This window comes from Thalassophryne amazonica, chromosome 20, assembly GCF_902500255.1.
Source record: "Thalassophryne amazonica chromosome 20, fThaAma1.1, whole genome shotgun sequence".
Classification (NCBI taxonomy): Eukaryota; Metazoa; Chordata; class Actinopteri; order Batrachoidiformes; family Batrachoididae; genus Thalassophryne; species Thalassophryne amazonica.
This window is the reverse complement of record NC_047122.1, coordinates 59,619,820-59,763,998: the sequence shown is the minus strand read 5'-3', so window position 1 is coordinate 59,763,998 and position 144,179 is coordinate 59,619,820. Positions and strand designations below refer to the sequence as shown.

Genomic DNA, 144,179 nt, shown 5'->3' with positions numbered 1-144,179 from the left:
GTGTCTGTTACTAAGCCGGGGGTGTTGAGGCATCCTAAGTTGGTGAACAGCTGTTAGTCACATAGATTCTGATGAAATGCTGCGGCTCTGCTTGCTCTCCCATGTGGAGACTATCAACATTGCTAACACAGACGTCAAACCCCCTCCCCAAACCTCCAGCGGGTAGTTGGTTACAAACCTTTGTGCAATTATAAGAAGCTAAACACATTTCATGCTATTAAACTGTTCATGTTTGATATTAATTGCAAGGTCTTTATTTCAATAAACAGAAAACGGGCAACGTCCTCGGTTGGGGAAGTAACCTGTGACGAAATGGCCTCATGAGTTCATGTCATCACTGCACATATTTCATGCAACATGACTGCAAACACCTGAGATAACACAAAAAGTACCTGTGCTGACCAACGCGTGTCTTTTTGTTTCAAGGGATAAGCTGGCTGTAAAGTAGAAGACTACACTGACAAAAAATTAAGGTGAAGTCATGGAGGACCTGGATGACATCACTTCTTCTTCTGAGTTTGAGTCTCTTTTCATCCAGGAAGATGTGGTGCAGGATAAAATCCTCATGGAACAAAGAGTACAGGGCAACACGGCCCAACCTGGACACACCTTCACGGCAACGCGGCTTAACGACTCCTCCGTGGTTCAGCCGTACTTACAAAACATGAATGACTTACTGAAGAGCTGTGAGGAGACGATTGGTGTTCCATTTGGCTCTCGTTTTTCAGCAAGTTTCACAGATACAAGACCGACTAAACCCACGCATGATCAGAGTGAAAATGAAGGTAGTACGGACAGATCTGGAGAAACATCTTCTCAAACATATCCTCCTACAAACTACATTGACACACATGTGGATCGATATGAGCCAGAGCGCCCGCCGGCCCAACCTCACTCACGGGGCACAGGATCTGCCATCACGTGTGGATTGACGCTGGGTATATCTGACCAAACACAAATGCCGCTCACAGCTGCAGGCACCAAACTAAGTGCCACCATGATGGATTACGAGGACCAGCTGTTGGGGATGCTGGCAATGCTGGAGAGCTGTATGGAAGACACCAGCATGGACTTCGAGCCACGTGGCTGGGCTACAGATGTGTCCCAAGAGTATGTACACATTAGTAAGAATCTCAGTCTTCAAAAGTGTCCAACGCCCACACCAGGGCAACTGACAAGGTCCGAGAAAGAGCCAGTGCCATGTGATGCCTGGGTTGCTGATTGTTTGGAAGGAGAAAACATCTGTGAGGAACGCAAACGTGGACCAGCAGCAGCAGCAATCGGAAGTATGGAAAGTATTTTTCATAGCAGCGACAACAGAGTTTTCCCTGTGGAAAGTTTGGGAATTGAGCGAGAGGTGAACTACAAAACTAGTCCGAGTGTTATTAAGTCTCACGTCAGCTCATCCGGGCAGTCAATGCCACTAGAGGACACAGAAGATGAACAGAAGCACTGTGACGAGACAACTACAGAATACATGACGACTAGCAAAGGCACAGCTGATACTGAAATGGATCACACTGCTGAAGAGACAGAAACAAAGTCAGAAGGTCCCGATACAAGATCTAGCATAAGCGAGCTAGAGGCACTGGGTTCTCAGCTGGAGGAGTGCATAGAGGAGATACAACGTTTGGAGAAGAAGAGGACAGAACTGCTAACAGAGGTGCTGAAGCTCAGAGGGCAGGAAAACCAAGAGGAAGCAGACAAGAGCAACGAGGAGGAGACCGAGACGAAAGTAGCAGAGCTGATGGAAGTACTGAAGAGGGAGGCGGAAGGGAGAAGTCAGGAGAGGCAACGGGAGATTCAGAGTCTGAGGGAAGAGAGAGTAGTGGAGGAGAAGAGGATGTGGCAGGTTAATCTGGAGCGGCAGGCGCTGCAGGAGGAGATCAGGAGGCTGAAGAGGCGGTTGTTCACTACAGCTCGAGACTGTGCACACAGCCAGGCGTCCCTGAATGCCCAGAAACATCAGATGGACCTGCTCAAGAGAGATGAGGTAAGAGAAGCATTTTCAACACGATCCGTATCTGGGTTCCTAAATAATCCATGTGCAATAATAATCCATGCTCCAGGAGAGTTTGCAGTCCCTGGTTACCCAGTTGACTGAAGAGAACTCCCAACTCAGATCAGCCCAACAGCAGCAGCTTTCAGGCCTGAAGGCGGCGCTTCAAGCCCAGAGATTCAGCCAGAGCTTCAGCAAGACCAGCAACTCTCAGGAGGAGCTGACAGAGTGCAGGAGACACTCCTGTGGGGACATCCAGCAGTACCTGCAGGGTGGCCTCAAAGCGCTAGAGGACAGGTACTTCACATGCATTTAGAAGATGTCTACACGGTATTCTAATAATTAAAGGCGCACCCCCAGAAGCTGATCTCGGTTCACTTTTTTTTGGTCTTGTCCCAGGTATGAACCTATCCTACTGGCGTTACTGAAGAGAAGAGAGTCGACAGCTGGAGCGCTGCCTAAAGCCAACGAGCAGGCCCAGGAGCTGAGGGCCAAGTTGGGGCCTTTAAGGGACGAGAGTCAAAAGCTGAAGCTACAGAGGTCGTGTTTGGAAGAGAAGCTCAAATTAATTCTCATACAGAGGAGAGAGAACGTGGAACGGTACAAGGTAGGTGAGATAAAGGTGAAGGCAATGTAAAAAAGGAAAGCTGTGTTTCCATTTTCAGGAACTGTGAAGATCTGTAAGTGAGAAAACCACAGAGGGTAGGTCCTGATGGTCAAAAACTGCCCTGCTCACAAAATCGACCACTACCATTGCACACCTCCAGGAGTAAACCAAACCAACTGTTTTAGGTTCCTTAGATGACCCCAAAACACAATCAGGATGTTCCCAAAAATAAAAACTGGCCTCAAGCCAGTTATCCAAAATGGCTGTCAAAATAGGGTTTTTTCACTAAAACACTTAAACATATAAACAACTTAAATATAAGAGATTCAATGGGAAGACCATTGCAGGTCACAGCAAACTCATTTGTGCCTAAACTAAATTCATTCATGGGTTTAAGAATGGCGTCCAAAATGGCCACCAATAGACCCTTGTCATTAAAATACATAGTAGGAACAAACAATAGACTTAATAGTGACAGAAATCATTGATGTTTAAGTGAAGAAAAAAAAAAAACTATTTTGGCAGCCATCTTGGATAACTGGCTTGAGGCCAGTATTATTTTTGGGAACATCCCAAGTGTGTTTTGGGGTCATCAAAGGAACCTAAAAAAGTTGGTTTCCTGATGCCACCAGTAAGGTGGCATCAGGAAACCAATCAATAAGGAGCATCATCACAAACTGACAAGATATGGCAAGGCTTCTGCAACTGTTTGGAACATTAAAAAAAATTTAATAATAATAATAATGTTGCTGTGAATCACAGGTCCTCTCAGCTGATGATGCTTAACTACGTACGTACCGCAATGCAGCGCTCGATCTATGCTGGTCTAACAAGTCTTACAATTAGGGGTGGCCGGTGTCAAACCGTGAAAATTGCAACTACCTTAACGAAAGGTTCGTTTAGCAGTAAAAATTTGCTTTCTTTGCAGGAAACAGTGTACGGTCTTGAGGAGAACAGTCGAGAGCTTAAGACGGAATTAAAGATTCTGATGAGAAAGATCAGAGAGATGGAAGAGTTGAAAGACAGCCTCGCCAAACAACTCCCCATTTTCCGGTAACAATTTCTGATGCTTAAAAAAAAAAGTGGTAGGGGGCATCTGGGCACCAACTGAATCATATATATATATTTTTTTTCTTCCAGGGCTACCTTTGGGGGCCGTAACATGCTCGACAACAAGGACAAGACATGACGAGACGGTGCTTTCATTTCACGAGATATTGATATTAGATTTCATGAAAAGATCTGAGTGAATGAACGCACTTTACACAAAGACACATCGTTAATAAAAACCAGCACTTTTGTTTACACAGTCCATGAACCTGAACAAGACCGCAGCAGCTTGTGGAAAAGGTTTTGTTATGAATAAAGGCTCTGTGTTGACTGAAGTGTGAGTGATGACCAGACGGGAGTTTATGTACTTATAAGGCCAATGGAGCTGGTGAACTAAACAGTGGCACAGAGTAAGAGTGAGAACATATTTAGGCCCTCCTGAGGAAAAGGTCTGAGAAATGTGTCACGAAGCAAACCGCTGCAGCAAGAACAGAAATCTGTTCATAATATTTTAGTTTAGAAAGATTAGCATATCCAAATGTAAAAACAGACATTTTATTAAAACACATATCGTACAATCTCAAAAATACTAACACATAAAAAACTCAAACACTACTTTATATGGTGTTACTGTATGACTGTGGTGAAGTTCATCCAGAAAGATGGTTTGTAAGCAAATTTATGTTACTCCAATCTCATCATTCTTAGTCAGACGTAATCAGAGTCCACAGCAGTAAGGTCACAACCACACGGGGGGAAACAAAATCATTAAAAATGCACAACTATTAAAAAAAATCCTTTACAAGCCATAATTTACACAAATTATGAAGCATCTATATCGCATATTAAAAAAAAAGATATACAGTTGTGGTTAGAAGTTTACATACACTCAGGAGATGAACGTCACAGAAACTTTGATAACTTTCCACTGTTCTTTGTCTGGCAGAATGATTGTACAACATACATGTTAATTTTATGAGAACACGTGGACAAAATTATACATACAGTAAAACTCACCTAAACCGTCATCGTATACACTGGATACTTGCACTCACTGGACAAAAGCAAAAGTCCCAATGTCTTTGTTTCATTTTCCATGTAATTAACACTGTATATAGCAGATTTTGTATAACAGATTTTCACTCACATTGGAGAAAATGTCCTGTCTGATCGCAATGCATTCCCATTAAATCTCCTCACATGTACTGGACAGAGCAGTCTGGACATGCCCAGTAACAGAGGTACGAAACGAAGTTCATCACTGACACTCACTGATTCAAGGAAAGTGGGTACCGTATTCCATTATTAAAGCCCGGACCTTCATTTTTTCAAGCCGTGCTCAGATACAGCACCTAAACGAAGCAGGGCACAATTCAAAGCTGCCGATTATTAACAAAATGCTGCTTGCTGCCTGCACTGTAATATGGTGTTAAGTTTCACACACATCCTTGGGTGTGACGAACTAAACACAACTGCTTTAGATCAGAGGCCCTGCATTTGATCAGGCCCTGCAAACCCTCTGCTGTGACTGGTCACTTTTCCACTTTCACTCCTTCCTCTCCCATATTTTAATAGTTTTTGCAGTGCACTGATTACATTCCGATCATGGATCAAATACGACCAACATCACAACACAGAGTCTAAAAACTACTAAGACGCTCAAATGACCTGCACTTAATTGCAAGTACCGTAATATTGGTTTGGAGGTTGATGATTGTATAAAGAAGTGGCGCTCATTGAGGGATAAGCTGATCCAGAAAAAAGCCACTGTTCCTGCGGTAAACTGCATTAAGATGCCCACCAACACAACATAGAACTTTAAAAGGGTTACGCACACATCCACATCATTGCATGGCCACAGAGTTATGGAGTTGTAGAAGCATAAATCAGGCTTTAGGATTTTAAGGTACCACAATGATGCCCGGCGCTTATTTAAGGCAGGCGTTTATTTTTTTCAGACAAAGTTTTGACCCGGACATGAAATGAGGCAGGTCCTGATTCAAGGTCAGGTGTTTAATCAAGGAAATACGTAAGCCTAATTGCTGCCGGGGATTCCCTGTAGATCGTTTGGCACCTCCTGACTGTCACTAACCCGTTACATACGTACGAGTATAACAGATTTTGACCGTTTTATACATATGGCATTGTTCGACTACAATGGACAAAATTCACTGGTCCAACTGAATCCATTATATGCAAGTTTTACTGTGTACTCTTGAACCCATAGCCGCTTCCACATCCCGTGTGCTCAGTGGCACACAAAACATCCATATAACTGAGCATGTTCACGCGCTTGTAATTAAAAAAACCAAAAGCTGCTTTTTCAGACATTTAATTATTGTTCCGACAACAACATTTAAGCAAAATGGTGAATAATTCTGGTGCATTCTGCCGGTGGAGGAGAGTGATTTGTGCACAAGAATGGGTCTCATCAGCCGTGATCCTCACACACAGGCTAAGAGATGTGCATCTCTGCAAGTGTGTGTTTCAAATGAAGAATGACAATGAGAGTACAAGTCTAATTAATTGAATCTGATGTTGAGCACCCCCCAACGTGTAGTAACAATAACCACCCCATATCAACAATCAAAATACAAATGTTCCACTTTGCTGATTATTGGACTGGATAAATAATTCTACCCCTTTATATTATGTTGTTTGAGGACTGCATTTTCAAGTCAGCACAAATAGGGGAGCTATGAACACTACCTTTGCACCCCCCCAGGACTAAACCAAACCAACTTTTTCAGGTTCCTTAGATGACCCCAAAACACAATCAGGATGTTCCCAAAAATAAAAACTGGTCTCAAGCCAGTTATCCAAGATTGTGTCCAAGATGGCCACCAAAATAGGGTTGTTTTTTTCTTCACTAAAACACCTTTAAACAACATATAAACAACTTCCTACTATGTATTTTAATGATAAGGGTCTATTGGTGACCATTTTGAATCTTAAACTCATGAATGAATTTAGTTTAGGCACAAATGAGTTTGCTGTGACCTGCAATGGTCTCCCCATTGAATATCTGTGATATTTAAGTTGTTTATATGTTGTTTAAAGGTATTTTAGTGAAGACACCATTTTGGCAGCCATCTTGGCTAACTGGCTTGAGGCCAGTTTTTATTTTTGGGAACATCCTGATTTGTGTTTTGGGGTCATCTAAGGAACCTAAAAAAGTTAGTCTGGTTTAGTCCTGGAGGGGTGCAATGGTAGTGGTCGTAGCTACCCTAGAAAAACAATCCGTCACAGCCACTGGATAAGCCAGTCACAGCATCTTGACTTGCTAAACATGGGCCGCTGTCAGGTGAACAGGCTGCTGTGAAATGCTCACTCACGGATGGCTGCCAGATTGTGTTGCTCCACTACACTACCACAATGGAAACAAGCATTTTTTTTTTTGTTGCCCTGTATTTTATGTATTTATGTGTTTAGATTATACATGTTTGTATTATTTTCTGCATGTTTACATTTTAGACTAATTAAAATCAATCAATCAACCAACCAACCACTACCACTGTCTGCAGTCACATGAGTTTTACAATCACCATGGACTGAGATGCTGGCATCCAAGAAAGAAGTCACTATCAACACCTTCATACTTGGCTACAGTTTGCAGCTGACCACATGGACGGACAAACACAGCTGAGAGTAATTTGGCCACAATGATGAGAGAGACATGGCTGGAGAGGAAAAGATGAGGCATTCAACCCAAGAACACTGTACCAACTGTTAAACATGGTAGACGTTAGATATGAAATCAAAGACGTATATAGTGCAATCACTCTGCCAGCGAAAGATCATCACTGAAAGTCGTGGCATTCATGTCCACCCTTAATGCAAATTTCTGACTACAATCGTACATGCTTATTCTCATATCCCTCATACTTACAGTGATTTGTGTCACACGGTGGGCTTTCGGCGATTTCTATTTTCTAGTGATTTTTTATTATTAGTTTTTTTTTTTATCTTGCAGATGAAATTCTTGAGTTGGCCCTTTGGCAATTTGTGATGAGGTTGCACGTTAACACATATCACAGGTGGAGATGTTATACTGTGGCTTCTGAACTCTCAGGGTCTTCATCGTTGTATATATTCTCAGCCTAAAAGGACAATCGATGTGTCAGTCAATAGAAGAGGCAGCTACATACGTAGTACAACATTAATCTTCCACAAAATGTTGCTGCTGAACATCAGATAACATTTCCTCTATTATAATGTACACACAAATCCTAATCCTATTTGACTCACCATTTGCCAGACTTGCATAACATTGTCTTCAGACACTGAGCAGATGACCCACGGCTCGTTTGGATTCCAGGAAAAGTCAGAGATCTTGGCTGTGTGGCCTCCATGGATAAACTAATAGAAAATCCATAATCATCATTAATGTAATACAGGATTGTGGCACCAATAACACACAAACCCAACAAGTATAAACACACACCAACAACTCAGGTGGGCCGTCCTCTACATCTTCTGGTGACTGCTCCTCTCCAATTTTACTAAAAGACACACAGAGCAGTTACAGCTAAAGATAGTTCCAAAGAAACAGTCCCATGGTAGCACAGATGAAGCGTGCAGCGGTTTACCTGAGGTCCCAGATGTTAAGGCGACGATCTGTTCCACTGGATGCTAGGATGGTCTCATTATGAGGAGACCACTGGACCTGGAAGATCCAGTAACAAGCATCAAATCAGAATAACATTCTAAAATAAACAAGAATGGCAATTTATCTATTTTCCAACATTAATTTTAACATTTTAAATCTCAGTAACAGGCAGGAAAGAACCTCGTTTGAAAACTCAAAACATTTCAACATTTTGCAATCGTGTCATCTATTTTGCTTAGTAAGAATACACAGATCCAGAACATGATATCCTTCCATCGTCATTCTGCTAACATGTCCAGATTGATGAGTCCTTACCTGAAAGATCTCATCCTTGTGTGACTCAAAGGAATGCAGCTTCAGCTTCAGGTTTCTCAAGTCCCAAAGTGCAACAGTCTGAACAAGAGACAAATAGAGATGTTGAACACAAGGAGCACGGAGCCATTTTCACCATGGTTACCAGAATGGTGGTGATCAATGCAGTCGCTGTAACCAGCACTGAAATCACCACAAAGAGATATCGTTCACTGCTGTTGGAGGGCAAACAGACAGCAGACAGGACCCCCAAAGAACGGCCGAGTACGAACCTCATAATGACACCAACTCGCTGGCCACGTTTACGTGACCATAATAATCAGATAACTGTAATAATGTGATCTCTCATGTTTACACGCACTTCAGTAAACTGGGTTTACATGATTTCAGTTCACTAGTTGGATTTCTTTGGAAGTGGAGAAAGAAGAAAGGGCAGCTCCTGAAGAAAAAGCATAGACCAAAACTATAACATATTTGACTATAAACTGCATAAATCATCAAGAAATTTGCTCTTTAGGATGCTGAAACACACAGGGCCGTTCAGGACACTTGGGCATCCCGTCAAATTTTTTTTGACACACAACGAACTCTTTAAACTTTGCGATCTGATGAAGGATGTTACGAGGCCTGACGAGACAGCAGTCCGTCCCACTGAACCTCTGGAAATGTGGCAACTGCTTTTACACATGCATTGATACAAAACAACAAAATTAATCTGATTAATATATACCTGTACAGAAGAAATCGGAGTATTGGAGAAAAATCCGGTTGTGTCAAACTGATTTCTTATAATCAGATAACGAGAATCGCCTTTATTATCATTGTAATTTACATTCCAATGAGATTTGAGTGCAACTCCAAAATGTGCTTTTCCGAGGTGCGAGTAATTGTTAGCCAAATAAAAGATAATGAAATTTAACTAATTAAATTAATGATAGTAAAATAACGATTGCTACTGGATAAAGCATGTTAGATTTTGCTGTTTACATGACCACTTAATAATCAGATAGTGGCCAATAATCAGCCAGCAACCGGAGTTTTAGGTGCAGGTAAATGGGGCCACTGACATTGGTGACATCTAACACTCCTGGAAGAAGCCTGTCTGCTCCAGCAATGCTGGTATGCTGGCAATTTGAGCAACCAGACGTAAGGTAGTTGTATCCACCCACTGAGATCTGGTCACTTTCAGGTCTGTTGACCTCAGAAATGTTGCCACCACAATACAGAGCTTTTGAAGTTCCCTTGGCAGCAGTGGTCAACGGTCATCTTTGTTGAGAGGACGATCCAGGTGCCCACTCACATGAGCCGCCTCATCATTTATGTATACAAGTATGCATTTTTTTAAAGCACATTACAAATCATGTTTCTCACAACAGAGGCACACCACTCACACTAACGTTAGGTGCAATGTCAGTGTGTCAATATCACACCTAACACCAACCCATAGCTTGGTTGTCCATCGCTTCCAATGATGACCGCATGCCTCCCCTCATTTACTGTCCATGGACTCTCAGAAGCTGTGCAGGCCAATTCTGGATCTACAGGTTCTTCTGCAGTGATGGCAGCTGAACTGGCCAGGGTCAGCAGGTGCTGCTGCAGCTGCTTTTCAATTTTAATTTCTTTTCATTTATAAAGCACCAAATCACAACAGAATTGCCTCAACGTGCTTCACACAAGTAAGGTCTTTCCTCATCTCTCTGGCATTGACAATTTTGCTGCATCTAGTTGCTTCAAAGCTGTTGCAAGCAATTTCTGGTAGACTGCGCCAGGCAAACTGGTCCTGCGCACTTTTCTCCAGCAGCTTTGGAGAAATGCCAGCGTGGGTAATGTTGGCCTTGAACCGTTTTTTGTGGCCTTCCTTGGGTTCTTTTGCCTCGGCAGAGCTCATCATAAAGAAGCTGTTTGGGGATTCTATAGTTATCCATTCTGATGGCTGTTGTGCTCACAGCCAAATGTATTGGCTGTGATTGGCTTTATTGGATACAGTGAGAAGACAGCAGCAAGGTGTAGATTAGAGCCAAAGTGAAGGACTGAAATTAGTGAGGAGTCAGTGATTGCACTGCTGCCAGGTCAGTCATTGAGGGAGGAGAGCATTGTAAATAAAAAAAAAATAACATGAAAGTGAAATATGCTCTTACTTTGTCTGCTGAGCCAGTGGCGAGGATGAACTCGCTGTAAGGGTTGAAGGACAAACAGTTAACCTCTGCTGTGTGGGCGTCCACTGCATGGCTGGGTTTGGAGGTGTTGTTTGAACGAGTGTCCCAGCTGGATGAAAGAAAGAATAGATTTGGTAACTTCACATTCATTAGAAACAATTATTTTGACTACAAATGCATCTTACATCATGAGCTTCTGGTCATCTGCGACAGATCCAAAGAGCGACTCATGAAGCAGGTGCCAGGAGACGTCTTCCACAACAGCAGTGTGTCCAGTGAAAATAGTTTTCGCCTCCACAATCCTTGCCTCCTTTGGCACAGCACTAATGTCCCACAGACAGATAGTCTGCCAAGGAAAAAAAACAAAATAAAAAACAGAAAAACATATTTCAGATCTCAAACCATTAAAGTGTCACCATCTTAATTTAATCTGAATTACACCTTACATGGTCATCTGAAGCACTGAGCAGGGAACCAGACAGATTTGGATTCCAGGAGAGACCGTAACCTTCTTTCTGATGGCCTCTGAGACGCAGGTCAGGACGACATTCTCCAGATGAATCTGTGAAGAATTCACATGAATGAACACCAAATACAAAGAAGACACAATAATAAGAACACACTGAAGCAAAACCTTTTCAGTAGGTTACTGCCACCATTTTGCATTCTTCACTGAAAATAAATAATTAAACTGTGGGACTTTCTGCAGTGTATTGTGCCATCTCCATACCAGGTTTTGAGGGGTGCTTGGTGTAGTCAAACACTAGCACATCTGAGGTTGGAGTCTTTGTTGCGATGATGCAGGGGTTCTGGGGCATATAGCGGGCTCGATTTACCTCTCCTTCGTGGTTGATCTTGATTTCGATATCGATCTTGCCACTTACCGAACCAAAACCTCCAAACTCTGCAGGAGAAGCACAAGACTTTAGAATCTAAATTTTTCAATGTTCTGGTTTGAGAAGAATTTGTTAAACAATGGTGCCCGTAATCTTAGACACCCTTAATCAACAGCAATTATTATAACTATTTATATAGGGCTTTCCCAGGAATCAATGCACTCAACAAAATACAGCAACACAGAAATCTCAAATAAAAGAGTTAATAATACAAGAAAAAAAAGTGAAACTCAAGAGGCATTTTTGACAGATGAGACGTATATTTTGGAAAATATGTTTGAGATCTCCAACCTCCTTTTTCACTGTCGTATTGTGAAGTATCAAACTGGGCATCATCATTCGGCAGCTGAACACTGGCGATGACCAGGTGATTCTGCTCATCAGATGTGTGAGTGCCCAACACAAGACGGTGAACACTGTAATCCTTCCCCTCAGGTCTGGTAAAGAACACACACAAAAACAAAACTCATCATTTTGTAGCAGTGAGCGACTTGGATTAACCCCACGGCTCGGTGTATTAAATGCAAATGTCTGTGTAATATCAGAAGGTGGACCATATCAAAAAGCTTTGTGTGCTTCTTTAACTGATCTCTACTGCAGCAGCAGCAGCACACCCTTCTTAAATGTGTTAGGCTTTAATTTCTCCTGAAATGCATGAAAGGCCTTTGATAAAGCTTCAAAAAGCTTGACATTTGAGTCCAACTTCCAAAATGGTGCACAACCAATTCCAGAATTACACAACAGTTTTCAGCACTTCTGGTCTTGCACAGTATCACAATTCTAATACGGCCTGACTCCACTTCCACAAGTAGACAAATTCTAATAATGAGTGGGGCATCTGCACCTGGAGACGTCAGGCAGCCACTGCGCAGTGAGGCTGGGCCACTCTAACGCGTGGGTCATAACCAAGTCATACAAAAAGGGAGTGTTTTTCTTCCAGATCTTGTATTCCTCATTCATCACCCGCTCTTCAACCGCATCTTCAAATGCACCTGATGAAAAAAGATGAGAGAAGTACATCAGAGGCAGTCATACAAAGGAGTGTAGGATTAGTGCAAAACCTACTTCATTATGCTACTTGCATGAAATCTCTATTGCTGAGGAATATAGCCAAAAGTGGTACTAAATACAAGGTGTCCTGATCAATAGCTATTTGTGTGCCAGCAGAATAGCTGTATGCAAATGAAAGAGATAGCGTGTTGTCAGTCACATAACCCGCTGAGCAACCTGTTGTCACCTTAAATGAGCAAGGTCGAGACATGACCCACCTCATGAGCAAGCACACTGGCCACAAAAATGTCCTTTATGTTTTTGAATATGCTATGACCATTCCAACAAGGCCACACGAAAAGCACAACATAAGATTTATCTGACAAATAATTGCAGAAAAGTAGAGCCCGACCGATATGGATTTTTGAGGCCGATGCCGATAATGATATTTGGATGAAAAAATGCCGATAATCGATAAATGGTCTGATTTGCCGATAGCCGATAAATCAGCTGATCAGCTGAATGTTTCACCCTCTTAGCAGTAAACTAAAGTTTTTCATGCTAGAAATAAGGTCTACACAACGTGGGCTTAATAAAAAGCGTGACCGACGCAATGAAACACATTTGACACTAGGGCTGCCACAACTAGTCGACTAGTCACAACTACATCGACTATTGGAACCGTCGACAACTAATTTATTAGTCGACGAGTCGTTTATTTTATTTAAGTCTTTGATTTCTCTCAATTCATAGTTTTAGGCAGCGAGCCGTCCTGCCGTCATTTGGATGTTCAAATTTTGGGAAAGACGACCTATTAAAACAGTGACTGTCTTGTTCAAAGACGTTTAAAATGCGCAGTTTACCAACGGAGCTGTCGGTGTGTGTGTGTGCGTGCGGAGTCAACTGGCTGCAGACTGCGAGCGAGGGAACCATCAGTGCACTTGAGACAGTAAGCGCGGAGCAGAGAGAGAGGATTTTAACCCGAGAGAACATGTATAAAAAAAAAAAAAAAACGCACAACAAAACTAAACCGTGGAACTGCCTTTACTTCTCTTTCCACTTTCTCTACCCGCGTGGTTCTGATAGCACCGTCCTGTTCACACCATGTGCGTGTCGTATACTGAATTTATGACATCATGAGATAAAATAAATGGTCAAATATCCTTAAAAAATGAGAATATATAAATGAACTGAGCAAAAATTACACATACACGGGTTAAAAATAAAACCCTGATGTGGAGAAGCTGATGTTCAGAGGCACAGATCACAAAAAGCAGGTGAGAACTCTGAACTTTAACAGCTGTTATTTTCCAAAGGTATTTATTTATTCAATCTTAAGCTTAATGTAGTGTTCAAGCACAAAACGTGACTGATGAGGAGAAAAAAATGACTTCACACTAAAATGAACTGGAGTCAGAATAAAAATACAAGCTGCTGATTTTTGTTATTTTTTCAAAATTATTATAAGCTGCAGCTATATGTTTTATTTATTTCAAAGTGAGTTACCTCTTATTTTATTCTGATTTATTTATACAAAAAACAGGGGGAGCCAAATCAGCCTGCATTGTTCTGTTCAGTTTTTTCTTGCACGTCTGTGTATTTTTTCCTTCTTTATAGGAGTTTGGTGTTTGCATTTGCTCTACAAAGTTTTAAAACAATAAAATGTTCACACTTTTCTTTATAGCAGTTCTGCAATTTCAGAAATGCAATAGAAATGACCACAAATCAGAAAAAGGTGGGACTATATGTAAAATGAAGATGAAAATAAAAATGTTGCACTATTCCCAGTTTCTCCACTCAGAAACCAAACATTCTTCCAGAGTTGTGTCATGGTGGCTTCCCCCACTTGTCTCCTTCCAGCATGGACATTTAGTTTTTGAGAATTGCCTACCTGACACAGACTTACTATGAAGTACCACACTGTTTGTATTTCTGAATGATTGCTGTAAATGAAGTCTAAGAAATAGTCACTGATTTGGAAATGTTCATGTTTTCATCTCCTGACGTTTCTCGGAAAATGCTGCAGGCCTTAATTTAGGAAATTATGTATGATCAGAGTAGTCGACTAATTGCAAAAATAATCGTTGACTAGTCAACTATCAAAATAGTCCTTTGTGGCAGCCCTATTTGACACATTACTATATAAACTGAGTTAATCAAACTGAGTTGAACTGAAACTGGAGAAATGTGGGGTGAATGTAATTGCAAAGTTATTACAAACATCCTCAACAAATACAATAACAGAGTTATTACAAACAACACCACCATGTGAGTTGTCACGTGGTGGTGAGAACGTTTGCCTTCAATTGAAGGTGATGGTCTAGTGGTTAAGGTGTTGGGCTTGAGACCAGAAGATCCTCAGTTCAAATCCCAGCCTGACTGGAAAATCACCAAGGTCTTTAATCCCCTATTGCTCCCAGTGTGTAGTGAGCACCTTGTATGGCAGCACCCTGACATCGGGGTGAATGTGAGGCATTACACTATGTAACACAATTTTTGTTCCTGGCTTCTAAGTGTTATATTTCAACTGCTTATGTCTAAAGTCTATGGAAAAATGACTACATTCAGCACAAACTTTGATTGTATTTTTTTTTTTTTTACATTCTAGAAAGTTCTAAAAGTTTCTTGAAATTTCTAGATAATTCTGGAAACTTCTAGAAAATTCTGGACAGTTCTAGGAGTTAAAGAATATTCTAGAAGACTACTCAGTAGTAGTGAAGGCGAACCGAGAATATTCTTGAAAACAGACAAATTTCAAAATATCATTGTCCTGATCACAGAAGCAAAGTTTCTGTGGAATAACAGCTATTTTCTATTTATTTAAGGCATAACAGGTTAGGAAAACACACTGTGTACCCAGGAACAAAACAAAAATAAAAATGTTACATAGTGTTATTTGTAAAGCGCTTTGAGCGTCTGATGCAGATGAAGGTCCTTAATCCCCTAGTTGCTCCCAGTGTGTCGTATGTCATGTCGCACCCTCACACCGGGGTGAATGTGACGCATTATTTGTGAAGCGCGTTGAGCGTCTGATGCAGATGGTCCTATATAAATGCTATATAAATGCAGTCCATTTACTACACCAGACAGATTTACCACACAGATTCATACCGTTTGTACTTCACAGCCAGTCTGTTCTGTGGGAGGATGATGCTGACCAATCTCAGAAGCTAAGCATAGTCCTGGTTAGTACTTGGATAGGAGACCCTTTTAGAAGACCAGGGGCTGTGTGTTTCTTCAGGTAAAACTGGATTTGCATCAGGAAGATCATCTGTTGTAAAACTTGTGCCAAATCCCAATGCGGATCTGTGCTGGAACCACAGTGGCTACCTCACTCAAAAAAACGGGAGCCGCCGAAGGGCAAACAACCATACTATTTGTATTTCTTATTGCAAATGAAGTCCAAGACATATTCTATGACCTGGAAATGTTCATGCATCCATCCATGGCTTGTCTGAAAACTGGCTGTAAAATTGATGACTGTGTTACATTAAAGGGTGCAATTACTTACACAACCCATCATTTTAGATTTTTATACGGAGTGGCTATACACCCAACCGTTGGTTCAATAAAGTAAATATGCAAGCATATACGCCCAACCACAACCGACCAATGAGCGCGCTTGTTAAGTTCACTTCCGGGTTCAATGCGGGGGAAAAAGGCGGATATTTTCTCGCCGGCTGCAGGAGGGTTCGCAGCCCGCGGAGGGGCTGTGATCTAAAGCAGTTCTGTTTGGCCCATCACACCCAGGGAACTGTGTCAAACTAACACCACTTTACAGGCAACAATCAGCATTTTGTTCATAAAAACTGTTTCATCGTCGTTAACAGGCTTCCGTTCAAAATACTTAAGAAGTTTGTCTGCTTCCATCCATTGCGGTGTTTTTTTCGCAGTAATTAAAGACGGCTCCATTAAATGTGTCAAACATACATCGCTTTACATGCTGCAATAGAGCCTTAAAAAAGTGGTGTAAAAAACGTAGTTTAGATGCACAAAACATGTCAAATACACGATCACGGTTGGGCGTGTAATATTCGATGTATGACTTATCTGCCCAACAGTTGGGCGAATAAGGTAAGACATTATTTTTATCTGCCCAACGGTTGGGCAAATAAGGTAAAACATTATTTTTATCTGCCCAACGGTTGGGCGTGTAAAAGTCAATGTATGACTTATCTGCCCAAAGGTTGGGTGAATAAGGTAAGACATTATTTTTATCTGCCTAACGGTTGGGCGTGTAATGTTCGATGTATGACTTATCTGCCCAACGGTTGGACGAATAGCCTTTGCCATTTTTATATCATTCATATCACATTGCAGACATTAGTTTTCACTGTGGGATTAGAGGGCATCATTTTAGAAATTTTTATATCCACAAGTCTAATTTTTCAGATGTGTAACAGTTCAAGGGTTCATATACTTTTTCTTGGCACTGTATCAAGACACAACGTTCTATGAAATATTCTGTCTGGCTCGATTATCTCAATCGTGATTAAGTAAAACGACAGATCTTGCCTATTTGACGAATACTATTCATACAATGACTGATCCAAAGGGTTTTGCGGATAATTATACTATGGAAATGCCACGAACATGCCCGTAGGTTTCATTTTACCTTTCAGGCTGATTTTTTATAGCGCAATGCATTGTGGGTGGCAAGCCTGTCGTGCTACAGCTTCATTAACCAACACTGCTAACGTGTAGATGGAGCAAACACAAACACCAAAAAAACAAAGCATATTGGTGAATGCTCACGCATTCATTAAATAAGATTCTGATGGCATCGTTGACAAAACCTAGCTAAGCAAGCTAACCTGTCATCTATGCTAACCAGGTCGCTAGCTGTTATTTATCGATGATAAATCAAAAACAAGCGTCTTCACTTTACCATCTTTGACCGACATTGTGAGACTTTTCTGGTGCTGGTAGACCACAGAGATTTAAGATTAACGCGAAGCAAAAGAGCCGGAGCTGGTTATCCTCAAAATGCTAGCTGCTAAGCCGACTAGAACAGAGCAGACGGCAGAAACCTTCGCGCGTTCTTACAACCAATCAGAACCACGGATGATCAGTCGGCACGCGCATATGACCAATGCTGCGTTCGTAAGCAGCAGGCTTATCCCACAGAAAGAAGGAAAAAAAATTTAAACAGTAATTATTTTGCCGAGATATATCAAATCAAACTAACACCAGTAAAAATAGAACATTTATGCCAGTGATTATTTTAACGACTGTACCTTGTTGGGAAAAATACACATCTCATAAAATTTCTGAACAGTTTACCCCAAGATTGAACAAATGTTCATTTTTCAGCTCATTTTTTTCAAAACTTTATTTCAACAAGTACAATAACAGTATTATCATGATAAATAGAAAGAGATTAAAAACAACAACATGCATTTTCACATTTACTATTGGCCGAATCTAAATCCCCCTTAGTAAGCCTTTATCTGATTGGATCGTTCTCGAGAGCGACATTCTGATTGGCTGTAACTGAAGCCGGGCGCTTATAATCAACAGAGTCGTAGGCATGATGTCTGTGACTGATATGTCCCGGGTGCTGGACATTCTTCGTTTATTATATCGTCATGTGGAGACTCTAGAGGATTTTGTAGACAGTATCGTGTTCAGAGAAGGACAGAAAGAAGCGCTTATCCAGCAGTCAGACACAAATCGCTTCAAGTCGTTCGTCCGAGGCGTGTTGGTCTGCTTCGACGACAAACTGCAGCAAGTCCCAAGCTGTAACGAGGTACTTTTCCGTCCCTGCTTTCTGTGTTATAAGGTGTTACTAAAAGCAAGCAAGCTGCTACTTCGCAGCATTTTACTTGTTAGTCTACAAAGCCGAATTTAGAACAAGCAACAGTGACCTCTAGTGGCCACAAGGACCTTGCCTTGAGCAACAAGGCTTCATAACTCAGGGTGCACATAACTGGTACTCATGGTGCTTGTGTATGCTAAGCATCATTGATGCGATCCATCATTGCTTCCTTTGTGTTTTCTGCTGCACATCATTTATTTTTAGCATGCACATGGACCATGAGTACCAGTTATGTGCATGCCTGTTCATAAATCAACATGCAAACAAGCACATATGTGAATCACCATGTAAATAGTTATGAATATGAATGAACGAAATCTTTATTTTGAAAACGTAAACAGATTAAAAGCGAGGGGAAAAAACCAACACAAACAGTGAAGCAAGTACCTGCAAAAATTTGCAGAATAACTGCACATTATGATATTAAAACTAAACATGCCCAAAAATAGAATGCTCATTGATCCTTGTCTGTATTTTTCAGAATCCAAAATTTCAAAGCTGAACATGCGCTGCAGTAGTTTTTATGAAGTTACAGATTTAACGATTTTGTGGACCCACTCACTGTCAGACTCCATTAATCCTGTGCTTGTGTAGTAGAAATCTGTGGAATTCAAGCACCACACTGGAAATAAGCTTAGTTTAAGTTTATGCTTTTATTTGTTATCCTGGTTTTTAATGTCATATTTACATGTTCCATGTTTGTATGCATTATTTGCTGAATAAACAAACAAACAAAAAAAAAATACAGATGCTTAGGAAATCTTACAAATGCCTAAGTTTCATAATCAGAGCTTTCAAGTTGAGATTCACTTGAGTTATTTTCCCACTGTTAAATTCTCCTGGTTCTTATTGTAATACTGCCCCTTACAAAGAACAAAATCGATATATTCCTCAGTTTGAATTTATTGAAAGTCACGCTGAAAACCAGGCCCGGGTCCCCAGAGACACAGCCCACACAGAATTCCATCTTCTGAAGACCCCGAACATGGCCGACAAGTGGGTTGTTATACAACACAATGTAGGCGGTACAGTGGGTGTGTTTTAGTCTCACAAACCTAATCTTACCGGCTCCCCACAGACAGAGGGAAGCCCTCCCTTTATCTGAAACGTGCGCATGCATAATGGAAGTGAAACTTAACTCATCTGTTGAGACTTTGAACCAGGTTCCAGGCACTTCTAAACAGATAACAAAAGCAAATACTTGATAACTAACATAAAATAATACAATAAGGCGTTAGTACAGATATTATCCAACACCCCAAATCTTGTCTTGCAGGGCATAGTGGTGAACTGCTGGAGAATGTCATGCATTAGCATGAGAGCGTGACAGCATGTTGAGTCTCACACCAAATGCGTGAGACCTGACAGGACCGCTTTAAATGCATGAGTCTCATGCCAGTCTCATGAGACTTGACAGGTCTGCATAATGCTTCATTTTCATGCTCTCATATAAAAACGACAGCCACAGTGCTTTCTCTGCAAGGAACAACCTTTTGCATGCTCAGCCAAGGTTTATGTTCCAGACACAGACTATTCCATTCTTATAACTTGCAGACAGACAGTAGTTATCTCGTAGACGCAGCTGTGAACCAATGTTGTTATTTTGTTTCAGCTGTTTACCTTCTTGTGAAATTGCTAACATTATGCCTCTCGGTGCTCAGTGTCTGTATTAACCACACCCCTTGAGGTGAGTTTTGTTTCCGGGGCTTAAATGTGCTGACGGAGAGGGCAGGACTTGCCTCTCACCCTCCCGCACACTTTGTACTCTGTGTGAACGGTGGAGACTTCAAGCTTGAATAAATTACCAAAAGACCGCCAGGAGGTTTAAAGTGTTTATTTCACTGTGTCAACATGGTAGGGAACATTTTCTTCCACACTTGCCCTGCTAATAATGGGGAAAGTGTCTGATGACCTGATGATGAAATTCTGACCACATAGATTTGGGTGCACATTTCTAGCTGTCCTCCTTCCTGTTGATGATGCTAATGTCTCGGGGTCCTCAACCTTTGATACGGAGAGTCGAGCCTAACCAATAGGATTTTTTTTTTTTTTGTGGGGCTGATACCAATATTATGTACTAAAAAAAAATTAACAATACGATATATCTGTCAATATATGCAAAAAAGTGGCAGTGATTAATAAGATTTTGTTATTAAACCTTAATGAGAAAGAAATCAATAAGGGTTTGATGTCATTATGTGAGCAGAAAGAAATCGTTATATCTTCTGTTCAAACTGCTCAGTATCCAGGGTCAGCTTGGGGAACATATTGACTCTTTCAAATACTTTGGAATAGAATTAGACACCTGTCTCCACTTCTCTCAGCATGCTGACTCTGTGAACAAAAAAGCACAGCAGCACCTACACCTGCTGAGGAAACTGAGGACTTTTCAACAACCAGCCAACATACATCACACTGCTTTAACTCATATTGGCAGTCGCTGTCTTGCATCTCTTTCTTGAGTTTTCTTGCGCATAATGAAACCTGTTTTAACTTGTCTCCCCCACAGATCTGCAGTTTATCAGAGTTATTAGCCTTTGTTCTGAACAGTCTGAAGCGGAAGAGAAAAAGAAATGTCTTGGCACATGGCTACAGTCTTCACTCCCTCTCTCAGGAAAAACGAGATGCTGACCTCTTCAAATTCCAAGGTGACATCACACAAAGCGCTGCCTACATCCATGGCAGTGACCTTTGGAAGAAAGTCGCAGTACGTCTGGGCACAGACATCACACGTTACCTGTTGGAGAGCTGCTCTGTGTTTGTGTCGGTGCCTCCTTCATGTGTTTTTCAGGTTTGTGGAGTTCCTGTCTATGACAGGGTGTCCACAACTGGTGCCAGCTCTGGGTTTTATCTCCAAGCACGATCCAGGATGTGTAAAAGTAGGCCGTTAAGAAGATGTCAAGGTTTGATGAACTTGAAAAGGAAAATTGGGAATCCTAAAGACACTAAGAAGAGGATCAGAAGGGAAGTCCGAGTGGGGAAGAGAAAACGCAGTCAGAATGAAGAGGAGGAAGTCATCAATTTGAGAAAAAGGAGGCGTTTGGAGCAGCGTGGTTCCACAGTGGGAGTACAGCTGGATTGTTCTAAAACAGTGGCAGAAGAGCTTCTTGTCTCAGGGGACGCAACAGTATCTACAAAGCCTTTGGAAAATCGTGCTTCTTCTAAACCACATGTCGAAAAGTTCACACCTATGATTCCCTCGGAGGGAGAACCCAGCTGGAGATCGGGTCTTTTCCCACCACGACCTCCTTCACAGTGTTTTATCCGCACACTGGGAATATTGTATGGTGGGAAGGGCATGCATGGCTTCATTCTTAACAGGAAGAAGAAAACTACCGAAGGCTTTAAAAGGCTACAAGGACGAGATTTGTTAAGGATAATCTTCTTCGAGGGATTGACGTATCTCAATGGAGTAGAGAGAAAGCCAAAGAAACTCCCAAGGCGGTTTTTTAAGATGGTTCCTCTGTTTAATCAGCTGTTGCACCAGCACAGGAGATGTCCTTACAGCAGAATACTACAGCAGATGTGTCCACTGCTGGAGGACAGAGGCGTGGGACAGAGGGACTTACGTTCTCTCTTGCCTCATCACTGTGCTTCTCACCGGGTCTACTTGTTTGTCAGGCATTGTCTCGGCTACGTGGTCCCAGAGGAGATATGGGGGTCTGACCACAACAGACTTCATTTCTTTGTCAGAGTCAGGAGCTTCCTGCGCAGTGGCAAGTTTGAAAAGTTCTCTCTGTCAGAGATCATGTGGAATATGAAGGTAAATGACTGTGACTGGCTGAAGGTCAGCCTGACAGGTGAGATGATCACTGGTGGTAAATGTTTATTTAGCAGATGGTTTGACGTGTGTAAATGAACCAATCTTATCCACAGGACGCGTCCCTCCTAGTGAGCTCTCATATCGGACACAGGTCCTGGGTCAGTTCCTGGCTTGGCTCCTGGACGGGTATGTTGTAGGGCTGGTCCGAGCTTGTTTCTTTGTCACAGAGAGCGTGGGGCAAAAGAACACGCTGAAGTTCTACAGACAAGACGTCTGGGCAAAACTACAAGCGCTGGCATTCAGGTACAGAAATGTTGCACGTATTTATGGAGTGTAGTGGCACAAACTCGCAAAATGACACTCTTACTTGTGGTGTTTAGCGGTCATCTCTCCAAGGGCCAGATGGAGGAACTGACTCCAGCTCAGGTGGCGTCACTCCCAAAATCCACCATCGTCTCCCACCTTCGCTTCATTCCCAAGACTGATAGCATGAGGCCTATCACACGAGTCATCGGAACTGAGCCAAAAACTAGAGTACGTTTTGATAGTTACATCCCTGTTGTCAGCATATTGATTTAAGGCATTTCATCTCACCTGTAGGTCTACCAAGGGCGTGTTCGAGATCTGCTGGATATGCTCCGGGCATGTGTGCGTGCTACCCCATCCCTGTTGGGCTCCACAGTGTGGGGAATGACGGATATCCACAAAGCTTTGCGATCTTTGGCTCTGGCCCAGAAGGGAAAGCCGCAGCCTCTTTACTTTGTTAAGGTTGGTTTTCAGACCACAACATTAACATTCTGGCCTGGTAGTGGTCAAGTATATAGTTCCACTTGTGTGAAAGCTGTGTACTGTGAGATACATTTCTGCTGAGGTTTGTACAAGCTCAAGTCAGGGGAAGTTGTGAATTGGATTTCTATTTTACTGCAGCCCAGATGACCCAAAGATATTTCAAGATATTTGTTGTGTGGTACTGTATGGTAAATCTGTGTCAAGCAGGCAATTCACAAAAACTGAGTGATCATCCTGGAAGGGGACTAGTGAGGGAAGCCACCAAGACACCCAGGCAGCTCTGAAGGAGTTATAGGCTCGTGTGGTTGTAGTTGTGTCTTGCATCACCAGTTACACAGCTTTATGGTGAAGGAGAGTTTTTTAAAAACAAAAAAAGCACATGAGAAAGTTTAGCTGGAGTTTGCCAGAAGGCACATGGGGAAACCTGAGCCCAGATTTGATTGCTTTTCCTCTTTTACAGTCCTTCTCTTCACTCCAACATGAAGTAAGGGCACTGCAGTTAGCCTGTAACTATTTCAGCCGACCCTCGTAGGTTTGCATTTTTTTTGCTCGCTATTTCTGGGCCTGGTTTCATAAAGCAGTTTAATCTTATACTTTACTAAACTGACTTAGTCGACTATGGTTAGTCGCCCAACATTATCCGTCTAATCAGAGTTTCACACCGATGGCTGCCTTACGTTAGTCAACGATTTTCACGGGCATAACAGCCCCACGAGTGCCGTTGCCACGAAACGCCTCCGATGTGCACGTTTTGTTTATTTCCAGTTTGGTCATTGTCATGACCTATTCAGCTTTTGTTTCGTTAACTTTATTAACATTTTCTGATAATGCGAGTGACGTAGGGGTGCTCTTGAGTGTTCGATCAAGTGATGGTACATGATAGCCACCATTTTTTGAGGTAAGACACTGAAGTTTGGCCAACTAAAATAAGAATAATCTACTCTGTACCAAGCTAAAAACTTTAGTCTGGTAACGCGAAACTTTAGCCGACTAAGCGCTAAAGGTGGGACAAAGTCACTCTCAAGTCATGAATCAGCAAATCCCAAGTCAAGTCTCAAGTCATAATGACCACCAATTGTTTGCAAGCTGACTTGAGACTTGACTTGGGACTTGCAGATTGATGACTTGAGAATGACTTGACAGTGACTTAAGCCCCTTTCACACTGGGCCTGCTTCGAGTTGCTTCATGCGGTGTCATGACGACACAGGAATGTCTGCGTTCGGTGCACGCAGCAGGGGGGCAGAGAGGAGGTGAGGACGCAGGGGAGAACCTGCAGCTAGACTGTGCAGTCTGATTTTTCTTCTAGTTTATATTTGTTCTTGTGCAGGGCTGCAAATCTACACTCTGATTTCTGTTATAGTTTGTCTTTCTTCCTTTAACTGGGAGCTCTGTACGCACGAATGAACCGTCCGTGTGTAAATGTGGAGATGTCTGGAGATATACTTGATGTGGACATGTCCTGTCTCTGGCAATCAGTCTGTGAGTAGGACTTAATGTCCTTTTTTGTCCTTTATTTAACACAATTATGAGAGAGTTTGAGGGGAGAGCGAGGAACTGCCTGCAGCCAGCCTGTTTTTTTTTTCTTTTAATTGTTCACATGTGCGTGTGCAAACGAATTGCCATGAGTGGACTGGAGATGTCTGGACTTTTTACTGGATGTGGACATGTCCTGTGTCTGGCAATCAGTCTGTGAGCAGGACTCTTATGGACTTTATTTAAATACAGTTGTGAGAGAATTTAAAAGTGAGTAGCTGCAGCAGCAGCCAGGCTGCAATCAGCATTTTTTTTCTGTGCTCTTTTGAGCGTGTAGTTTTGCTACATTGTGTACACAGTATAAAAACAGTCCTGCGTGATTTATACTTCGGGAACAATGGAACACAGTAGGAATCATAAATTGGCATTGGGTAACGTTGTATTGTGAGGGTGTGGCTTCCGGTCACATAAGTACCGTTGCTTTGCCCTGACTTGCGTTGAAACCATTTCCTTTCTACATCCTGTGCGCAATGCAGGAAAAAAAATTAAACATGTTTAATTTTTGGTGTCTGATTCGCTTCGTCGTTTGTGTCAGTCACGGTGTTCTGCCGTTGAGCTACATCGTCTTGGCACTGGGTTGCTTCAATGTGGCGTCGTCTTGACGCTGCACGACGCAACTCGAAGTGGGCCCGGTGTGAAAGGGGCTTTACTCCCACCTCTGTCAACTGCAACGACTAAAGTCAAAAAATGAGTCGACTATGTGAGTTTATTTGACTGATCAAGATTAGACGTCTTTATGAAACCAGGCCCTGGTGTTTCTGCTCTTCTGTGTTTAAGGCGGATGTTAGCGGGGCTTATGAGAGTTTGCCTCATGATAAACTTATCGAGGTGATCGATCAGACTGTCTCCCCTTTCCGGGACAAAGTGTTTACCGTACGTCGCTACGCCAAGATCTGGGCAGATGCTCACGAGGGGCTGAAAAAGTCCTTTGTTCAACAGGTACCTGCTTAGATGCAAACATGTTTATGTCCATGTGATATTTGAATTGAACAGTATTTTTTCTTTTTTGTAAATGCAGGCAGAGTTTCTGGAAGGCAACATGGACTCCGTCAGTATGAAAGGATTTGCGATGTCCCTGCAGAGACAGGGCAAAGCTCATCATTCCATATTGATAGAGCAGGTGTGAATGTCATATTTTAGATATGCAAGTTTTGGCTCTATGTACACAAGTGAATTCTTTTTTAAAATCCTAAAGTGTGTAGTCCATCAGCACCTCATTGCTTTTCTTCTTTCCAGCATTTCTGCTCAGATTATCGTGGCAGAGAGGCGTTGCATTTCTTCACACAGATGCTAACTGGCAGTGTTGTACAATTTGGGAAGAAGTGAGCATCTTCTTGATTATTATTATTATTTTTTACCAGCTATATTATGACAAGAGCAGACTGTGACTTATTGACATCCTGCTGCAGTGAGGTTGCATGAGTGCATTCTTTTGATGGAAACTGAAAGTCACTATTAGTACAACCTAACTTTTTTGATTGCTTTGAGCTTGAACTTAATAGTGATTTTTTTTTTAAACCTTTTTTCTGGCAGAACGTACCGTCAGCATCGAGGGATTCCTCAGGGATCAGTAGTATCCAGTTTGCTCTGCTGTCTTTGCTACGGCCACATGGAAAATGTTCTGTTCAAAGGCATTCCTGGAAACAAAGGGTAATCTGTTTTTTCATCAGGTCCACTATTCAGAATGTAGTGACCAATCAGCAACAACAGGGGGCAGACCTTTACTATAGTGGCTAACCATCTGTTGCAGTGGCTACACATGAACGGCAAAGAGTGCATTTTATGCACAATACGGACTTGTTTGTGATGACAAATGTGACATTCACCCATAATTCTTCTTCTCTTTCATTTTTCATTTATTTATTTATTTGAAACAGGGACAGTGCACAATATACATTATCCTTAAATAGGAGAGATGCATTATGCCAGGTTGTAGCACACGTGCTAATTTCCACCTGTAGTCTAGTCTAGTCTAGTCACTAGACATGCTGATGAAAAACAATTAAAAAGAGGAAATTTACAATATATTACATTAAATTTTTAAAATTACAGACAGTGTCCAAAGCACATGACATTAGATCACACTATGGTTAGTTGTTTCCGAGTTCAAGGATATGAAAGTTTTTAACGGCGGAGCAGCAGTGCCATGAATGATTTTAAACAACAAACATAAATTTGAGTACATGATTGAATTTTCAAAGCTCAGAATATTACTTTGAGAGTATGTGACAATGATGAAATAAACGTTTTTTCTTATCATGAATCTTGAGAGAGCTTTTATAAAGTGATTGAAGAGGCCTAAGGGCAGTTTTGCACGCCTGTGACCAACTTGTCATACAGTAACGAAAATGTGGTATAATCGTTGCATTAAGATATACATTAGAAGCTTTGATGGTAAGAGAGTTTCGAATGTATCTATAATTTGACAAATTAAATTTTAATTTAAATTTTAATCAGATTTATGAAGAAATTTCCCTTTGCCTTTCTAAGGTGCATAGTAACTTTATTTTCGCAAGTTTCTTCTTCTTTCGGCTGTTTCCCTTAGGGGGCGCCACAGCAGAGTAATCGTTTCCATCTCACCCTGTCCTCTGTATCTTCCTCTGTCACACCAACCACCTGCATGTCCTCTCTCAGCACATCCATAAACCTCCTCTTTGGCCTCCCTCTTTTCCTCCTGCCTGGTGGCTCCATCCTCAGCATCCTTCTCCCTATATACCCTTTGTCCCTCCTCTGCACATGTCTAAACCATCTCAGTCTCACATCTCTGACTTTGTCTCCAAACTGTCACACCTGAGCTGTCCCTCTGATATGTTCATTCCTAATCTTGTCCATTCTCATCACTCCCAAACAGAATTGCAACATCTTCAGCTCTTCCTCCTCCAGCTCTGCCTCCTGTCTTTTTGCTAGTGACACCGTCTCTAAGCCGTACAACATAGCTGGTCTCACTACTGTCTTGTAGACTTTCCTCTTCACTCTTGCTAATATTCTTCGGTCACAGATCACACCTGCCACCTTTCTCCACCCACTCCACCCTGCCTGCACTCTCACCTTCACCTCTCTACTACACTCTCCATTACTTTGGACAGTTGACCCCAAGTATTTAAATTCATCTAATTTCACCACTTCTACTCCTTGTAACCTCACTATTCCACCGGACTCCCTCTCATTCACACACTGATTTTCATTCTCCTTCTCTCCAGAGCATATCTCCCCCTTTCCAGGCTAAACTCAACTTCTTTCAGTTTCTAATAGATTTTAATTCTGATGACTTTGTTTGATTTATCTATGTACTGTTCAGAATGACAGAATTTAGAATTTGGGGAAAATATAGACTTTTGGAGGTGAAAACAATCCACCCAAAATGGGGCGTGTTCCTGATTTGCATGGTTGCTGAAGGTTGAAAAAATATTTGCCAAAATAAGACAGCGTTCAAGAAAACACCCACATCGTCATACAGATTTTGGAACAGAACCTCAACAAACAGCAAATATATTTACTGCTGTAAACATTTCACCTGATAGATCAGGTTTCTTTCAGAAGTGTGTTTACTCAATAGTGCAAATACTAAAATGACTCAAAACCTTATAGCCATCTGTAAAGAATTTTATTCATAGTGTGTCTGTAAGTTTCTTCAGTTGTATAGTTTTAGGAAATAGAGATTACCTCTGCGTCACTGAGTGTTTTGTTTTTTCTTTCTGTTTTTGCAGGTGTTTGATGAGATTGGTGGATGATTTTCTTCTGATCACTCCAGACCAACACCAAGCACAAACCTTTCTCATGTATGACGTACACACACAGCATATTACTGATTTCTAATGAGCACCAGTTAAAGACAAAGCTCCAGAAATATTATAGTACCATAATTTCCGGACTATAGAGCGCACCTGAATATTAGCTGCACCCACCAATTTTAAAAAGAAAAAAAAAATTACATAATTATGCCGCACTTATCTATAAACCGCGGGTCTCCACATTGTAACTTGAGATAGAATTTATACAGAAAGATTTAATCAAATATGTACCATAACTGTTTTTTTTGCCTGAAGGTGTTATAGACGTAAATATTGACATGCACATCATTCAGCGCATGCACGGTGTCGCACGATGTCTCTGCTCCACACGGAGAACTGAGTAATTTTAACTTTTTCTTGAGATTTCATCACATGCAGCCATGATCACCTGGTGTCTGTGGTAAATTGGACGTGAATGAGGCGCTGTGAATTTTTCAACTTGTTGCGCAAAGACAGAGACCCGGTGGGGAAGGGTTTGGGGGGGGGGGGGGGGGGGGGGGTTAGGGTTAGGGCTGATCTGATGGCACAACTCTGGCACTTTGACTTTTCTTCAGCCACCAGAAGGAATTAAAGTATGATGAATCTCCTAAAATGAACAGGTAAGACCTTATATTTGCTCTGTGTGTGAATTTACACCGTGTGAGGAACGCAGCTTTCAGGAAATCAATTGAATGCATCAATTAGAAAGACTGTAAAAAAATCCTTAATTTAGCCCCATCATTGTTTAAGCCACAGTGTTCAAAGCATGTGAAAAAAGTAGCCACTTATAGTCTGGAAATTACGGTATTTTTCAGGATAATCCATCTGACATAATGCCATTCTGAGTTTTCGACTTATCAAATTAAGATTTTCAATGTTCTGTGTAGGACCTTGGTGGCCGGGGTTCCAGAATACGGTCTGGTGGTCAATCCACAGAAGGTGGTGGTCAACTTTGAAGTGTCTGGAAGTGATGGAGCTTGTCCTGATGTCCAGAGTCTTCCCCCTCATTGCCTCTTCCCCTGGTGTGGATTGCTGCTGGACACACACTCATTGGACGTCCATAAAGATTACTCCAGGTGAATCATCCTGCCACTTTAAATTGTAGTGTGGAATTTTTACAGTTTGAAACTGGTACATTGGACCTGCCCTCTCAGAGGCAACTCTTAGTTAAGGTAACATGAATGGATTAGTATGTTTTTTGTTTGTTTGTTTTTTACAAATATTGTATAAAATGCAAGCTCAAATGCAAGAAAAAAATCAAACCTTGTAATTCTTAATGCGTTTGTGTGTGTGTTGGATGTCTCTCAGCTATGCAGTCGTCTCTCTGCGCTATAGCCTGACTTTGGGCTATTTTCGCTGTGCTGGACAACAAATGAGGAGGAAGCTGATGAGTCTCCTCAGGCTCAAATGTCATCCTTTGTTCCTGGACATTAAGGTCAGAGAAATTACGATATACATGCCTAGGCTTTTCCAAAAAACAAAACAAAAAAAGCCTAGGCATGCACCCCGCAACATGCAGTGAGTGAACAAGTAACTAAATGAGTCCGTCCTTTCACGTTTAACACGATGGGTCAGAAGCAAAACTCATCTTGTATGGTTCTGAATTTAAAGGGAATGTAATGAGAACAACTCACTCACTCATCTTCAACCGCTTACTCCAGTTAAGGGTCACGGGGACTGGAGCCGATCCCAGCAGTCATAGTGCGTGAGGCGGGGTACACCCTGGACAGGATGCCAGTCTGTCGCAGGACCACATATAGACAAACAAACTCATTCACACCCACACGCACACCTTTGGACAATTTAAAGTTTCCAATCCACCTAACTTTCCTGTCTTTGGATGTGGGAGGAAACCCACACAAACATGTGGCGAACATGCAAACTCCACACAGAAAGGCCACAGGTCAATCAATCAATCAATTTTTTTATATAGCGCCAAATCACAACAAACAGTTGCCCCAAGGCGCTTTATATTGTAAGGCAAGGCCATACAATAATTATGTAAAACCCCAACGGTCAAAACGACCCCCTGTGAGCAAGCACTTGGCTACAGTGGGAAGGGAAAAACTCCCTTTTAACAGGAAGAAACCTCCAGCAGAACCAGGCTTAGGGAGGGGCAGTCTTCTGCTGGGACTGGTTGGGGCTGAGGGAGAGAACCAGGAAAAAGACATGCTATGGAGGGGAGCAGAGATCGATCACTAATGATTAAATGCAGAGTGGTGCATACAGAGCAAAAAGAGAAAGAAACAGTGCATCATGGGAACCCCCCAGCAGTCTACGTCTATAGCAGCATAACTAATGGATGGTTCAGGGTCACCTGATCCAGCCCTAACTATAAGCTTTAGCAAAAAGGAAAGTTTTAAGCCTAATCTTAAAAGTAGAGAGGGTGTCTGTCTCCCTGATCTGAATTGGGAGCTGGTTCCACAGGAGAGGAGCCTGAAAGCTGAAGGCTCTGCCTCCCATTCTACTCTTACAAACCCTAGGAACTACAAGTAAGCCTGCAGTCTGAGAGCGAAGCGCTCTATTGGGGTGATATGGTACTACGAGGTCCCTAAGATAAGATGGGACCTGATTATTCAAAACCTTATAAGTAAGAAGAAGAATTTTAAATTCTATTCTAGAATTAACAGAAGCCAATGAAGAGAGGCCAATATGGGTGAGATATGCTCTCTCCTTCTAGTCCCCGTCAGTACTCTAGCTGCAGCATTTTGAATTAACTGAAGGCTTTTTAGGGAACTTTTAGGACAACCTGATAATAATGAATTACAATAGTCCAGCCTAGAGGAAATAAATGCATGAATTAGTTTTTCAGCATCACTCTGAGACAAGACCTTTCTGATTTTAGAGATATTGCATAAATGCAAAAAAGCAGTCCTACATATTTGTTTAATATGCGCTTTGAATGACATATCCTGATCAAAAATGACTCCAAGATTTCTCACAGTATTACTAGAGGTCAGGGTAATGCCATCCAGAGTAAGGATCTGGTTAGACACCATGTTTCTAAGATTTGTGGGGCCAATTACAATAACTTCAGTTTTATCTGAGTTTAAAAGCAGGAAATTAGAGGTCATCCATGTCTTTATGTCTGTAAGACAATCCTGCAGTTTAGCTAATTGGTGTGTGTCCTCTGGCTTCATGGATAGATAAAGCTGGGTATCATCTGCGTAACAATGAAAATTTAAGCAATACCGTCTAATAATACTGCCTAAGGGAAGCATGTATAAAGTGAATAAAATTGGTCCTAGCACAGAACCTTGTGGAACTCCATAATTAACTTTAGTCTGTGAAGAAGATTCCCCATTTACATGAACAAATTGTAATCTATTAGACAAATATGACTCAAACCACCGCAGCGCAGTGCCTTTAATACCTATGGCATGCTCTAATCTCTGTAATAAAATTTTATGGTCAACAGTATCAAAAGCAGCACTGAGGTCTAACAGAACAAGCACAGAGATGAGTCCACTGTCCGAGGCCATAAGAAGATCATTTGTAACCTTCACTAATGCTGTTTCTGTACTATGATGAATTCTGAAACCTGACTGAAACTCTTCATATAGACCATTCCTCTGCAGATGATCAGTTAGCTGTTTTACAACTACCCTTTCAAGAATTTTTGAGAGAAAAGGAAGGTTGGAGATTGACCTATAATTAGCTAAGATAGCTGGGTCAAGTGATGGCTTTTTAAGTAATGGTTTAATTACTGCCACCTTAACAGGTGGGACTAGATTGCATGACCTTCTTGCTGTCAGACACTGATCCAATGAGAACAATCGGATTTTAAAATTTAGTGAATTTTTATGCATCAGATCAATCCAAAAACCAACCGTGCTTCACTCGACTGCATAATTAATTGGTTCACATTCATGTGTTTGGGTCTTCAGCTCAGCTTCTGTACATTAGACGTGTAGAGCTTATTTAAAGTACGTCCCTCCTTTAAAAGATACACAGAATAGTGAAGGCAAAGTCCTTAGCAGACTGACGGTGGAAGGATTATGTGCCTCAAGGTAATTGTCAGGCACAGCCTTCAACTGCCCAACAAAATGACTCATGCCCCCCACATACCCCAAGTATACATAAAAACATCTGCGTTAAGAGTTTCTAATCGATTAACACACATACTAAGTTACTAGTACATCTATCATGTCACTTATAAATGAGATTTACAGCTTTCCAGCCCGGTAATGACCCTTGACAGTGGAATTCCCATCCTTCAGTCGAGCATTGCACTTTGGACTTGACAGTGATTGTTCCACCTCCATTGTACTTTGCATTTCCTTTCTATGGCTAAATATAAATTTGTGCAGAGCGCCCACAGATTCCTACAATGCCATGAAAATATTGTCCATAAACACCTAAGTTCAACACTTTATGTTTAACAGATGTGTAAATTTCACTTCCATTAGTTATGGTGCTAATTAATCTTTCCCAAATGTCCGAAACATCAATTTAATGCTTTGTTTGTGAGGTTAATATGGGTGAAGTAGGAATAAAGGAACAGCACTTCAGAGTTTTGGAAAAAGAAGATGGCATCTTGGCTACAGTTGGACTCTTTGAAATGGAGCCATAATGAATTTTAATGTGTTCACTTTAGAAAGGCTCTGTGACCAGAGGATACATGCTCGGGGCAATTCCTCAATGGACAGTCCAAGTCCCTAACATGCTGTAGGGCAGGGGTGGCCAAGTTCGGTCCTCGAGAGCCACCTTCCTGACACTCTTAGTTGTCTCCCTGCTCCAACACACCTGAATCCAATGAAAGACTCGTTAGCAGACTTTTAATGAGCCTTTTAATGAGCGTCAGGAAGGTGGCTCTCGAGGACCGAATTTGGCCACCCCTGCTGTAGGGCAAGGTCTTCAATCCTCAACATGGATGTTTTAAAGCGTATATTGATCAGCAGATTATTTGTGATTGATTTGAATGACTTCATAATGAAGTCAAATTTAAAAACACCATTACAGACGTGTATTTACTTCTACATTCATATCGTGATCATGAGTTTATATACCCCACCTCTCACCATAGGACTGCTGGGATAGGCTCCAGCCCCCCTGTGACCCTTGGTTGGAGTAAGCGGGTATAGTAAATGAATGAATAAATTTATCCCATAGTGTTTGGAGGGTTAGCATCGGTTCACTGATGCCTTTCATTTTATTTTGGCTCTGGAGTTCCCAAACCTTGAGTGACGGTTCTTTTAAATCGTGTTGGATCACACACTGTTGGTGGAATCCTGCACGTCCATTAATGCTTTTATTAATAGTTTCACTTTCTTTCACAGACCAATTCTGTTGAGGCAGTCTACAAGAACATCTACAAGCTGGTCCTGCTTCATGCACGCAGGTAACCTTTTGATTCTTTTTTTTAAAAAAGTGATTAGACTCTAATAGTGTATTTTATCTTGTTACTTTTATACATTAATGTTATAATAACTCGTCGAGACAGACATTGTCAATAGTTTATTCTCCATAAATCACAATTATTGGTCAAAAGAGGACACAGAATCAGGTCTGATGGAGCACATGTGTGAGTGACTTGAGGCTAGATTTAGTATACTGTTGCCATACTGTGTCATTGTCTCTCTACTGTATTTATTTATTTATTATTATTATTTAATTAAACACCAATGACATGTCTATCTGTTTCATGAGTTGTATGCCTTCCAATGGCACCTGGCTGTAAAAGTGATGACGTTGTTGTTTAAATAGAGTAAGTAGTAAGTCCCTTCAGCTACTCCCTTGTTTTGCACTCGGGGTCGCCTCAGCAAATCCAAGGTGGATCTGCATGTTGAATTGGCACAAATTTTACACCGGATGCCCTTCCTGACGCAACTCCATATTACCTGGAAAAATGTGGTAGGGGTGGGATTTGAACCGGGAATCTTCCGCACTGAAACAAAGTGCATTAACCACTTGGCCACCACCCCTACTGTTGTTTAAATAGAGTGAGCACCGTATTTTCTGGAGTCTAAGTCGTATATGTTTTCTGTGTTATGGGCTCCTTAATTTGGGTTTTTTGTGCATTGTTGTAGTGTATTTTTTTATTCCTGGCATTTATTCTTTTATTGAGTTAATTTTGTTTCATGCTTTGATTCTTGGGAAAGTTCTATATAAATCATCATCATGATTACTATTATTAATAGCAAACTTGTGAATTTTCGGTATATAAATCACACCAGAGTATGAACTAGTAAAAAAAAAAAAGTGCAACTTATACTCTGGAAAATATGGTACTTATGCCATTCATGCATTATCTTTGCATTTAAAGAACATAGGTTTCTTTTTTTATCTCACTCTCCTCTTCATCTTCATCCGCTTATCCGGGATCAGGTGACGGGTTTCTCACTTTTTTTTTTTTTTTTTTTAAATGAAATGCCATAAAACATTTAGTACCTGCAAAAAGCTGCAGGGTGAGTGCTTTTTATCAGCACTGCACCTTTAAGGTTAAATGCACAATGGCATAGTTGTCAATCAGTAGCTGCCATAAACTAATTGTTTGTTTTTTTATTTCAGAATGTAAATATCCTAATGGACAGGTTTACTCTGTTTTTTTTTTTGTTGTTGTTGTTTGTTTTGTTTTAGGTTCCATGTTTGTGCCCAGAGTTTGCCCTTTGGTCAGACTGTTGCTAAGAATCCTGTCTACTTCCTGCAGATGATTTGGGACATGGCTGATTACGCAAATACTCTCATCAGGCTCAGCAACAAAGGAAACAGCTCTTTATCATACATCTGCAATCTCTTAGCTACAAATATATATGTAACTTTTTTTAAACTTTCTACATTTTCTCTCCTTCTGTTGTTTGTAGGTCTGGTTCTAGGCAGTCAGGCTCAAACAGGACTTCTGCAGTATGAAGCAGTAGAGCTGCTTTTCTGTCTCTCCTTTTTGCTGGTGCTGTCATCTCACCGTGCTCTTTACAAGGATATACTCCCACAGCTGCAGAAAAGTACGTCCTATCATTAAGCGCATTGATGTCAGTATCTTAGCACCTGTCACAGCACCATGAAAAAACCCCTGTGTTGTCAAGTATGGATCTCCTTTATCTTAACGAGGCACTCTGGGATTTTTCAACCTGGCCCCTATAATAGTCGCTTGAGTATTGAATTGGGACACTAGTGCTATCACAGGCTAAATGGCCATAAACGTGAACCTATGTGGGGATGCTAAAGGCCCCTTTACACAGGACAGTGCCATTTGAGACTTTGTTGTGCGTCCTTAAAATTTGCCAGGACACAGAAGACGTGAAAACACTTTTCCATGTAATTGTATCAGCATCCCTTGCGAGTCATTGTTGTCTCCTGTGGAGTTGGGGTGCTACAGATGATGCTACATTTCCAAAGAGCACAGAAAGATTTCAGAGTTTGTAGACACATATGCTGGATTTGAGCGGAGTTTGCTGTGGTCTAAAAGCATGACGTCATATTTCCTCAATGTCCGTTCACCAGGACATCAAACAACTCTGCTGTGCTTCCTTGCTGGGAGAGAGAGAGAGAGAGAGAGACATAATGAGCGCGCACACTCCATGTCTGTTTGTGCTGAATTGACACGGAACTTTGGTCAGTCAGAAGCCCAGAATGAACCATTGAACAGCCACAGGAAAAGTGGAAGACAAAGCACGCAGCCTGAGTTCCGCCCAACATTTTGAACACGCACAAAACGTTTTGGTGAACTCGGCGGACATTGCTGACAAGGAACTCATTTTATGCTTTATAATAGCACTTAATAAAATGAATTTTATTCATAAAAATCACAGCAAGCAGCCCCGATCATTTGTGCATTCATTCAGTGTCTGTTGGCCAACCACCGTGTCATTTGGCCATCTTCAAGCTTGTGTCTCTTCTGCGTTTGTTTGGAACATGCTCCATACTTCACTGTGACCATGACGTCCTGTGCTCTTCCACTGAGCATTCCTTGTATGACCATGGCGTGCGCTGTGCATTCCTTCAGCGTCCTGTGGTGTGCTCCCTGATTTTCTGGTTACACAAGGGACACAGAATGGACTCCATCCCCGTGTAACGGGGCTTAAGGTGATTGTCAGTGTATCAACATTTGATTTGTATGGACTTATTGGAAAGCAGTCTCACTACACATTGTTTGTTTGGCATTTATTCTTTTATTATTAGTTTATGTTGCTGTAATAATTTGATTCCTGTGAAAGTCTGTTATAAATAGTGATTTATTATTAACAAATGTGATTTTTATTCATTTATTTATGTATTTATTTATTTATTTTATAAGTTGCACTGGAGTTGCAGGAGAGGAAAAAAAACAACCAAAAACACTGTAAACTATAAACACTGTTTATATTCTAGAAAATAACTGGATTATGAGGTGCCAGGAAAGGCACACCCCTTATATGTGATGTATGGTTTGGATAAGTTGGTTTATAGACATTTGTCTCTGCAGTTAATGCAAACAGTTCAGGTTGAAGTTTAATCTTTGCCTTGTTGTACACAGATCCTATAGTACAGAATTTTTCTAACAGACTTTTACCAAGGATTTTGGAATAATTGTCCTCTTGTCTTCAGGGAAACGCAGCCTGGAGAAGCGTCTGGGAGACCTGAGGCTGGCCCGGATCAGGCAGGCCACTAACCCCAGGATCCCAACTGATTTCCTCCCCATCCAGACCTAAAGAACCAGCTTGTGCTGACTGACTTTTTTAGGTTAACAGAGAAATCCTTAACGACAAGAAGATTCCTTTAAACCTTAGCGTCTGTCTGTATAATGTGCATATGCATACAGTAAGTGTGCAAAATATTTAAAAGCTACTAAATATTTATTTATAAAGAAACAAATTGTGATGCGTTTGAGCCACTACAATACAATTTTCCTTTAGATGGTCTCCGATTTTTTTTTTTGTTTGTTATGTATTTAGGTTCATCAATATATATTTAAAAATACATTAAAATAGTTTGTTGTACAGCAATGAGTCATGCTCAGTGTGTTCATAAAGTGGCATTTTTGCAAAGACATATGTTACACCTTATATTTCATGTAATAAAATGGCAGGTTTTTAATGAAAAGATCACTCTCACTAGTTTTGAGTGTTTATTTTTCCATTCTGTGCCACACAATTTTAATGGTCTGCTCCCCTCTTTAAAAAAAAACTATGCAATTAATTTAGATGAACTGACCAGAAAAAAAGTGCATCTGCACACTCAGATCTGTGCAAAAAAAAAAATTTAATTTAATAATGCAAGCTTCCAGTTAGAGACCATCAAGCATAACAAGGAAACACGTGAACGCAGCAATACAAAAATCACTTGATTCATGACTGTCAAACATCAAGTACCTAATTATACACTGATGAATCAAATAAGTCAAAAATGGGTTCTTATGTAAACAAGCAGCTGCCATTATATAACAAAAAATAAAATGTATTACAGCAAAATACACAATATAATTTTTTATTAAATAGCAGAAATACCCATTGGTTAGAATGCACAATGCAGAAGATAAATAAATGCAGTGGCCATATTATATTAGTCAGAGAATGAATTGTTTGAATGAATTGTGGTTTTTAACTGCCAATAATAAATGGGAGAATTTGGTGGGGCCACTGCTGCCAAATTTTAAGTGGCTCTGCCCCTAATAGGTGTAATCTCCAAACTGTTGATGAAACTTGAGCTCTGAAGACATTTGTAATGACATTTTAATGGAAGGGGGAGAAATCATTTGATTCATAACAAATTTTAAAAAAAGGTTTAAGTTGTAGTATAAAGAATAACTTTATTTTTGAAAGTGCTATATGCATAATAGTGAGTTTGAACTGCCCATAAATTACATGGTAAATTTGCTGTACATTGATGGTAAAATTGGCCTCCAAAATGGTGTGTGTGTGTGTGTGTGTGTGTATATATATATATATATATATATATATATATATATATATATATATATATATATATATATATATATATATATATATATATATATACGAGGTCTCTTAGATAATAAACCGACCCTTTTATTTTTTTTTTAACTATATGGATTTGAATGACATGCGATTACACCAATCATGCTTGAGCCCTCGTGTGCATGCGTGACGTCATTTCCCTGTGGGCAGGCCTTGAGTGAGATGTGGTCCCGCCCTCTCGGCTGAATTCCTTTGTTTCACACCCTGCTCGAGACGGCGCGCGTTGCTTTATCAAAATTTTTTCTGGACCTGTGAGGAATATCCGAGTGGACACTATTTGAGAAATTAAGCTGGTTTTCTGTGAAAAGTTTAACGGCTGATGAGAGATTATGGGGTGTTTCTGTCGGTGTAAGGACTTCCCACGGAGTGGGACGTCCTGCAGCGCTTCCAGGCGCTGTCGTCGGCCTGTTTCGAGCTGAAAACATCCTAATTTAAGGCTTAATTCACCCAGGACATCGTGAGAGAACAGAGAAGATTCAGAAGAGGCCGGCATGAGGAATTTATGCGGACATTCCACTGTTTAAGGACATTTTTTTAATGAAAGACGTACGCGCAAATTCGCCGAGTCGTTTCCGTGATGCCTCGGCAAATCTGTGTGCGCCTTCCTGCCGTGACCCCCCGCGGTCGGGTCCAGCCCGACATGCGACTCTGCCCGCACGTTCTTTCATTACAAAATGACCGTTAACAATGGAATGTCCGAATAAACTCCTCATGCCGACTTCTTCTGAAAGTTCTCTGTTCTCTGACAACTTACTGCGTCAACAGAGCCTGAAATGTGGAAGTTTTCAACTTGAAACGGCGAGACGCTGCCGCCTCGAAGCGCAGATCGCCGTCAGGCGCCGTGGACCGTCCTTAAAGTGACACTACCAGACCAAAATCTCTCATCAGCCGTTAAAATTTTTACCGAAAACCAGCTGAATTTATTGAATGGTGTCCACTCAGTTGTGCCTTACAGTTTTGAAAAATTTTTTATCAAACAAAGCAACAGTCTCTGAGCCATTCCTAAACAATGAAAAAAATCGACGAGCGGGTGGACGACTCCTCACTCAAAGACTGCCCACAGGCGAATGACGTAACCGACAGGCGTGAAAAAACTCTCGCATGCCCACGAGGGTTCAAGCATGTCTGATGTAATCACACGTGATTCAAATCTATATGGTTTTTGAAAAAATAATAAGGTCGGATACTTTTCTAATAGACCTCGTATATATATATATATATATATATATTTTTTTTTTTTAAATGACAAGATCTCATTTTTGTGTCCATGTAGCAATCCTCATTAGCTCTGATCCACATCAGTTGCTATAGTAGTAATGCGGAGAGAAGTATGTGGGTGGAGCATGGTGCATCATATTTATTTTTGTTGGGGGTAGTTAGACATGAGCTGTCACCTTAATCTTTCACTTCACATGATCTGTAAACATATATCATGTCGAACATTTATTTTATTTATTTATTTGTGAAAATGGGGTTTTATTGGCGCTGGTTGAAAACTGACTGGATCAGAGAGCCAAAGAGTGGGAGTGACCTGGGGGGTGTATACATTTCTTAGCACAGCTCTCGCCACAGCTCCCCTTGTGAGTTTTGTGTAACGAGAAAAATCACAAAACACACTCCTAATCTGAAAAGCTGAAACGTCTTTGCAAAAATGCAGTTTGAATCGCATTTCCAACTTACCTACAAATGAGGCTTGAAACGAATTAGGAAAAAAAAAAACATTTCATGTGACTTTTGATTGTTCAGATGTGCAACAAGGACTCAGATTCAAATTGTAGATGCACATAAATTCGATTTTTACTGGCAGTCTGAACAAAGCCTTTGTAATCAAATTCACAGAAATAACGTCAGTTGTGTTGATGCAAAATATCTTTGTACAAGGCCATGGGCTTTCTGGTTTGAAAATTCTTGTAATTCTGATTGCGTTTGTATCATTACCTGCTGTTGTTTTGTGACCATTGATGGCACACATTAGCACTTGCTTCTAGGTTGTATTCCCCCCCCCCCCCCCCCCCCCAAACGTCTGTTTATTTATTTTTGGATATGTGTTGAATGTGTAGCTTATAGTCTTTTATGTTCACACTTTCACTATTGTGACTTGCGGTGCATACAAACTAAGTGCTCCGTTTCATTTGATCTTCCGTTTCGGCCTCGTAAGCTTCGTTGCAGTAAGGCTTTCTGTCGTGGCAACTTGAGCCCTTCCTTTTTACACACTGGATCACAGCCACCAGTGGGATGGACAACACTGGCACCACACAGAGGAGGATGATTATTGCAAACACCCAGTCTGGGTACGGCTTCACTTCTGTTTTGGGGAATTTATCCTAAAGGGGAAAAAACAGAAATGTCAGCAAGCAGTGACTGCACACACAAATATAGCATACGAGTTCCTACAATGCATTTTATGCTTGAAGATCAGGTTTCCTTTATATGGTTAAAGTATAAAGAATGACACAAAATTAAAAATGATGGAAAATACCACTTGAAATGTCCAACAGCCAGCTAGAGGATCAACATTTTCCCTGTCCTCAACATTCTGGTATTTTGCTTTGTCACTTTCTTTAAAAAATCTCAATATGACAATATAATTAATACTTGCAGAATACACCTCTTGGGTGCATTCTCCGGTTACCTAATTAGATAATCATTGTTTCCGACAGGAGTTGATGTCATCGGGTAGCACGCAAACTTCACTGAGTGATTCGACCCTTCACCATAACACTCTCCGCTTAGTGGGTCGGCACCGGTGGCCAAATCACTGCCCAGTTGTTCTTGGCTTCCAGTTTCTCCGTCATCTCTTTTACGCCAACCCATTCAGGCTACCTCCCCCCCATTCCGAACAGCTTATTTGTTACTCTTTTTATCGACACCCGGATTTCTTAACAGCCTTCACGCTGATCTGGTTGGTCTTAATGGGGAGCAACCATGCCTGCCATCCTTTATCCTGAGGACTAAGGGCTTATACTTTAAGACCTTTCTCTCATAGGCTTCTTCACAACTCTCCTCCCACAGCACTGTTGGCTCAGTCAGAATTATTTCTTGATTCTACATTTGCCACACTACAATATCTGGAGGGATGGGTGTGTACGCCACCTCCAGGAACTGCAGCCTTCTCCTGGCAGTTTGCAGCAAGTTGGGCTTCGATCTTTTTGTGCCTGAGTTAGAGATGTTATACACCGGGACCAATATAGCTGGTGATCAAGTCTCAAATAGCCACCGGAATGTAATAGTGGACAAATCTTTCTAAGAGATGAGGTTGTGTGAAATTGAGCTGTAAATGTTTGTCAGATCTTACCAAACAATTGTTTGGTCACCTTTCTTCTGCTTGGCCTCTCTGATAAGTTGGCATTGTGTGTCCCATAAACCCTGAAACCACCTTCAGGTGCCACCTTTCTGGATAGATGCATTGATTTAGTGGTTCTGTGTCAGATAAGAGGTCAGCCATCTGGTGAGCACAGAGAAGATGATCTTGCACTCAAACCCAGGAGGGAGACTGTCCTGAACTGGGCAATTATGAAGGTCTCTTCCTTTGGGACAAAACATCCTTATGCCAATTTCCAGCAAATCATCCAAATCATTCCAAATCATCCTGATGATCTTCCACATCCTTCAGAGAAACTTTGGCCTCTGGCGGCTAATGCTTTGGCTTTTCATATGACCTTTTGAATCTCCTGCCATAGGTTCCTTCGCCTTTAGCTTTTCAAGGTTTTTCAGAACATCCTGCAGGAACTGTTCTACATGTAGCTTTGAGCTGGATACTGTGCCAGATGTTTGTTGACCAAACAGAGTTTTAGTAAAGCTATATAATGGTCTTTAACAAACTGCGTTCACCTTTTTGTTTTCTTCCCTCTTTGCTAAGGTATTCTGCCCTCGGTGCTCACACGTCTGTTCCTGCAACTTTTAGGTTATACTCTTAATACCTTCTTGACTGGCCAGTGAGCTAGTTTAGAATCGCTTTTCGAGTGTCTTTAGTTGGCTTCTCAGGTGACATATCTCCCTTTATGGCCGATTTTAGTTGCCCTCATGGTTAATGTTGAAGACCTCGTGTGTGTGTGTGTTAGTTACACCCTGAATATCTGCAGAAGCCTACAATTCCTTCAGGGTTGTCATGGGTGTCTTCTCTTGCTTATTTCCTTCTTGCACGGTCACTCGATTTTTAAGAACTGTACCTTATAATAAGTACTTGTATAGCATTTTATAGGAAGAAAATGGATGCACATACAGTAAAGCAAAAATTAAAACAATGAAAAAACCATGCATGAATTTCAAAAATGTTAACAAAATGGCTCTGGAAGCCAATTACTGGTATGGTATGTTCTAATGTTGTAGTTCAAGTCAGAACTCCAACATCTGTATTCTATATCAGCTGGAGACATTTTGTAGTCTTTTGTAGTGAGCCAATAAATATTACCGTAATCAATACCTTAGGCTTTTACACGTTTATATTTTTATGGCATATAAAAAATTCCAAATTATGTTCTTTAAACTCATAGTAAAAGCAACATGGATCTATGTGGACACATCTTATTTTATGTTTCCACCCATCCATAGCCGCCGCCCCCCCATGTCCTTGGTTTGCTTACATAATGTGGGTTCCATGCTGGGTAGGTGGGGTGCTTTTGTGCCTGGACAACCACATAGAAAACCAACACCACAAAAAGCATTAAAGGGCTGAACACCATCCAGCAGGCCTTCCAGTAGATGCTCGGCTTCTTCCCAGTCATGTAGTAGATGTCCTCGCTAAAACTGAGGATACAATAAGAAGAAAAACTTACGTATTGTGATGACCAGAAATTTGCACATTTTACAGTGTGTTTTCCTTTATTGTTGACATGACTCAAGAACAAAACCAGATGATCCAGAAAAAGAAAATTACGTTTTTATTCCATGGATATAAATCACTCCGATGATCTCAAAGAATGCAACGATGAGCAGCGGTATCGAGCCCACGTAGCTGTTGAAGACCTCTAACCAGTAGTTTCCTGAACCCAAGGCGAAGATGAGACCCACTAAGAAGCATAAAAAGCACACCACCCCTGAGGATTTGAGAGGAGATTAGAAACTTTTGATCAAAAGGAAAAAAAAAGTTAACTTTTGAGCATCTTGTACTGAAACTGTCTGGTACCTGTTTGGACTTCATAAGGGATCCACTTGGGTATCACTTTTAGGTCACTGATAGGGGTGAGTACCCCTTCCATGTTGCCAAACATGGAAGAGAGACCCAAGCTAAAGAGCATGATGAAAAACAACACAGCCCAAACCTGCGAGCCTGGCATCTCCATCACTGCTTGGGTGAAGACGATAAATGCCAGTCCGGTGCCTGATACGCTCTGGAGGAGGAGAATCAAAAGAGGAACACAAGGTCAGGATCTGAGTGTACCCTTTGACCAGTCAAGTACATTATGATAAATTAAAAAATAGCACAGTAAGAAAAGTGAGAAATGGTTTTTGAGCCCAACCAATATGTTTTTTTTGGGGGGGAGGGCAGATATGACGTCAATATTGGGGAATGAAAAATTTATGATGCCGATATATTACATAAAACAATTACGATGGCTAACATTTCATTATCAAACCCTTATGACTTGATGTTTTACAATATAAACATGAACTTTATGATTAAAAAAACTATAAATATAATCATCACCCAACATATCTCTCATTGTGTTCACTTTGATTGACCATTGCTGTGTTACATTGCTGTTTGCATAAAATGGTCTTTTTGGCCCCCCCTACCTGGCGGTATAGCAACTACTTGTCTGTTGTCGCTGTCAAATGCCCACTATGAGTGAAAATGAATGGCAGCTGGTTCCTCTGTGTCATAGCTGACCCAGCCATGCTTGACAGCATTGTGAAAAATGCAATCTGAGTGCACGCTGCTTGACCAAATGCGTAATGACTCAATTTCAAACAGCCAAAGTATTTTTTGCATTGTTTATGCTGAAAAATAAAAATTTTCTATTGGGCAAAAATCTTGCTGATACCAATATGAATTAGAATGCTTTTTATTGTCATTATACACAAGGTACAACAAATTTAAAGGCAGTATTATTGGTCATGGCCTAATTTTCATGATGATGAATAATTTAAAATGCTTTACATCTTGAAGAAATTCATGGAGGTCACATTTCTCCAGGCTCAAACGGGCAACGGCATCTGGAGATGTGCTATTTAGATGTTCCAACCACTGATGATAGTTATCGACTGTGATGTTCTGATCTGCAATGTTAAAGCTGTTAGTCAGTTCCAAGATGTTCCTGTGGAAATAGGATCAAAGTTAACCTCATATTCTTAATAGCAAGCAATGAAAATGCTTAAAACTGTGCATCTGTACTTTTGTAGACAGTTGTTCAACGCAGTGTTGGCTTTAAAACCCAAGATGGAAAAGATGGGAATTGAACCGTAGAGAGATGTGGCACTGTTTACTAAGCCGACCACAATGGCATCCCTCTCACAGTTGTTTCTAATAGCCACAGAGAAGAAAAAAATAAAATGAGCTATTTTCACCAGTTCAAAAAGGAACTAAGTGCCCTGTCCCACTGGGGAAAGGATTAATTGCGCATGAATTGAGTATACAAAGTACGGGCGTTTGTTGTTGTCCGCAACAAAAATGGCCAAAAATGACAAATGTCTCAGTATGAATTACGGATATGTTAATATATAGCGAATATATGATGAACAATCACAGTTATATAACGCATGTAGTGAGGAAACTGATCAGACACATTGAGATTATCACGGCAGTATTACGGGTGTATTATGAATGCATCGCGCACGTGTTGCGCGTGCACGGCTGATTGCAGCAGCTATTACGTCTTTGTGTATCTACACAGCCAGACTGGCTGACTGGCAGATATGTCACTTTCTGCCACATATAGTAGTTTGGGTTTACACGACGTGTTTGTTATGCATTCACAGATTGTCCGCAAATCAGCTGCAAAGCAGATGTAATAAAAACACTTTATTCGTGGCCAATCTGTATGCAGTTGCTACAACATATTTTAGTTTGTGATGTGGACATGATAGGCACGATATATATATCTGTTTTACACACTGTCCCGGTCCGCTGCCAAGCCGCAAATCCCCGTCAGTTGCGGATATCAGCGGTTAATGGCAGATATACAGCGTATAGAGTGAGTATGTATTATGTATGAATTGAGTATGTAAGGTGGATGTCATCCGCAGCCAAATTTTGTGCAGCTCAAAAATCCTGGCAACGGAAAAATGTGCCTCTGCAGATAATTGCGGACGTGTGCGGGTGTTGGCCGACTCATACAAGCAAGTTTCACGCATATTGCGGATGTTAAGCGAATATGAGCCAATTTTGTGTGCAATCCATATGCAAATCCTCCTAAACGCCAGTGGGACAGGGCCCTAAAGAATTGCAAGAAACTTACTTTTCAGCAGTGTAGCTGGAGAATGCTATGATGCCTCCAAATGCAACAGAGAGGGAGAAGAAGATTTGGGTGGCAGCGTCCAACCACACCTGAGGCAGTTTCAGTTTTTCCCACTAAAAGTTTAAACACATCATCTCATTCTTTTGATGTTAAATCAGCCCTTTGCAGATACGTATGCACAAAATCAGACAAACACTTTTTTTTTTAACTGAAAATGTCACTTACTAAACATTTACCAAATAAAAAATGAATCTGCCTTGAGAATGGTTAACTGCAACAGACTGGAGTAAGCGGTTGAAGATGAGTGAGTGAGAATGGTTTGTCACAGGAGATGTACAGTGTTTGGCACAAGTCCACATTCAATCACACAGGACTGGAAATAAAATGTGACATGATAAACATGACTTAATTTTATTTAGGCTGTGGATGTTTATAAATTAATTATACAATTAGTAGAAATGACTCAGTTGTGTTTGCTGTGTTAAAGAAGATTATTGGGTTTAAATGAAGAAATGCATCCCCAAACAGCTCACCAGGAATGACTTTAAATCAGATTTATGCACATCTGCACTGATCACGCAAAACTGGCTCAATTAACACCAAGGCTTCAAACATGCAAAACGCAGAGGCTATTAGAACCTGCTAATTTTCCCTTTGACCTTCATAAATTGTGTGTTTAAACCTCACCTCTTTGCCTTTTCAACATCCAAAATATTGTGCACTCGGGTGAACAGTGAACACACCCCAAATTGCATATGCATAAAGGCACAATATGTGCTATTTTGCACATTTGAAAGATGTTATCTGCTGCACAGATCATAAGTAAACCAGCATGCACTTGTTTTGTGAGCGCTATAGTGTTTATGCAAGTTTTTACACATGTAAACCTTCAGTAAATCAGGTTCAAAGTCTTTCCAACAGTACCCAAGATTCCTCCAAAGAGACCAAGTACCAACGACATCCAGTCATCACTTTTGAACACTGGCTACCATCCAGGCCTTATACAATCATACCGTAAGATCACAGGTCAAAGTCTACACTGCCTATGGCCTTAAATTTCACAAATTTGACCTATTATCAATGTATGACCTAATCCAAGATGTTATGCCGAGATACATACCTTTTAAAAAACAGTGCTTAAATGTTGAAAGGTGCTCAAGTTGTCCTTGACGTATGACCATCATGTGTCAGCCAGAGGTGGGATGAAGTCACTGTCGTCATTCTCAAATCATCAATCTGCAAGTCCCAAGTCAAGTCTCATGTCAGCTTGCAAACAAATGGTGATTATGACTTGAAACTTGACTTTCTGATTCATGACTTGAGAGTGACTTGATGGTGACTTCATCCCACCTCTGCTGTCAACTCCACTGAGATATTCTACCAAACTATATCTATGTCAAGTTTGCTTAAAAGTTGAATAGTTCTCAAGTTCTCCTTGATGTCCACAGCCTTGTCCTATGACCTCTGTATTTGAGATGTTACACCAAGGTACATACTAGAGAAGTGTGTTTAAATTTCAACTGTCCTCACAAACACAAACAACTCTGGCCAACATGACCATTGTCACTTTGCTGGTAGGAACATGAATAAACTTACATCTGGGGTGAAGAGGTACACCAGCCCATCGGTTGCTCCAGGCAGAGTGATTGCACGGATCAGGAAAATGGTCAGCACCAGATAAGGGAAGGTGGCTGTCACATACACGGCCTGCAAAGTAAAACGGCAAAATAAAATTTAGGTGACAAATGGAATCTTCCACTGAGGTCAGAGAATGTGATTAGGACATTGAAGAAAAAGTGGAGTTGTGTTGTAGTACACAGTGTGTTCTCGCAGTGTGTTCACTCACCTTTCCCATGGACTTAAGGCCTTTGATGAAGCAGATGTAAATCACAAGCCAGGCGGAGGCCACACAGATGACCATCCACCACTGCAGGGAGCCGCTGGTTTCAATGTCTGGAGTGATGTTCAGCGTGTAACGATACCAGAAGTAATTCACTGATGTGCTATTCGCACACTCTGCATCATAGCCTGTTTTAAAATACACACAATATATACTACGACATAACTAGGGGACTCAAAAATGTTGATAAGAATGTCATGCTTGTTGGGGTTTTTTCGTCTTTTGGATAAGTGTAAAATTAGAAAAGTCCAGACATTCCAATAAAATCAAATTGTTTACGAAAGAAGACTGCCAATATAGTAGTGGCCTGTCCTTTGCCAATGACTCCTGGGATAGGCTATAAAGAACATTTATTCAGTCACATTCCGACACTTATCTCACTCCACACTTCCCTATCCTCAGCCAAGTCCTCTAACTCTTCCTGGGGGCTTCTGAGGTGTCCCCAAGCTAGCTGGGAGTTACAATCGCTCCAGCATGTCCCAGGACCTCCACCCAGCTGGACCAGCCCGGAAGACCTCTTGGGAGATGACCATCCTCACCAGGGGCCTCATGTACAAAAGACTGTTTATGCACAAAAACATGATGTCCGTTCAGATGTACCAAAAGTGGAATAACCGTGTAAATGTGTGGTGCGTCACACAAAAAACATCAGAGTGATTTGACACACTTATGAACAGTTAGCACATCCACGTGTTTGCAGTTATATGGGTGGATATAAAAGCACACGCAAAGTGATGAGGAAAATGGCGTTAACAATGGCTGTGTTAGCATAGTCAGAGGACCTTGCAAATGGTGCAATCTGATGTGAGTGTGTATTCAGGGAACACAAGGATTTACTTGCAAATGACGATAATTGGCTCATAAGCCGATTTTGATTACCAAGGCCACTGTTACTGGAGTTCTGTGCAGAACTGTGGCTGGCCCAGAGCGCAATACGGCAAGGAGCCAGTGGTTGCCCACACAGGTGCTGACCATGCTGGGCTTCCTGGAAACAGGCGCATTGCAGTGGGAGCTGGACGACTGGTCAGGAACGTGCCAGTCAACCTTGAGCTGAGCCATGTGACAGTTTCTGGGTTTTAGCGTACACCATGTTTCAGAAGGAAATCCACACAAGTCTTTGTACATGAGGCCCCAGATGTCCAAACTACCTCAGTTAGTGGCTTTCAATGAGAAGAAGCAGGAGCTGTGCTCAGAGTTCCTCCCAGGTATTTGAGCTTCTCATTCTGTCCTTGAGTAGAGTATAAGCCCAGATATCTGACAGTGAAACCTCATTTTCCTTGCTTGAATACGAGGGCTGTCAATAAAGTATAGGTCCTTTTTATTTTTTTCAAAAACTATATGGATTTCATTCATATGTTTTTACGTCAGACATGCTTGAACCCTCGTGCGAATGCGTGAGTTTTTCCACGCCTGTCGGTGACGTCATTCGCCTGTGAGCACTCCTTGTGGGAGGAGTCGTCCAGCCCCTCGTCGGAATTCCTTTGTCTGAGAAGTTGCTGAGAGACTGGCGCTTTGTTTGATCAAAATTTTTTCTAAACCTGTGAGACACATCGAAGTGGACACGGTTCGAAAAATTAAGCTGGTTGTCGGTGAAAATTTTAACGGCTGATGAGAGATTTTGAGGTGATACTGTCGCTTTAAGGACTTCCCACGGACCGGGACGTCGTGCAGCGCTCTCAGGCGCCGTCATCAGCCTGTTACAAGCTGAAAACCTCCACATTTCAGGCTCTATTGATCCAGGACGTCGTGAGAGAACAGAGAAGTTTCAGAAGAAGTCAGTTTCAGTATTTTATCTGGATATTCCACTGTTAAAGGAGATTTTTTTAATGAAAGACGTGTGGACGGGTCCGCGCGTCGGGATGCAGCCGGCGCGGTGCGGCGGCACAGGAAAAACACCTCCGTGTTGATAACCATTTGTAAAATCCAGGCGGCTTTTGATGGCTTTCAGTGGAGTGAGTATATGAGAAATTGTTTAACAGCTGGATATGTTCCAACTTGTCCTTAAGGCTCCCAACGGAGGTGTTTTTCCTGTGGCGGAGCGTCGCGGCAGCTGCGAGCCGACGCTGCAATCCGTCCGCACGTCTTTCATTAAAAAAAAATCTCCTTTAACAGTGGAATATCCATATAGTTTTTGAAAAAAATAAAAAGGACCTATACTTTATTGACAGACCTCGTACATGATGTTCTTTTGGTCATTACTCATAGTTAATGATCATAGGTAAAGACTGGTGCATAAATGGACTGGTAAATCAGGAGCTTTGCCTTGTGACTCAGCTATTTCTTTACCACAACGGTTTGGTACAGTGTCCGCAGCCAACACAATCACATCATCTGCATGAAGCCAAACCAGACACCTTCCAAGCTCATGACTAGGGTTGAGTATTGAGAACCGGTTCTTTTCGGGTATCATTAAAAAATGATTCGATCCACTGATATCAATAGTCTTTTTGCTTAACGATTCCCTTATTGGTTCTTCAGAGCAGCCATTGTTTTTGAGGGTGTTTGTTGGGAAAATTATCATTTTTCTACATTGACAGACCCTGCAGCGGCTCTGTAATCAACTGTTTCTGCAGCACAACTCCACTTTGAAGCATGAACCAATGAAGCAATGCCTCGATCCACTGGCTCATTGGTTCTTTGATTTGCTGCTCCAAGTCCACTTCTTAACTCCTCTAAAAGCCATTAAAATATGTCAATCGTGAGTCACTTTTGTGTGGATTAAAGTCAATAACTGGGACTCTTGTCTTGTTGCAGTCAAGAAAAGAGAATCGCCCTCCGTTCCGTTCGCACAGCTCCAAATGTTGCACTGCTCTCTGCCGAGACAGAGTTCGGTCAGAGTTAATAACTTTTAAAATGAATTGCCGCTTTAAATAAAATGATACCTCTTTCCAAACACTGTAATACAGACAATAAACTACAATCGACTAAAACTTTTTTTCCTCCCAAAATGAGACGTCCTGCGTTCTTTATGAATTACATCCTGATGTGCAGCACAGCAAGCTGCAAGAGATCAGCTCAGAGGTATGGAAAGACATTCATGCCAATAATGTCTGAAAGGAAATGCTTTTGACAAAAACTACAGATTTTGTTTATTTCTATTTATGCCCAGAGTTTAAGGATCCAGTGAACAATTTCATATTTATTTACTTTAAGACTCAATAAAATGTTGACATAGAAATTCTGTAAAACCTACTTTAGGTACACAGAAAATTCACAAGAGGTATAGATAAGGGGATCGATATAGATAAAATCTTATCAATACCCATCCATACTCATAACAGATAGCCATCATTAATTTGATTGTAGCCTTAACAATTAAAATGCTATGCTTATGTACTTTACAGGGGCGATGTCAAATGTATCAGCTGGAATGTCTGAGAGGTGGATTTGTCTGTTACCTGTTTTGTCATTGTTGAGTGGACACTGGCTCCAGGGCAGGGGGTTTTGAAAAGAATTGAAGAAGTACCAAATAATCCAGGCCAGAAGGGTGTTGTAGAAAAGGCTCACCAGGAGCGACACTATCATCGAGGCAATACCTACACCCCAAAAATAAGCACAACAATTACTTCTCACTGCATGGTGGGAAGGTGAAATATGTGACTGACAAGTTCTATTCAGCTGTTTTGAAACTTTAATTAGAAATCCAGCTTGCCCACCGACTCCTCCCAAAAATGGTGAGATGGAGTACCAGACACCGACGCTGCCCATGCGGAGTCTCTGTCCAAGAGCCATCTCAAGGTAGAGCAGAGGAAGACCCTCAAACACCAAGGCTATAAAGTAAGGGATGAGGAACGCTCCTGAAAACATGAAATAATAGTTCAGCAGTAGTCATGAGTCTATTGATTTGTCCACATGACTTCACAGGAAACTTTAAGCATAAATTACACTCAACACTGTGTGTGTGTGTGTGTGTGTGTGTGTGTGTGTGTGTGTGTGTGTGTGTGTGTGTGTGTGTGTGTGTGTGTGTGTGTGTGTGTGTGTGTGTGTGTGTGTGTGTGTGTGTGTGTGTGTGTGTGTTGGGGGGGGGGAGATTTGGGGTCAACTTTGCAGAGCTCCAATCTTCTTACCCATAGGCAGGTGGTTTACTGTCAACATAATTTTTTTTTTATCATTTACATACAGTGCATTTGGAGAGTAGTCACAGCGCTTCACTTTTTCCACATTTTATGTTACAGCCTTATTCCATAATGGATGAAATTCTTTTTTTCCTAAAAATTCTACACACAATACCCCATAATGACAATGTGAAAAAGCTTTTTTTTTAGACTGTTGCAAATTTATTCAACCCCCCCCCCCCCCAAAATAAACAAATTAAGAAATCACATAAGTACATAAGTATTCACAACCTTTGCCATGAAGCTCAAAACTGAGCTCATGTGCATCCTGTTTCCACTGATCATCCTTGAGATGTTTCAACAGCTTAATTGGAGTCCACCTGGGGTAAATTCAGTTGATTAGACATGGGATTAGACATGAGAACCATCCCTGGTTTTCAAGACCAGGCACCTAAGGGGCTCTACTCTACTCTACTCTTTTCTACTCTCCTATTTTACTCTTCCGTTTTAGATACTTAGCTATACCTTTGTATACTGGCATAGTTCCACCTTAGAATTGGAATATAATATATAAGATCTACCTTACTGAATTTTCATGGTTTGGAAAAGCACACACCTGTCTACATATAAGGTCCCACAGTTGTCAGTGCATGTCAGAGCACAAACCAAACATGAAGTCAAAGGAATTGTCTGTAGACCTGCAAGATAGGATTGTCTTGAGGCACAAATCTGGGTAAGGGTACAGAAACATTTCTGCTGCTTTGAAGGTCCCAATGAGCACAGTGGCCTCCATCATCCGTAAATGAAAGAAGTTCAGATCCACCAGAACTCTTCCTAAAGCTGGCCACTCGTCTAAACTGAGCAATCGGGGGAGAAGGACTTTAGTCAAAGAGGTGACCAAGAACCCGATGGTCACTCTGTCAGAGCTCCAGCATTCCTCTGTGGAGGAGAACCTTCCAGAAGGACAATCATCTCTGCAACAATCCAGCAGTCAGGCCTGTATGGTTGAGTGGCCAGACGGAAGCCACTCCTTAGTAAAAGGCACTTGGCAGCCAACCTGGAGTTTGTTAAAAGGCACCTGAATGACACACAGTCCATAAGAAACAAAATTCTCTGGTCTCATGAGACAAAGATTGAACTATTTGGCGTGAATGTCAGGTGTCATGTTTGGAGGAAACCAGGCACCATCCCTACAGTGAAGCATGGTGGTGACAGCATCATGCTGTGGGGATGTTTTTCACCAGCGGGAACTGAGAGACTAGTCAGGATTGAGGGAAAGGTGAATGCAGCAATGTACAGAGACATCCTGGATGAAAACCAGTGCGCTCTTGATCTCAGACTGGGGCGACGGTTCATCTTTCAGCAGGACAATGACCTTGAGCACACAGCCAAGATATCAAAGGAGTGGCTTCAGGACAACTCTGTGAATGTCCTTGAGTGGCCCAGCCAGAGTCCAGACCTGAATCCGACTGAACATATCTGGAGAGATCTGAAAATGGCTGTGTGCCGACGCTCCCCATCCAGCCTGATGGAGCTTGAGAGGTGCTGCAAAGAAGAAGGAAAAAACTCCCCAAAGACAGGTGCACCAAGCTTGTGGCATAATATTCAAGAAGACTTGAGGCTGTAATTGCTGCCAAAGGTGCAGCAACAAAGTACTGAACAAAGGCTGTGAATACTTACGTGCACGTGATTTCTGTTTTTTTTTTTTATATAAATTTGCAAAAATAAATAAAAAAAGCAAAAACTTTTTCGTGTTGTCATTATGGGTTGTTGTGAGTAGAATTTTGAGGGGAAAAAATGAATTTACTGCATTTTGGAATAAGGCTGTAATATAAAAGTGAAGCACTTTTTGGATGCACTGTATCAGATCACGCACAACCTGAACACAGACTTATAGATTCCTGAGTGCAGTCACAAATGACATTTACACATTTACAGATTCCTTTAAACATTTACAAATCTGATTACACACACTCAGGTTGAGATACAGTTTCACAACTTTGCACACGCATTTGCAAAATGACTACAGTAATGAGCTCATAGACCTGCCCTACCCTGTTTAATGTGGGATTTTATTGTTTTATCTGTTTTTCTTTATTTCTTTTTTGTTGTCCCCCTTAAAATGGTCACACTACCCTTCTGTTTCCTCGGACAAGACACTTCGTCTGCATTGTCCCAGTCCATTCAGTTATAAATAGGTGCCACCTGGGTTAATAAAAGGCAGAAATGGGTCTCACCACCTACATACGTAGGATTTATTTCCAATTCAAATGGGGTGGGGACAGCAATAGTCTGTTGCAATATTAACAATTGTTAAAAGTTGAACAATAATGCTTAATAATAATGGCACGAACCTCTGGAAGGTGTGAATGTCTAGAACTAAAATATATTAAAAGCACTCAGTAATATTTAATAGTGAGATTATCAAAGTTGCCAAAGACAACAGTGGATCTGAGTTAGGCCAATTGAAACATAATGAAATCAGTATTTTTCTGGATGGGAATATATACAACCCCTGGCAAAAATTATGGAATCACCGGCCTCGGAGGATGTTCATTCAGTTGTTTAATTTTGTAGAAAAAAAGCAGATCACAGACATGACACAAAACTAAAGTCATTTCAAATGGCAACTTTCTGGCTTTAAGAAACACTATAAGAAATCAGGAAAAAAAAAATGTGGCAGTCAGTAACGGTTACTTTTTAGACCAAGCAGAGGGAAAAAAAATATGGACTCACTCAATTCTCAGGAATAAATTATGGAATCACCCTGTAAATTTTCATCCCCAAAACTAACACCTGCATCAAATCAGATCTGCTCGTTAGTCTGCATCTAAAAAGGAGTGATCATACCTTGGAGAGCTGTTGCACCAAGTGGACTGACATGAATCATGGCTCCAAAACGAGCGATGTCAATTGAAACAAAGGAGAGGATTATCAAACTCTTAAAAGAGGGTAAATCATCACACAATGTTGCAAAAGATGTTGGCTGTTCACAGTCAGCTGTGTCTAAACTCTGGACCAAATACAAACAACATGGGAAGGTTGTTAAAGGCAAACATACTGGTAGACCAAGGAAGACATCAAAGCGTCAAGACAGAAAACTTAAAGCAATATGTCTCAAAAATCGAAAATGCACAACAAAACAAATGAGGAACAAATGGGAGGAAACTGGAGTCAACGTCTGTGACCGAACTGTAAGAAACCTCCTAAAAATAATGGGATTTACATACAGAAAAGCTAAGAGAAAGCCATCATTAACACCTGAACAGAAAAAAAAAACAAGGTTACAATGGGTTAAGGAAAAGCAATCGTGGACTGTGGATGACTGGATGAAAGTCATATTCAGTGATGAATCTCGAATCTGCATTGGGCAAGGTGATGATGCTGGAACTTTTGTTTGGTGCCATTCCAATGAGATTTATAAAGATGACTGCCTGAAGAGAACATGTAAATTTCCACAGTCATTGATGATATGGGGCTGCATGTCAAGTAAAGGCACTGGGGAGATGGCTGTCATTACATCATCAATAAATGCACAAGTTTACGTTGATATTTTGGACACTTTTCTTATCCCATCAATTGAAAGGATGTTTGGGGATGATGAAATCATTTTTCAAGATGATAATGCATCTTGCCATAGAGCAAAAACTGTGAAAACATTCCTTGCAAAAAGACACATAGGGTCAATGTCATGGCCTGCAAATAGTCCAGATCTTAATCCAATTGAAAATCTTTGGTGGAAGTTGAAGAAAATGGTCCATGACAAGGCTCCAACCTGCAAAGCTGATCTGGCAACAGCAATCAGAGAAAGTTGGAGCCAGATTGATGAAGAGTACTGTTTGTCACTCATTAAGTCCATGCCTCAGAGACTGCAAGCTGTTATAAAAGCCAGAGGTGGTGCAACAAAATACTAGTGATGTGTTGGAGCGTTCTTTTGTTTTTCATGATTCCATAATTTTTTCCTCAGAATTGAGTGATTCCATATTTTTTCCCTCTGCTTGGTCTAAAAAAGTAACTGTTACTGACTGCCACAATTTTTTTTTCCTGATTTCTTATAGTGTTTCTTAAAGCCAGAAAGTTGCCATTTGAAATGACTTTAGTTTTGTGTCATGTCTGTGATCTGCTTTTTTTCTACAAAATTAAACAACTGAATGAACATCCTCCGAGGCCGGTGATTCCATAATTTTTGCCAGGGGTTGTATATATACACTCTTCCAGTTTAGATGTACAGCTCCTAATGCTGCTATTACCATTGGACCAGTTTGGACTTTACCTTTCACATCTGTTTCCACATCCTTCAGCCCTGGTACTTCTTGATTTTCTTGTGCTTCTTCTTTCTGATGTTGCTGTCAGTAGCTATATTAACCACAACTGCATTCTTCTTTCCCTATGTCTGGTTGGGTCCTGTTGGCTGTGATAGTCTCTATGGATCTGGTGCTTAGGGCTTGTGCTGTCATGAACAGAGCCTCTGTGCTGCTCCTTAGGCCAGCCTTTTCTAGCCACGGGTAGGACTTCTTGATGTCAGCCAATTCCTCTATCTGCCAATGGTCCTTGGTCTTCCATGTACCTCCTCCTCCTGTTCCTTATCACAATCTGTCTTCGGCTGTCCGAGACACTCTTGTAGCAGCCATCTTTCTGATGTATTCATGGATGCTTCTTGTCTCAGAAGTCTCCTGGATTGTGGCTCTGACATTCACTAATCCTCCTCCTCCCTCATTCCATTGCTCATAGAGCCTCAGGGTGCTGGACTTTGGGTGGAAACCTACGTGCATTGTGAGGAGTTTTTGTGTCTTGATATCAGTGACATCTGTCTCCTCCTGTGGCCAACGTACTGTCCGAGTTAGGAATCTGATGACTGGTAGGGCGTATGTATTGATGGCTCAGATCTTATTCCTACCACTCCTCCCACTCGCCCCCTTCAGGATGGGACCTCATGATCTCTGGCATGGGAGGCAGGCACTCTAACCAGAAGGCCAAAACTCTGGGCCTCTGGCCCTGTGGACAGAGAGTCCTATTAGCTGTTGGGGAGTGAGGTTTACTGACTACCACATGCACAGTGACTCCTGCTGGCCTCCGTCACATCAGCACCTGTCTTACCTTCTGTGGGTCTTTGGTTGTGGGTGACCTTCTCACATCTTCATCATGGTTCCCTTTGGCTTGTGGATTCCCAGGTACTTGTAGCTGTCCTGTAGGTCTACTATCCTGCCTTCTGCCAACTCCACCCCTTCAGTCTAGATCACTTTTCCTCTCTTGGACACCATTCGGCCACACTTATCCAGTCTGAATGACATCCTGATATTCTTCCTGTAGATCTTGGTGAGGTGGATCAGTGAGTCAGTGTCTCTCTCACTCTCTTGGTTTTGATGTCATCCATGTACAGGAGGTGACTGATGGTTACTCCACTCTTGAATCAATAGCCATAGCTGCTCTATGTGATGAGTTGACTGAGAGGGTTGAAGCATAAGCAGAGCAGCAGCGGGGACAGTGCTTCACCTGGAATACAAAATGCAAAGCTTGCACTGTGCACAATTTCTCCAGTCACAGCCAGAGAAGCCTAGAACGTCTTCTGGGTTGTCTGGGTGTCTTGGTGGCGTTCCTCACTCTTCTCCTTCTTGCACAGTCACTCAGTTTTTGAGAACTGTGTACTCCATACAGATTTACCATAGAGTGTCATACTGTTTGTATTTCTTCATAACTGATGTAAATAAAGTCCAAGACATATTTGGTGACTTGGAAATGTTTATGTATCCATGTCTGATGAAAATGGGCAATAAAACTGATTATTTACAGGTACTATACCAAAGGGGCCCATTACTTATGCAACCCATCATCTTGGCTTTTATATTTTCAATTAATTTATATGAAATTGTCAAGATTTGCTTTGAGTTTAAATCAAATCAAATCAATTTTATTTATATAGCACCAAATCACAACAAACAGTTGCCCCAAGGCGCTTTATATTGTAAGGCAAAGCCATACAATAATTACGGAAAAACCCCAACGGTCAAAATGACCCCCTGTGAGCAAGCACTTGGCAACAGTGGGAAGGAAAAACTCCCTTTTAACAGGAAGAAACCTCCAGCAGAACCAGGCTCAGGGAGGGGCAGTCTTCTGCTGGGACTGGTTGGGGCTGAGGGAGAGAACCAGGAAAAAGACATGCTGTGGAGGGGAGCAGAGATCAATCACTAATGATTAAATGCAGAGTGGTGCATACAGAGCAAAAAGAGAAAGAAACACTCAATGCATTATGGGAACCCCCAGCAGTCTAAGTCTATAGCAGCATAACTAAGGGATGGTTCAGGGTCACCTGATCCAGCCCTAACTATAAGCTTTAGCAAAAATGCACCCCTGGTGATTGCCATGATTTTCCTTTATAAATCACTGGTTGTTTGGATCAGCAATTTCAGTAAAATATATTGTATAGCAGACGAACACACTGATATTTGAGAAGGGAAATGAAGTTTATAGGATTTACAGAAAGTGTGCAATAATTCTTTAAACAAAATTAGGCAGGTGCATAAATTTGGGCACCCCAACAGAAAAAAATACACCAATATTTAGTAGATTCTCCTTTTGCAGAAATAACAGCCTCTAAATGCTTCCTATAGCTTCAATAAGAGTCTGGATTCTGGTTGAAGATATTTTGGACCATTTTTCTTTACAAAACATCTCAGGTTTGTTGGTTTCCGAGCATGGACAGCCCTCTTAAAATCACACCACAGATTTTCAATAATATTCAGGTCTGGGGACTGAGATGGCCATACCAGAATGTTGTACTTGTTCCTCTTCATGAATGCCTTAGTAGATTTTGAGCAGTGTTCCGGGTCGTTGTCTTGTTGAAAGATCCAGCCCCAGTGCAACTTCAACTTTGTCACTGATTCATGAACATTGTTCTCAAGAATCTGCTGATATTGACTGGAATCCATGTGACCCTCAACTTTAACAAGATTCCCAGTACCTGCACAGCCACACAGCATGATGGAACCACCTCCAAATTTTACTGTAGCTAGCAAGTGTTTTTCTTGGAATGCTGTGTTCGTTTTCAGCCATGCATACCGCCCTTTGTTATGTCCAAATAACTCATTTTTAGTTTCATTAGTCCACAGCACTTTATTCCAAAATGAAGCTGGCATGTCTAAATGTGCTTTAGCATACCTCAAGTGACTCTGTTTGTGGCGTGTACACAGAAAAGGCTTCCTCTGCATTACAGCATCATACAGCATTTCTTTGTGCAAAGTGTACTGTATAGTTGAACGATGTACAGAGACACTATCTGCAGCAAGATCATGTTGCAGGTCTTTGGAGCAGGTCTGTGGGTTGACTATGACCAGTGTTGCCACAGTTACTTTGAAAAAGTAATCCAATTACTGATTATTGATTACTCCTTGAAAAAGTAACTTAGTTACTTTACTGATTACTCAATTGTAAAAGTAACTAAGTTAGATTACTAGTTACTTTTTTAGTTACTTTTCCCAGCTGCCGACAACAACCCTCTGCCACCTCAACATGACAATGATACCTGTTTTGCCAAAACTTACTTTATAGTCACCCTTTCTTGACTTCAATGAAAATAAATACTTGTTTTATAAAAAGTAAAATAAAGACCTCTTTCTTGACCTCATATTTAACTGTTGACAGCACTGTAACAGTAAAACTTGCAATTTCAAACCTACATTGTTTATAAATGTAACTATTAAATTCATTCTAGCATATTTCTAACATTTAAATTCTCTCTAAATATTTTACTTGTCGAAATTAATATTATTTTAAGGAGTATTAGTAGTTGTAGTAAAAAAAGGCTTCAAAACTGGACCTTTAATCTAGGGGTGTTGTGGGGGGGGCACATCCCTCCCCCACGCCCCCATTCCATCTGGATTCGCCCCTACTTTGGCGTTTGAGCACAAAGAATGGATAACATTTATTTATGCAGAAAACGTGACCAGATTTACAGGTAAGAAAGTTTTATTGTGTTTTCACATCATGTGGTCCTCAGAAAGAGAGTTTAGGTGCATTTGAGTGGAAAATAGTGTTAGTTGTTGACGCGTCGCGGAGGATCAGCTGTTTTAACGTGCAGATACGGAGCAGCTCAGCTCAGAATTCTAAATAAAGGAGGAAAAAAGTATAAAAATGTCTTTGTAAAGCTCAGTGCAGGCGCTTTAAGAGGAGACGACGAGTCGAGCAGCTGCAAAAAACCGTGGATGAAAAGCTCACAGCTCACTTAAAGTGTGCAGTTCAGTCGAACCCCGACCTCCTGCCCACAGACCAAGTTTAATGCTGCTATCGACCCACAATGAAAAATAATAGTAACGCACAGTGACATGGAGAAGTAACTTTAATCTGATTACTGATTTGGAAAGATTAACGCGTTAGATTACTCGTTACTAAAAAAAGTGGTCAGATTAGAGTTACCGGCATCACTGACTATGACTGTTCTCACCATCCTTCACTTCAGCTTATCTGAGATTTGTCTTGGCCTGCCACTTTGGGCCTTAACTAGTACTGTGCCTATGGTTTTCCATTTCCTCACTGTGTTCCTGACAGGTGAAACTGACAGCTGAAATCCAGGGCTGTGAAAACTACGCGGATCCGCGAAATTCTGCGTATTTCATCTTGGTTTAACTCTGTAATTGTGTTGTTTTTTTTACGACATCATGCAAGTTTTATAAGTCCGCGGCGGTCAGCGGACACTGATCTGTGTGTTACAGATACACATCAGTTTCCTCTGATCCGCGGAGTTTCGAGGAGAAAAATCCATCTCAAAGCCTGGCTGTTGCGACAGTTGTCGTAAAGCGGGATTGGTTGGTTGCTGCGGCGATGCTGTGTGGCTCCTGTGCGAAGCTTAAGCTAAATGTAGCATGTGGAGATCACAAACTTTTAGAGCTCTAAAGTTTTTAAAAGACAAATTGTGCAGCATGTCTCTGTCATGGACCGACATCAGACAGAGAGAAGACGGCGAGAAACACGGTTTGAAAAAGTCTGATAAGGACAAGAATCTGTGGAATTGTCACTGACTTCATGAACACACCTGAAAGTAAGAATTTTTCTCTTTCTGGAACATAAACATCATGCTGTTCAAACAGGATTTTAGAAGATTATGTGACTTTTTTCAGTAATCTGGACTTTCTTTCATTGGAAAAAAGACTGTGGCTTTGAATGGATTTACACACGAATATAAATATGTTTTATTAATGTAGACGTTTTTTCATGGGAAAAAAAGACACTGGATTTACAGGAATTTACAAGAATGTGACTTTTTACTATAAGGTATGTTATTGACATTTTACCCTGATTTTCAAAATATTCTACAATCTTTAGCTGTGGTTTTTGAAATGCTGTAACAGTCTTTTCAGTCTTCATGAATTTCATCAATCAATCAATCAATTTTATTTATATAGCGCCAAATCACAACAAACAGTTGCCCCAAGGCGCTTTATATTCTAAGGCAAGGCCATACAATAATTACGTAAGACCCCAACGGTCAAAACGACCCCCTCTGAGCAAGCACTTGGCAACAGTGGGAAGGAAAAACTCCCTTTTAACAGGAAGAAACCTCCAGCAGAACCAGGCTCAGGGAGGGGCAGTCTTCTGCTGGGACTGGTTGGGGCTGAGGGAGAGAACCAGGAAAAAGACATGCTGTGGAGGGGAGCAGAGATCAATCACTAATGATTAAATGCAGAGTGGTGCATACAGAGCAAAAAGAGAAAGAAACACTCAGTGCATCATGGGAACCCCCCAGCAGTCTAAGTCTATAGCAGCATAACTAAGGGATGGTTCAGGGTCACCTGATCCAGCCCAAACTATAAGCTTTAGCAAAAAGGAAAGTTTTAAGCCTAATCTTAAAAGTAGAGAGGGTGTCTGTCTCCCTGATCTGAATTGGGAGCTGGTTCCACAGGAGAGGAGCCTGAAAGCTGAAGGCTCTGCCTCCCATTCTACTCTTACAAACCCTAGGAACTACAAGTAAGCCTGCAGTCTGAGAGCGAAGCGCTCTATTGGGGTGATATGGTACTTTGAGGTCCCTAAGATAAGAAGGGACCTCATAGTAGGTTTAAGGAAGATAATTTTAGAAATTTTTATATTGAGAAGCCTGATTTACTTTTTGTATTTGAAATGGCACAAACAAATTAAAATGAGTGAAATACCAAGGGGCTGAATACTTTTTCAAGACACTATAGGTGTCAGATAAAACAAATAGTGATTTTTTTTCCTGTTTGTGCACTGGGAAGAATATTTTCATGTACTGAAAGATGGAGCATTCTATCTTTCAAATGATTCTTACCATTATGCTCTTAAACATTCACTATTTGTATAGTATTCAACTTTGCCCTGACCCAGTTCCTTCAAAACTTTTGTGGCTGCAACTCACTCGTTGGAAAATAGGAGGAAGCAAACATCTGAATAGTGGGTTTTTGAGAAGTCAGACCCAGATAAGGCTCACGGTTTCCCAAACACAAAGATATCAACTGTGACCTAGCTTATCTGTTAACTAATTAAACTGCTGGGAAAGAAAAACATGTTGGTTGTACCCGACATTATGAGAAATGAGTGGAAAAGAATAGAACATTCTGTATCACTTCAGTAGCACTGCAGTGTTAGATAAGCAACCCGTGAAGTTAATATCGCACCTCCTCCGTAGATTTGGCAAAAGTACGGAAAACGCCAAAGGTTTCCAACCCCCACTGCAAAGCCGATGCAGGTCAGCAGGTACTGAGTCTTGTTGTCCCATTTGGGTCTCCCATTTACTTCAGAGTCTTTTGCATTCCCCATCTTCCTCAAAATAGGTCTGAGTACAGTTCCAGTTACAGTAAGGTTCAAGAAGGTGCCTTTCTCAATGTATGTACATAGAATGTATAATGTTTTTATCATCTTCAGGGTTCTAGGTGTGGTCTCCTCAGTGGGCAGTCCTATCATTTACTGTTGTCACCAATAAATCAGTTTTATTGTTTTTTATGACAAACACAGGGCACTGGAATGGAATGAAAAGATCAGATCCAATGATTTACTAGTTAAACCTCCCTCATTGTTGAAAATGGGAGTGGACGAAGCCATTGATTAACTTGATGATGCTGTTCCCATGTTACAGTGACGAAATGCCAACCATCAGGATGCTGTAGAAAAAAAAAATATTACGACTGAATTCTGTTGATTCTGATGTACGATTGCTCAGCCACCAAAACTAATTACATAGCTAATATAAAAATAATGAATGTTAACCATTTGTGCAGTGGAAAGAATTAAGGTGCCTTCGCACGTGCAGGAATTTGATCTGTGCCCTGGTACGCAATCAGACATGCAGGAGAGTAAAGTTGTTGTAAACTTATTGTAAACCATTGTAAACTGCGTGGCTTCGTGCAAGTACACAAAGAAAATTTTGAAATGTTCAGAATCTCTTGCGCATTAATTATGTGAACATTGCATAAACAATAAAAAAAAAACACTGCGAGTATGAGTGCAACTGATTGCGTCAGTGCACCGCATCACAGCGCAGCTCATCTGAACGATTATAACAAGATGTTAAATCTGTCATAAACATAATTTTACAGATACTCCATAAGAAGGAATGAACATGCAACTGTTTTACCAAGCTATTACAATAGAAATATTACAAATAATTACCTTTTAGATTATTTCAATTGTGTTCTCCACCTCATGAAGCGCACGAGAGAGAGAGAGAGAGAGAAGCTGCAGCTGGAACGGTTCTCTATGATTCCAGAAGCGAATAGAAGCGTTTTCATCAGCCAAACTCTGAGAGAAAATTTTTATCCGCTACGAAATGCAAGGTCTGTTAGAAAAGTATCTGACTTTTTTTTTTCTCCAAAACCTGATGGATTGCATGAGCCAACCTTGAACCTTCGTGCGCATGCGTGAACTTTTTCATGCCTGTCGATTGCGTCAGTTGCTGGCAAGCAGCCTTTGTGTGAGGTCATGTGTAGTGCTCTCGGTGGATTTTCATTGCAAGGAAAAAGACGGAAGGACTGGAACAGCGCTACTGCATCACATTTTGCCAGAAACTGGGTGACAGCCAGGTGGAAACCTTTCGGAAGATTCAGACGGCTTTTGGTGGCTTTTCAGTCGTGTGACTATCCGAGAAATTGTGGAAGAGGTGGCATCATTTTTTGGAGTCCAGCATGTCCTGTGAGACTTCAACACGAAGGTGCTTTTGCTCCGCTGTCAGAAGCTTCGGCACGAATTTCGCCACCACACTTTTCATGGCCAAATCTTCTGTCACAGTGGAATGTGCCGAAAAAGTGCTGATGTCCACCTCTTCCGCAATTTCTCGGATAGTTGTACCGCTCCGTAATCTGTGTGATACCCATAGGATCATCACCAAAAGACGTCTGAATCTTCCGAATGGTTTCCACCTGGCTGTCGCCCAGTTTCTGGCAAAATTTGATTCAGTAGCGCTGCTCCAGTCGTTCCGCCATTTTCCTTGCAATGAAAATCTGTCGAGAGCACTACACACGTCCTCACAGAAAGGCTGCTTGCCAGCAAATGACGCAATCTACAGGCGTGAAAAATTTCACGCATGCACACGAAGGTTCAAGGTTGGCTCATGCAAGCACATGTGATTCAAATCCATCAGGTTTTTGCAAAAAATAAAAAGGCCCGATACTTTTCTAACAGACCTCGTAATTACTTTATATACGCAGTGTCTGGTGGCACAAAGAGCGGCATCCAGCTGGGAACACAACAGGTGGCATTTTCACGATGAATTCCGCAGCAGTGCGGGGGTTAAATGTGTGCAAGTGTCAAGGCACCTTTCACCCTGCTCAGAGTGCCGCTCTCATTGGACCAACATCTCGGCTATTTTGGCATTGTGGGATAGCTCGCCCACAGGTTGAGCTCGCCGGACTACTTTCGCCACCCTGCTCAGCGTGCCACTCTCGTTGGAGCAACAACACACAGAATGTGTCTCTTCCCAGATAGATCTCTTTCAGTGCAGCTTCTTGTTCTGACTTTAACCCGAAGTTAACACTCAAGTCTTTCACCGCCAGCTGTAAATACTAATCAAAACATTCCAATCGTATCTTTCTGAACTCTTCCGCATCAAACTCCATGGTGTCAATGTTTACAGTGTGCTTGAGCAATAACAGGTGAAGTTGCTCATAAACTTTAAGTTCTTAAATATTTATTACGGCCACTCTTAAAACTTCAGTTATTCTTATAATTTTATTGCTGGTAAATTTTAGAAATAATTTAGATGAGATATACCAAACAAACATTTAATTCATACAAAATTTTAATTAAAGCTTTAACTGCTGTGTAACCATATCCTCCTGACTACCAGGACACACACACACACACACATATATATATATATATAAAGAGAGAGAGAGAGAGAGTAAACGTTTGTGCACCCCTGATGATTGCCATGATTTTCCTTTATAAATCACTGGTTGTTTGGATCAGCAATTTCAGTAAAATATATTGTATAGCACACTGATATTTGAGAAGGGAACTGAAGTTTATAGGATTTACAGAAAGTGTGCAATAATTCTTTAAACAAAATTAGGCAGGTGCATAAATTTGGGCACCCCAACAGAAAAAATACACCAATATTTAGTAGATTCTCCTTTTGCAGAAATAACAGCCTCTAAATGCTTCCTATAGCTTCAATAAGAGTCTGGATTCTGTTTGAAGATATTTTGGACCATTTTTCTTTACAAAACATCTCAGGTTTGTTGGTTTCCGAGCATGGACAGCCCTCTTAAAATCACACCACAGATTTTCAATAATATTCAGGTCTGGGGACTGAGATGGCCATACCAGAATGTTGTACTTGTTCCTCTTCATGAATGCCTTAGTAGATTTTGAGCAGTGTTCCGGGTCGTTGTCTTGTTGAAAGATCCAGCCCCAGTGCAACTTCAACTTTGTCACTGATTCATGAACATTGTTCTCAAGAATCTGCTGATATTGACTGGAATCCATGTGACCCTCAACTTTAACAAGATTCCCAGTACCTGCACTGGCCACACAGCCACACAGCATGATGGAACCACCTCCAAATTTTACTGTAGCTAGCAAGTGTTTTTCTTGGAATGCTGTGTTCGTTTTCAGCCATGCATACCGCCCTTTGTTATGTCCAAATAACTCATTTTTAGTTTCATTAGTCCACAGCACCTTATTCCAAAATGAAGCTGGCATGTCTAAATGTGCTTTAGCATACCTCAAGTGACTCTGTTTGTGGTGTGTACACAGAAAAGGCTTCCTCTGCATTACAGCATCATACAGCATCTCTTTGTGCAAAGTGTACTGTATAGTTGAACGATGTACAGAGACTATCTGCAGCAAGATCATGTTGCAGGTCTTTGGAGCAGGTCTGTGGGTTGACTATGACTGTTCTCACCATCCTTCACTTCAGCTTATCTGAGATTTGTCTTGGCCTGCCACTTTGGGCCTTAACTAGTACTGTGCCTATGGTTTTCCATTTCTTCACTGTGTTCCTGACAGGTGAAACTGACAGCTGAAATCCAGGGCTGTGAAAACTACGCGGATCCGCGAAATTCTGTGTATTTCATCTTGGGGGGGGGGGGGCTGTTAGTGTTTAACTCTGTAATTGTGTTCTTTTTTTTACGACATCGTGCAAGTTTTATAAGTCCGCGGCGGTCAGCGGACACTGATCTGTGTGTTACAGATACACATCAGTTTCCTCTGATCCGCGGAGTTTCGAGGAGAAAAATCCATCTCAAAGCCTGGCTGTTGCGACAGTTGTCGTAAAGCGGGATTAGTTGGTTGCTGCGGTGATGCTGTGTGGCTCCTGTGCGAAGCTTAAGCTAAATGTAGCATGGACCGACATCAGACAGAGAGAAGACGGCGAGAAACACGGTTTGAAAAAGTCTGATAAGGACAAGAATCCGTGGAATTGTCACTGACTTCATGAACACACCTGAAAGTAAGAATTTTTCTCTTTCTGGAAAATAAACATCATGCTGTTCAAACAGGATTTTAGAAGATTATGTGACTTTTTTCAGTAATCTGGACTTTCTTTCATTGGAAAAAAGACTGTGGCTTTGAATGGATTTACACACGAATATAAATGTGTTTTATTAATGTAGATGTTTTTTCATGGGAAAAAAGACACTGGATTTACAGGAATTTACAAGAATGTGACTTTTTACTATAAGGTATGTTATTGACATTTTACCCTGATTTTCAAAATATTCTACAATCTTTAGCTGTGGTTTTTGAAATGCTGTAACAGTCTTTTCAGTCTTCATGAATTTCATCAATTAATCAATCAATTTTATTTATATAGCGCCAAATCACAACAAACAGTTGCCCCAAGGCGCTTTATATTCTAAGGCAAGGCCATACAATAATTACGTAAGACCCCAACGGTCAAAACGACCCCCTGTGAGCAAGCACTTGGCAACAGTGGGAAGGAAAAACTCCCTTTTAACAGGAAGAAACCTCCAGCAGAACCAGGCTCAGGGAGGGGCAGTCTTCTGCTGGGACTGGTTGGGGCTGAGGGGAGAGAATCAGGAAAAAGACTGTGGAGGGGAGCAGAGATCAATCACTAATGATTAAATGCAGAGTGGTGCATACAGAGCAAAAAGAGAAAGAAACACTCAGTGCACCATGGGAACCCCCCAGCAGTCTAAGTCTATAGCAGCATAACTAGGCTCTGCCTCCCATTCTACTCTTACAAACCCTAGGAACTACAAGTAAGCCTGCAGTCTGAGAGCGAAGCGCTCTATTGGGGTGATATGGTACTATGTGGGCCCTAAGATAAGAAGGGACCTGATTATTCAAAACCTTATAAGTTAGAAGAAGAATTTTAAATTCTATTCTAGAATTAACAGGAAGCCAATGAAGAGAGGCCAATATGGGTGAGATATACTCTCTCCTTCTAGTCCCCGTTAGTACTCTAGCTGCAGCATTTTGAATTAACTGAAGGCTTTTCAGGGAACTTTTAGGACAACCTGATAATAATGAATTACAATAGTCCAGCCTAGAGGAAATAAATGCATGAATTAGTTTTTCAGCATCACTCTGAGACAAGACCTTTCTAATTTTAGAGATATTGCGTAAATGCAAAAAAGCAGTCCTACATATTTGTTTAATATGCGCTTTGAATGACATATCCTGATCAAAAATGACTCCAAGATTTCTCACAGTATTACTAGAGGTCAGGGTAATGCCATCCAGAGTAAGGATCTGGTTAGACACCATGTTTCTAAGATTTGTGGGGCCAAGTATAATAACTTCAGTTTTATCTGAGTTTAAAAGCAGGAAATTAGAGGTCATCCATGTCTTTATGTCTGTAAGACAATCCTGCAGTTTAGCTAATTGGTGTGTGTCCTCTGGCTTCATGGATAGATAAAGCTGGGTATCATCTGCGTAACAATGAAAATTTAAGCAATGCCGTCTAATAATACTGCCTAAGGGAAGCATGTATAAAGTGAATAAAATTGGTCCTAGCACAGAACCTTGTGGAACTCCATAATTAACCTTAGTCTGTGAAGAAGATTCCCCATTTACATGAACAAATTGTAATCTATTAGATAAATATGATTCAAACCACCGCAGCGCAGTGCCTTTAATACCTATGGCATGCTCTAATCTCTGTAATAAAATTTTATGGTCAACAGTATCAAAAGCAGCACTGAGGTCTAACAGAACAAGCACAGAGATGAGTCCACTGTCTGAGGCCATAAGAAGATCATTTGTAACCTTCACTAATGCTGTTTCTGTACTATGATGAATTCTAAAACCTGACTGAAACTCTTCAAATAGACCATTCCTCTGCAGATGATCAGTTAGCTGTTTTACCACTACCCTTTCAAGAATTTTTGAGAGAAAAGGAAGGTTGGAAATTGGCCTATAATTATCTAAGATAGCTGGGTCAAGTGATGGCTTTTTAAGTAATGGTTTAATTACTGCCACCTTAAAAGCCTGTGGTACATAGCCAACTAATAAAGATAGATTGATCATATTTAAGATCGAAGCATTAAATAATGGTAGGGCTTCCTTGAGCAGCCTGGTAGGAATGGGGTCTAATAGACATGTTGATGGTTTGGATGAAGTAACTAATGAAAATAACTCAGACAGAACAATCTGAGAGAAAGAGTCTAACCAAATACCGGCATCACTGAAAGCAGCCAAAGATAACGATACGTCTTTGGGATGGTTATGAGTATTTTTTTCTCTAATAGTTAAAATTTTATTAGCAAAGAAAGTCATGAAGTCATTACTAGTTAAAGTTAAAGGAATACTCGGCTCAATAGAGCTCTGACTCTTTGTCAGCCTGGCTACAGTGCTGAAAAGAAACCTGGGGTTGTTCTTATTTTCTTCGATTAGTGATGAGTAGTAAGATGTCCTAGCTTTACGGAGGGCTTTTTTATAGAGCAACAGACTCTTTTTCCAGGCTAAGTGAAGATCTTCTAAATTAGTGAGACGCCATTTCCTCTCCAACTTACAGGTTATCTGCTTTAAGCTGCGAGTTTGTGAGTTATACCACGGAGTCAGGCACTTCTGATTTAAAGCTCTCTTTTTCAGAGGAGCTACAGCATCCAAAGTTGTCTTCAATGAGGATGTAAAACTATTGACGAGATACTCTATCTCACTTACAGAGTTTAGGTAGCTACTCTGCACTGTGTTGGTATATGGCATTAGCGAACATAAAGAAGGAATCATATCCTTAAACCTAGTTACAGCGCTTTCTGAAAGACTTCTAGTGTAATGAAACTTATTCCCCACTGCTGGGTAGTCCATCAGAGTAAATGTAAATGTTATTAAGAAATGATCAGACAGAAGGGAGTTTTCAGGGAATACTGTTAAGTCTTCAATTTCCATACCGTAAGTCAGAACAAGATCTAAGATATGATTAAAGTGGTGGGTGGACTCATTTACATTTTGAGCAAAGCCAGTTGAGTCTAATAATAGATTAAATGCAGTGTTGAGGCTGTCATTCTCAGCATCTGCGTGGATGTTAAAATCGCCCACTATAATTATCTTATCTGAGCTAAGCACTAAGTCAGACAAAAGGTCTGAAAATTCACAGAGAAACTCACAGTAACGACCAGGTGGACGATAGATAATAACAAATAAAACTGGTTTTTGGGACTTCCAATTTGGATGGACAAGACTAAGAGTCAAGCTTTCAAATGAATTAAAGCTCTGTCTGGGTTTTTGATTAATTAATAAGCTGGAATGGAAGATTGCTGCTAATCCTCCGCCTCGGCCCGTGCTACGAGCGTTCTGGCAGTTAGTGTGACTCGGGGGTGTTGACTCATTTAAACTAACATATTCATCCTGCTGTAACCAGGTTTCTGTAAGGCAGAATAAATCAATATGTTGATCAATTATTATATCATTTACTAACAGGGACTTAGAAGAGAGAGACCTAATGTTTAATAGACCACATTTAACTGTTTTAGTCTGTGGTGCAGTTGAAGGTGCTATATTATTTTTTCTTTGTGAATTTTTATGCTTAAATAGATTTTTGCTGGTTATTGGTGGTCTGGGAGCAGGCACCGTCTCTACGGGGATGGGGTAATGAGGGGATGGCAGGGGGAGAGAAGCTGCAGAGAGGTGTGTAAGACTACAACTCTGCTTCCTGGTCCCAACCCTGGATAGTCACGGTTTGGAGGATTTAAGAAAATTGGCCAGATTTCTAGAAATGAGAGCTGCTCCATCCAAAGTGGGATGGATGCCGTCTCTCCTAACCACACCAGGTTTTCCCCAGAAGCTTTGCCAATTATCTATGAAGCCCACCTCATTTTTTGGACACCACTCAGACAGCCAGCAATTCAGGGAGAACATGCGGCTAAACATGTCACTCCTGGTCCGATTGGGGAGGGGCCCAGAGAAAACTACAGAGTCCGACATTGTTTTTGCAAAGTTACACACCGATTCAATGTTAATTTTAGTGACCTCCGATTGGCGTAACCGGGTGTCATTACTGCCGACGTGAATTACAATCTTACCAAATTTACGCTTAGCCTTAGCCAGCAGTTTCAAATTTCCTTCAATGTCGCCTGCTCTGGCCCCCGGAAGACAATTGACTATGGTTGCTGGTGTCGCTAACTTCACATTTCTCAAAACAGAGTCGCCAATAACCAGAGTTTGATCCTCAGTGGGTGTGTTGCCGAGTGGGGAAAAATGGTTAGAAATGTGAACGGGTTGGCAGTGTACACGGGGCTTCTGTTTAGGGCTACGCTTCCTCCTCACAGTCACCCAGTCGGCCTGCTTTTCCGGCTGCTCGGGATCTGCCAGAGGGAAACTAACGGCGGCTAAGCTACCTTGGTCCGCACCGACTACAGGGGCCTGGCTAGCTGTAGAATTTTCCACGGTGCGGAGCCGAGTCTCCAATTCGCCCAGCCTGGCCTCCAAAGCTACGAATAAGCTACACTTATTACAAGTACCATTACTGCTAAAGGAGGCCGAGGAATAACTAAACATTTCACACCCAGAGCAGAAAAGTGCAGGAGAGACAGGAGAAGCCGCCATGCTAAACCGGCTAAGAGCTAGTAGCTGCGCTAAGCTAGCGGATTCCTAAAAACACACAAAGTGAATAATGTGCAAATAATTTAGAGGTGAGTCAGCAGAGGGAGTGCTTTAGTTAAGGCACGTGAAGATTACACTGTGAAACAAATCGTTATCTAGGTAACTAGATCAATCTAACTGCGCAGATTAAACAGCTAACAGATACAGCAAAACACCGCTGTGCTCCGGAACAGGAAGTGATACAATACCGCAGTGAGAGCCAACCACCAGTAGAGGCAAGCAAAGTAGTTTAATTGTTCTGAGTCAATGCATCATTTGGTTTACAATTAAAAGGAAAATCATTCCAGGTCCTACTTCCATGTCATATTCTGTTATTTCAGCATGATCATTGATGGTTCAAATGAAAGATTGAATACAGGGTCATTTAAATATACACTAATTTTGAGATTTTTTTTTGTTCCAGGAGATGCTGAAACTGTATCATTAGACAAAATGAATTTGGTTTCTGGGATCCCACGGGGCTCATGCTGCCCCCCCACCCCCACCCCAGACTTCCTGCAAATTTTCCTCGGATTTCACAAGTTTCATTTCACAGCCCTGGAAATCTCTGAGATAGCTTTTTGTATCCTTCCCCTAAATCATGATGTTGAACAGTTTGTTTTCAGGTCATTTAAGAGTTGTTTAGAGGTTCCCATGTTGCAACTCATTAGAAGAGATGCAAAGAGGGGAAACATTTGCAAATGGCCACCTTAAATACCCTTTCTCATGATAGGATTCACCTGTGTAAGGAGGTCAAGGGCCAGTGAGCTTATCAAACCAATTTTGTGTTCCAATAGTTAGTGCTAAATGTATTCAAATCAATAAAATGACAAGTGTGCCCAAATTTATGCACCTGCCTAATTTTGTTTAAATAATTATTGCACAGTTTCTGTAAATACTAGAAACTTCATTTCACTTCTCAAATATCAGTGTGTTTGTCTGCTATATGATATATTTAACTAAAATTTCTGATCTAGACAACCAATGATTTATAAACGAAAAACATGAAAATTATCAGGGGTGCCCAAACATTTGCATACAACTGTATATGTATGTTGTGGTAGTCAAGAGGATGTGGCGCGTGTGATGTCAAATTGGTAAAGTGATGGTGAAAACTTAGTCACTCAATAACAAGTCCTTCAAGCGATAAACCGTCGTCATAAAAACACCTGGTAAAACAAAAACCACAAGATCAATAAGTCATTAAATCATTAAACATCCAACTGTTCATGTGCATTTAGTCTCTGTATAAATCCATTTTCCTTCACTGGACTTTGGTTTAGTGTTTCCACGGTCGGATTGCAAACAGGCAACACGTCGTCATTTTGTAATCGAGGTCACCAACATAATGTCAGCCATTACAATGCAAAACATCTTTGTCTAAGTCCGTCTGGTTACTGGTTTGAAAATTCTCTTGAAAGAAAGAAATTGTTTAGACAGATGTCAGAAATCAAAATTCCTTTAATCAGTGACAAGTGTTGATGTTTTGCGAGCAATCGCACAAGTACTGAGGGCACATTCGAACTTGCTTCTTGGTGGGGGTGGAGGGGTGTGGGTGGTTCTCACTCAGAATTGCTGTGTACACTTTAAATCAGGAACAAAATAAAAGGTATACACCACATAGTAGATGAATCTGAACAGTTTTGGCTCACTTATTGCACAGTTGCATTCATGAAGTGCTGGCATATATCCTGATCTGATGACAAACAAATGATTGTGTGTTGAATGTCCAGTTTTTATATGTACTTCAGGAGGCTCAGATTTTTCAGTGTCTGCAGATGTTTTATCATTCGGTGGTCTCCAGCGTCATCTTTTATGCTGTAGCGTGCAGTGTGTGTCGCGGCCTCAACTTTATTTAAATTCTGGGTCTTTTAGTGACATTTAGGGCTCGTGGCCAGCAATCACCTTCGTATTTCTTGTTTTTCTTGTTGCTTAATGCTGATAAATTGTACTGTATGTGTTGTCTTTCTGATGCTTGATCCTGTGTTTTTCTCTCTGTTTGAGGTGTGGCTCCATCTAGAGATGGGTGTGGTTTCTGTTTCTGCTCCCTCCTGTCCAGTGCACCGGCAAAATTTCCTACATATTCGTTTTGTAAATTGTTTTGTAAAGTGTGTCGGTAGCATGGCCCAAGCAGAGGATCACCCCTTTGAGTCTGGTCTGCTTGAGGTTTCTTCCTCAAATCATCAGAGGGAGTTCTTCCTTACCACTGTTGCCTGTGTGTTTGCTCTGGGGGTTGGTAAGCTTTGACCTTACTTGTGTGAAGCACCTTGAGGGAACTTTGTTGTGATTTGGCACTATATAAATGAAAATTATTTGAAAAAAATTGAAATAGTGTGCTGGGGCAGCAGGCTGAAGGCAGCTGACATGAACAAACTCAACAAGCTCACCGGGAAAGCTGGCTCTGTCCTGGGGGTTGAACTGGAGTTTGTGGTGGAGGTGTCAGAGAGGATGATGCTGAGGAAACTGCTCAGTATCCGGGACAACACCTCCTAACCCCTGCATGCCACACTGACGACCTGTCAGAGCACCTTCAGCCAAAGACTGAGACCACTGAGGTACTCCATAGAACGCCACAGGAGGTCTTTCCTACCTGTGGCGTTCAGACTATATAATTCCAACCCCCCTTCTGCAAGATGAATACATAGGGAACAGAGTTATTCAGTTACTCAGAGTTATGTGCAATATTATCGAACATCTTGTGCAAATGTCTTCCAGTCATTTCATGTAATTTCCTTCGGGATAAATAAAGTTGATCTTATCTTATGATCTTATCGTATCGTATGAAATAGGTAAACTTTCCAAGGAATGACCACCATCAGTACTCTGACAGTCCTTTTACATTCACACTTTCACTATTGTGACTTGTGAAGCAACCTAAGCGCTCCGTTTGGTTTGATCCTCCGTTTCAGCCTCGTAGGCTTCATTGCAGTAAGGGTTTATGTCGTGGCCTTTCGAGCCCTTCCTTTTTACACAACAGACCACAGCCACCAATGGGATGGAGATCACTGGCACCACACAGAGGAGGATGATTATTGCAAACACCCACTCTGGGTATGGCTTCACTTCTGTTTTGGGGAATTTATCCTAAAGGGGGAAAAAAAAACCACACAGAAAACGTCAACACGTAGTGACTGCACACACAAATATAACATAGAAATTAATACAATGCACTCAGTTTATTTTCTTAAGATAATTATTTATACAGAATTTTCCAAGCTCCACAATTATTAATCAAGTGAGAATTTTCACCTTATCCCAATTTCTTCCTTTCTATAGTATATGCAAGTGAAGATCCACATGTCTGTTATCATGTTTTTGACTATGTATGACTTCATCATATAACTTTTGTGTGACTTCATTGTGAAGTCATTCATATTAATCAATCACATATATTTTTCTGATCAATATATGCTTTAGATCATGAGATATATCAAAAAAGAGGAAAAGACATTGTTGTACCATATTTTCTTTGACCTTGACCTTTGACCAAACAACTCCAAAGTCTAATCCTGTCTAGATATCCATCAAAGTAATATTAGTATATTAGTATAGTAGTACAAAAATGTCAAAGTTAGTCATGGCTGAATGTTTTTGATCAAATTAAAAAAAAAAACATTGATTTTTATTGTTTTCCAACAAAATCTCATCGGAACATGTTCTATGGGGTTGCAAAAAAGCTGCATCCTTACTGGTCAAACTAGTAGTGGGGCGGCATAGCAAATCAATTGTTCATTTGGTGATAAAAGCATGGAATTTGGCACACATATTCTAAATTAAGTAATGCTTATTTTCAGATATGGAGACATCCAGGAGCTGACCACTAATGAGCTACATGGGTCAATAAGAATTACACAGAGGTCAGAATTTAAAAATGCTCCAGTCATGTTAAAAACTATACCACATTATTTGTCTGATCATAACGATTCCAAAAAGGTATAGTTTGGACTATCTGGTAGTGGTAACAAAGATCAGTAACAAAAATGGTAACAAAGATCAGTTTCAGCTTGTCAAAAGTTAAATTTGGGTCAAATGTTAAACGGGTCAAAAGTTAAAGTTGCTTCAATTTTGGTAAAAAGTGATGCAAATTGTTGGTTGAAATAAAAGGATTAATAAATGGAAAAGTTTTGACTGTGTTGAATGCTTGGTCTCCAAAGTAAAGGTCAAACAAGGTCGACGTCCATTGGATTCTATGACATGTTACCCTGTAACATGATAACTAAGCATGACAGATGATATAAACTATTCCTTTTTGAAATGCTATTTACTCAACCAATAATTTGCATCATTTTTTTTTTTTTTTTTTACCAAAATAGGAGCAACTTTAACTTTTGACCCCTGTACAAACTAAAACTGACCTTTGTCACCATTTTTGCTGTTTTTACCCCATAACTCCATGGAATTCAGTCACAGATAATCCAAACTATACCTTTTTGGAATCATTATGATCAGATAAATAATGTGGTATAGTCTTCAGCATGATTGGAGTATTTTTAAATGTTGTCCCCTGTGTAATTCTTTATTGACCCCTGGAACTCATTAGAGGTCAGCTCCAGGATGGCTCCATATCTGAAAATAATTTAGAATATGTGTGCCACATTCCATGCTTTTATTACAAAATGAACAATTTTGATGTAAATTTTAGCTAAGCTGCACCACTATAATGCAAGATAAGGTTTTTTTTTTTTTCTTTCTTAATCTCTGGTGGACATTTACCCAGGTTGTATGGCATGAGTCCTTGTGGCTTGGTGGTTTTATTTGTACTATTAATGATAGTCCCATGAAAGGTTAATAAGTTCCACCCCCTGGTAAGGGTTGCGTGGTAATTCTAGCTTGCATGGGTCACATTTGCAACATTCTTCCCTCAAACACATACATACACAGGACACACGACGGGCCTGAGGCCAATTACTGGCATTATATGATCCAATCAGAACTCAAGCATCTGTATTCAATAACACCTGCAGACATTTGATATTCTATTGTGGAGCCAAACAAATAATACACAGCCATAATCAATACCTGGAACAGATGAGTGTAAAGGGCATTATTTGGGATTTTTTTATATGTCATAAAAATTTTAATGCGTAAAAGCCGACGTGTGCCCGAGCTTACTATATATCTACACCCATCCATACCCTGCTCATGTCCTTGGTTTGCTTACATAATCTGGGTTCCATGCTGGGTAGGTGGGGTGCTTTTGTGCCTGGACAACCACATAGAAAACCAACACCACAAAGAGCATTAAAGGGCTGAACACCATCCAGCAGGCCTTCCAGTAGATGTTCGGCTTCTTCCCAGTCATGTAGTAGATGTCCTCGCTAAAACTGATGACAATAAAAAGAACAACTCAATAAAATGAAAGTGTTACAATGATTAGAAATTTGCACGTTTTACGCTATGTTTTCTTTCTTTTGTTGACTTGACTTTAAAACAAAACCAGATGATCCAGAAACAAAAAATTACGTTTTTATTCCACGGACATAAATCACTCCAATGATCTCAAAGAATGCAATGATGAGCAGAGGTATGGAGCCCACGTAGCTGTTGAAGACCTCTACCCAGTAGTTTCCTGAACCCAAGGCGAAGATAAGAGCGACTAAGAAGGATCCCAAACAGAGCAACCCTGAGGAGTTGAGAGGAGATTAGAAACTTTTGATCAAAAGGAAAACAAAAGTTAACTTTTGAGCATCTGGTACTGAAGCTGTCTGGTACCTGTTTGGACTTCATAAGGGATCCACTTGGGTATCAGTTTTAGGTCATTGATAGGGGTGAGTACCCCCTCTATGTTTCCAAACATGGAGGAGAGACCCAAGCTAAAGAGCATGATGAAAAACAACACAGCCCAAACCTGCGAGCCTGGCATCTCTATCACTGCTTGGGTGAAGACGATAAATGCCAGTCCGGTGCCTGATATGCTCTGGAGGAGGAGAATCAAAAGAGGAACACAAGGTCAGGATGTGAGTGTACCCTTTGACCAGTGAGGTACATTATGATAAATCTAAAAATAAAACAGTCAGGGAAGTAAGAAACTGCTTTCGTGACAAACATGTTAAATTGCTTTACATCTTGAAGAAATTCACGGAGGTCACATTTCTCCAAGCTCAAACTGGCAACAGCATCTTGAGATGTGCTATTTAGGTGTTCCAACCACTGATCATAGTTAGCAAGTGTGATGTTTTGATCTGCAATGTTGAAGCTGTTGGTCAGTTCCAAGATGTTCCTGTGGAAATAGGATTGAAATTAACCTCATGTTCTTTATAGCAAGCAATGAAAATGCTTAAAACTGTGCTTTTGTAAATCCGTACCTTTGTAGACATTCGATCCTCACCGCATTGGCTTTAAAACCCAAGATGGAAAAGATGGGAATTGAACCATAGAGAGATGTGGCGCTGTTTATTATGCCAACCAGAACGGCATCCCTCTCACAGTTGTTTCTAGTAGCCACAAAGCAGAAAAATAAAAGTAAAATCAGCTTTCTCACCTACAACGGCATTTTAGGACCACATTTATGTTTTGTTTTGTTGGGGTTTTTTAGACTTCAAGAATAAAGTCATAATATTATGAGAAAAAACTTATTATTACAGTATTATTATGAGAATAAATCTGTGTAGCACTTTAAGTTGTACTTCAGTATAGGTTTTACAAATAAGGAAATACTTCATCTTTTGGCCCATCTGCACCACATTATCATTAGTATCAGAACTTTGAGTTGAATATGCAAGAAAATGTGTCTATTCTGGAGGAAGAACCATACGGACTTTGCCTGTAGTTCCGGCGATTAGTAGCTCCAGAAATTGCCTCTTTCATGGAGGAGGAGTTGGCTGGAACTGGCAGTCTGCAGGTTTATCGCTTCTCATATAAATAAACTTTATTATTAGAATATTATGACTTTATTCTCATAATATTGTGACTTTATTCTTGTAATATTGTGACTTTATTCTCGTAATATTGTGACTTTATTCTTGTAATATTGTGACTTTATTCTCGTAATATTAGGTGTTGTTTCTTATAAAATTATGACTTTATTCTCATAATATTAAAACTTTATTCTCGTAATATTGTGACTTTATTCTTGTAATATTCCGAGTTGTTTCTTATAAAATTATGACTTTATTCTCCTAATATTTTGACTTTATTCTCAAAGTCTAAACCCCCCCCCCCCCCCCAAAACTCAACGTGGCCCTAAAATGCCATTGTACTCATTTTTGAAAAAGTTTCTAAAGATTTTTTGTCCTGTTTATAAGAGTAACAAACTTACCTTTCAGTGTTGTAGCTGGAGAACGCTATGAGACCTCCAAATGCGACAGAGAGGGAGAAGAAGATTTGGGTGGCAGCGTCCAACCACAGCTGAGGCAGTTTCAGTTTTTCCCACTAAAGGTTTAAACATATCATATCATTCTGTCCAGGATTCACACTGTTAACTTATACACAGTAAAACTGCAGCATTGCTAATTTAACACTGCAAAATCTATGTTCTACCAACCACAAATGTAATGACTGCACCATCAGGTCAGGCTTGGGAGCATGCACTGGTGCTGTATGTCCCTGCGTCCATCCCACAACAGAATTGCCGCTGGGTCCTGGATGGCATCCACCAAGGCAGACAACATCTCACACTCCAGAAAGTAGCCATCTTTCTGCTACAGCCAGGTGAAAAGTGTGTGCCCACTTGGCCATTTACATTTACTGTTGTCCTCACCAAGGAAGCACCTGTACACTGGATTATCTTCAAAGAAGTGCTCCACTTGGCCAAAATGCAAGTAGCCATGCCTCGTCTTAGATACCAGTTTTAATGCTCATTTGACACAGGGTCGTTCCAACGGTACCAAGGATCTTTCGACTAGACCTAATACCAAAGACTCATTTTAGGGAAAAACAGCTTTGGTCGGTTATAGTATGTCGTCTATTTTACAGCGTTTGGAAAGAGGTGTCATTTGATTTAAAATGGCGATTCGCTTTGAAGTTATTGATTGCAGAATGATCCATCTTTCCACCTTTACTCCGCAGAGAGCCACAGCAAATCCCGCAACACACAGACACGGAGTGGATGATTTTATCATTATTATTATTATTATTATTTTCATGAGGGATGGTAACTTTAGTTAACGAACCAGAGAAGCGGGAGATATTATTGTTCCAGTCCACGGCAGAGATCCGCGCCATTGCCTGCCCCACAAAAAGGCATGTTAATGACGAACCAATAGAAACTGTCAGTGTGAAGCGGTGGATGATTCGTGCTGAATCGTGCAGCGAAATGATAGCTTTGTAACGTAGCCAACAATACAGTAGAAGAATTACTGGCACAAACACATGACAGCTGGACTGGATGTTGCGTTTCTTCTTGTGTAGTAGATGAAAACGAGGAGGGAGTTTTTGTTTAATTTTTAGTTCTTGCAAAACATTTTCGCCTTATTTTTATTCGTCAACATTAACACACATTTACACAGTTTTAGTTGGTGTTTTTAGAACACTGGTGCCATCTCATCATCATCTCATCTTAGTCATGGGAAAAGGGTTGTTGACGAACATATTTCGTCTCGTTTCGTCTGATGAAATTAACACTAGTGTGTGAGGCTGTAAACGCTGTGGTCTCAGAGCAGCGCACACACACTGGCATTAAAAAAAGTGAAGTACGCCACAGCTGACAGTGTATGACATTCATAACTTTACCCACAAATTTACTGACAAATATTGAACACAGGGAGACAATTGGGGGCCTGTTAAGAATCTGTAGGTCTAGTTTCACCACCAAGGAACAGAAAGCACATTAATAATAACAAAAAACATATTTGAATGCACACATGCCCAAATGTGCCCGTGCTGGTTTTCATTCGGAACAATTACACAGATACACTATTTACCCATGCAGCCACCCATCATGCACCGCGACAGCCTCTAGCCTATTCCCAACCCAACACAATGCATTTGCGCATCACATATGATTTGAACATTGATGGAATAAAAATGTTTCCTATTAGCAAAAACAAATTCATCATGTGATGGTGCCTTTATAGCATTATGTGTGTAATCAATAGCTCCAATTACATTAGGGAAACCAGCTCTCACTGCAAATTGCGTTTTAATGTTGGAATGTGATGTACCTGGATGACATTCAGATGATTGCATTCCACGCAGCTGGCATGGCTCGGCTCAAGGTTGACTGGCACACTATTGACTGATCGGCCAACTCCCGCTGGAATGCTCCTGTTGCCAGGACACCCAGTGTGGTCAGCACCTGTTTGGGCATAGACAACCCTCGCTGTACGGCTCCTCACCGTATTGCGCGCTGGGCCAGCTGCAGTTCTGCATGCAACTCCTGTAACACTGGCCTTGGTAATTGGAATCAGCTTATGAGCCAATTATCGTCATTTGCAAGTAAATCCTTGAGTTCCCTGAATACACGCTCACGTCAGATTGCACCATTTGCAAGGTCTTCTCACAACGCTAACACAGCCATTGTTAATGGCTGTGTTAATTCCATTTTCCTCATCACTTTGCCCATGCTTTTATATCCACCCATATAATTGCAAACACATGGGTGTGTTAATTGTTCATGTGTGTCTCTGGTGTGCACATCACTTGACTTCTTGTTTTCAACAGTGTCCCGGCATCACCTCTGCGTGTCACCAGTGGAACAATATCTGTAGAAGCGTGCATACGCCAGCCATGATTTTTGTGTGACGCACCACACATTTCCATAGTCATTTCACTTTTGATACATCTGAATGTTTGCGTGAAGAAAGACGTACGCCACGTTTTTATGCATATGCACACTTTGTACACGAGGCCCCAGCTCATTCATCCACTCTTCGTCAGTTAATTGACTTACCTCCTGTGGTTGATTGATCTATTTTGTATTTGTGTGGAATATTGTTTGCTGCCTGAATAAACATGGGTGTTGTGTTGGAAGTTTGGGTCAGTGTAGATTCACCGAATTTCGAACAGATCTATTTGAGGTTCAAAATTCTGTACCGACTGTTATTATGAGGGAGTTCTTGTGAAGGCATGAAATATGAACAGTATGTAAGGGGTAGAAGTTCAGGTGTTCTCAAAAACCCCAAACAATTCTGGCCAACACCACCATTGTCACTTTGCTGGAAGGAACATGAATAAACGTACATCTGGGGTGAAGAGGTACACCAGCCCATCGGTTGCTCCAGGCAGAGTGATGGCACGGATCAGGAAAATGGTCAGCACCAGATAAGGGAAGGTGGCTGTCACATACACGGCCTGCAAAGTAAAACGGCAAATCAAATTTAGGTGACAAATGGAATCTTCCACTGAGGTCAGAGAATGTGATTAGGACATTGAAGAAAAGGTTGAGTTGTGTTGTTGTGGTACACGGTGTGTTCTTGCAGCGTGTTCACTCACCTTTCCCATGGACTTGATGCCTTTGATGAAGCAGATGTAAACCACAAGCCAGGCGGAGGCCAAACAGATGACCATCCACCACTGCAGGGAGCCGCTGGTTTCAATGTCCGGAGTGATGTTCAGGGTCTTGCGATACCAGAAATAATTCACAGATGTGCTATTTACACACTCTGCATCGTAGCCTGTTTTAAAAGCACACACAATACACTACTGTACAACTACAACCAGGGTTGGGAGGGTTACTTTAAAAATGTTTTCCTATACAGTTACTAGTTACCTGTTGAAAAATGTAATCAGTAACGTAATCCAAGTACCATAATATTAAAGTAATGTAATTTGATTACTTTCAGTTACTTCTGGATTACTCCAATATCAAATACGCTAATACAGACAAAAGAAACTAAATATAAATAGTCTTGACTACATAGTACAGTTTATTAAGCAAAAATAAAACAGTTTCTTTTACATGGCATGCTCTGTTTTACTTCACATTATGAATTAAGAGCACCACAATATTGTTTTAAACACACCCAGTGTTCACATGCAAATTTTCAACAAAAAATGCCAAACAAATGAAGGATAATGAAAACTCAGGCGTGTGCGGATGAATTTGTAATTAAAAGTGACTTGCAGAACAATATACAAAACAAAAAAAAGTCTACTACTTGTTCAGTAAATTCGCACCATGTTTAACATATCAGTCCACTTATTGAACTTTCAAAATAAGAACAACAGCATAATGAAAAAAAGTAAATACTGTCAGTAAGGAGGCGTGATCGACATTTTAATTCCGGGCAAGTTAGTGATTTGCGTGCATAGAAGTTCAAGAAACAGGTGGAATATGCCGGAAAGCTGCACATGTTGGCAAAGCCACAAACGGAGGAACAAGGGAGACAATATTTCCTTCCATAAGTAAGTGGTTTTGGTTATTCTTGTCATTTTGTCCAAGATATTTGGATGATAAACAGCTGTATGTCTCCTGCCATACCTGTGTCGCCCAATGACACGGACCATTAACTCTTCACTTATGTCTAGTTGATATTTTCCACTGCTAGACCAATGTCTAGTTAAAATACTTGTCGTTAGTGATTAAAATTGTTTTTTTTAAATTTGCACCTTAAAATAATGTGATTATAATGACCCGCGCTGTGCCGCTCACAGTCACACCCACACATAGAGATGTGCACCCACACCACTGACTTCATGAATGAAACTCGGTCAATAAAGGATAATTGTGTAAAAACATAATATGTATATAAATGTATTGTAATGGTTTTAGGAGCTGCACTGTGCTGAACAACAGCTGCAGCAGGACGCCTCAGCTCAGCAGCTTGAACAGCGCAGATCCATGTAACTTTCAACACTAATATTTGGGAATGTGTGTGTGTCCGAGTAAGTTTAATACTTTCCTGACATAATTTAATGTAATTTATTTTACTGGCTCAATATGCAGGTCAAAATGGCATTTTTTAACACGTATTTTGTGAGCATTTTTCTGAGTGTGTCCAGTCGCAGATCTCCATTGAAAATGCATTAACATCCAGGAACTTCATCAATATTTTGCCCGGTTAGGAGACGTCATGTCGCTGTTCATGAAGGGATGTTTTCGTTTCAAAGAAAAAAAAATATTATATACAGATAATATCATAAAATGCATTAAAATTGTAATCCTGCGAAGTAATCCCCATTTTTACTAAATATACCTGTAATCTGAATATGTCTTTTTTTCTGTAACTGTAGCAGAATACAGTTACCTTTTTTTGTATCCTAATTACGTAACACCATTACATGTATTCCGTTACTCCCCAATCCTGACTACAACACAACGTAGATGTTGTAGGCACTGTAAGATATTCATAAGAATGTCATGTCATGATGTTTTTGTTCTTGTTAGTGGATAAGTGGAATGTTGGAAATGTCTAGATATTCTAATAAAATCAAATCTGTTATTCATTCCAGAAAGTAGACCTGCAGTAGACTGGTGGTCTGTCCATGGCGTACCTTTTACCAATGACTGCTAGTATAGGCTCCATGTGGTTAATATCTCTCACTCTGGCCATACACTGCCATTTGAGTCCAATTTTGAGCTGAATTAGGAGTTGCAAAACTCTTGAGTCAGACCAATTTCAGCGTGCATCAGCTAGTGTACAGGGGGCAATGAGAGATGATTAACCCCTCGCGACCAGCAGTCACATGAATTTCCGACATGTCAGAAATTTTGGTCGCTCCTTCTGAGGGTATTGCGCAGTTGAAAGCACAGCCATGAACAAATTCTTAATGTACTTGTTTTTTCCTCACTGCGTCCACACAAAAACAGAGAGACGTCAAGAGAAGTGAAAACATGGTGACACGGTGTGTGCATTGCTTGGACAGAAGCGGTGGAGGCTTTTTTTTTTAACTCTGGCAGCAGCAAGCAAGAATATTGGATGTGCCCTCCTCAACCTGAATTGACAGGAATGCCCGAGACAAATGTTGCAACTGCCTGGTAAGTTAATGATTTACTTAAGGTTAACCTGTAAGTTAGTTCTTATTTTAGACATTTCTACACGTAGAAAGCCACATATAGACATGGTATGTTGTTTTTCTTCTGTGAAATAGCCGCACAGTTCCATGGTTCGGGGAGTCTGATGTTTATTTTACACATATAGTGTGCACACTCAACTCGCAGCCGACTGCCGAACCGTACAGTTTGAACACATGAGACATGAGGTTTGTTTGGCTTTCCATCACATGTGATTTACCCGTACAGTAGGAATTTAACAAAAACATTGCTAAACGCGTACTGTGTATGCCTAGCTTAAGGAAACTAAGTGGGACCTGGAATGATCTCTCCCTGGATGGAGATCTGGGCAACCAAGGGTGGTTTTCCCCAGAAGAAACTTCAAATAAAACTTTTTTCTGTGCTTATTGCTTGCTTTTTTGTTTTCTTTATGACTGATAGGGACACCGCTAATGACCTGTAGACATCATGATGAGTGCGACGTGGGCAACGTGTCTTCTTGGTGGCAGTTTCAGTGTTGAGATCAGTTAAAATTTTCAAAACGGATTTAGTAACCTGATAGTAGTTGTTAATTTGATTGTAGCACTAACAAATAAATGTGTTCATGTACTTTACATGGCTGATGACAAATTGATCAGTTGGATTGTCTAACGGGTGGGTTTGCCTGTTACCTGTGCGGTCATCGTTGAGTGGACACTGGCTCCATGGCAGGGGGTCTTGAAAAGAATGGAAGAAGTACCAAAGCACCCAGGCCAGAATGGTGTTGTAGAAAAGACCCACCAGGAATGACACCATCATACAGGCAATGCCTACACCCCAGAAATAAATATATTATTATTATTAGTAGTAGTAGTAGTAGTAAAGCCATTTGTTTTTAATGGATTACTGTATCCATACATTTATATTTTATTTAAATGTAATACAGTTGGGTTTTGTAAAAAAAAAAAAAAAAAAAAACTCACTCTGCTTTCATGTTTTACGTGGTCAACCTCATTTCATTTGTTAACATACGTCCATTCCTGCATTTCATGTCTGCAGCTGATTGCAAAAAACGTTGGGATGCTAAAACATTTACCACTTTGGGATGTTGCCATTCCTTCTCACAACACATAAAAATGTTTTGCCATTGAGGAGACCAAGTGATGAACTGTGTTAGGTGTTATTTTGTTCCATTCTTCCTGCAAACATGTCTTAATCCTCAAGCGACCAAGTGGGGTCATTTATGACCTCGGGCATACATTTTTGTGCACCATTTTTCTCGTTTTAATTGGAAACATGTTTCCTACTACAATAAATTTTTCAATCTATTTGTCCTGCATTTGTTCATAGAATTTTGCAAGGATCGGCTGATTCGTGTGGCAAGTATAATCCAAACTTGTGCGGGGTCACTTATGATATTTTCAACATTATAGCTTCAGATGGTATTGTAATTTGCCAACTCTAATCATTATATTTTACTGTTTTGCAAGGAAGCATGGTCAACAACCTAGAATAGCAAGATTTACAGCGACTAATTCTTAATGCCCAGAGTGAGGATGATGGACAAATACGAGGTCTGTCCAAAAAGTATCAGACCTTTTTATTTTTTTTTCAAAAACCTTATGGATTTGAATCACGTGTGCTTGCATGAGCCAACCTTGAACCTTCGTGTGCATGCGTGAGTTTTTTCACGCCTGTCGGTTGCGTCATTCGCCTGTGAGTAGGCTTTGAGTGAGCACTGGTCCTCCCCCCTCGTTGGATTTTCATTGCAAGGAAAATGTCTGAACGATTGGAGCAGCGCTGAATCAAATTTTTCCAGAAACTGTGAGAGACAGCCAGGTGGAAACCATTCGGAAGATTCAAACGGCTTTCGGTGGCTTTTCAGTCGAGTAAGTATCCGAGGAAGAGCTGGACATGTCACAACATGACCTGTGAGACTTCCAACTTCCGCACGTCTTTCATTACAAAATCTCCTGTAACAGTGGAATGTGCCGAAAAAGTGCTGATGTCCACCTCTTCTGTAATTTCTCTGGTAGTCAGACAACGTCCCGGATCAACACAGTGTTCACTTTGGAAATTATCTGGTCGTTTCAGCCTGTCGATGGCCGCTCGGAGCGCGGCGTGCCCTCCACCATTGTGCACCGTCTTTAAACCGGTTGTAACACTCCTTAATCTGTGTGATGCCCATAGGATCGTCACCGAAAGCCGTCTGAATCTTCCGAATGGTTTCCACCTGGCTGTCTCTCACAGTTTCTGGAAAAATTTGATGCAGCAAAGCTCCAAATCGTTCCACCTCGCAATGAAAATCCAACGAGAGGGGAGGACCAGTGCTCACACAAAGCCTGCTCACAGGCGAATGATGCAACCGACGGGCGTGAAAAAAATCACGCATGCGCATGAAGGTTCAAGCTTGGCTCATGCAAGCACACATGATTCAAATCCATATGGTTTTTGAAAAAAAATAAAAACGTCTGATACTTTTTGGACAGACCTCGTATATTAGAGAGTGAAATAAATATGAAGAACCCTAAAACAATAATTTATACAGAAGTATTCCAATATAAAGTCAATGGGGTCATAAATAACCCCACTCGGTCATATTAGTCGCTAAAATAGCTTGGTCGCTTGAGGTTTAAGGTGTGCATCAGTACAGGGTCACTGTGCATTTTTCATTTCAAAATTCTCCATATTCTCTATTGGGGATAGGTCAGAACTGCAGGCAGGCCAGTCTAGTACCCATATCATTTGTGTGCAGAATGTGTTTTTGCAATGTCTTGTTGAAAAACGGATGTCCCCGGAAAAGATGTTGTCTTGAAGCCAGCATATGTTGTTTGTCTCCCATTTCTGACACAACTCCAGTTTTACCTGCAAAAATACACACAACCCCTGGTCGTCCTAAAATTACTCTAAAATCTCAACTGGACTTTTCAACATTAATGCAGCCATTGCAGAAACACAACCCCATATCATGACAAACCCTATCTTTTGGACTTATTGCTGAAGACAGTATGGTCCTTTTTGTCTTTGGTCCAGAGCACACGGCACCCCCCCCCCCCCCCCCCCAAAAAAAAGATCTGGAATAGTGATTTATCTGACCACAATACACATTCCTACTTTGTGATGGTCCAACTCAGATGCCTCTGAATCCAGATACCTCAATACCGCTTCTGTACAAAGTTAACATGATGCTTTTTTACTGTGCAGTAAAGTTTTAAGTGGCATTTGTGAATGTAATTACATACTGTAGTGCTTGACAAAGGGTTCCTAAAGTAATCTCTAGCCTATGTGGTTATATCAGCTATTGATTAATGATGGTTCTTGATGCAGTCCCATGTGAGAGGGATCTGAGATCAGAAGTGTTCAGCTTAGACTTGGTCTCTTGCTCTTTACAAACTGAAATTCTGACAGATTCCTTGAATTGCTTCATGATATTATGCACTGCAGAGAGAGAGAAACATGCAAATCTCTTCCAGTCTTTCTTTGAGGTGTCAGTGCCCTTGACGAAGGTTATTTACACTTCTGTGATGGTGGCATTATTGCTGAAAGAGGATATGTTGTGACCTGTCCTCAACAGAGAAGGTGTGGAGAATTTTGAAAGGAAAAAAAAAAAAGCAACAATTACCTCCATTTGCAGAAAGAATGTGACAAAGTCACGCCTGACATGCTTCATCAGTTGGTATCCTCGGTATCCTTGGTATTTTAAGTGTTGAGAGAATTAATGTGCAATGATACAAGTCAAAGTAAATGCAAGGATCCCTGCCTTTTTTTTTCTTTCTGTATTTTCCATATCGTCCCTACTTTTTCTAATTTGTGGATGTAAACAAACAGTGATAAGGCTAAATGTAAAAATTAAGTTATTTATTATTAAAAGACATAGAATTTTTTAAAATTGTGAACCCAGGTTGCCCACCGAGTCCACCCAGAAATGGTGATATGGAGTTCCAGACACCAACGCTGCCCATGCGGAGTCTCTGTCCAATAGCCAGTTCCAGGTAGAGTAGAGGAAGACCCTCAAACACCAAGGCTATAAAGTAAGGGATGAGGAACGCTCCTATAACATGAAACAACAGTTCATAGATCAGCAACAGTCATGAGTCTATTGATGGGTTACATGACTTCACACGAAACCTCAAGCATAATTGCCCATCAGTCCATACAACTCACATAATCATCTGTCAATCATTTAACAAGTTCTTGGAGGAACTCCACCTATTGGCACAAGGGACAGTTTTTAACATCTCGTCCTGTATGTTTTTTTTTAAATAAAACAATAAGCTGACATCAAGCTGAACATTCAAGATGGCGTCCAAAATGGCTGCCCTCTCCCCATCTCACACACACACACACAAAATCACATTAACACTATACAGTCTATAAGATTTAGGTCTCAATATATACATTTCTGCATAAATACTTTATTCATGCAACTCTTTCAGCTTCTCCCTTTTTAACTCAAGGTCTCCACAGCAGATCTCAGTGGTTCCAGCACATGCCTTTCCTGACATGACGCAACTCCACATTACATGGAGAATGAGTCTTGAACAAGGAGCCAGTTGCAGCAACCACTTGACTACCATGCCCCTTATTATTTCATTCATGAGTTTAAAATGCAAAATAGCAGCCAAAATCTCTGTCAAATATCTGTTTACCATTAAAATACCCCTAAAATTGTATTACAGCAGCAAATATCAGAATTAATACTTACAGAAATGTTCTATTTTGGCAGCAATTTTTTGGAACATCTTGATACGCTGCTATCCTCACTTATGGTCATGAGCGTTGGGTAGTGATCAAAAGAACATGGTTGGGAAAATAGGTTCCTCTTAGGGACAGAGTGAGAAAATTAAATATCTGGGAAGGACTCAGAGTAGAACCACTGCTCCTTGTCATTGAAAGGAGCCAGCTGAGGATGTGGGCTTCCAGGGACATACAACTGGGAGGAGGTCCTAAGCAAGACCCAGGAGCCACTGGAGAGATCAAATCACCCAGCTCACTTAGGAAACACCTTGGAATCCCCCAGGAACAGTTACAAGACTTGGCAAAGAATACGGAAGCTTTGCTGATCATTGTGACCTTTGCTGCTACCACCGGAACCTGGGCCCGGAAAAGTGGCAGAAAATGTTGGATGAATCCTGATAAGCTTCCCCTAGTAAAGTGTAGCATAAACCACAGCTAAGTGAGAGGGTAGCTGGACTGACCAGCTCTTGGTGTGAAATGCTTATATGTACAAACATCAATATACTTGCAAATGTCATTCCACATTTACAATTTTTTTCCCATATTCACAAAATTGATCACACACAAACTGAATACACATTATAATCTCATGTACAGATTCTTTTCCATATTTACAAATCTGATTATGCACGCACAGTTACACAGCTGTAAAGCTGTAAATGGGTACAAACCTTGACCGGAGAAGGAACCTGAGACTGGCTTTCCGTCTCGTGGGAGTCAACATAGGACTTATTTCCCGTTAAAATGCAGGTGGGGGCAGATATAATCTACAACTCTAATTCCAGTGAAGTTGGGACGTTGTGTAAAATGTACATAAAAACACAGGTTGAAGAGGTTTTGCAAATCATTGTATGCTGTTTTTATTTACATTTCACACAACGTCCCAACTTCATTGGAATTGGGGTTGTATTGCAATATTAAAAACCGCTGTTGTGACTCATAGCAGAGTGATAGCTTGGGGGGGGGGGGGGGGGGGGGTATTGCCTCAGACAGGGCCAATATTTGTTAGACCAGAAAAGCACTCAGTGATAAGTCAGATATTTATTGATAAAACTGTCACAGTTACCAGTTGGTTTGAGTTAGGCCAGTTGAATCATCAGGAAATCAGTATTTTTCTGGATGGGAACTATATGTGTCTGGGTATATGTACATGGGAACGTGTGTACTACATGTATAGGTTTTATATTACAGTAGCTGTAATGTTAAAAAATATAACAACAAATTAAAGAAAATGAAGGCTCTGCCAATCACGAAACACCACCTATGGGAAACAGAAACTTTGTGTCAATATGTATAAGTTGATATGCACGTTTTTTTTTTTTTTTTTGATATGCTCTGTTTATTCAAATTTGTCCAAACCGAGCTCCTTCAGGATTTTGTAGCTGCAGCTCAGCCAAAGTACCTCAATGGAAAATATGAGGAAGCAAACTCCCAGATTAGTGGGTTTTTAGAAAGTTAGAAAATATGCCTGATGTTCACCAAAACACAAAGATACTGACTGACCTACCTCATCTGTTAATGTCTTGAGGTGACGCTGTTGTGAATTGGCACATTATAAATTGAATAAATTGAAATTGAATTGAATTGAATTAATGACCAGTTAAACTGCTAGAAAAAATACATGAAAGTCATCGGAGGGTCAATGCTCTACACACCATGACATAACTACAAGTAAATACACATATGTCTGTCATGGTGTTTTTGACTATATATGGTTTCTGTCTAACTTCATTATGAAATCAATTCAATTTAATTCAATTTAATCAGTTTATAATGCGCCAAATCACAACAAAAGCCGTCTCAAGGCGCCTCACACAGAACAATTCAACATAAAAATTAAATAATTAAAAATGAATAAAAAATTAAAATACATAATTAACCCCTTAATGCCCATCATCGCATATATGCTACAATCTCTGACTCAAATATGCAACTTACCAAATTGACCTGTATGCCTGTTGTCGCAAATTTGCAACATACCATCATTATTATTATAACATTATAACATAAAGTCATTACCAGAATACCCAATATTACTATCTAGTTTTTGTGCAAAAGTGAAATTAATAATCTCAACATTATTTACCATCTACTTAAAGGTAAAAACACACACAAAACATTTTTTTATATACAGCTATATAAATTCGGGCGTTAAGGGGTTAAAAACAGAAGTAAAAGAATAAAACAGATAAAAAAAATAAAAACTATTCATAACAAAAGAGAATAAAAATGGGTTTTAAGTTTTGACTTAAAAATGTCCACGGACCCCAACTGCCTCACGGTCGCAGGAAGACCATTCATTCATACCAATCAATCACAAATATTTTGCTGATCAATGTATGGTTTAGATTATCCATCTAGACTGTTTTGTTGAGATATACAAAAAGTGTATTTCGGATTGTGGTTTCCTTCACCTTTGTCCAAACTACTCCAAAATCTAATCATCTCTAGATATCACACTCACTCATCTTCAACTGCTTACGCAAGATCAGGTCACGGGGAGCTGGATCCTGTCCCAGCAGTCTCTAGGTATCTATCTAAGAAATATTCCCACCAAGTTTGGTGGAAATCCTTCCATCTGTTTTTGAGTTATCTTGTCCACACACACGCGTGGGCGTGCCAGTGGAAATAATACCCTACTATGGCCACTCTGGCAATGCATGAGGTAATTACAATAGTGCTGAGTGTCATTTGTCCCAGATATTATTACAAATGAGTGCAAAACATAAGACATTCTGTATCACTTCAGTAGCACTGCACAATCAGATAAGGAACACATCAAATTAGCATCTCACCTCCTCCGTAGATTTGGCAAAGGTATGGAAAACGCCATATGTTCCCGAGCCCCACTGCAAAGCCGATGCAGGTCAGCAGGTATTGAATCTTGTTGTCCCATTTGGGTCTCTCATTTACCTCAGAGTCTTTTGGATTCCCCATCTTCCACAATAAAATAATAATAATAAAAAAAACAGTCTGAGCACAGTTCCAGTTAGGGTAAGATCCAAGAAAGAAACTTAAAGTAAAATGTGTAATGTTTTGATCATGGTCAGGGTTCTAGGTGCAGTCTCGGCTCACTGTGGTCATCAGTGGTTTGGTAACTGATGTCTGGTTGTTTTTCTTGCGCTCCTCAGTGGGCTGTCCTATCAGGTACAGCTTTAGTCAGTAAAACAGTTTTTATTGGTTTTTATGAGGAAAGCAGGGCAGCAGGAAGGGAGTAAAAAAGTCAGACATGATGATTTAATGGTTGAACCTCCCTCACAGATAAAAACAGGACTGGACTAACCCACTGATATAACTTGGTGATGCTGTTCCCATATAACATTGACCAAATACCAGCCATCAGGATGTAGTTTAAAAAAAAACCCTAATCATGACAGCTGAATTCTGATGATTGTGACGTGTCAGTCAATAAAACTACCTGTATAGCAAATGTACTATATAAAATCCACTGGATGATATGTTTTGATTGATGCATTTAGTTAGTTGGTTGCTGTTGCCAGAGTTAGCTTTGGAGGTGAGACTGATTCATGCACAGGAAGAGAAAATGGCTTGGAAAATTGATCCTTTGTGAAATCTGGATCAGTTTAGTCCGTCTTAATCTTAGGGCAGCAGGGTGATGCCAACAGTTAGTATGTTTGCCCTCAACAAGAAGGTCCCCGGTTCAAACCCACCCATGCCCCGTTCTTTATAACAAGCTAAATCAACATTAAACAAAACAACAACAAAAAAAACCTAATGATAAATCAGTTGGATAGGTTCAACAATAAACATGGTTATTCTATACAAGCAAATTATTTCAAGTCATTTCTCCATCATGAATCTGCAACAGACAAATGTTGCCCTTTGCAGTTTTTTCATGCCATAGATTATAATGCCTTCAGCGTTGTTATGGGTGTCGTGGCATGGGTGTTGTGGCTTCCCTCACTAGTCTCTTTCTGGCGGAGACAGGACAAAATCCCAATGGACAAAAGCTCAATGGACATAATCCCAGTGGACAGAATCCCAACTCCTTATTACAAAAGTGGACAAAATCCCAGTCTCATGAAAATTCAGTAAGGTATATCTTATATATTATATTCCAGTTCTAAGGTGGAACTATGCTAGTATATAAAGGTATATCTAAATATCTAAAAAGGAACAGTAAAATAGGAGAGTAGAAAAGAATAAAGTAGAGCCACTTGGGTGCCTGGTCTTGAGAACCTGTAGTTGACACCGCTAAACAACTATGGTGCCATCTCAACACAGTGCTCAGGTTTTGGCACCTGATAATCTGATTACTACTTTGAAAAAGATGAAAACACTTAAAAAAGTGAGAAGGACTTTGGAATAAGACTGGGATTTTGTCCATTTTTGCAGTTGGGATTCTGTCCACTGGGATATTGTCTGTTGGGATATTATCCATTGGGATTTTGTCATGGAACCCTTTCTGGCATGGCCAAGTAGTTTTTGAGAATTGCCTACTTGAGACAAATTAACCATACAGTGCCTCTAAAAGTGATGATTTGTGTGAACAATGATCCTTAATAAATTTTTTGTCCAGTTATTTGCGGGCTCTGAAATGGAAGGGACCGTCTATAAAAATCACTGTTTTTGTTTAACCTTTTGAAATAAAGCTGAAAGTCTAAACTGTATAAAATCACGCCACTGTCCAAATACTTATGGTTTGGACTAAAACAAAGTCAACAAATTGCACCAAGTGAAACAAATGAAGTTCCACTAGAATGATTTGTAAAGTCTTCAGTTTGTATCCTACAACAAACGGTCAAAGGTGATTTGTTTATAGGTGTATGTACACGTTAATTCAAAGATTTTAAGGAAACGCAGTTCTGGAAAAATTAACATTGTAGCAACAAATATTTAGGATGGCGATTGTGATTTTTGCCTTATCACTTTCTAGTCGGCTGTACAGTGCACCTGATAAGTATTCACAGCTCTTCACTTTTTCCACATTTTGTTATGTTACAGCCTTATTCCAAAATGTAAATTAATTTTTCCTGTCAAAATTCTCCCTGGCAATCAAGCCAAAGAGTTCAATCTTTGTCTCATCAGACCAGAGAATTTTGTTTCTCATGGTCTGAGAGTCCTTCAGGCGCCTTTTGTCAGAGTCCAGGTCAGCTGCCATGTGCCTTTTATTAAGGAGTGGCTTCCGTCTGAGATGGTTTTCCTTCTCAATGGTTTTCTCTCTCCACAGAGGAATGCTGGAGCTCTGACAGAGTGACCATTGGGCTCTTGGTCACCTCTCTGATTAAGTATCCGAACTTCTTCCATTTAGGGATGATGGAGGCCACTGTGCTCATTGGGACCTTCAAAGCAGCAGAAATGTTTTTTGTACCCTTCCCCAGATTTGTGCCTCAAGACATTCCTGTCTCGGAGGTCTACAGACTATTGAAGATAGGTGTGTGTCTTTCCAAATCATGTCCAATCAACTGAATTTACCACAGGTGGACTCCAGTTAAGCTGTAGAAACATCTCAAGGATGGTGTTCATTCGGCTGCTCCCAGTATTGTTCGGGGTCGCCACAGCGGTTACAGCCAGATCCACACTGGTAATTGGCACAAGTTTTTCGCCAGATGCCCTTCCTGACGCAACTCCAGTTTTACCTGGAGAAACACAGCTGCTGGTGTTCCAAAGAGGTCTCCCATCCAAGTACTAATCAGATCCTGCTCTGCTTAGCTTCTGAGATCTGACAGGATCAGGCTGACACAGAGCAGACCAGCTCAAGGATGAACAGTGGAAAGAGGATGCACCTGAGCTCGGTTTTAGGCTTCATGGCAGAGGCTGTGAATACTTACGTACCTGTGATTTCTTAGTTTTTCTCTTTTTTATATATTTAAATTTGAAACAATCTTTAAAAAAAACTTTTTGCATGTTGTCATTATGGGATACTGTGTGTAGAATTTTAAGGAAAAAAAATGAATTTCATCCAATTTGGAATAAGGCTGTAATATAACAAAATGTGGAAAAAGTGAAGTGCTGTGAATACTTTCCAGATGAACTGTAGTTTTTATATGTATTCCAACAAACTTTGGGAAACAAACTTCTGCATCATTTAGTTTCCATCATGGAGTGAGAGATTGTCGGCCCTCTTTTACTTCTTAATATTACATTAAAACCATTGGCCATTCTGTCCTCATATTAAGGGTATTCCAATTGGTCATCAAAATGTTTTATGGTCTCCTCACAACAGCTAATGCAGTATTTTTAATTTAGATTTGGACTTTTTTTTTTTTTTTTTATCTTTTTCAGTAAATTCACATACAGCAAGATTTCTGGTTACACAATAAACTGAGCCAAAAGTAAACATTTGTATATTGGAGCAAATCAGAGTCTACAAAACTACCCAGTGAAACTGAGACTTAAAATGTGTAAAAATCTGAAACTTTAGAAGGTAAAAATGAAAGGAAATGGAGTATAAACCAAGCTCCTTACTGTGATAGAAGAGGGAAGTGAGGGTGCTGCTGGAAAAGCAGATGTCACAACATGCCCTGCCAGATGACAAAAGCATAATTATAAAATATATTAAATGTATTCAAACATTTAAAATTGTTTCCCTGTTATTATTTACACAAAAATTTGTTTTTGACAACAATAAGCAATTCTTAATAAGTATTCTGTAATGTTATAGAGCCTATAACAAAATTCAGTTATCTAGTAAAATACATTTTTCAGAACATATATGGGACCCATATATTTTCTGAAAAAATGCATTTTTCATTGCTCCCTTACTGTTTGTCCACCAGAAACCCGATTTAGATTAGATAGAATTTAATTAATCCCTTGGGAAGAAATTGAGGTTCCATCAGCATTGTATAGCAGCACACAGGGTAAGAAGCACACAGAGCATCAAAAGTAAAAGTAAAAACAATATGCAAAATGTAAATACAAATATAAATACCAGAAATACTGCTCGTTACTGGCTTACCGGCTACTACTGTTCCTTTCCTCCCCGTCCTCTGTCTTCCTGTTACTTCTCCTTCATGAAATAATTTATTTTTTTACTTACTAATCTTGAATCTGGAAAGCAACTGAAGATTCTCAAATGTTGCCGCGAGCTCATTACACACTCAACTGTGTGTTTCTTCCTGCATATCTGATGTCTTTGCTATGTGGAATAGCAAAAAAAGTCTACAAATTTGCTTCTTTTATCCTTTTATGTTTAAAATATGATTTCCCACACTCACATTTTAACATTTTATCACAGAAAACATTCCTCAGTTTGACACTGAATCTATTAAAGCTTTTTGTTACATCCACCAAGGACATAATAAAATCATTGGCATTTATTTAAAACAGCATTAGAGAGATAAATGAACACTGTTCTGCCTTATAACATTTTGTACTTTTACATATTTTGTTATAGTTTCATTCTTTCTATTATTCCAAGGACACATTTCACATTTCACACCGTTGCCTAGAGTCTACTGTCTTTATTTTAGTCAAGTATTTTTTTATTTGTTTTCTAAATCATATCATCCGAAAAGTCGACATGACATACACGGTGTTTGCTGGCTGCTCATAAAATCAGTCTTAAAAAGTTCAGTCTGAAAGGGCTGGAAACCTCCAAATCCACCATGTTTTCAACCTTGATTACATGGATTGTCTTCTGCTCTGGAGAACCAAATCACATTCATTCTCATGTTTTCACAGGGGGGTGGACTTAGAAAGGGGAGTGACTGGATTTTTTTTTAATCTAAGCCTTATTTTATATATATTTTTATGTTTTTAGATTCATCTTTTCACTTGGGACAGAAACTAGACAATCTGGCCACTATTGAGTTAGAACGCTAACGCCATCAAATAGCTCTATGATGTGGGCAAGGTACAAACCTCTTCGTCACCGGTGAAAATATCAACAGAAATTTTTAGTTTGTGCCTCGAGACAATCTTGTCTCGGAGGTCTCAGTCAATTCCTTTGACTTCACGCTTGGTTTGTGCTCTGACGTGCACTGGGACCTTATATGTAGACAGGTGTGTGCCTTTCCAAATCATGTCCAATCAACTGAATTTAGCCCAGGTGGACTCCAATTAAGCTGTAGAAACATCTCAAGGATGATCAGTGGAAACAGGATGCACCTGAGCTCAGTTTTGAGCTTTATGGTAAAGGCATGTTACGTACATGTGATTTCTTAGAGTATTTTTTAAAATAAATTTGCAAAAATCTCAAAAAACTTTTTTTACATTGTCATTATGGGATACTGTGTGTAGAATTTTGAGGAAAAAAAGGAATTTCATGCATTTTGGAATAAGGCTGTACAAAATGTGGGAAAAGTGAAATGCTGTGAATACATTCCAGATGCACTGTATATTTTGGACCATACCAGACTAACCAGCAACAACGGTGACAAATGTCATTTCAGTTTGTACAGAGGTCAAAAAGTTAAAATTGCTTCAATTTTGGTAAAAGTGATGCAAGTTATTGGTTGAGCTAATAGGATTAATAAATGGAATAGTTTTGGTTGTGTTGAATATTTAGTCTCTAAAGTAAAGGTCAAACAAGGCTTATGTCCCTTGGATTCTTTGACGTATGAAGAGTTCAGATGCAAACCCGGTATCTCTTAGTTGAGGCCAACATGTACTTGGCTGTCAAGGGGACCATCAGTGTGCAAAATATGAATGAATTTGAACAAACTGTTTTCATTTTATTGATGAAAGTCTGTGCATTTCCGAATATGGTTTCCTTTAAATCTCCATTTTCAACTGCATTTTTCTCCATTTTCACCAGGTATCGTAATGTTGTGATGACCTTCATCTCAGGCATTATTATGTTACGACGCTGGATGGGAAAAGTAAGCTCAGTCATGATGAGGTCAACCACAAACATTTTCCCTGCACCATCAAGCTGGTAACGTGTTACTGAATCACTGCCATTCTACATACGGAGAATCTCTCTCCTTCCTCTCTGTCTTTCCGCCATCTTGTCTGTTAAAGACGCTCTTAGCCTTCTTAAAAGTCCTCCTCCTGCATCTTACTAGTTTGGCACCTTAGGAGCTCTCTTAAAGGCCTAAGGTGCTTTATGAATAACTTTTATCTTCCCAAAGTAAAATTCTAAGAAATGTCTAAGAATTCGAGGAATTCTAAGATTTTTTAGACTGACTTCTCTAAGGTCTACTTTTAGCCTTAGGCTGCTTCATGGATACGAGCCCAGGTCAGTCAAACCTGACAGCACTGGGTCTCTGAGATTTTGCACCTTTGCTCTGCTGTAAAGATAGCAGTATTGTTAAATCCCTCTGTCATAGCTAAATTTGGCCGAGATAACCGGAAACACCTGGCTGTATCTGTTATCTGTGCCGTGTGAGATACCCCTCAGGTGATGTGCCGGGGTTGACTACATGAATGCTTTTGACTTGTGTTCTCAAACAGGTTCTATAAAACGCTGAGAAACTGCAGGTTTTTATTACACTCTCAGATTCCACTGTGTGATATCACTCATTAACACCACTTTCAGCAAAGGGGAGTTTGACAGTTACATCACCTGCTCATGTTGTTAGAAATGGAAAAATCTGCCCCGTGTGGACTGTTTGAGACCGCTATTTTTGACTTCAGTTGTCTATGGATTTTTTTTTTGTCAAAACATACAATAAAATGCTATTTCAAAGCCCTTACAGCTCAGTAAAATGTGCTGTTAGTAATGAATTGCCTCCGTCAGTATTGTGATATTATCATGACTAGTGATGGGGACTAGAGAGGTTACCTTACCTTGAGCATGCTATCGCATCCCAAAACAGCACAAAACCCAGTGAAAGTGTCCTTGCTTGTTTCCACCCAACATAGCTGTTATTTTTATACCCAGCATACATATCCTTGGTCAAAAAATTAAGTGTTGCCACAGGCACAGAGCTGGTGCACTGATAACATCCATCATCAGAAAGAATTTGTACCTAAGGCCACCAAAACCGTGGTCTAAAGGCCAGCACAGTACTGAGAGTGCAAGTCATAAGCAAGTTCACAAAACATGTATATTCTGTTTGCCTGCACCTGTCATTGCCAGTCACCTGCAACATTATACAAAGATGGCACATATTATGCCCAATGTAAGCAAAGAAATAAAGGCCTTCATATTTTATGAGAGCTGTCTCTGAGATAGGTGGCATTATATCTTTAAAATACATGACAAAAGTGAATTGAAAACAAATATTAAACCAAATAGAAGTAAAGATGTTGTGTGGGCCGCCAGAAGAGGAGGTACTGCTGGCCCACCACCAGAGGGCGCCCTGCCTGAAGTGCGGGCTTCAGGCACGAGGGGGCGCTGCCGCCTTACAGGAACAGCCGAGGTGACAGCTGTCACTCATCAACTATGACAGCTGTCACCAATCATCTGCACTTCACCCCGGATAAAAGCAGGATGACACCTCCACCACGTCGCCGAGATATCGTACTTCTTGGAGGTAACTTTCTCTGCCTGCGTATTGTACTAATTGATTTCAAGAGCTACTTTGTTGCAGCTGTCTACCCAGAGGACCGGCATGGGCCGCGACTGTTTCGTTCTACTTCCCACCAGATAAGTGGTACTCAGACGCTGCACGAGTGTGTGTTAGAGGTGGAGGTGGAATTCCCACCGTTGTTGTTATGGGGTGTACACACACCCACACTTGACTGTCTTTGCTCTTCGCCAGCAGTACCAGATCCGACATGCTGAGACGGTGGCCACCTGGGGAATTCGGGACCTGGTGGCTCCAGTATTCTTTGGGTTCGGTGGCGGTGGAAATCGTGTGGTTCCGGTTCATCTCCAGACGGACGTCTCCTATCATCGAGCCTGCCCACACGACACCTTTATCCATTGACTTGTATTTATTCTATAATCTGCTGTGTGTGGTTGTGACATTCACAACAGTAAAGTGTTCAAATTTAACTCCTTCTATTGTCCGTTCATTTGCGCCCCGTTGTGGGTCCGTGTCACTACACTTTCCCAACAAAAGACCCATGTGAAAATATAAAACCTCACTTTTATGCTGAAATGCTTCACCTCAGGGAGCTCTGGTGGTCGCTGTATGCTGTGCACTCCGAAAGGTTGAATCCACGAACATGTCAGAAATAGTTACACTGGCATCTGTTTTCTCAATGCCACAGTGCTTTGCACCTGGTGCACTCAATTTAAAAGCGAAGGACAGCTGTCTCTCCGATTGGTTAATATCATGTTCGGACTACAGTACTCCTATGTCTAATGAACACAAATCAAGCGCCGCTTAAATAGCAAAGTGTGTTCAGACATGCCTCAAATGGGCTTGCTCATCATGGAAACTTCAGAGTCCTTGATCACCAGATGAGAGTCTAAGTGTTTTAGCTGTGTTTTGTTGTTCAAAAACATCTCCTTAAAGGTGTCTAGAAAAGTCAGAAAAGGATGAAAGTCTCAAAGCAACAGTTTTTATTTTGCCAGCAAAGGAAGCAAAATTCACAGTCATCAAGAACAGCTTCAGTTTACACTGGTTTGCATCCATCTTAAACACAGAGAAGAGGGCAATTTCTCCATCCCAAAGGTTGGTCTTTTCTATATATATTCATATAGCAAGTTTTACAGCAATAAAAACAGCACATCATTTTTTGGGAAGTATCCAGGTTTGGTGAGATCACTTTTCTGAAAAGTACCAAGATCTTGAGAGTTCAATTCTGGGTTATGGAAGTTCACCTTCTTTTTAAAAACCCAAACTATATATATATATATATATATATATATATATATATATATATATATAATGCTATTAACTAATCTGTGCAAAAAGAGTATATACTTCAAGGACAGATGTTCCTTTTAATGTACCTCCTCCATGACTTTGACACAAGTAAGGGAATCGCCACACATTGCCAACACTAATACAAAAACTCACATGGTTTAAAATGTACTGGACTTTGTTGTGCCACTTAGGTCTGTCATTTGCCTCCTCTTTCTCCTGCCTCTCTAGGTTCTCATAGGAAGGGATTCGCTAACCCAGGTCTCCTGGGTTAGGAAGTAGTAGTTTCAAGGTGTCCGCATTTGCAAAAATCAGAGATTTCTGACGTCCGACAATCCGGATCCGGGTCACCTCCATAATTCAGTGGAGTTTTCCATGCCCCAATATCTGTCGGTGGTGCAAATTAAGTCTTGACATTTGTGTGTGTGTTTGTATTTCTAGTTTTATTAGTTTTTTCTTTATCTGATGGTCTCTCCACATTACTCAGTGTCAGTGCTTAATTTGTAAAGTGGGAGGTCCTGGAGCGCAGAGGATGGGTGGCTCCGGTGCAGAAAAACAAGAAGGGTGGGGGTGGGGGGAAGGGGGGCTTGCGAACAATGCTGTGCGCCACACTTAAAATAAACTGCACACCCACACAAACACGCACACACACCTTCACAAATGACACTAACACCCTGCCTTTTCCTCAAAAATTACTACATTTATGTTTGCTGTCTGTCTCTGTTCTTTTCTGTCACTTTTGCGCTCTTTTTCATACTTTTCCCTCGTTTCAAAAGTCACCGAACGCACTTCACCGTAATATATGCAACATATGGCATACTGTTGGAAAGCACAGGTTCTTGGCTTGCTGTCAGTGTTGAAATTTTTCAGAGTGAGGGCTTACATGAGAACTTACGGTAATGAGAATCAGCGGCGCACTCGTGTGAAACTTCCGTGTTTTTCCTCTGCGTTATGACATTACAGGCTTACGTTTACCGTAATACACCATATATCATTGGAAAGCCCTTGGTGTTAGCTTAACAATGCACTTTGATACATATGGAAAATATGGCGTGGGCGCCATCGCCGTAGATAAAGGGATAAATAGCTGGCGGAGCCAACGTCAGAGGTTCCGGAGCGCGCTCCGGCTTGCTCCCCTTCAAATTAAGCCCTGCTCAGTGTCAAACATTAAACGCATGACTCTCTCATTTCAAGTCCACTCTGTAATAACAGCTCTATTAAACTTTATAGTCCTTATATTGTATAGTAACTACACTTCCTTTGATGATGTGCGATCTACACAGCAGTGGGTGTTTTGGATTTTATGCAAAAAGGCATAGGATCACGCTGAGAGAAATGCACCACGTGGCCAAAAATGTTAAAGCTGATGCTGCCTCGCATTGTGAGGGAGCGTCATCACTGAACATAAGAGCTGGTTCTCAAAAGCCAAATAAAAACGTGATCAATACCCCTCCCAGGTCAACTGATTCTTTAAAATTTGAAGAGAGGCAATACCAAAACACTGTTACTGTACCAATAACAATAATAGGATGCTGATGAAACCAACACCAGCAGATAATATAGTGTATTGTGTTTGTTCTTTTATGTGGTGAATGATCTCAAAAAGAATTGGACAGGAAGCAGACTTCAAAGTTTAAATGTTGTATTGAAAGGTGCCTACACTGATAACAGAGAGTCATCTAGCAGCGCTGGGATCTTTCGAATAAACCACATGCAACGTTTGGACAAAGAGCCATGATTCTTTTATTCCTGAGTCTAGGCTGGCCCCCATGTGGGCGGCCCTTAGACTGTTGTGAATCAGTGGCTATGTGATTGGCTGCAAAGTGAAGTGCAGTAGGCGGGTGTAAGCAGGTGTAGTGCTCACGTTGCATTCAAGGCAGTATGATGACAGGGATGGAAAATCCTCCTGTTAAACACACATTGACACAACTGGAGTTATTGGAATGTTCCAAAATTAGGTGAAGGTTAAAATGTAACAGTCATGGAAATGAAAACTTGTATCTGGGACAATGTTTAGGACTTCAAAGATTACTGACTTTACGTCTGTAATTTACAAAAAAGAAAAAAAAAAAAACGAAAACGGAAATGCTATAAAACATATACATGTGTATTTTGTTATGGAGCACAATAACAAAATTACAACATTAGATAGTATGAAGGGTACTTAAATCGAAATGAACATTGCGAGTGCTTTCATGAACTTTTGTTCTTACAGATTGAGGATCCCAGACTGAATAGATGAGCTGCCCTTGGACCTGATTAACCATATAGAAAATTAAGATAACCAGTGTGATGAGAGGACTGATGGCTCTCCATGTAGCCTGCCAAAAGAAGCCGGGTTTATAACCGACCATAAACTCCATGTCCTCATTGAACCTGCATACAAAAATGTAATTAGCTTTTATGTTTGTTCAAGTATAGTATTAGTCAATATGTGGCTGGTAAAAAGGTACCTAAAGTAACTTGTAACTTTATTTTCACAATGTTTTGTGCTTCACGTTGATTGCATATATAGTAGTTCAACCATTTGTATGTGTGCAATATCACAAGTTCTCCAAACAAAATTGTACTATTTTTAAAATTTATTCATCAAGACATCTACAAACATACCCCTTATTAAGATCTACTCTGTTTTGTTTTTGTTTTTTTTTTTCCCAACTGACAGTATGTTTGAAGTACTATAGCTCTGCAATGGTATATTTACTATCCAAACCTCATATAGCTATAGAAAATACTAATATTATTCTGATAATTTGAGGTAAGATGTCAAACTGATGTGTAAATAAACAAAACTGGAAAAAAGTTCAGCAAATCAAAAATGCATTATTTTAGTTGTAATGGAAACATTAACATTCAAGCATTACTTAAAATGTACTTACTCAAAATCTTTGACATTGCCAGAATCAACAGAGAATAATATTTTAAATCCGCCTATCAAAATTGGTGCCACATATTCCATTAATATGAAAATAAGCAAAGATTAAATTGGGCTAACTTGTTGAAAAAAAAAAACATGCATTACACTATGTAACAAATTTTTATTTTTGTTTTGTTCCTGGGTACACAGTGTGTTTTCCTAACCTGTTATGCCTTAAATAAATGGAAAATAGCTGTTATTCCACAGAAACTTTGCTTCTGTGATCAGGACAATGATATTTTGAAATTTGTCTGTTTTCAAGAATATTCTCGATTCGCCTTCACAACTACTGAGTAGTCTTCTAGAATATTCTTTAACTGCTAGAACTGTCCAGAATTTTCTAGAAGTTTCCAGAATTATCTAGAAATTTCAAGAAACTTTTAGAACTTTCTAGAACGTTAAAAAATAAAATCAAAGTTTGTGCTGAATGTAGTCATTTTTCCATAGACTTTAGACATAAGCAGTTGAAATATAACACTTAGAAGCCAGGAACAAAAATTGTGTTACATAGTGTTATCAGTGCTTGTGAATGGTCAATGTCAGGATGTTACATTTCACCTTACGTACATGGGGTGGTCAATGTGTTGAAATGACAGTACATCTACGATTACATCTGTTTGATGTTTTAAAAATCAATCTTTGCAATGTTCACCATTGCAAGGATTACCATCTTTAAAGCAGCAGTTCCTGTTGGGGCTAGGGTATTAATATGTTAGACTTTAGACCTGGCATTTGTTGGTCTAGGCACAAATGATTTCTGGTGATGTAAGATAGGACTGCACCAGCTACACGCCCAACCACATTTCATTATCAGACTAAGATCAGTCTTTATATTGCCTGTGAATTAAAGGCTTCCATACTATTTTTGAACACTTTAGGCACTGTAGGACTCAGGGATGGAGGAAAGGGTTTAACAGCACCCTTCTGGTGCCTCCATAGTGTCAAAGTGTCACCAAAGTGCCCTTGAGAGTGACAGAAACAAGAGGAATTGCAATATTGGCTGCCCTTCATATGGGAAAGAAAGGATTAAGGGGTCTTACGGAAACTCTTTATACAATAAATTATGAGGATTTTCCCTCTACAGCAGACCTGGGCAAACTGCGGCCCGGGGGCCACATGTGGCCCTTTGCATGTCTATGTCCGGCCCTCATGAGGTCTGTGATTATTATTACATATATTAAAAATGTCAAGCTTGTGTATTGCAAATCATTCGAGATGTTTATTTAGGTATATTTAAATATTTACATATTACAATAACAAAAATTACCTATAAAAGCTATTAAATAGGTAATTTTTTGTAAAAGTTCTAATGGGAGACAGCTGAGTTATCAATGTGTGGCCCTCGGACATAATTCAGGTTCCCTATGTGGCCCCTTGTAAAAATTAATTGCCCACCCCTGCTCTACAGCAAGAAAATACACAAAAAAATGACTCACTGGATGAACTCAATTCAGTTATGAGCAGGATTTCTATCTAATAAATATATGTAACCCCAACTCAAATAAAGCACATCTATGCAAGATAATTTAATTTCATTTAGTTGGGTTTACATATATTTATTAGATGGAAATCCAATCCAATGAGTCAGTTTTTTGAGTGTATAATGTGTCTTGATGAGTGCCCTACTAGTGGGAAAAAAATCAAGATGTAGTGTCCATTATGATTTCATTCCAATGGTATAAACTTGATGCTCCTTGTGTGTACCCAATCAACTGAAAAGGACCATTATGATGCTTTCAATGCTGCATGACACTATGCTACTTTACCTCAAGTTTATCCCATATTAATCAAGGACAAGGAGTATTTCTTAAACATGATGCTCCATAGAGGTTCGTACACTACCAATGCCAAATTAAGGTTTAAATGACATTTCTATGGTGGCAATTCCAAAATAATGCTCCATATTTTCTTAAAATTTTAAAATAATGCAGGATAATGCCTGGAAAACCTTTGGTTTCCTCGTTATATCACAGTTTATCAACACAATGTAGCCCTGTTGAAGATGGCCCGAAACTACAAAATACTAAACAGGTCAAACATGACTTACTGACAACATTAAACATTTAAAGGATAACTTGTGAACACAGGGGGTAGTTGAAACTGTGAAATAGTTGTAATAAACACAAACCGATCTATTCCGTAGATGTAAGCAACAGCAATCATCTCAAAGAATCCAACAACCAGAAGTGGAACAGATCCAGCAAATCTGTCAAAGACAGTTAGCCAATAAATCCCTGATTGCTGGGTAAACAGGAGCGAGATGATGAAGCAGGCAGCACATATTGTTCCTGAAATATATGAAAAAAAGACAAATTGTGATACAAACCAGAATCAATAATAACAGTAGACTTTGCTTGTAGATGAAGCTGGTTTTTAAAACAAAGTTACCAGTCAGTCCTTCTTGGGGCCATTTTTGTGGATAAAGCTGAAGGTCTCGAAAAGGGACCATCACTCCCTCCATGTTGCCAAACTGGCTTGAGATCCCCAAGCAGAGAAGCATGATGAAAAAGAGAACAGACCAGGCTGGAGAAGCAGGCATCAAGGTGATGGCTTCTGTGAACACAATGAAGCCCAAACCTGGTCCCTCCACTCCCTGAGCAAACACATGTTGGTCACAATGCAGATGGAAGTGGGGGGGACCCTGCAGGAACTGTGGTTGGGGGTTTGTGCTACTTACACTTTTGAGAAGTTTGTCCAACTGACAGTTTTCAATACCCAACCCATGGACATTATCTGGATAGGAGCTGTTTAGTCGTTTGAGGGCAGCCTCATAATTACTTGTAGTGATGCTTTCTTCAGGAAGGTCAAAGCCATTTAGTAATTTTATGATGTTACTAGGAAGAAATATGTTGTAAATTAGTATCTGCATGCGTGAAATTAACACAGAGGGCTTATATAGCATATTTTATGCAACATTAATGTGTTATATCTAGATATATAGTTATAGCTTTGCAAAATAAGGGGCTAAATTTTGATTTAGTGAAATGGACTGCATTTCTATTGCACTTTTCCATCTGAAACTGATGATCACACACCAATGTCATCGTGCTGCCATGCAAGGTGCTCGACTGCACACCAAGAGCAACTTGGGGAGGAAAGAACCTTGCAAAACAATCACAAAATAGTTTATTACTCAGATTTAGTAGATTTCTGTGACACCCAAAACCATCTCTAACTCTGTTTTTTTCTTTCGTGGCTAAATTTCTTCTTCAAGCTTTGTGTGCAGGGAAATTGTCTGTCTCACTGGCAACCACACCTACTCCTAATTCATCATCACAATATTCATTTTTGTGGAGTACTGTGACTACTCACTCACTGATGCATTTATCATATTTATTTGTGGCCCTGAATCCAACAATGGTGTAAATAACAGTGGCACTGTAGATTGAAGTGAAACCACTTATAGCAGACAGGGTCAACGCATCATTTACGCAGTTGTTGCTTGAGGAAAATAAGAAAAAGAAAATAAATATTACACATTATGGAAATGAGAATGCCAGTTATCTGCTTTGGTTTCTACCAATTTTGTCTTAACTTTAACATTTGTGTCCTAAAGTGCCACAATACTTTTGTAATGTGTCTTACTGTACAGAGTTGTAGCTTGAAAACGAGATCAGGCTCCCCATTGCCAAACCAAAGGAATAAAAAACCTGGGCGCCTGCATCCAGCCACGTTTGTGGGTTCATTAGCTCATTCACCTGCCAGATGAAGGCATCGTTTCAATGTTGCTACACTTCTGCTGAGGTATACAGTGCAGTATTTAGATCGGATGCTTACATCCGGTGTAAAAAGATACTTGATTCCAGTCACGGCACCGTTAAGAGTCAGTCCTCGGATCAGAAAGATGGTCAGCACAATGTAAGGCATGATCGATGTGACATACACGGCCTACAGAAGAAACAAACAAATGCAAACATTGATTTTGAGACAGTGTGTTTGGAATTACACCAATGTTTGATTCCATATTAGTGTGAAATGCACAGGAATGCATGAGAAGTGACTGAGGGTTCAGCAGGCCTTGCCTGACGTTTTGATCCCCTTTATGAAGCAGATCCATGTGATTATCCAGGCAGTGAATAAACATAATACCACGGGCCAGTGGATCCCTCCAGAGTCCGCTATGGACGGCGTACTATTCAAACTCACTCGGTAAAAATAGTAATCAATAGTGGAACTCTGTTCACACTCCGGCACAAAACCTGCAGAGGCAACAGATAAAGCATGTACAGTCTGCAGTGGTGGGCACAGTTGAGCTAATCAGCTAATGGCTAATTAGCAAAGCTAACGTTATCATTACCGGAGTGGATTAGCTTTTCAGTTAACTTTGAGAACAATTAGCTTAAACTTGATTTAGGTCTGCAAATGTTAAGCCAATTAGCCTTATTTTAAAATAAAGTTTAACGGGCAAAAACATTTGTGGACCCTAAAGTCATATGTTTGCTCTTGTTGAATCTTATATACGCTAATCTGATAAGCAAAATTGATGCATCAGGAAAAGAGAACAAGGAGGAGATGGAATTATTAAAATTGTTTTTCATGTACATTTTAATTTGTTAATATTTCTTACTTGTTTAATACTTTCAGCTATCACCAAAACAACATGTCACATTGATGTGTCACATCTGACATATTGGACTTGCACATGTCGCTAAACAGCTAAAGGACTGCTAGCTCTTTAAATCTGCTGAGTCACTGTAAGTGCTGCTGCCCTGATGTCAAATTGGTGTTTGGTATCGTCACCTTCTCTCAGCAGTTTGATGAAAGTTGTTGTCCGGGAAGTTACCAAACACCAATTTGACGTCATTGTTGGGGAAAGTGTAATGCACTGACCCACACCAGGGGTGTAAATGAACGGCCAATAGAGATGCCAATAAATACAATTTATTACTGCAAATTTGCACAACAGGTCAAAATACTGCTTTTAGTCTGTCAATTAATTCCACAAAAAGGTGACTTGTGGGCAGGCCCGAGGGTAGGAGACGCCTATCCAGAGAAGAGCCGGGACCCACGAGGTTCCACTGCCAACGGAGACCTGCAATACACTGGAGCTGCCACGTCCCAAGTCCCCAGGTGGCCACCGCTTCCAGCTGTCAGATCTGGTACTGCTGGCAGGAAGAACAGACAGGTGAGAGGTGGGTGTGTGTACACCCAGCTAACAGTCAGCAAAAAATACAGTTCCTTCCTGAGGGAAAACCTCCACCTCCAAACACAGGAACACAGAGTATGTGCAGTGCCTTATGTATCACTTAACAAGTCTGGAGTGAGGAGTGGAAACGCCAACTCCTTCCAACTTCCACAAACTCGGCTACAAGCTGCAAGTGTACAAAAAGGTTACGACTGCAAAAAGCTCAGATGCAAAAACGTGTGCGTACGGCACAAAACGGCTGAGTTGTTTACCTGACGGGTAAGCTGATAACTCGGCAGAGTTCTGATGATTCTCCTAGGCTTTTATGGGATGTGATGGTGATGAGATGATTTGTGACAGCTGTCAGCTCTGGGCTCCTGGTAGACTCCTGCGGCGACTGCGCCCTCTGGTGCCCGAAGCCCGACGACAGGCAGGGCGCCCTCTGGTGTTGAGCCAGCAGTACCTCCTTTTCGGGCGGCCCACACAACAGTCATGGCAGCAGAGCTTACTTACTTACTCAGCAGATTTAAAGAGCTAGCAGTGGTTTAGCTGTTTAACGACATGTGCAAGTCCCACCTGTTAGACGTGACACACTAGTGTTAGAGTGCCTTTATTAGAGAGCGTGGCAACATGACAAGTCCAAAAAATTGGTCACATGACTCATGGTGCCATCTTGAAGCAAAAATAGCGTTGGCTGTTACCATGTCTGCATGTAAATCCAGCTATTTCCAGCTGGATTTACATGAAAAACTAATTCATGCATTTATTTCCTCTAGGCTGGACTATTGTAATTCATTATTATCAGGTTGTCCTAAAAGTTCCCTAAAAAGCCTTCAGTTAATTCAAAATGCTGCAGCTAGAGTACTAACGGGGACTAGAACGAGAGAGCATATCTCACCCATATTGGCCTCTCTTCATTGGCTTCCTGTTAATTCTAGAATAGAATTTAAAATTCTTCTTCTTACTTATAAGGTTTTGAATAATCAGGTCCCATCTTATCTTAGGGACCTCGTAGTACCATATCACCCCAATAGAGCGCTTCGCTCTCAGACTGCAGGCTTACTTGTAGTTCCTAGGGTTTGTAAGAGTAGAATGGGAGGCAGAGCCTTCAGCTTTCAGGCTCCTCTCCTGTGGAACCAGCTCCCAATTCAGATCAGGGAGACAGACACCCTCTCTACTTTTAAGATTAGGCTTAAAACTTTCCTTTTTGCTAAAGCTTATAGTTAGGGCTGGATCAGGTGACCCTGAACCATCCCTTAGTTATGCTGCTATAGACGTAGACTGCTGGGGGGTTTCCATGATGCACTGTTTCTTTCTCTTTTTGCTCTGTATGCACCACTCTGCATTTAATCATTAGTGATCGATCTCTGCTCCCCTCCACAGCATGTCTTTTTCCTGGTTCTCTCCCTCAGCCCCAACCAGTCCCAGCAGAAGACTGCTCCTCCCTGAGCCTGGTTCTGCTGGAGGTTTCTTCCTGTTAAAAGGGAGTTTTTCCTTCCCACTGTAGCCAAGTGCTTGCTCACAGGGGGTCGTTTTGACCGTTGGGGTTTTACATAATTATTGTATGGCCTTGCCTTACAATATAAAGCGCCTTGGGGCAACTGTTTGTTGTGATTTGGCGCTATATAAAAAAATTGATTGATTGATTGATATTTTATTTATTTATTCGCTGAAAATGCCAGGTTGCTGTGCGTTTGGATGCACAATTAGTCACAGCAAGGGCTTCAAGATTGTACAGATTGTTGAAAACATAAAAGGTCCATTCAGTAGTTCAGCGCCGTTAGACCCAAAATGGCTCCATGTTCTGAGTTGACACCATTCTCCAATCAAGGCACTCTAGTCAATGTGACACGTCAACATGACACGTTCTGTCCTGTGAATAAACTGTATGCTGATGGTAAGCTACTATTTACTTCCATTTGTTCATTTAACATTTATGTACATCATCTTCATCTGATCTTGGCACGCTAAACCTTTTTGGAAACCTCTATGTTTATGCTACAACATATTAAGATTTCAAATATTTTGGTCTGATTTTCATATAATGAAAGTCATCAGTAGCTTTAAGTTAAATGTTTTAGTGGTTTATCAATGTAGTGTTATCGCAGTTTTTTTTAGCTAGCAGATTAGCGGCTAATAAAGCTAACTTTTAGATTAGCTGTGCTCACCACTGACAGTCTGGGACAAAATCTTGACACACTGGGTTGCTATCGCTGAGTTTTGGCATGCACGCTTGTGTGGAATGAATACCTGTCTTATTTTCATTGAGAGGACATTGTTCCCAAGGCAGGGGTTCTTGAAAGGAATTGAATAAATACCATAAGGCCCACGCTTGTTGTGAAAGTGTAAGTACACGGACCCACAACAGGGGGCGCAAATGAACGGACAATGGAATAGGTCAAATAACACACTTTACTGTTGTGAATATGCACAACAAGTACAACAGATTACAATAACAGACAAAGTCGAATTCACACAGGTGTCGTGTGGGCAGGCTCGAAGATAGGAGACGCCTCTCCAAAGTAGAACCGGAACCACACGGTTTCCTCTGCCACCAGACCCCGGGAATACTGGAGCCGCCAAGTCCCGAACTCCCAGGTGGCCACTGCCTCCGCGTGTCGGACCTGGTACTGCTGGCGAGGAACAAAGGACAATCAAAGGAGGGTGCGTTCGCACCCAGGAATCCGAACGGCAGGTAAGTTACCTCCACCTCTCGTTGGAAAATACTCAGAGCAAAACACAAAAGTCACAAAGATCACTGTTAAACAGTCAGCTGAGCACGTTACCTTCTCAGTAGAAACGATATCTCGGCGATGAGGTGGAGATGCCGTCCTGCTGATATACCCCTGCAGATCCGATGATTGATGACAGCTGTCGCAGGTGATGGGTGACAGCTGTCACTCTGGCTGCTCCTGCAAGGCGGCAGCGCCCTCTAGTGCCTGGAGCCCGCACTCCAGGCAGGGCGCCCTCTGGTGGTGGTGGGCCAGCAGTACCTCCTCTTCAGCGTCCCACACAACAACGCTATTATGATGTTATAATACAGTCCAATCAGTAATGACACCAGCATCGATGCTACACCTGTAGAACATCAGATGATGTAATATCACTTGACATTAATTGTGGAGAAATCACTGTAAAATAGAGAAATATTGTTATTTTTGCTATGATATATGAAGTCACAGCACCAAAATGTCCTTTTTCAGTGGAAAAAGGACATTTTTAAATAGCACTATTTGTCCTTACATTTGTTGGTCGTGTGAAACAAGCAGCATCATGAACACAATAAAATGAAACTTGTGAAATTTGTAAATTTTGCACTTGTCTTAAAAATGTTTTGCCTTCTGCGGACTTTGCACTGGTGATTAGAGGTGGGTGATACCAGGAATTTTGGTATTGATCCGATACCAAGTAAATACAAGCCCAGTATCGCCAATATCGATACAGATACCGATACGTTTTCATATTTAACCTTCATAGATCCAAAGGATCCAAAAGACTTAGGATAGAATTTCGCCAGACATTGTACGTGACAACAAAATACTTTATTATCACAATCAACATTTTTGTTTAAAAAATAATCACTCAACACAACTTAAAATCTCCTGAGGTAGAGGGCTGACAAACCACGCATACAAGGGTGCGCTGCTCTGTGTTGTGTGACACAGCGCAGCGCTGCTCTTACAGACAGAGTAGACTTTGATGAATCTGCGTGCACAGCAGTCAGTGCGTGCAGGACAGAAAAAAAGCTTGAGTATCGATCTTTTTACATGAGGATCGTTCCATATCAATACCAGCGTTGGTATCGATATTAGGATCGATCCGCCCACCTCTACTGGTGATATCTCTGTCAGGTCCTGCTGTTATCTTATTCTGCCGAATGTCTTTCATAATAAAAGCACACTCAGTTTATACACTCATATAATGTAAGGCATTACTCAAATTCAAATTTCTACATTGTGGACAATAAAGTTTATGTATTGCATGCTATGGTATTAACCATAAGTAGCTTCAGCGTTAAGGGGGGTCGCGACAGGAAAAACACCTCTGTTGGAAACCTTAACGGGCAAGTTGGAACATGCCCAAGCTGTTAAACAATTTCTCAGTTACTCACTTGTTGAAAGCCATCAAAAGCCACCTGAATTTTACAAACAGTTTTCAACACGGAGGTGTTTTTCCTGTCGTGGCGCACACAGATTTGCGCGCACGTCTTTCATTAAAAAATGTCCTTAAACAGTGGAATGTCCGCATAAAGTCCTCATGCCGGCCTCTTCTGAATCTTTTCTGTTCTCTCACAACGTCCTGGGTGAATTAAGCCTTAAATTAGGATGTTTTAATGTCGAAACAGGCCAACAACGGCACCTGGAAGCGCTGCGCGACGTCCCGCTCCGTGGGAAGTCCTTACACCGACAGAAACACCCCATAATCTCTCATCAGCCGTTAAACTTTTCACCGAAAACCAGCTTAATTTCTCGAATAGTGTCCACTCGGATATTCCTCACAGGTCCAGAAAAAATTTTGATAAAGCAACGCGCGCCGTCTCGAGCAGCGTGTGAAACAAAGGAATTCAGCCGAGAGGGCGGGACCACATCTCACTCAAGGCCTGCCCACAGGGAAATGAAGTCACCGACATGCGTGAAAAAACTCACGCATGCGCACGAGGGTTCAAGCATGATTGGTGTAATCACACGTGATTCAAATCCATATGGTTTTTGAAAAAAATAATAAGGTCGGATACTTTTCTAATAGACCTCGTAAGATTTACTTTTGATCAGTGTTTTGTGCAGTCATGGTATTGCTACTGTCTGCAGTTACAATGAATGAACTTAACGTTGAAGCTATTCATTCAAATCCATATAGTTTTTTTTAAAAATAAAAAGGTACGATACTTTTCTGATAGACCTTATAAATGCTACAAAATTCAGTGGATGCATAGTTTTTCACACTTAAGGACTACAAATTTAAAATAAATAAATTTAAAATACCCTATTTCCTTCCACTTCGGTGCTTTTTGGTGACTTACCGGTGCCGGCCAAATAAGGGTTGATGCTCTTCCACACTCCTACACTGCCTTTCCTGAGGCGCTGGCCAATGGCAAACTCCATCAGCAGGAGAGGTGTTCCTTCCAATATCAGCAGGAGCAAATATGGAATCAAAAATGCACCTAGAAAATTCATCTGATCAGTTGTTTCATTGTTTAAATGAGAAAAAAACATCAATATCAACAAATTAAAGAAATGATGTAGGCAATCTAAGCAGTATTTCTCAAACAAAAGTAAATGACATAAATACAACAGTATAAAATCTTCATTTACTGCAAACACTGGTCAGTTTGACCACACCAGAAAACCTAGTCCAAATAAACCCTTACTTTTTTCTGTAGTTTTCTCTGGGCCCCTCCCCAATCGGACCGGGAGTGACATGTTTAGCCCCATGTTCTCCTTGAATTGCTGGCTGTCTGAGTGGTGTCCAAAAAATGAGGTGGGCTTCATAGATAATTGGCAAAGCTTCTGGGGAAAACCTGGTCTTGTTAGGAGAGACGGCATCCATCCCACTTTGGATGGAGCAGCTCTCATTTCTAGAAATCTGGCCAATTTTCTTAAATCCTCCAAACCGTGACTATCCAGGGTTGGGACCAGGAAGCAGAGTTGTAGTCTTACACACCTCTCTGCAGCTTCTCTCCCCCTGCCATCCCCTCATTACCCCATCCCCGTAGAGACGGTGCCTGCTCCCAGACTACCAATAACCAGCAAAAATCTATTTAAGCATAAAAATTCAAAAAGAAAAAATAATATAGCACCTTCAACTGCACCACAGACTAAAACAGTTAAATGTGGTCTATTAAACATTAGGTCTCTCTCTTCTAAGTCCCTGTTAGTAAATGATATAATAATTGATCAACATATTGATTTATTCTGCCTTACAGAAACCTGGTTACAGCAGGATGAATATGTTAGTTTAAATGAGTCAACACCCCCGAGTCACACTAACTGCCAGAACGCTCGTAGCACGGGCCGAGGCGGAGGATTAGCAGCAATCTTCCATTCCAGCTTATTAATTAATCAAAAACCCAGACAGAGCTTTAATTCATTTGAAAGCTTGACTCTTAGTCTTGTCCATCCAAACTGGAAGTCCCAAAACCCAGTTTTATTTGTTGTTATCTATCGTCCTCCTGGTCGTTACTGTGAGTTTCTCTGTGAATTTTCAGAACTTTTGTCTGACTTAGTGCTTAGCTCAGATAAGATAATTATAGTGGGCGATTTTAACATCCACACAGATGCTGAGAATGACAGCCTCAACACTGCATTTAAACTATTATTACACTCAATTGGCTTTGCTCAAAATGTAAGTCCACCCACCACTTTAATCATATCTTAGATCTTGTTCTGACTTATGGTATGGAAATTGAAGACTTAACAGTATTCCCTGAAAACTCCCTTCTGTCTGATCATTTCTTAATAACATTTACATTTACTCTGATGGACTACCCAGCAGTGGGGAATAAGTTTCATTACACTAGAAGTCTTTCAGAAAGCACTGTAACTAGGTTTAAGGATATGATTCCTTCTTTATGTTCTCTAATGCCATATACCAACACAGTGCAGAGTAGCTACCTAAACTCTGTAAGTGAGATAGAGTATCTCGTCAATAGTTTTACATCCTCATTGAAGACAACTTTGGATGCTGTAGCTCCTCTGAAAAAGAGAGCTTTAAATCAGAAGAGCCTGACTCCGTGGTATAACTCACAAACTTGCAGCTTAAAGCAGATAACCCGTAAGTTGGAGAGGAAATGGTGTGTCACTAATTTAGAAGATCTTCACTTAGCCTGGAAAAAGAGTCTGTTGCTCTATAAAAAAGCCCTCCGTAAAGCTAGGACATCTTACTACTCATCACTAATTGAAGAAAATAAGAACAACCCCAGGTTTCTTTTCAGCACTGTAGCCAGGCTGACAAAGAGTCAGAGCTCTATTGAGCCGAGTATTCCTTTAACTTTAACTAGTAATGACTTCATGACTTTCTTTGCTAATAAAATTTTAACAATTAGAGAAAAAATTACTCATAACCATCCCAAAGACGTATCGTTATCTTTGGCTGCTTTCAGTGATGCCGGTATTTGGTTAGACTCTTTCTCTCAGATTGTTCTGTCTGAGTTATTTTCATTAGTTACTTCATCCAAACCATCAACATGTCTATTAGACCCCATTCCTACCAGGCTGCTCAAGGAAGCCTTACCATTATTTAATGCTTCGATCTTAAATATGATCAATCTATCTTTATTAGTTGGCTATGTACCACAGGCTTTTAAGGTGGCAGTAATTAAACCATTACTTAAAAAGACATCACTTGACCCAGCTATCTTAGCTAATTATAGGCCAATCTCCAACCTTCCTTTTCTCTCAAAAATTCTTGAAATGGTAGTTGTTAAACAGCTAACTGATCATCTGCAGAGGAATGGTCTATTCAAAGAGTTTCAGTCAGGTTTTAGAATTCATCATAGTACAGAAACAGCATTAGTGAAGGTTACAAATGATCTTCTTATGGCCTCAGACAGTGGACTCATCTCTGTGCTTGTTCTATTAGACCTCAGTGCTGCTTTTGATACTGTTGATTATAAACGTTTATTACAGAGATTAGAGCATGTCATAGGTATTAAAGGCACTGCGCTGCGGTGGTTTGAATTATATTTATCTAATAGATTACAATTTGTTCATGTAAATGGGAAATCTTCTTCACAGACTAAGGTTAATTATGGAGTTCCACAAGGTTCTGTGCTAGGACCAATTTTATTCACTTTATACATGCTTCCCTTAGGCAGTATTATTAGACGGCATTGCTTAAATTTTCATTGTTACGCAGATGATACCCAGCTTTATCTATCCATGAAGCCAGAGGACACACACCAATTAGCTAAACTGCAGGATTGTCTTACAGACATAAGGACATGGATGACCTCTAATTTCCTGCTTTTAAACCAGATAAAACTGAAGTTATTGTACTTGGCCCCACAAATCTTAGAAACATGGTGTATAACCAGATCCTTACTCTGGATGGCATTACCCTGACCTCTAGTAATACTGTGAGAAATCTTGGAGTCATTTTTGATCAGGATATGTCATTCAAAGCGCTTATTAAACAAATATGTAAGACTGCTTTTTTACATTTACGCAATATCTCTAAAATTAGAAAGGTCTTGTCTCAGAGTGATGCTGAAAAACTAATTCATGCATTTATTTCCTCTAGGCTGGACTATTGTAATTCATTATTATCAGGTTGTCCTAAAAGGTCCCTGAAAAGCCTTCAGTTAATTCAAAATGCTGCAGCTAGAGTACTGACGGGGACTAGAAGGAGATAGCATATCTCACCCATATTGGCCTCTCTTCATTGGCTTCCTGTTAATTCTAGAATAGAATTTAAAATTCTTCTTCTTACTTATAAGGTTTTGAATAGTCAGGTCCCTTCTTATCTTAGGGACCTCATAGTACCATATCACCCCAATAGAGCGCTTCGCTCTCAGACTGCAGGCTTACTTGTAGTTCCTAGGGTTTGTAAGAGTAGAATGGGAGGCAGAGCCTTCAGCTTTCAGTCTCCTCTCCTGTGGAACCAGCTCCCAATTCGGATCAGGGAGACAGACACCCTCTCTACTTTTAAGATTAGGCTTAAAACTTTCCTTTTTGCTAAAGCTTATAGTTAGGGCTGGATCAGGTGACCCTGAACCATCCCTTAGTTATGCTGCTATAGACTTAGACTGCTGGGGGGTTCCCATAATGCATTGAGTGTTTCTTTCTCTTTTTGCTCTGTATGCACCACTCTGCATTTAATCATTAGTGATTGATCTCTGCTCCCCTCCACAGCATGTCTTTTTCCCGGTTCTCTCCCTCAGCCCCAACCAGTCCCAGCAGAAGATTGCCCCTCCCTGAGCCTGGTTCTGCTGGAGGTTTCTTCCTGTTAAAAGGGAGTTTTTCCTTCCCACTGTTGCCAAGTGCTTGCTCACAGGGGGTCGTTTTGACCGTTGGGGTTTTTCTGTAATTATTGTATGGCTTTGCCTTACAATATAAAGCACCTTGGGGCAGCTGTTTGTTGTGATTTGGCGCTATATAAATAAAATTGATTTGATTGATTTGATTTTCTTCACAATGACAGTCATAAACTCAAATGATGCATTCACTGTCATTAATGTGACATATATTTAGGTCTATGACATTTTATTTTTCAAAGGATATATCGATATATCGATTTATGAGTGACATATCGATTTTATCAATTAATTTGAATTTTTTGTTGTGGACGATTTAAAAAGTAAAAAAAAAAAAAAAAAAGAGTTTTTTCTCTTCTTGCTACTGCGCACCATTTTGACCCCAGTACCTTCCGTAGCCCCCCACCTCCCTGTCCCGTTTTCTTCACACAACAACATGGCTACCGCTAACGAAGAGTGAGTTTGGTCAGTGGTTTGGGATTTCTGCAACAAACATGGAACAAGTAACTGCACACTGCAAAATTTGTCTAAAGCCCATTGCAACAAAATGCAGCTGCACAACAAACTTATTCCAGCATCTAAAACAGGCATCCAGCCACGTGGGAGAAATGGCACACTTTACGAGGAGAACAAGAGCTGTACAACAAACAAACTATCGCTAAAAAGCAGTTTCCTGTAGTGGAATCATTTACCCAAGTGTATTTTTTTTAAAACTAAAGAACAATTGGAGCTTCAATTCCAGGAGGGTTACTTTTGTTAAGTTTTTGATAAAAATAAAAGCAAAACTTGTTTTGAGTTATCTCTGTCATTTGTACTAAATGTTTTCTTTGAAAAAGTAGGAAAAAATGGAAAAAAATCTAAAGTCCAATTTTTTTTCTGAAAAAAAAAAACAAAAACAAAACAAAACATATCGCCCAGCCCTAAGTGGTACTGTGCTAAAATCTCCTTAAGAGGGCAGTTGATTTTTAGTCTTATCCACCAAGGCCATGACTACAGGTCATAACAGAGTGAGAAGATAACATAAAAAAAGTGGCCCTCGATTATATATGCAGATAATCATCAGACACAGTGGCAAACAAGAATTTGTTTTACAAAATGGAGCAGCCCACCCTGACTTCCTGAATAAGGTGAATAGAGCTCCAAATTAGGTCGTACAAGTCCTGCTTCTCTTCTTGTATAAAGTTTCTGTAAACTGATATTCAATTTCCTCACACTCCATAAGTAATGTTTTGTGAAAATTACTATTATTGTTCGTTGTCGTGGCAATCCCTCGGTTGTGAGGGAGATTGCCTCTTGCTTGATTTCTGGATGAGATGGTGGATGTGGAGATGACTGAACAGATGCTGCCGATGGTTGCTGCAGCACGCTTCTGCTGATCAGGATCTTACTCTCGCTTCTTCCTCTTTCTCCTCTTCTCCTCTGTGTTTTTTTGTCTGGATGTTCCACTCCTGTGTGAATCATTGCTTGCCAGCTGGATTGGTCCCTCATTTGTTCTTCCCATGTCTTTCAGTCGGTTGAGCAGCTCTACATTTTTGAAATTTTTGTAAATTTATAAAAAAAAAAAAAAAAAAAAAAGAAAGAAAAAAAAATCACATGTACAAATGTGATTGATGAGACTCCTGGTGGATTCCAGTTAAGCTGTAGAAACATCTCAAGGATGTTCAGTGGAAACAGGAGGCACCTGAGCTCAATTTTGAGCTTCATGGCAAAGGCTGTGAATACTTATGTACATATGATTTCTTAAGTATTTTTTAAAATACATTTTTAAAAAGTTAAAAAAAAAAACTTTTTCACATTGCCATTATGGGGTATTGTGTGTAGAGTTTTGAGAAAAAAAAAAAGAATTTCATCCATTTTGAAATAAGGCTGTAACATTATAAATGTGGAAAAAGTGAAGCGCTTTGAATACTTTCTGGATGATTTGTACTCGTTTTCTTTGGGCTCAAGCTGTGTGATCCGCTGACCTACAATAGATAAAGAAAAATCTACAGCAGTTAACTGTTGTGTGTTGGGGGGTTTGGCTGGATGTTTTTGTGTTGTTTTCTTTTCTTTGCTCTCCAGGTGGTATGCAAACTGGTTTTTGTCTGTGGAGAAGGTGCTGGCAGAAGAGTCCTTCACCCTCATCAACATTATTGGCTGCACTTGTGGAGGATGTTCATGTGCAGGCCTAATGACTCGCAGCACCTGTGGATGATGCTCACGTGCAGACTTAAAGACTTTCAGCTGAAGCAGATAATGAGATGGCGTTCTGCATTTAAGCCATGAGTGATTCAAGCAGAATTGCCGGGAACTCGACCTTGTGATGTTCATTTGTGAGACGCTGAGGACCGCGCCTGGGTTTGACACATCGTGCCTGTGAAGGAGGACGGGTGAGGGACACATGCTGTCAGCACACATCAGAGGTGATTGATTGTCTGAATAAGTGTTAATAGTAATTTGGTATTTTGTTACGCAGTATATTTGAACATTGATGAGAATTGTGCAGCTCGCTTCTCACGGCCGTGGCGTGCGGACTGATGATCCTCCACCTGTTGTGAGAAGCTGCTCATTTACATAAAGCTTAAATTCAGACCTGAATGTGTGCTGATAGTGTGTGCCTTTGAAGGATATTAGTTGTAGCTGTTGACTTACCTCACCTCTTCTAACCTTCACAGAGTCAGTTTGTCGTGTCCACCTGGGGGTGTTTGGCGGTGAGTTTGAGTCCGGAAGCGCCGGGCTTCGATCCCTTTGGGCGCTGGAGAGCGCGCCGTCCTTCACTCCGCCAGACAAACCACATATTATGTTGTACACAATTATTGCACAGAAAGGGAAATAAATGTTTTGTTTTTGGAACCGCTTTCTGGTTATTTAGCGCTGGGTTCAGTCAGACGCAGGTCTGCTCCTCAACCCGCGTCGGCACATAACATAACTATCTTCAGGCAGTGCTAGTTGATTTGGAGTTGTTCTATAAACAGTGGCTTGCAGAAGTATTCATACCCCTTGGTATTTCATGCATTTTAATTTGTTTATGGCATTTCAAATACAAAAAGTAAATCAGCCTTCTCAATGTAAAAATTTCTAAAATTATCTTCCTTAGACTCTAACTTTAAGTAAATCTCTACAACTTGATATAAATTAATTAAAAATATAAAAGCCAAGATGATGGGTCGCATAAGTAATCAACCCCTTTGGTATAATACCTGTAAATAATGTTTATTTATTTCCTTTATATAGTGCCAAATCCCAACAGAGTTGCCTCAAGGCACTTCACACAGGTAAGGTCTAACCTTACCAACCCCCAGAGCAACAGTGGTAAGGAAAATCTCCCTCTGAGGAAGAAACCTCAAGCAGACCAGACTCAAAGGGGTGACCCTCTGCTTGAGTTTAATTGCCAGTTTTCTTCAGACAATTCAGGGGATGGATACCTGAACATTTCCAAGTCACTGAATATGTCTTGAACTTTATTTACATCAGTTATGAAGAAATATACAGTATGGCACTCTATGGTAAATCTGTGTGGAGTGGACAGTTCTCAAAAACTGAGTGAGTGCATGAAGGAGAAGAATGAGGAAAGCCACCAAGACATCCAGACAACCCAAAAGGCTTACAGGCTTCTGTGGCTGTGATTGGAGAAATTGTACATAGTGCATGTTTTGCATTTTGAATCCCAAGTTATACAGCTTCATGATGAAGGGGTACAGAGTTTTTGAGAACTGTCTACTCCATACAGATTTACCATAGAGTGCCATACTGTTTGTATTTCTTCATATCTGATGTAAATAAAATTCAAGACATATTCAGTAGCGTGGAAATGTTCATATATCCATCCCCTGACTGGCAATTAAACTCATTATTTACAGGTATTATACTAAAGGGGCTGATTACTTATGCAACCCATAATTTTGGCTTTTATATTTTGAATTAATTTATATAAAATTGTAGAGATTTACTTTCAGTTTGTGTCTATGGAAGATAATTTTAGAAATTTTTATATTGAGAAGCCTGATTTACTTTTTGTATTTGAAATGCCATAAACAAAGCCATTGTATCTAGCCAACATTATATAATTGCTGGAGAAGCCAATAGAAATAACTTTTAATCCTAATATTATAGTATTGTGGTACAAATTGATCAGTAGATGTCAGGATGAAGATGAGCTGCGGGTGCGACCCCTAACAGAGCAGCCAGAACGTTAGCATGGCTTCAAATAATGAATGAATTAGCGAAGCCTGAGAGTCATGGTTTTGACAACAAATAACATGAAAATGAGACCGTTTAATATCATCATATCGAACGCCGCTCTGTGATGTTTTTCTTTTGGCAAGCTGTCATGTTTATTACCATTTTTATAACCAACACTCACCTTGGCTGGCCTTCATTGACTCCGCTCTATGTCTTAGCAAGGTGCTATAAAATGTTGGTTCATGACACAATCAGGCTTCAACTATACAGATGCCAGGCTTAGATTTGTTCATGTCTGATGTGCACCTGCACACTGGATATATTTATTTAAAGTGCAAACATTATAGATTTATTACACTACGCAGAACATTCAGGTCGATACTACAAGCTGTGGTTACATTACATTAGCTAACATGGCTAATGTAAGGAACAACACATTAGCATGAACTGAAACTCACTCTGAGTATGTCTTTTAAGTGTCTTGGTAAAATTGAGGTGTCGTTTGGTCTGAAATGCGTGATAGCACATTTGTATATAGCTTTTTGCTAATCATTTACCACTCCTCATCCACCTATGAACTACTTTTTTATCTTGTTAATGAGTTGGAGCAGAACTGTTTCTGCTGCAGTGTTAGTTGTTTTTGTCCTTAGAATTTAATATCAGTTGTGGAAAAAGTTATTGTAGGTGCCAGAATGCCTTTCCGATTGGTCTCGGCGCACTTTAACGCCTGATATCGCTCTGAAAGCATCATGGCAATTCCTCACACAATATGGTGGACAAAAAATATTGTGGAAATGCACTCGCTGTCTGCTCTAGTCATTTCTCTACAGGCTAAACAGTGTTTCCAGTATAACCTAGCTTCTTAACAGTGACATTAGTAACAAAATAGAGTAAAATACATCCTAATAACAGACATTTTTGGGTGATTCTTTAACTACGGGCACTATTGCCGTGTAATAGGTAAGCATAACTAGTCTAGTTTGATGATTCATAAGAGAACAATTGCCCAGGCCGGCACCCAAGAGGGGGTGGCACCACCGCGAAACCCCGACCCCAAATGACATCGCGCAAATTGCTATAAGCATGTTAATTATAGTTATAAACGTGTCAAAAATCGTCTAAAAAAGTGTTATTTTTACACTATTACCACATTGTTGTAATAATAACATTACTATTAGTGGTTTTTATCAGTTATTATAAGCGTTTTTCGCTGGGGACGGGGCCACCGCGAAAGGGGGCGGGGTGCTGGAGAGGGCGTTGCCCGGGGTGCAAATCATTGTAGGACCGTCACTGGCGTAGAGTGTGCATAGGCTGAATGTGTGGGGTGACCATGAGATGAGTGTGTGAGAGAGCAAGGGCAGTGTATGGGGATCTATGAATTGCGCCTGCACGCGTAAATGTAATTTCCACCACACCATTGTAATTTACACCCAAGAATGCAATGTGGTGGAAATTACGGTGGTGGAAATTACAATCTGACAGTATTTTGGGGAAAAATCTATGCTAACATCACATATTAGCTAAGAAGTGGTCTCTAGCATTTTGTGCATGCAAAATACATCTCTGTGCGTTAAAAAAACAACTAATTTACAAACTGAGTTGATGTTACGGCATGTTTGGAAATTACATACAATAAAAATATTTTCATTTCAAGCGATATTTACCTTGGCTTTTCTTCAAAAGTTGATGGATGAAGTCAAAATTCCCTCCATGTCAGACATGTGCTCTGATGTCACTGTTTATCTCCATAGAAACTACCCAAACAATCTTTCATACAAACTTTTTAAAGGGACATTACAGTGTTGTGGTGGAAATTACGGCAATAGTGTGGGACAACTACATTTTGTTTAAAAAATCACAACAGTTGTATGACATTGAATACCCCAATTATGTCTTACACACCTCTCTGCAGCTTCTCTCCCCCTGCCATCCCCTCATTACCCCATCCCCGTAGAGACGGTGCCTGCTCCCAGACCACCAATAACCAGCAAAAATCTGCTTAAGCATAAAAATTCAAAAAGAAAAAATAATATAGCACCTTCAACTGCACCACAGACTAAAACAGTTAAATGTGGTCTATTAAACATTAGGTCTCTCTCTTCTAAGTCCCTGTTGGTAAATGATATAATAATTGATCAACATATTGATTTATTCTGCCTAACAGAAACCTGGTTACAGCAGGATGAATATGTTAGTTTAAATGAGTCAACACCCCCGAGTCACACTAACTGTCAGAATGCTCGTAGCACGGGCCGGGGCGGAGGATTAGCAGCAATCTTCCATTCCAGCTTATTAATTAATCAAAAACCCAGACAGAGCTTTAATTCATTTGAAAGCTTGTCTCTTAGTCTTGTCCATCCAAATTGGAAGTCCCAAAAACCAGTTTTATTTGTTATTATCTATCGTCCACCTGGTCGTTACTGTGAGTTTCTCTGTGAATTTTCAGACCTTTTGTCTGACTTAGTGCTTAGCTCAGATAAGATAATTATAGTGGGCGATTTTAACATCCACACAGATGCTGAGAATGACAGCCTCAACACTGCATTTAATCTATTATTAGACTCTATTGGCTTTGCTCAAAAAGTAAATGAGTCCACCCACCACTTTAATCATATCTTAGATCTTGTTCTGACTTATGGTATGGAAATAGAAGACTTAACAGTATTCCCTGAAAACTCCCTTCTGTCTGATCATTTCTTAATAACATTTACATTTACTCTGATGGACTACCCAGCAGTGGGGAATAAGTTTCATTACACTAGAAGTCTTTCAGAAAGCGCTGTAACTAGGTTTAAGGATATGATTCCTTCTTTATGTTCTCTAATGCCATATACCAACACAGTGCAGAGTAGCTACCTAAACTCTGTAAGGGAGATAGAGTATCTCGTCAATAGTTTTACATCCTCATTGAAGACAACTTTGGATGCTGTAGCTCCTCTGAAAAAGAGAGCTTTAAATCAGAAGTGTCTGACTCCGTGGTATAACTCACAAACTCGTAGCTTAAAGCAGATAACCCGTAAGTTGGAGAGGAAATGGCGTCTCACTAATTTAGAAGATCTTCACTTAGCCTGGAAAAAGAGTCTGTTGCTCTATAAAAAAGCCCTCCGTAAAGCTAGGACATCTTTCTACTCATCACTAATTGAAGAAAATAAGAACAACCCCAGGTTTCTTTTCAGCACTGTAGCCAGGCTGACAAAGAGTCAGAGCTCTATTGAGCTGAGTATTCCATTAACTTTAACTAGTAATGACTTCATGACTTTCTTTGCTAACAAAATTTTAACTATTAGAGAAAAAATTACTCATAACCATCCCAAAGACGTATCGTTATCTTTGGCTGCTTTCAGTGATGCCGGTATTTGGTTAGACTCTTTCTCTCCGATTGTTCTGTCTGAGTTATTTTCATTAGTTACTTCATCCAAACCATCAACATGTTTATTAGACCCCATTCCTACCAGGCTGCACAAGGAAGCCCTACCATTATTTAATGCTTCGATCTTAAATATGATCAATCTATCTTTGTTAGTTGGCTATGTACCACAGGCTTTTAAGGTGGCAGTAATTAAACCATTACTTAAAAAGCCATCACTTGACCCAGCTATCTTAGCTAATTATAGGCCAATCTCCAACCTTCCTTTTCTCTCAAAAATTCTTGAAAGGGTAGTTGTAAAACAGCTAACTGATCATCTGCAGAGGAATGGTCTATTTGAAGAGTTTCAGTCAGGTTTTAGAATTCATCATAGTACAGAAACAGCATTAGTGAAGGTTACAAATGATCTTCTTATGGCCTCGGACAGTGGACTCATCTCTGTGCTTGTTCTGTTAGACCTCAGTGCTGCTTTTGATACTGTTGACCATAAAATTTTATTACAGAGATTAGAGCATGCCATAGGTATTAAAGGCACTGCGCTGCGGTGGTTTGAATCATATTTGTCTAATAGATTACAGTTTGTTCATGTAAATGGGGAATCTTCTTCACAGACTAAAGTTAATTATGGAGTTCCACAAGGTTCTGTGCTAGGACCAATTTTATTCACTTTATACATGCTTCCCTTAGGCAGTATTATTAGACGGTATTGCTTAAATTTTCATTGTTACGCAGATGATACCCAGCTTTATCTATCCATGAAGCCAGAGGACACACACCAATTAGCTAAACTGCAGGATTGTCTTACAGACATAAAGACATGGATGACCTCTAATTTCCTGCTTTTAAACTCAGATAAAACTGAAGTTATTGTACTTGGCCCCACAAATCTTAGAAACATGGTGTCTAACCAGATCCTTACTCTGGATGGCATTACCCTGACCTCTAGTAATACTGTGAGAAATCTTGGAGTCATTTTTGATCAGGATATGTCATTCAAAGCGCATATTAAACAAATATGTAGGACTGCTTTTTTGCATTTACGCAATATCTCTAAAATCAGAAAGGTCTTGTCTCAGAGTGATGCTGAAAAACTAATTCATGCATTTATTTCCTCTAGGCTGGACTATTGTAATTCATTATTATCAGGTTGTCCTAAAAGTTCCCTAAAAAGCCTTCAGTTAATTCAAAATGCTGCAGCTAGAGTACTGACGGGGACTAGAAGGAGAGAGCATATCTCACCCATATTGGCCTCTCTTCATTGGCTTCCTGTTAATTCTAGAATAGAATTTAAAATTATTCTTCTTACTTATAAGGTTTTGAATAATCAGGTCCCATCTTATCTTAGGGACCTCGTAGTACCATATCACCCCAATAGAGCGCTTCGCTCTCAGACTGCAGGCTTACTTGTAGTTCCTAGGGTTTGTAAGAGTAGAATGGGAGGCAGAGCCTTCAGCTTTCAGGCTCCTGTCCTGTGGAACCAGCTCCCAATTCAGATCAGGGAGACAGACACCCTCTCTACTTTTAAGATTAGGCTTAAAACTTTCCTTTTTGCTAAAGCTTATAGTTAGGGCTGGATCAGGTGACCCTGAACCATCCCTTAGTTATGCTGCTATAGACGTAGACTGCTGGGGGGTTCCCATGATGCACTGTTTCTTTCTCTTTGTGCTCTGTATGCACCACTCTGCATTTAATCATTAGTGATCGATCTCTGCTCCCCTCCACAGCATGTCTTTTTCCCGGTTCTCTCCCTCAGCCCCAACCAGTCCCAGCAGAAGACTGCCCCTCCCTGAGCCTGGTTCTGCTGGAGGTTTCTTCCTGTTAAAAGGGAGTTTTTCCTTCCCACTGTAGCCAAGTGCTTGCTCACAGGGGGTCGTTTTGACCGTTGGGGTTTTACATAATTATTGTATGGCCTTGCCTTACAATATAAAGTGCCTTGGGGCAACTGTTTGTTGTGATTTGGCGCTATATAAAAAAAAATTGATTGATTGATTGATTGATGTTTTGATTATTTTACTGATATTTTATTCAGTGATATTTTAAAACAGAAAAAAACGTTTTTTTACTGTTCATTTTTATCATTGAAGATCAAAAGTCTGGGTGTGGGACAAGCACAAAACGGCAATATTTGCATATAATGATGCTGAAAAAAGGTGAAAAAGTCATCATAGACTACTAGAACAAATTTCTTAAAACACTTTCATTGTAAAGATAACTATAAAAGTGTGAAATTTCCCCTTTTTTCATAAAATATGATCAAAGGACATAAAAGTGCCCGTAGTCTAAGAATCACCCTTTTATAACATTCAAAAGATGTTATATTACAGAGCCGGACACAGATCATTATTAACCGGTTTGTTGACTATAATTTTAATCAAAGCTGTGATTATAGAGTTACTTCCATCATTACCGTCAACTGGGCTTCAGACAGACATTTCTGCTTACACTTAATTTTGCATTTCATACAGATTCTAATGTGCAATGGGCAGATTGAAAAATGAAATGAAATCTCAGAACAACATTCACACTTCACTCTTGGATTCCTCAACTACAGTATCATTTTATTGACACTGTTTCAAGGACAGGCATCTATTTGTATCTTACCTCCTCCATGACTTTGACACAAGTAAGGGAATCGCCACACGTTGCCAACACCAACACAAAAGCCCACACAAGTTAGGATGTACTGGGTTTTGTTGTCCCACTTGGGTCTTCCATCCAATTCCTCTTTCTCCTGCTTCTCTAGATCTCCATGAGAAGGGATTCGGTCATCCAGTCCTGGGTTAGGAAGTAGTAGTTTCATGGTGTCCACATGTAATGAGACATTCATGCAGCACGGCTGTAATTAAGAGCCAACGTCACCATGAAGATAACGACATACATGCATGTGCCTTCATATCTTTATGGCCTTTATCTGACACTCATCACAAATTAGATAGCGCCACCCATTAAAGTTAATCGTGAGTCTATTTACATTCTTTACTCTGTCATTATTTTATCTTGTATAGAACCATCACATGTTTTACTGTATCATTTTTTAGTGGAAATGAGAAATTTGGGTTTTATGTACAATTCGAAATCAGTTTGTCAAAGAGAAGTTAAGATGATCTCAATTGATCTCGACTGCTTCAACTGAAACAAATGTGTTCCTTACATTTTGTTGATGAAATTTAAAAAAAACTTGTGTATTCCTTCTGAGTTATTTTCAGAACAGAGTAAGTACATTACTTTGCTCTTTGAAATTGTGAGTTTGGATCATTAAGTCAAACATAAACCAAATGGTAGCTAAACAGTAGGGGACGTGATGGTCTAGTGGTTAAGGGTGATTCTTTAACTAAGGGCACTATTGGCCTTGTAAATGTAATTTCCACCACATCATTGCCTTACAATATAAAGCGCCTTGGGGCAACTGTTTGTTGTGATTTGGCGCTATATACATGTGCTCTGATGTCACTGTTTATCTCCATAGAAACTACCCAAACAATCTTTCATACAAACTGTTTAAAGGGACATTACAGTGTTGTGGTGGAAATTACGGCAATAGTGTGGGACAACTACATTTTGTTTAAAAAAATCACAACAGTTGTATGACATTGAATACCCCAATTATGTTTTGATTATTTTACTGATATTTTATTCAGAGATATTTTAAAACATTAGAAAAAATGTTTCTTTACCATTCATTTTTATCATTGAAGATCAAAAGTCTGGGTGTGGGACAAGCACAAAACGGCAATATTTGCATATAATGATGCTGAAAAAGGTGAAAAAGTCATTATAGACTACTAGAACAAATTTCTTAACACACTTTCGTTGTAAAGATAACTATAAAAGTGTGAAATTTCCCCTTTTTTCTGTTTTTCATACAATATGATCAAAGGACATAATAAGTGCCCGTAGTCTAAGAATCACCCTTAAGCGTTGGGCTTGAGACCAGAGGATCCTCGGTTCAAATCCCCGCCGGACCAGAAAATCACTAAGGGCCCTTGGGCATGGTCCTTAATCCCCTAGTTGCTCCCGGTGTGTAATGGGTGCCTTGTATGGCAGCAGCCTGACATCGGGGTGAATGTGAGGCATTGATGTGTAAAACACTTTGAGCATCTGAAAAGCGCGATATAAAAGCAGTCCATTTACCATTTAGTTTACAACAATGTTGGTGCTATATTGTACACTCACAAGCCACTTTATTAGGTACACCTTGCTAGTGCCTGGTTGGACCCCGTTTGGCCTTAATTCTTAAAACTGCTTTAATTCTCTGTGGCATAGATTCACTAAAGTGTTGGAAACATTCCTCACAGATATTGGTCCATATTGACATGATGGCATCACACAGTCACCCATCCTCCTCTGACCTCTGGAATCAAGAAGAAATTTTCATCCACAAACTTGCTGCTCACTGGATATCTTCTCTTTTTTGGATGATTCTCTGTAAACCTTAGAGATGGTGGTGCGTGAAAATCCCCGTTTTATTTTTTCCCCGTTACGGTTATGGTTCATCTCACTCTCCCTCAAAGTGTTTCTACCATAGAATAGAAACTTTATTCGTCGTCGTACACATACAACGAGATTAGGGGTGCCATTCGACAACTGAGTTTCAGAATAAGAAAGATAAAAGTAACCATCACCTATGACTCGTAAGTTCATTCACAGTGAACTAATATGTCATTATCTCTTTTCCCTTTCAGGTGGTACGCTGGCTTAGTGGTTAGCACTGGTACATCACAGCAAGAAGTTCACGGGATCACGTCCCGCCTGGTACTTTCTGTGTGGAGATTACATGTTCACACGAGTTCCCTCTGGGTACATCAGCTTCCTGCCACTTCCAAAGACATGCAGGTTAGGTGAACTGGTGATTCTAAATTGACTGTAAGTGTAAATGTATTTGTCTGTCTCTCTGTGGTAGAATTCAGCGTGCCGTCTGTTTTACACAGCCTTTGAGAACAGTGTTTAAAAAAAAAAAACTGGTGTAAAGTTTGTAAACACTGTGACAGAGTGTTTCAAGTTTGCCATGACTAATTTGCAGTATAGATGAAGAGTAAGATAAGATAAGATAAACTTTATTGATCCCACAGCGGGGAAAATCACTTGTTGCAGCAGTAAGAGTCATACAGTAATAAAGAAAAAAGAAATATTCACATTAAAGAAAGGTGACTAAAGTACATTGCAGTGTTTCCTGGTGGGTGTATAAATACTGATATGAGCAAATTAGGTGAAAAAAAGAATGTAAGTGAGTATAAGTATGCATAGACATGGTAAAATTATTGCACAGGATAAATTGCACAGATGTGCATGTAATAAAGCACAAAAGGTGGCGGTAGGCGTAGTTAATAGTGCAAAATCAGCAGGTGGTTATGGTGCTAAAAACATTTTGAGGTATTATACTGTCTGACTGCAGTTAGAATAAATGACCTGTTCTGTTTTGCACCAAGGGTGCAGCAATCTATTACTGAAGAAGCTACTTTATGTTTCTAAGTTTTTTTGCCTTCTCCCTTTTTCATTCAGGGTAGCCGTAGTACAGCCACTATGTGTCTACAAGTTGATTTGGTGCATTTTACAACAGGTGCACCTCCACTTTGGGTACGGGTGGTCTTGAACCGGGGCACCGCTCCATTGGAAACAAGCACACTGACCGCTTGCCCACCACACTGTGCTGTTAACTTGATTTGTAGTCTTTTTTAATGAAACTTAAGTCAAACACTTTAACTCCTGACACTTAAAATCACCCGACTCATCACTTAAAAAACTTTGTAGAAAATCACTGCCTCAGTTACAACAGCTGACTTAAAACAACCTGAGTAAATGTCTTCTTCACAGTTGACATCTTACTGCCACCTGCTGGTTGGGGTTGTGGATCAAGGATTAAATCGGATCCATTCATCACTCAAAACAAGTCAAACCATTTGGGAGGCTCATTAAAAATTGTAACACAGAGTTCCTGAATGAAAGTCTCCCTAAATTCTTCCTTCATACATTGTCCTTCTTGATTATATTTAGTATAATTTGTGAATAGTCTCCTTGGCACATAAATCAGTTGGATGCTTTCCTGTTACGCCCGTCCATCACTATGCACGATATTGCTGTTACTGATTTAAAACACACTGATTTTCACAAGAGAAATAAGTGAAATTATGCTATATTTCTGCATTCATAAGCTTTCTGTAACTGAAGAAAGTCACTGCTGTCTTACATTTGATTCTGATCCTTATCTTGTTTTTTTAATGGCTCATCTTTGATCCAGGTTTTTGATCCTGATCACTCATCTTTTATCCTGATTGCTGATCTTTGATCTTCGTTACTCATCGGTGATTATTAGTGCTGAAATTCGATATTGATTGCAGAACATTGATCCTGATGACTGAGGTTTGATTCTGATTCATTGCCGTGTTCCCACACAGTTGCTATGTTTTCCTTTGATCATTCATCAAACTTGATCACTGAACTAATCAGCAGTACTGATCACTATCACACTATCAAAGAAAACAAGATCAGAGATCAAAGGCAGGATAGGGATCAAATGACTTTGGATCAAAGCTCACTTGATCCAGATTTGCACCAAAATTGGATGAACTTGTTGTTTGGGCTGCCCGAAGAGGAGGTACTGCTGGCCCAACACCAGAGGGCGCCCTGCCTGATGTCAGGCTTCAGGCACCAGAGGGCGCAGTCACCTCACAGGAGCCCCAGGAGCCCGGAGCTGACAGCTGTCAGAAATCAGCCATCATCATCATTCTCCATAAAAGCCTGGAAGAGACACCACTACTCTGCCGAGTTATCAGCTTACCCGTCAGGTATCCGACTCATCCGTCTTGTGCCGTTCGCACGTTTTGCTTCTGATCTTTGCAGTCATGATCCTTTTGTATACTTACAGCTTGGAGCTGGGTTGGTGGAAGTTTGGAGGAGCTGGCATTTCCACTCCTCACTTTCCTAACTTTTTAAATGTTACATTAGGCACTGCACGTTTTCAAGGTTCCTGTTTTCTGGGAGTGGTGGGGTTTTCCCTCAGGAGAGGAACTGAACTATTTGCTGACTGTTACTGGGTGTACACACACCCACCTCTAACCTGTGTCTGTTCCTGCCAGCAGTACCAGATCTGACAGCTGGGAGCAGTGGCCACCTGGGGACTCGGGATTTGGCGGCTCCGGGGTGTTGCAGGTCTCCGTTGGCGGTGGAACCTTGTGGGTCCCGGCTCTTCTCTGGATAAGGTGTCTCCTATCCTCGGGCCTGCCCACACGTCACCTTCTTATTGAACTTTTGATTGACAGACTAAAGCAGTAGCACTACAGGTGCAAATGTGCACCTGTAGTGCACATTTGCAATATTAAATTGTATTTATTGGCATCTCTATTGTCCGTTCATTTACGCCCCCTGTGTGGGTCCGTGTCATACACTTTCCCAACAGAACTCTTCTTTGACTCAAGCCCGACCTCGACACAGAACTTAATTGAAATATCTTCCTGTTCTTTTGAGATATCCCACTGAAAAATAAACAAACGAACAGTAATGAAAGCGTTACTCCAAAAACATAACTAAACTACAATTTTCTCTCTACAAAAAAAAAAAAAAAAAAGACAATTTGGGCCCACTGTTGCCAAAGTATCTTTGAAGAGCAGTGGTGTCAAAAGTACACACATTTGTTACTTAAGTAGAAGTATAGATACTGCACTCTGGTAAAAGTTGAAGTATCAGCTTGACCTCTTTACTCAAGTATATATATATATAAACATTAAACTGAAGCCAAGAGTAACGAGGCTGTTTGTTTTAAAAATGTAAGGAATAGAAAGTACAGATACTTGTGTGAAAATGTAATGAGTAGAAGTCAGAAGTAGGCAGAAAAATAAGTAATGGAGTAAAGTATAGATACCTAAAAAGTGTACTTAAGTACAGTAACGAAGTATTTGTACTTCGTTACTTGACACCTCTGTTGAAGCGTTACTTTATTAGGTACTTTATACAGTTATATTTTACAGTTAATTCATATTTAGTTAATTAGTTACTGCGGACAACTTGTTGGCAGCTGCTGAATGTAACTAATAAAGTAACTCGTAATCTAACTTGATTATTTTTAAGATTGAGTACTCAGAAAAGTAACTGTTAGTTTATTTGCTGATTAGTTACTTTGCTGATTACTCAGTCTTAAGAGTAACCAAGTTTGATTCCTAGTTACCTTATTAGTTACATCACTTATTAGTTGCAAGTTGTCAGCTGCTTCTAATAAAGTAATTGCATAAAGCTGCTGATGAAGCAACTAAAAAAGTAACAAAAAAAAGTAACTTTTCTTAGTTATTTTAGCAACACTGACTGGGCCAAAGTGAACAATTAGCACTAGGAAGTGGCAACTCTGCCACAGTAGTGTGGCCCTCTATGGAAAACGAATTTTAGCACCCTCTACAGAGGAGTTTAATAATGCAAAGTGAAATTAACTTCTTACCAAACAGTCCTCTTCCCCCAAACTGCTGCTTATCTGTCAAAATCACCAATTTGCCAACATACTACAAAAGGAGCCTGTCGGCGTGATGACTGTTACCTCTGTAGTGGTGCAGCTTAGCTAAAATTTCCATAACAATTGTTCATTTTGTGATAAAAGCATGGAATTTGGCACACATATTCTAGAATAGAATAGAATAGAAATACTTTATTCATCCCAAGCTGGGAAATTTCTTTTCAGTAGCAGCATTTACACTTAGACAGTGCACCCTTGTTCCCACTATTAATAGTAGACTAAAATAAGGAATAAAACAGAAATAAAATATATAAAATTAAAATTCAAAATAAAGAAAAAATATAATATGTACAACAAAGTGTGCAATAATAATGTACAGTGTGCAGTAATAATGTACAGTAACAGTATATTAGAGCCGATATATGGATTAGCAGTATACACCAGATGTCATGGGGTGTCTCAATATACTGATAAAGGATGGATCTGCTTTTATTAAACAGTGTGATGGCATGTGGCAGGAAAGATTTCCTGTATCTGTCCCTTCGACAGCGGAGCTGAAGCAGCCTGTGTGAGAAGCTGCTCCGCTGTCCGACCACTGTATGGTGGAGAGGGTGCTGTTCATTATCCATAATGGACAACAACTTCCTCAGTGTCCTCCTCTCCACCACCATCTCCAGCGACTCCAGCCCTTGACCAAGTGCAGAGCCAGCTCTCTTAATGATCTTGTTCAGTCTATCTGAATCCCTGGCTCTGATGCTGCTGCCCCAACACACAGCAGCAAAGAAAATGGCACCGGCAACAACACTATTGTAGAACATCTCCAACATCTTGCTGCACACATTGAAGGATCTCAGCTTCCTCAGGAAATAGAGTCTACTCATCCCCTTCTTGCACACAGCGTCAGTATTAGATGCCCAGTCTAGTCTGTTGCCGATCACCACTCCCAAGTATTTGTAGTCCTCCACCACCTCCCCCCTAATCCTAAGAAGATGACTTTACAGCCATCTTCTTCCTCCTGAAGTCAATCACCATCTCTCTGGTCTTACGTTCAGCCTCAGGTGATTTCTTTCAGACCACTCCACAAAGTTGTCCACCAATGTCCTGTACTCCCCCTCAACAGCTGAGTCATCAGCAGTGGTGTCAAAAGTACACACATTTGTTACTTAAGTAAAAGTATAGATACTGCAGTTTAAAAACACTCTGGTAAAAGTTGAAGTATCAACTTGACCTCTTTACTCAAGTAAAAGTGAAAAAGTATGTGCTCCAAAACCTATTTAAAGTATAAAGTAACCTTAAAAAAAAAAAAGGGGGGGTAGATGCCACTATATGAATTGAAAGCTTAATTTAAAAACTGATTCATTCTACATGTGGCCCAAGACCTAAAACCCCAAATTATCCCCCAACACCACCTGCATGCAAATGTTTCAATTCTAGAAGCTCTGAAATGCAATCTGGGACTATTCCAGACAATAAACTGCAGTGAGTGCAGCATCCATTTAGTGAAGGAAAAAAACAAACAAAAAAAACCCACAAATTTCCTTATTCAAATTCATTCCAGTAGTATTCTGCTCTTACTAGGATGCAGCAGTTTTCTAGTTTGGCAGATAGTTCTGGAGTAAATCACTGAAGAAATTAACAAACTGAAAATATGGTTTGACCGAAACAAACTGTCATTAAATAAGACAGGGATGAAGTGGAGATGTAAGAGTCACTAGGTGTTCACAGGAAACATTTATTTATGTATGTTCATTGTTAGTTGCTTTTATATTTTCTGTTGTGTTTCTATTCAGGTTCTTTTTGCCTCTTTCTCTAAAATTGTATATAATAATCATTAGATTATTAATATATAAAGAAAAATAAATTTAAGAAATATTACAATTTGAAAACAAATGCACCCGAACGTGTTGAGAGCTGCAGTTGCTTAATGCTAAGTTTTAACATTGAAAATGCCATAGACATGCTAACGCGTTAGCATCGCTCCCGTTTTTAAGTTATAAAATACATCTATCAGCTGTTTCAGAAGACCATAACAGCTCGGTTTAACATAGAAAAGGTAAATAATACTCACAGAAGTATGCTCTTTAGGGTTTTACCGGGGGAAATTAAGCGAAAGAAAGAAAGAATAAACGAAGCAATAGGTCGAAGCATTGCTTCAATCTGCGAACCACTGCTTCGATTGGTTCACGGTTCAAAGCAAAGCCGCGCTGCAGAAAAGTTGATTACAGGCGCACATGACGTGAAATATATATATATATAAACATTAAACTGAAGCCAAGAGTAACGAGGCTGTTTGTTTTAAAAATGTAAGGAATAGAAAGTACAGATACTTGTGTGAAAATGTAATGAGTAGAAGTCAGAAGTAGGCAGAAAAATAAGTAATGGAGTAAAGTATAGATACCTAAAAAGTGTACTTAAGTACAGTAACGAAGTATTTGTACTTCGTTACTTGACACCTCTGGTCATCAGAACATTTCTGTAGGTGACAAGACTCAGAGTTGTACTGGAAATCAGTGGTGTATAAGGTAAAGAGAAAAGGGGAAAGCACACCCTGAGGAGCTCCTACGTCACTGACCACCACATCAGACAGGACACTGCCCAGACGGACAAACTGTGGCTTGCCTGTCAAGTAATCAGTAACCCGGGAGACCACTGAGTCATGGACACCCATCCCCCGCAGCTTCACACCCAATAGCAAAGGCTGAATGGTATTGAAGGCACTCGAGAAATCAAAGAATGTGATTCTCACTGTCTCCTCCACCATCCAGATGCATGTGGGCTCGTTGCAGCAGGTAGATAACGGCATCCTCGACTCCTAAATGGGGCTGGTAGGCAAATTGCAACGGGTCCAGAAATGTCATCACCTGTGGCCTCAGCTGGGCTAGGACCAGTCTCTCCATGACCTTCATCACATGAGATGTGAGAGCGACTGGTCTGTAGTCTTCGAGGTCCGATGGCCTTGACTTCTTGGCAACTGGAACCACGTAGGACGTCTTCCACAGCAATGGGACTTTCCCCTGACTCAGACTCAGGTTGTACAGATGTACCAGTACAGGGGACAGCTGGTCAGCGCAGGTCTTCAGGATCCTGGGTGTGATGCCATCCTGGCCTGCCGCCTTCCTCTGATGTAGCCTTTCCAGCTGCCTCTTAACCTGGCCTGTCGTCACCGTTAACTGGGGATGTTTACAGCTGTCTACACTGGAGGGGGAGGAGGTGAGGGGGGAGGTAGAGGGGGTGCAGATGGAGAGGTACTGTACAGGAGAGCGTTGCTGGATGGATTGAGCACTTTGGGACAGTGTAGGTGTGTGGGGGGATGGGGGTGTCAGGGGGGTGGTAGGAGTTGAGCTAAACCTATTAAAAAACAGGTTGAACTGGTTTGCCCTATCCAGGCTCCCTGGAGACTGCCTGTCGCTCCCCTTCATCCCCGTGATGTGCTTTATTCCCGTCCACACCTCTCTCACACTGTTCTGCTGGAGTTTGAACTCCAGCTTCCTCCTGTAATTGTCCTTGCATGACCTCAGAGTCTCTCTGAGTTCACACTGCACTGACCTGAACGCCATCTTCTTTTTGTTTAGAAGGGCCTTCAGGCTTATTGTTCGAGAAGCAGTGCACAGTCCCAGCTGGCATGATGATGTCCTCACAGAATCTAATGTAGTCTGTGATGCAGTCAGTCATATTGTCGATATTCCCCCATGTGGCTCACAGAGTACCTCCCAGTCCGTTGACCCAAAGCAGTCCTGCAGTGCCTCAGCAGCCCCCTGTGTCCACCTCCTCACCGTCCTGGTGTGCGCGGGCTGTCTTCTCACAAGGGGGACATACTTGGGAGTCATCATGACTAAGTTGTGGTCTGACCTGCCAAGGGGGGGAAGGGCTGTAACATTGTATGCATGAATGACATTAGCATACAGTACATCCAACGTTTTGTTTTCCCTGGTGGGGCAATCAACATACTGGTGAAAGTTATTTAACGTTTTGTCCAGTGAGGCATGATTAAAGTCACCTGTAATGATCATAAATGTGTCCGGGTGTTCGGTCTGCAGTTTAGCAGCGGCTGCGCTAATGACCTCACAGGCCGCCTCTGCCTCAGCTGACGGGGGGATGTAGACAGCGATCATAATGGCAGACGTGAACTCCCTCGGTAGATAATACGGATGCATTCTAAATTAACTGATGATTATTTTCAGATATGGACCCATCCAATCATGTTGAAAACTATACCACATTATTTGTTGGATCATAATGATTCCAAAAAGGTATAGTTTGGACTATCTATGACTGAATTCCATGGAGTTATGGGGTAAAAACAGAAAAATGGTGACTGGTCAGTTTCACAGGGGTCAAAAGTTAAAGTTGCTCCAATTTTGGTAAAAAATGATGCAAATTATTGGTTGAGTTAATAGCATTTTAAAAAGGGATAGTTTGCACCATCTGTCATGCTTAGTTATCATGTTACAGGGTAACATGTCATACGTCAATCTAATGGACGTTGACCTTGTTTGACCTTCACTTTGGAGACCAAGCACTCAACACATTCAAAACTATTCCATTTATTAATCCTTTCATTTCAACCAATAATTTGCATCACTTTTACCAAAATTGGAGCAACTTTAACTTTTGACCCCTGCACAAACTGAAACTGAACTTTGTCACCATTTTTGCTGTTTATACCCCATAACTCCATGGAATTCAGTCATAGATAGTGCAAACTATACCTTTTTGGAATCATTATGATCAGACAAATAATGTGGTATAGTTTTCAACATGATTGGAGCATTTTTAAATTTTGACCCCTGTGTAATTCTTTATTGACCCCTGTATCTCATTAGAGGTCAGCTCCAGGATTACTCCATACCTGAAAATAAACATTAGTTAATTTAGAATATCTGTGATCAAATTCCATGCTTTTATCACAAAATGAACAATTGCTTTGCTATGCCACCCCACTTTTGGTGTTTATGCAGTTGGTAGCGATAGTGATAGCGTACGCTTGAAGATGCATCATCTGCAAATATCTTGCCATAGCAGCATGTGATGACGCTGCTGCAGTCATGGATTACTCAGCAGGATCAAATCAATTTTATTTATATAGCGCCAAATCACAACAAACAGTTGCCCCAAGACGCTTTATATTGTAAGGCAAAAGCCATACAATAATTACAGAAAAACCCCAACGGTCAAAACGACCCCCTATGAGCAAGCACTTGGCGACAGTGGGAAGGAAAAACTCCCTTTTAACAGTCAGAAACCTCCAGCAGAACCAGGCTCAGGGAGGGGCAGTCTTCTGATTAGATCTCTCTCTTCTAAGTCCCTGTTAGTAAATGATATAATAATGGATCAACATATTGATTTATTCTGCCTTACAGAAACCTGCTTACAGCAGGATGAATATGTTAGTTTAAATGAGTCAACACCCCCGAGTCACACTAACTGTCAGAATGCTCGTAGCACGGGCCGAGGCGGAGGATAAGCAACAATCTTCCATTCCAGCTTATTAATTAATCAAAAACCCAGACAGACCTTTAATTCATTTGAAAGCTTGTCTCTTAGTCTTGTCCATCCAAATTGGAAGTCTCAAAAACCAGTTTTATTTGTTATCTATCGTCCTCCTGGTCGTTACTGTGAGTTTCTCTGTGAATTTTTGGACCTTTTGTCTGACTTAGTGCTTAGCTCAGATAATTATAGTGGGCGATTTTAACATCCACACAGATGCTGAGAATGACAGCCTCAACACTGCATTGAATCTATTGTTAGACTCGACTGGCTTTGCTCAAAGTGTAAATGAGTCCACCCACCACTTTAATCATACCTTAGATCTTGTTCTGACTTATGGTATGGAAATTGAAGACTTAACAGTATTCCCTGAAAACTCCCTTCTGTCTGATCATTTCTTAATAACATTTACATTTACTCTGATGGACTACCCAGTAGTGGGGAATAAGTTTCATTACAGTAGAAGTCTTTCAGAAAGCGCTGTAACTAGGTTTTAAGAGTAGCTACCTAAACTCTGTGAGTGAGATAGAGTATCTCATCAATAGTTTTACATCCTCATTGCAGACAACTTTGGATGCTGTAGCTCCTCTGAAAAAGAGAGCCTTAAATCAGAAGTGCCTGACTCCGTGGTATAACTCACAAACTCGCAGCTTAAAGCAGATAACTCGTAAGTTGGAGAGGAAATGGTGTCTCTGTTATGTGCAGACGCAGGTTGAGGAGCGGACTAACTTCTGACCGAACCCAGCGCTAAATAACCAGAAAGCGGTTCCAAAAACAATTTTATTTCCCCTCCTGTGCAATACTTGGTGTACAACATAAATATTTGGTTTGTCTGGCGGAGTGAAGGACGGCGCGCTCTCCAGCGCCCAAAGGGATCCATGCCCGGCGCTTCTGGACTCAGATTCACCACCAAACACCCCCCTGGTGGACACAATAAAATGACTCTGTGAAGGATAGAAAAGGTGAGGTAAGTCAACAGAGCTACAGCAAATATCCTTCAGAGGCACACACTATCAGCAACACATTCAGGTCTGAATTTAAGCTTTATGTAAATGAGCAGCTTCTCACAACAGGTGGAGGATCATCAGTCCGTACGCCACGGCAGTGAGAAGCAAACTGCACAATTCTCATCAATGTTCAAATATACTGCGTAACAAAATGCCACATTACTATTAACGATCATTCAGACAATAATCACCTCTGATGTGTGTTGACAGCATGTGTCCCTCACCCGTCCTCCTTCACAGGCACGATGTGTCAAACCCTGGCGCGGTCCTCAGCGTCTCGCAAACGAACGTCACAAGGTCGAGTTCCCGGCAATTCTGCTTCAATCACTCATGGCTTAAATGCAGAACGCCATCTCATTATCTGCTTCAGCTGAAAGTCTTTAAGTCTGCACGTGAGCATCATCCACAGGTGCTGCGAGTCATTAGGCCTGCACGTGAACATCCTCCACAAGTGCAGCTAGTAATGCTGATGAGGGTGAAGGACTCTTCTGCCAGCACCTTCTCCACAGACAAAAACCAGTTTGCATACCACCTGGAGAGCAAAGAAAAGAAAACAACACAAAAACATCCAGCCAAACCCCCCAACACACAACAGTACCCCCCCCCCATCAACGGGAAGCCTCCCGGCGACCGAACAGACCAGGCCCGAGAACAGCACCTCCCTCCGGGGTCCATGACAGAAAGCAGACAGCAGGACAGGGCACCGCGGCTGGAAGGCCGGCTGGCATCAACAAAAACCCCAAAAAAGTCCCATATACAACCCAACACAGAAGAAAAACACAAAACCCACCCAAACCCTCCCCAGGGGACCGTCCCGTCCAACCCCGGGAAGAAAAGAAAAACTCCCAAATGCAAAAACCCAACACAGCCCCAACAACACAATACAAACACAAATTCACAAAGAAAAATAGCAAACAACCCCCCCAGAACGATATGTAGAGCCCAACCCCCCCCCCCCCCAGAGTTCCAGGAGAGACAACCAAAACCGGAATCCTACAGAGGTCCCCAGGTTTACATGGAGGAACAGCGCCCTCCAGAGGACCGTGCCATCAACCCCAGGAGGCACCCTCCCCACAACCCAGGAACCCCAGACCCGGCCACACTTGGTCAGTCGGCCCCACAATCAATTCCCCCCCAGAGGACCGTCCCATTAACCCTGGAGGTGGAACCTGGAAGGAAGCATAAAAACACAAAAATCCAACCCCCGGCGGCACGATGTGTCAAACCCTGGTGCGGTTCTCAGCGTCTCACAAACGAACATCACAAGGTCGAGTTCCCGGCAATTCTGCTTGAATCACTCATGGCTTAAATGCAGAACGCCATCTCATTATGTGCTTCAGCTGAAAGTCTTTAAGTCTGCACGTGAGCATCATCCACAGGTGCTGCGAGTCATTAGGCCTGCACGTGAACATCCTCCACAAGTGCAGCTAATAATGCTGATGAGGGTGAAGGACTCTTCTGCCAGCACCTTCTCCACAGACAAAAACCAGTTTGCATACCACCTGGAGAGCAAAGAAAAGAAAACAACACAAAAACATCCAGCCAAACCCCCCAACACACAACAGTCTCACTAATTTAGAAGATCTTCACTTAGCCTGGAAAAAGAGTCTGTTGCTCTATAAAAAAAAGCCCTCCGTAAAGCTAGGACATCTTACTACTCATCACTAATTGAAGAAAATAAGAACAACCCCAGGTTTCTTTTCAGCACTGTAGCCAGGCTGACAAAGAGTCAGAGCTCTATTGAGCCGAGTATTCCTTTAACTTTAACTAGTAATGACTTCATGACTTTCTTTGCTAATAAAATTTTAACTATTAGAGAAAAAATTACTCATAACCATCCCAAAGACATATCGTTCTCTTTGGCTGCTTTCAGTGATGCCGGTATTTGGTTAGACTCTTTCTCTCTGATTGTTCTGTCTGAGTTATTTTCATTAGTTACTTCCTCCAAACCATCAACATGTCTATTAGACCCCATTCCTACCAGGCTCCTCAAGGAAGCCCTACCATTAATTAATGCTTTGATCTTAAATATGATCAATCTGTCTTTATTAGTTGGCTATGTACCACAGGCTTTTAAGGTGGCAGTAATTATACCATTACTTAAAAAGCCATCACTTGACCCAGCTATCTTAGGTAATTATAGGCCAATCTCCAACCTTCCTTTTCTCTCAAAAATTCTTGAAAGGGTAGTTGTAAAACAGCTAACTGATCATCTGCAGAGGAATGGTCTATTTGAAGAGTTTCAGTCTGTTGTGTGGGCCGCTGAAGAGGAGGTACTGCTGGCCCACCACCACCAGAGGGCGCCCTGCCTGGAGTGCGGGCTCCAGGCACCAGAGGGCGCCGCCGCCTCACGTGAGCAGCTACGGTGACAGCTGTCACCCATCACCTGAGACAGCTGACGGCAATCATCTGTGGGGTATATCAGCAGGACGGCACCTCCACCTCACTGCCGAGATATCGTTTCTACCTACGAGGTAACGTATCAAAGCTGACGGAGTGTATCCTTTTGGATTAGTGTATAGCTTGTGGATTACTGTTCCAACGAGAGGTGGAGGTAACTTCCCTGCTGTTCGGAGTCTTGGGTGCAAACGCGCCCCCATCTAACTGTTCTTTGTTCCTCGCCAGCAGTACCAGGTCCGACACGCGGAGGCAGTGGCCACCTGGGAGTTCGGGACTTGGCGGCTCCAGTATTTCCGGGGTCCTGTGGCGGAGGAAGCCGTGTGGTTCGGGTCTTACCTTGGAGAGGCGTCTCCTATCTTCGAGCCTGCCCACACGACACTTTTGTGAATTGACTGTTGTCCATTTCGTGATTGGTTGTATTCGTTGTGCACGTTCACAACAGTAAAGCCTTGTTATTTGACTTTCTCCATTGTCCGTTCATTTGCGCCCCCTGTTGTGGGTCCGTGTACTGACACTTTCCCAACACAGTCAGGGTTTAGAATTCATCATAGTACAGAAACAGCATTAGTGAAGGTTACAAATGATCTTCTTATGGCCTCAGACAGTGGACTCATCTCTGTGCTTGTTCTATTAGACCTCAGTGCTGCTTTTGATACTGTTGACCATAAAATTTTATTACAGAGATTAGAGCATGCCATAGGTATTAAAGGCACTGCGCTGCGGTGGTTTGAATCATATTTATCTAATAGATTACAATTTGTTCATGTAAATGGGGAATCTTCTTCACAGACTAAGGTTAATTATGGAGTTCCACAAGGTTCTGTGCTAGGACCAATTTTATTCACTTTATACATGCTTCCCTTAGGCAGTATTATTAGACGGCATTGCTTAAATTTTCATTGTTACGCAGATGATACCCAGCTTTATCTATCCATGAAGCCAGAGGACACACACCAATTAGCTAAACTGCAGGATTGTCTTACAGACATAAAGACATGGATGACCTCTAATTTCCTGCTTTTAAACTCAGATAAAACTGAAGTTATTGTACTTGACCCCACAAATCTTAGAAACATGGTGTCTAACCAGATCCTTACTCTGGATGGCATTACCCTGACCTCTAGTAATACTGTGAGAAATCTTGGAGTCATTTTTGATCAGGATATGTCATTCAATGCGCATATTAAACAAATATGTAGGACTGCTTTTTTGCATTTGCGCAATATCTCTAAAATTAGAAAGGTCTTGTCTCAGAGTGATGCTGAAAAACTAATTCATGCATTTATTTCCTCTAGGCTGGACTATTGTAATTCATTATTATCAGGTTGTCCTAAAAGTTCCCTGAAAAGCCTTCAGTTAATTCAAAATGCTGCAGCTAGAGTACTGACGGGGACTAGAAGGAGAGAGCATATCTCACCCATATTGGCCTCTCTTCATTGGCTTCCTGTTAATTCTAGAATAGAATTTAAAATTCTTCTTCTTACTTATAAGGTTTTGAATAATCAGGTCCCATCTTATCTTAGGGACCTCATAGTACCATATCACCCCAATAGAGTGCTTCGCTCTCAGACCGCAGGCTTACTTGTAGTTCCTAGGGTTTGTAAGAGTAGAATGGGAGGCAGAGCCTTCAGCTTTCAGGCTCCTCTCCTGTGGAACCAGCTCCCAATTCAGATCAGGGAGACAGACACCCTCTCTACTTTTAAGATTAGGCTTAAAACTTTCCTTTTTGCTAAAGCTTATATTTAGGGCTGAATCAGGTGACCCTGAACCATCCCTTAGTTATGCTGCTATAGACTTAGACTGCTGGGGGGTTCCCATGATGCACTGAGTGTTTCTTTCTCTTTTTGCTCTGTATGCACCACTCTGCATTTAATCATTAGTGATTGATCTCTGCTCCCCTCCACAGCATGTCTTTTCCCCGGTTCTCTCCCTCAGCCCCAACCAGTCCCAGCAGAAGACTGCCCCTCCCTGAGCCTGGTTCTGCTGGAGGTTTCTTCCTGTTAAAAGGGAGTTTTC

At 40.7% G+C, this 144,179-nt stretch overlaps 6 protein-coding genes and 1 long non-coding RNA gene across 8 annotated transcripts in view; 3 read left to right on the top strand and 4 right to left on the bottom strand.

Moving 5' to 3' along the window:
* Positions 1-3,883, top strand: part of sync (syncoilin, intermediate filament protein) — a 3,954-nt gene extending 71 nt beyond the window's left edge. The window contains exons 1-6 of the mRNA XM_034161307.1: positions 1-42; positions 427-1,993; positions 2,070-2,296; positions 2,399-2,606; positions 3,535-3,659; positions 3,747-3,883. The exon at positions 1-42 is cut by the window's left edge and continues 71 nt beyond it. Coding sequence (XP_034017198.1) covers positions 482-1,993; positions 2,070-2,296; positions 2,399-2,606; positions 3,535-3,659; positions 3,747-3,795 — 2,121 coding nt within the window. The 5' untranslated portion in view covers positions 1-42; positions 427-481 and the 3' untranslated portion in view covers positions 3,796-3,883. The remainder of the gene's footprint in view (positions 43-426; positions 1,994-2,069; positions 2,297-2,398; positions 2,607-3,534; positions 3,660-3,746) is intronic.
* Positions 3,884-7,054: 3,171 nt separating this feature from the next.
* On the bottom strand, positions 7,055-17,670 carry rbbp4 (retinoblastoma binding protein 4). The gene is made up of 12 exons (XM_034160850.1): positions 17,508-17,670; positions 12,474-12,621; positions 11,921-12,066; positions 11,464-11,637; positions 11,180-11,295; positions 10,919-11,079; positions 10,716-10,842; positions 8,581-8,658; positions 8,246-8,322; positions 8,101-8,158; positions 7,905-8,015; positions 7,055-7,756 (listed from the first exon to the last, which is right to left on the bottom strand). The coding sequence occupies exons 1-12, from the start codon at positions 17,521-17,523 to the stop codon at positions 7,703-7,705; spliced, it is 1,266 nt and encodes a 421-aa protein (XP_034016741.1). The 5' UTR covers positions 17,524-17,670; the 3' UTR covers positions 7,055-7,702.
* A 447-nt stretch (positions 17,671-18,117) lies between these two features.
* On the top strand, positions 18,118-37,297 carry tert (telomerase reverse transcriptase). Of its 2 annotated transcripts, XM_034160849.1 has the most exons (16): positions 18,118-18,368; positions 20,947-22,237; positions 22,314-22,503; positions 22,581-22,734; positions 22,801-22,968; positions 25,301-25,462; positions 25,542-25,643; positions 25,760-25,845; positions 26,057-26,173; positions 28,231-28,302; positions 29,181-29,369; positions 29,602-29,728; positions 33,573-33,634; positions 34,873-34,997; positions 35,097-35,234; positions 36,817-37,296. In XM_034160849.1, the coding sequence occupies exons 1-16, from the start codon at positions 18,150-18,152 to the stop codon at positions 36,918-36,920; spliced, it is 3,306 nt and encodes a 1,101-aa protein (XP_034016740.1). In that variant the 5' UTR covers positions 18,118-18,149; the 3' UTR covers positions 36,921-37,296. The 2 variants fall into 2 exon arrangements, with proteins under 2 accessions (XP_034016740.1, XP_034016739.1); XM_034160848.1 differs by having other exon boundaries at positions 34,873-35,234; positions 36,817-37,297.
* Positions 37,298-40,318: 3,021 nt separating this feature from the next.
* On the bottom strand, positions 40,319-62,320 carry LOC117501526 (sodium-dependent neutral amino acid transporter B(0)AT3-like). The gene is made up of 12 exons (XM_034160417.1): positions 62,179-62,320; positions 51,158-51,298; positions 50,900-51,037; positions 47,448-47,629; positions 47,198-47,308; positions 45,602-45,714; positions 44,539-44,667; positions 44,305-44,461; positions 43,330-43,534; positions 43,081-43,240; positions 42,788-42,950; positions 40,319-40,528 (listed from the first exon to the last, which is right to left on the bottom strand). Exons 1-12 carry the CDS (start codon positions 62,318-62,320, stop codon positions 40,319-40,321), a joined length of 1,851 nt encoding a protein of 616 aa, XP_034016308.1.
* An 11,513-nt stretch (positions 62,321-73,833) lies between these two features.
* Positions 73,834-91,592, bottom strand: slc6a18 (solute carrier family 6 member 18). Its single transcript, XM_034161228.1, has 12 exons — positions 91,424-91,592; positions 87,802-87,942; positions 84,584-84,721; positions 81,413-81,594; positions 81,161-81,271; positions 78,300-78,412; positions 77,347-77,475; positions 77,105-77,261; positions 76,754-76,958; positions 76,505-76,664; positions 76,203-76,365; positions 73,834-74,125 (listed from the first exon to the last, which is right to left on the bottom strand). Exons 1-12 carry the CDS (start codon positions 91,563-91,565, stop codon positions 73,916-73,918), a joined length of 1,851 nt encoding a protein of 616 aa, XP_034017119.1. The 5' UTR covers positions 91,566-91,592; the 3' UTR covers positions 73,834-73,915.
* A 10,128-nt stretch (positions 91,593-101,720) lies between these two features.
* LOC117502282 lies at positions 101,721-123,345 on the top strand. Its single transcript, XR_004558256.1, has 4 exons — positions 101,721-101,858; positions 112,306-112,310; positions 113,797-113,800; positions 123,333-123,345. It is a non-coding gene; the product is annotated as an uncharacterized LOC117502282 (long non-coding RNA).
* LOC117502281 (sodium-dependent neutral amino acid transporter B(0)AT1-like) lies at positions 102,187-127,648 on the bottom strand. Its single transcript, XM_034161331.1, has 13 exons — positions 127,437-127,648; positions 113,357-113,497; positions 111,360-111,414; positions 110,587-110,669; positions 107,229-107,410; positions 106,989-107,099; positions 106,797-106,909; positions 106,524-106,652; positions 105,889-106,045; positions 105,600-105,804; positions 105,340-105,499; positions 102,508-102,615; positions 102,187-102,200 (listed from the first exon to the last, which is right to left on the bottom strand). The coding sequence occupies exons 1-12, from the start codon at positions 127,633-127,635 to the stop codon at positions 102,570-102,572; spliced, it is 1,581 nt and encodes a 526-aa protein (XP_034017222.1). The 5' UTR covers positions 127,636-127,648; the 3' UTR covers positions 102,187-102,200; positions 102,508-102,569.
* Positions 127,649-144,179: the final 16,531 nt, after the last annotated feature.

Bases quoted from the DNA above. Each gene is read 5' to 3' on its own strand.
- tert (XM_034160848.1), top strand. From the start codon at position 18,150: ATGATGTCTGTGACTGATATGTCCCGGGTGCTGGACATTCTTCGTTTA. The intron at 25,463-25,541 runs GTACCTGCTTAG...TTGTAAATGCAG, and splicing joins AAAAGTCCTTTGTTCAACAG to GCAGAGTTTCTGGAAGGCAA. The intron at 35,235-36,816 runs GTACGTCCTATC...TCTTGTCTTCAG, and splicing joins ACTCCCACAGCTGCAGAAAA to GGAAACGCAGCCTGGAGAAG.
- LOC117501526 (XM_034160417.1), bottom strand. From the start codon at position 62,320: ATGGGGAATGCAAAAGACTCTGAAGTAAATGGGAGACCCAAATGGGAC. The intron at 42,951-43,080 runs GTAATTTTCTTT...TTGTATCCTCAG, and splicing joins TATATCCATGGAATAAAAAC to TTTTAGCGAGGACATCTACT. The intron at 40,529-42,787 runs GTAAGCAAACCA...TTTCCCCTTTAG, and splicing joins CAGCATGGAACCCACATTAT to GATAAATTCCCCAAAACAGA.
- LOC117502281 (XM_034161331.1), bottom strand. From the start codon at position 127,635: ATGAAACTACTACTTCCTAACCCAGGACTGGATGACCGAATCCCTTCT. The intron at 106,910-106,988 runs GTAAGCATCCGA...TTCATCTGGCAG, and splicing joins AGTATCTTTTTACACCGGAT to GTGAATGAGCTAATGAACCC. The intron at 106,653-106,796 runs GTAAGACACATT...ATTTTCCTCAAG, and splicing joins TCAAGCTACAACTCTGTACA to CAACAACTGCGTAAATGATG.
- rbbp4 (XM_034160850.1), bottom strand. The intron at 8,659-10,715 runs GTAAGAGCATAT...TCTCTTGTTCAG, and splicing joins CCACTGGCTCAGCAGACAAA to ACTGTTGCACTTTGGGACTT. The intron at 8,323-8,580 runs GTAAGGACTCAT...TGGATCTTCCAG, and splicing joins ACAAGGATGAGATCTTTCAG to GTCCAGTGGTCTCCTCATAA.
- slc6a18 (XM_034161228.1), bottom strand. From the start codon at position 91,565: ATGGGGAATCCAAAAGACTCTGAGGTAAATGAGAGACCCAAATGGGAC. The intron at 77,476-78,299 runs GTAAGTTTGTTA...TGTGGCTACTAG, and splicing joins TCCAGCTACAACACTGAAAG to AAACAACTGTGAGAGGGATG. The intron at 76,366-76,504 runs GTAATTTTTTGT...TATTGTCATCAG, and splicing joins TATGTCCGTGGAATAAAAAC to TTTTAGCGAGGACATCTACT.